General features: G+C 38.6%; 1 protein-coding gene across 3 annotated transcripts; it reads left to right on the forward strand.

The window, feature by feature from the left end:
• Nucleotides 1-9,717: 9,717 nt before the first annotated feature.
• Nucleotides 9,718-67,853, forward strand: DYRK1A (dual specificity tyrosine phosphorylation regulated kinase 1A). 3 transcript variants are annotated; one of them, XM_075708161.1, is made up of 11 exons: nt 9,718-9,788; nt 45,456-45,661; nt 55,494-55,586; nt 56,464-56,652; nt 57,408-57,555; nt 60,954-61,240; nt 63,680-63,826; nt 64,205-64,345; nt 64,637-64,943; nt 65,270-65,394; nt 66,670-67,853. In XM_075708161.1, the coding sequence occupies exons 1-11, from the start codon at nt 9,779-9,781 to the stop codon at nt 67,291-67,293; spliced, it is 2,277 nt and encodes a 758-aa protein (XP_075564276.1). In that variant the 5' UTR covers nt 9,718-9,778; the 3' UTR covers nt 67,294-67,853. The 3 variants fall into 3 exon arrangements, with proteins under 3 accessions (XP_075564276.1, XP_075564279.1, XP_075564282.1); XM_075708164.1 differs by lacking the exon at nt 9,718-9,788 and adding an exon at nt 53,149-53,152 and having other exon boundaries at nt 45,452-45,665; nt 55,472-55,586; XM_075708167.1 differs by lacking the exons at nt 9,718-9,788; nt 65,270-65,394 and adding an exon at nt 53,149-53,152 and having other exon boundaries at nt 45,452-45,665; nt 55,472-55,586; nt 66,670-66,743.
• Nucleotides 67,854-109,076: the final 41,223 nt, after the last annotated feature.

The raw sequence follows: 109,076 nt of genomic DNA on the forward strand, positions 1-109,076 counted from the left end.
CTTCTAGGATGATAAAAATATGTATTTGTAACTGAAGAAATTTATTCCTTTTTCCACTCCTTTTAGATGCAGTTGCTCAGAAACATCTCTGAACAAGTGTCCCCAGAAAAACCCATCTAAGTGGGTGAAGACTGATAGATGCATTAAGGAAAATTCTGATGTTTGAGAACTAAATACTTTCATTTAGTTTCTTTGGATACAAGGTGGAAGTAGACAAGCTTCAGTTTTTCAACCTAAACTGAAGCTTGGGTAGTTAAATCTGATTTATCATGTTAAAATGGTTAAAAGGATATCAGCAGTGCTTCTCCATTATCACTTTTCATATCAGAAGTATAGCTGCTTTGGCAGAAGGTATGGGGATTTATGGGGTGAAGTCTGGTTTAAGACCCAGGCATATGGTTAACATATGACCAGAGAGTACCCAGTTATGTCTACTCCAGTCCAGTCTAAATCTCCTGAATAATGAAAGGCAAAGGTAGGTTATGGCATTGCAGTTGTCACTGGGAGTTGTCATATGGGAATCAATTAAACAGCAGTTAGTCCATGGTCTGTTTGAAAAGGTTAAAAAGTGTTTTAAAAGGCACAGAAACCAGTGTATGGCTGAAAGAAGCCGCTTACCCAAAGTCTTACAAATAAGCACCATCTATTTACAGAGCTAGCCAGCAGTTTACAGTTGTGTGTGGTTGGTTGTTTTGTTTTGTTTTTTAATTTGGAAGACTATAGGTGTGCATATCTCCATGTATTAAAATATTTTGGAAGCCTTCAAGATTAAAGGTACTACTGTATCAGGGCAAGAAACATGTAGGTTGTTATAAATGTGCTTGAAATATGTAACTTTAGATCATCTTTGAAAGTAACGTCAAAACTATCTGCTTCCAAAGTTGAAATGGAGAAGTAGCCTTATTTCATTTAGACATACGATAGAAGCTCTACAGATCATTTCCCAGGAATCTGTGTAAGTATATAAAGTATTTTCGTAATGGAGTTTGTTGTGGTCTGAGTAAGATTTTACATTCTCTCTGGTTCTCATAAATTCTGTTACAGTAGTGTTTACTGAAACATGATGATAACCTATGAGTTTATTGATTTCTGATTCCTGTTACATGTACATTGCAGCATGATATGGAATTTGTCATGCTTCAGGGTAGAATTAAAAGGGGAGAAGAAAAAGCAAACAGTTAAAACAAGGAAACAATAATGATGTCAAAACTCAGTAACATCTGAATTTGGTAAGGATGGGTCGCTTAGAAAGCTGAAGTCTCTTGAATGTGTCATAATATTTTGTTTAAAATGCTGGTAGCTGTGAAAATATGATACCATTCAGATGCCTATTTTATTTTCTTCCATGTCTTGGAATTTCTCTTTTTTCTTTTTAATAGCTGTTTTAGCAAACTTCTGGACAGAAAATGTTGTCTTTGCCTGTTGAAAAATAAGATTTCAAGTTTTCATCAGTATAAAGGCATTGCAGTTAAAATAGTCTGTATTTGCAGGGAAGAACAACTGCCCTTACCTCCCAAATATATGTAGCGTGTGTGTGTATCTGTACGTATGTATAATGTGGGTCTGAGCTCTTGCCGTTTTTGAGAGGTAGAAGCATTTCAGTACACACTGCTTGTCTGGAGAGCACTACAAGTGCTGCCCCAACTCTGGGGTTAAAAAGTTGAAGTAGCTGCATCAGAGTACCCTCTCTTGCCAGGTCTCTGAGAAGTAGAGAGCCTGTTTTTTAAATAAAGGGCACAACAAAGAATGGAAGTAATAGTTAGTGACCACTAAACTGGAAGAATAGTAAGTGTAGTAATATCAAGATTGTAGTAAAGACCTGTAAACTGAGTGATGTTTGGCCACTTTCTGTGGAAATTTTAGGCATTCCTTTAATTCTTTGTTTGCTTGCTTGCTTTATGGCTGAAAAAAAATGAGGGAGAAGTAGGAAGGTTATACTCTCTTGAGACTTTTTAGGTCTAAAGTTCTAAACTGATGAATGCAAATATATAGTGGCATATGTTTTGCTTTGCATTTTTAAAGTTCTTTTCCCAACCACAAGGAACAGAAACAGTTTCTGTAAATGAAATGATCAATCTTTTTGAGGACACCTATAGAAAAATCTCAGCTCTGAAAAGCATTTCACAACTGTGAGAGCAAATTACTCTGGATAAACTAGTTTACAGCCCTCATGGATATTCTGCTTTGAAATATGACTTTATTTGTGTGCTACTGTTTACTTCATGTTTAACATATTAACTAAAATGGCTCTGTTTCTTAAAAAAAATTAAATAGTTGCTTATTAGATGTCACCTTTTAAGAAAGTTATAGGTAGGGTGCATGTGTTGACATGAAAAAGAGTTGGATTGTTACATACATCTGTTGTTGTAAGATGACATAGAAATAATTCAGGAATATCTGGGTTTCATAAATATCCTTCCCTTTCCTGGAATTCCATTGTCTTCATGCTTATGTGAATTTGAAATGGAATTGTTTTCAAGGATCATGTAAATGGGACCCCTTAGTAATTGCATTTATCCTCAGTGAGGCCATTAAACAGTGCAGAAGGAAGTGCTGGTTATAAGAGTTCAGTGCCATCCAGCAGTTGTGAATGTTTTAGCTGATACTGCACGAGATGGGCAACTCCTGCTGTAGCACCTCTTTGCTTCTTTTGGATGAGGGAGGGGAATGTAAATACGGTGGTGTGGCTTTGCTCTTCCAAAACAGTTAAAACGTAACCATGTCTGTTTTGCTTGACACTATTAAGTGGGTGGAAAAAATAACCACTCCCTCCTCTAATTCATTGTTCCTTATATGGTCAGTATACTGAAAAATATTCTAAGTTTATGCTTCTAAAATTAGTATTTTTAGTCAACGAGTAAGAAAAGAAGCATATGCAAATTATCTAAAAAATCTGAAGTATTTGAACTTTTATATTAGCATAAGTGGGTTTGGGTTTTTTTTTTCACACCACCACCACTCCCCCCCCTCCCCCACCCCACCCCACCCCTCGCCTTGTGTCAGTTTAATTCTTCCTAAAACCATAGTCTTTATTCTGGGGTTCACATGAACAAATAAATATTTAAAAAACAAATCCCGAGTTGTGTGGCTGTATGGGTCAAGTATAAATTTTACATTGTTAGTTCCTTCACATACAAGTAAAACAGTACAGTTTTTAGAAGTTATGCATTTCTTTTCATAAAATGGATAGGTTTAAAAAATCGTATATTACAAATCAGGTGTTTTAGAGATTCAGATTGCACTCTGAAGTCTTACTGAATTAATACTGGTGTGACACCTTTGTAGGTCCTTCTATGATAAAATCAGGTGTACTTCAGTGTTTAGTGTTTTGGTACCAATACTGGCCTAAGAAGCCTCTTTGTGTCACAGCTGTTTGTTCCTGCTGCCAGGCTGCTGTGCATCTGTAATGGACCAGATTAGAGAACTGATACGGGATAAAAAATAGCAGTCTTTTTGTTTTTTTTCTTCTGCTCCCCATTTTTCCACCTGGGTCAGTCTCCAATGCAGTTTGCTGAGTGACCCTGTAATAGCAGCACTGTCTTAGCCAAGCAGGTAGTGGTGGAAGGGATACAGGCTGCTTAAGCGCCACTGCTGCTGAAAAGAAATTCTTGCTCAACTGCAACGGTAGTTCTGCCTTTGCCAGGTTTGAATTTGGGTGAGAAACTTTGTGATTTCGGTAAAGGTGCTTGTACATGCTTTCACACTTAAAGGATGGGTTCTTGCATTGCCTGTTGTAAATTTAGTGTAAGAGTGAAAATAGTCATTCTCAGTATATTCTTTTTAGAGGAACTAGTGCTTTTTGGAACACTAAAAATAATTTTACAGTATACAAGAGAAATGATGATGGAGTGTGTTTTGTTTTAGATGCATTTGTTCCATAAACGTCTCGCAAATATTGATCTAGAAACTAGTGTAGTCTTCTAGTTTAGCAGTGTGTATTTAAACTCATTGGGAGTACAAAGTATGATACAAGCTGTTAGGATGAATGGTGTATTGGTGAAGTCTAGTATAAACTCAGTTTTGATAGCTGTTGTCTTTTCACCCTAACTTGAAAACCAGTCTTGTACAAAAATGCCCTCTTCCCAAAATTTTAACATTCCCCTTCTTAAACATGGGGTAAACTGACATATGAAGGTGACTGTGCTCATAGTTTTGTTGAATATGCAAACTGAACTGAAGAGAGGTATATTATTTTTTCTTACTGAATTACGAATTTTAAAACCTCAAGATAGTCTTAATGTAGCTGCTGACTATTTCAGTGATATTCAGCTAATAGGTTTTCCATAATACCAAAGCACTTAAACTTGGAGACAGGGATCTGAGACTTCTTTGGGAACATGCTAAATGTTATGCTAATCATGAATTACTCATATTTTGCTTAGTACTCAGTATGTTGGCTATCAGGTATAGAAACATGCAGGTGTCCATAAAAGTGGAGGGATGTATTGGGTTTTCATGCTGAATCTGTATCTACTTTTAATTTTATGTATGTGATTTTATGGGTGAACCTGAGACATTGTACTGAGTTCTGCTTTGTACATTGGATATACAAAGTAGCCTGACTTTTTTTTTTTCTCCCCTCTCCTTTCATTCTCTTGAATTATTTCTTATATGTAACGTCAGATCTGTTAGTCCTAAGTAGAACAGAAGCAGTAAATACGTGTGTGTGTGTTTGGTTTTCAGATGTATGTTAATTTCTACATCTAGACACAGAGGATTTTTCCTAGTAACAAAAGACACTGTATGTGCTAGGTGCTGTAAGAACACTGATTTTGGAATTCCTCAGTTGTGTGTCTATGGGAACTAGTCCTGGAAGTTGACAATCACCAGCACCCTATGAGATGTATTTATTTATTTATTTTGAATTCTAGTAGTATTGATTGTACTTCACATTTTATTATGCAGTATTCTAAATAATACACCATATCTGGTGTATTTGGTGAATCTTTTGCCCTGTATGTCTTCTGTCAAGAAACATCACTGGTTGTCCATGCAGAGTTTCAAGAGTAGGCTGTTGAGATGCAGAGTAACAACAGCTTAAGAAATAGCTATTGTGTAGATTTATATATGTCTAGATCCATTATATTCCAGTATGTTAATAATCTAAATTTAATGGTGTATACTTCAGGATAATTTTCCTAGGAAAGACATAAATATTTTTGCTTCTAAGTATTTATATTTTATGTTGCTAGCAACAGGCCTGCCTGCATTTACTGAAGGTCAGTGACCTGAATTATGTTCATCTATGACAACAGTGTGTGTAGTCATGAGATATGCAGAGATTTCTCTGGTACTTCATGAGCATGACTTTAGAAATTACAAAATAACCTTTTCACAGAGGAATCCAGACCTTTGTTGTGATTAGTTTGCAAAATCTTTCAATTTTTTACTGAAGGTGCCATATTGAATCTTATAATACAGTGATACTGAATAAGGAAAATAACTCTATATACAAAGTGTTTTATTTAGTAAAATGTAAAAAGTAAAACACTCCCCAGCAGACTTTTCTTTTAATTCAAGATCTTGGGTGTGCTATTGTTGATATTCGAAAAACTCTCATGGAAAGAATTCTTCCTATATGCTTAAAATTACAGCAAAATCGTAGTGAAAATATGGTCTTTCTTTAAAGGTGTTTATGGTAGTTGCCTTTAACACTTCACAAATTTGCATTGGGTAGAATTGGATAGAATCTTTTAACTCCAGATGCTTTAAATTAATACCTATTACATAAACTAAATATGCAGCATATTATGTGACTCACATACATTCTTAAGTTTATGAAATAATAGATTTTAAAAAAATTAGTCTTCCTGCTCTGCTGCATCTAGATTCAGCTGAACTGGCTTCCTACTGTACTCATATGGAATAGAACTGTCCCCATTTTCAAAAACTCACTGATTAGTATCTGATTGATATCCAGGCAAACGCCGAAAGGAGAAATGGGGGAGGATGATGAAACTTCTTCAGGGAATTGTTAGTAATGTTTTTTGCACTTTAACTTTTAGGTTTTTAGAAGTATGATTGCTCTGAAACCAACTTTGATTTACAGTGAACCTATTGACAGAAGTTGAGTATTGAGCGTTTTGAAGGAAGGAGTGGATGCTCTTTAATACAGTGGAATAAAACATTAGTCCTCAAAGAGGCTAACAGGCAAACTAGGCTTATGGTGTAAGGAAAAGTCACAGACATGTGAAAGCTTTATGTTTTTCACAGTCACCATCTTTATAATATGTTAGAGTATAACCTGGGATAAATTGGCTTATTTAACTAAAAATTTTGTAGTAAAGCTGAACTCTAGACTTGAAATTATTCATGAATGCGGAGTGGCTTTGGATAAGTAATCCCATTATCTGTATTTTGAGGAGATCAGAGGAGCATTGTGTGGGCAGGAAATATGAAGAGCAGAATACAACAGTAATTAAAATAGGAAATAAAAGCATGAAGTAAAGTTTTAGCATGGTAGCTTCATACACAGTTGATTTCTAAGAACTGCTCTCTTCATTTAAATGAAAGACCAGCTTTTATTCTTTTGTTTGCTATACCACTTTCAATAATTTGCTTTTCCACACCTTTGTTGTTGTCTCTTCCTCCATCTACTCCTTTATTTCCAATTCACTTCTGTTCTATACCAGTAAGTAGATCAAACTGGGTACTTGAAGCCCAAGAAATGTTATTACTAGGGGGATTCTTCTAGTAAAGATCTTGCAGACTGTGTGATGAATGGGATTTGTTCTTGCCTCCTCTTATCATCAATTCATTATCTAAACCAGGAAGCGCTTGTACAGGCTGTGTAAAAGGTCTTTTGGTTTTAAGAACTTGGCAATGCAGAGGCACAACAGAAGACACTCAGTTACTGAGTTTAATGTGTTGCCCCTGCAGCTATTATATGCTATTTGGTTGTATCTATTTAAAAAAAAAAAAAAAAAAAGTTTAAAATGTTACCCTTTTATGTTGCATGTCTGTGATACTGTTACCATCACAGTAACTCATTGTCTTTGTTCTCTGCTAATGTTTTAAAATTACTTTCTATGTTGTGGATCCCTTCTTAGAGTACAGTGCTACAGCAGACACCTGCCTTTCTACTCTGGGTCTTAATTCCACGCTAGTTGTCCAGTTGTGGTGATTGTTGGAGACTTGTAAGGAGACTGAAGAAATGCATTGGTTTGTGACAGATACGTTTTGCTGGTTAGCTATGAAGTGGGTGGATGTGTTGATTCCCTGTTAATAAACTCTTAATAACTTTATAGTTACATCAGCAACTCTTCCTTATTGCCAGTAGCTCTAGCATCATCTTCTAAATAACATAATTCAGGTCTCTGTGTGTTACCTTTCTGGTTTGGTTTCTCCTTTCTTATACCTTTGTGAATTCTTTGCAAGATAAATACTTTTTCAGAGTTAGTGTTATAAGTGATCTTAAAATGCTCTAGATTAATTTCCAATCAGCAAAAAGCATAGCTTCCCATATGTATGAAGTTGCTTTACTGCTTTTACAAAATCAGCTGTGTGATTTCCAGTTCTGTAGCTGTAACTCAGTAGTCTCTGTGTTTATTGGATAGTACATTCTTATCAACTGATTTCCTCTTCTTATGGTTTGGAATAGAGTTGGCAGTCTGTTGCCCACGACAGTGCTGTATGTTGCTAGCATTGCAGTCAGTTTGATACAACATTAGGCGGTTGTAAAGCGCCGGAGATGTGCTAATGTGCTGCTTTTGGAGCTTACCATTCCCATTGTGGAACTGGCAGAAGACAATGTATGAACACTCGACAATCTATTTTGGCTGAAAATCAGCTAGCTTTGCTCAAACTATGCTTGTTGATAGTTTGAACTAAGCTGGCTTAGTATTGAAACTGGCCTTGAACTGGTGCAAATGAGAGGTGATCCTTGCTGTATTTGAGCTACAGGATGGTAAAGACAAAAGAGTAATGCCTTCAGTCCTTGCAGCTACGACTGGAAAAGGCTTTCTATAATCTTAGTGTCCATAGATACTGCAATTAAAAAAGTGTCTTGGCCAGAGAGAGCTTTCAAAAATGAGACTCTAGCTCTGTAACCTTAAGATACCCATGTAGGCTGGACATATCTGGTGCTCCAAGATTTGTTGTTTGTTTAAATCCAGGGACTATTTAGTGTAAAGAAGAGTTGAGTTTGCTCTTCCTTCCTTTTTGCTTGAACACAAGTGACTGCCTCTGCTGAGTTTAGTGGGACTAAGCTCAGTGCAAGACAGTGTCTCTGTCTGTGCAATGTATAGACCTAGAATACATACTGGACTGAATCTTTTATCCAAATTGAAGTGATTTAGGTATGAAAGCACCTAGTTTGTAGGATCTTGTGTAGCCTTAGGTAGTGCTCATCAGCCTTGCCAAGTTCATGGCTACTGTGGATGTGGCAGTGACGTTCTAGGTCTCTGAGGAACTTCAGTAGTGAAAAACTAAGGCTGTTGATTCATGATGTGGGATGGCCAGTTTTTGTTTGCTCCCTCCATCTTTTTGAGGCATGACAGCACGAATTTACCTGCTTGTAAAATAACAAGAGAACTGTTGCAAGATATACTCCTACATATAGCACATAAGTAATTCTTCCTTGTCTTCCCATCACCCCATTTTGTGTGTCTGTGTGTGTGTGTGTGTCACATTTCCATGGCACAAGGAAGAAGCCAGTGTGGTGGCAGAAAAGCTAGCTGGGCGTAGGGTATATGCAGTGCTTAAACAGTCATTGTTGATGGAGTGAGCTGAAACATTTTCTGCTCAAATTGCAGTATCTAAGTGCATTTTAGGCTGGGCACACTTTCTTGGAGTTACATATTAGGAGGTGCTTAAATAGTAATAATCTAGACTCTACAATTTGAGCTGTTAGGTAATTTGCAGAGGTTTTCTAAAATTCTCAGTAATTTTTAAGTGGTTTTGATATTTTCAGGGGTTGTAGAGTACCAATGATATTTTGTTGGTGAACAAGTGAAAAGCAAATACTTGAAAAATACTTTGACCAGGTTGGTTAGTTGTTGGGTGTTGTGTTTTGGGCGTGGGGTTTTTTTTGGCATAATCCCACCGTTCTTTTTAACTTTTGTTAGAAATTTCGTCCTAGAAATTCATGTCTTTATATCTCTTTGTCTTGTAGAAAGTTGTAATTTTATTTTTCTAAGCATATTTTAATTTGGTGTAAGGCCAACCTAATTCAATTTCATGTGAGATATGAGGAAAAAATGGACTTGTACATTTATGGATTTATGTACACTTATGGTTCTATAGTTTGTTGATTTGGTAAAATCCCACAGAAGTTCAGTCATGTTTTATAAATATTGTCCTGAGTTTCTGTAAAAGTCCACATATCTAAGGGCTTTGCAAAGATGGGTAGCTATCAATAATTTCACTTTTGCAGGTTTGAGAAGAGGTTTTTTTGGATGACCTTAATTTTCTGAACTGTTGAATGACCAGTTGAAATTTAAGTTAATCCCTGAAATTTCAACACTTAGATAATTTTTTTTCTAACAATAGATGTCAGTGGAAGATAGTCTTTGTAATGTCTGTCTCTACTTTTACTGTTGGGACCCTTCATTTGCTGTTGGAACTTTCCTGGTTTAGTTCTGTGATTGTACCTGAGACGTAGGGTTGAACTAAGCACTATGTTGATCTAGTAGAATGGAGGTTTACTTTCTTTTAGTTATCTTACTAGTTTATATTTACATTTATTTCTTTTTTTTCTTCATTTTGCAGTGCTGTTTGCTGCTGGACTCCCCCCGTCCCCCACACCCCCGCAGGATGATATGAGACTTGAAAGAAGACGATGCATACAGGTGATCTTATTTTCCAGGGCTTTTAGAAGGGAAAATCTTTGTTCTTGATCTACATCTTGTTTCTATTCCATTCTCTGTAGCCCCAAAATTTTGTCATTCCAACCTTAGTAGAATATTTAAGAACCTGTGGAATTTTGAAGTCTTTCTTTGCCCTTTGAAACTCTTTTGCAACTGTCCAGGCAGAAGATGGTTTCCCTGAATGGAAATACTGTTTCCAAAGTTTTATGCAAAAGAAGGTTTTGCTTTTAAAGATGCTAACTAAATGTACTGCTTTTAGTCTTGTCTTGCTTGTTATTACCCCCTTTTGATGCCCCCCGCTTGCCAACAGATGTATGTCACCTGTTTAGTGACACAGTATTTCAATCATTCATTAACTTTCTTTTAAAGAAGTGCTACGGATCCATCTGAAAAAGAGCATAACAAATGAATAGCTAAGAGTTCATTACGCCTTATCATATGCTTATGTCCAGTTACTGTAAGATTTCTCAAGAACTGAGGATAGGATCTTTGAACACCTTTGAAAGTCACTAGCCATTCTTAAAGTTGATGTTTTAGGAAGTTCTTCCATTTATTGCTAATCAAAATACTCTAAGTGCCACATGTATTTGCAGATTAAATAGCTTATGGAAATATGGTTAATATTTTGACATGAAAAATCGTGATCAGCAGAAGCAGAATAAAATTTAGGTTGTACAGGAGGATTGGTGTAGTTCTTTATACACAAATGCCCTTATTTATGGGCAGTGAACAGTTCTGTGACTTAACGTTTTGAGGCCTGTAACAGTGAAGTACACATAAGATAGATCTTTCGTTTGCTTGTTCAGCTTTAAAACCCATGAATCCTTGGGGCTTGAAAAAAAGCTAGATAGATTTACAAATGCATGCAGATCATCTCCTGATTGACAGTTTTCAGTTGCATCAGCTGTTCATGCATAAACAGCTTTAGAGGGTATATTTACATGGAGTATGTTGGATTAAGGCCAAGATGCTCTAAGTGGGTATTTCATTCTGTGAAAACTAAACATTCGTTCATTTCAGTTGAATGTTTGTAAGTTGTATGTTGATAGTTCAAGTAAAACTGTGTCTAAAGAATACTAAAATTGTGGGGCAAAGAAGAGGAGAAAGAAAAAATATTCCAAAGGTATATTTCATTTGTTTTAAATATATACATCTAGACGAATAGCATTTAAAGTCTCAAAACTTGAGTCTTTCGCTGTTCCATCAAATTTGTGGAGCTCTGTCTAGGAGGCAGTCATTGTAATTGATAACATTGTAGGTCATTTGCTTGTTGCGGTGTAGGTTAAAATATAGCCTAACTTAAATACTCAGAAAATGGTTTGAAAGCTTTAAAAGTATTCATCCCACAACTGAAAGGAGAAATAATATTATGAAATAGTACTTCAGGTATCTTACACTGTTTAAGAGAATTAAGTTTCATATTGTAATGCATTAATCTGATTTAAAACTTAAGCACTTTCAGTTTTGGTCAGGTTTTCTGATGATGGTGAGCTTGTAGAATTACGAGCTTAAAGAATAGAAATGTATACAAGATTTTGAATTCTAAGTAGTAATTCTATCTTCTAAAGCCCAAATTCTTTATTTAGAAGTCCCATGGTAAATACAGACTGAAAAACAGTGGTACCTTGACAAAGACTTTCAGGCTTCTGACGTGTGATACAAGTTGGAAGTTAGACAAGTAAGATTTATTTGAGGTTTTCTGTTTATTAGAAGAGCCAATATTAGTATGCTGAGGTTCTGAGAATAAACACGATTTGCATGCCTTAAAATGAAAAATGTACTGTAATTATTTTGTAATGCAGTAACAGCAAGAGTCATATGATGACTCTGCTGATACCTTTCTCAAGTTCAAAGTAGCTGGTGAGAGCTCAGGCCAGATCTTGCAAGGTTTTGTGGTTATTGAGGATGGTTCTTTTGCATTTTCAACACAGCTTCTTGGCTTCTGAGGGTGACTGATGTGGATGACTGATCAGAGATGCCTGGTAATGTCTAAGCTACCTTTGGCTAAAGGATGAAAGCTTCTACAGAGTAAATAAATTCTTTGTTACAGTGGACGTCACTTCATTTCACTGGAAACTGACCTATTCCAAAACCCTAAAATTATCCACAGCATAACTGGGGGAAACAGTCTTCTCGAGGAAGAGGATTTTTTCACTTTTTCTATCTTGGAATACTTGAATTTTAGATCACCGCTTAAGCTGAAAGCACTGAAATGGATTAAGGTCCACTGCTTTAAAAGAAGCGAAAATATGAAGAAATGGTGATATTGAATCTTATTTTCCAATTTGACTAACCAGGAAAACAAATTTGCAGCATGTCTGACTACTTCTTTTTGCCCTGTTCTTAGCACCTATGATGTGTAGGACACATATAGAGAAGGGCACTTTAAGATACTGTTTGGAGGACTGAAAGATTTTCAATAATTGCTTTTTGTCAGTCTTGTTACCTTGTAGATTTTATACTCTGCAAAAAGCAAAGCTGGAGGTTCAGCTTATTAAAGGAAAAGCTGCATTTGTATTTCAGACATGGTTGTGCATTACAAATGCATGTTGTAATAACAAAGTTAATGTCTTAGAATGTGGTCTGTGATAAAAAAGTATTTTCAGAATGTGAATTTTTCTGCTTTACTTCTTTGTACTTTGAAAGTCAGTCTCTCCAGGATGTTTTGTGAAAGGAAGGAATCATAAGTGCCAATGCTATTACCATCATTATGGTTGTAGTTATTATGCTGATAATCATACTAGCAAGTGTTTACTTTTTATGGTGTAGTAGCATCAAATTTGGGATTGTACTGTGTACTTACCAGCAAGGATTCATCTTGTGTTTAAAAGTTCATGGTTTCAAAGTGATTGCTATATCTTGTCCTGCACCTGTTACGCAGAGTATAACTGTGTGGTTGGTTGTTACTTTTTTCCCTCCTGTGGAGGCTGCCTTATAAAAATGGATTGATTTTTATAACGAAGAACTTTCTGATTTTGGCTTTGATTTTTCTAGTTAGCTGCAGCCTAGGAATGTGTAACTAAAAATAATTAGTTGTCTGATCTTTCAGGTTTTGAAGAACTTAAAGCTTCTTGTCTTTTCTTAACCTTTGTAAGAAGAGGACTCATATCTCAGTTGAGAGTATAAGGGACCAGTATAGATCCACTAAACCAAAAGTACAAGTTCCAGAAGGATCCGTTCCTTAACACCACATGCTGATCCTCTCAGAGGAGATTAACTGGTAACAGTTATTGTTGAAGTATTGTTCTTGAAAGCAGAAGGGAAGAAAAAAGAGTCTGCATGTTTTGAACTGTTTTTTGGTAATAATGCACTTTATATTAAAACACAACAGATATCTCTTTCTGATTTAGATCTCCCACAAGACCATTGAACAACATTGTTTGGGACATTTCTGCGTACTAAGGGCAGCATGGAAACAGGGGAACTGTTATCAGTTATGTCTTAAATATATGTAGCATGTAAACATTACAGTATTTTTGTCCAATTCTTATGCCTGTACAAACTGCTCCAGAGGTTTGATCATGTAAAATCATTGAAAAGAAGTGTAGGCTGGTTATTTTATCTTTAATTCTGTGGTAGAATTTATCATGTATTAACTTCATTTTTTAACACATTCACATTTTCATGGGTAGATTCGAATGTAGAAAACAGATCAAAATAATAGTTACATCAAATTCTTCTCTTCATCATGAAAAACATTGAATGCACCAGAGATGTTGAGAACCAAGCAAGTGATGTAAAATGTGAAAATGATATATTCAAGTTTGATAAAACATTGGAAGTGATCATATTGCTCTTAACTTTAAAAAAATATTGTTCATGTTTGGAAAAGAAAAAAAAAAAAGCCATTCCAATACTACTCAAAAAGAATAGTGCAAGAAAAATGAAATAGTAAATACTTGCATAGATCATAGAATCATAGAATCGTTTAGGTTGGAAAAGACCTTTAAGATCATCCAGTCCAACCATTAACCTACACTACCAAGTCCACACTAAACCAGTCAAGGGTAGACTAGACTAAACCATGTCCCGAAGTGTCACATCTACCCGTTTTTTTAACACTTCCAGGGATGGTGACTCCACCACTTCCCTGGGCAGGGCCACTGTTCTGGCCCTTCTTGTAGATAGGCGTCACACTGGCAAGCCTCCAGTCATCAGGGCCCTCCCCTGTTAACCAGGACTGCTGATAGATGATGGAAAGTGGCTTGGCAAGCTCCTCTGTCAGCTCCCTCAGTACTCTCGGGTGGATCCCATCTGGCCCCATAGACTTGTGAGCGTCCAGGTGGCATAGCAGGTCATTAACTGCTTCCTCCTGGATTATGGGGGCTCCATTCTGGTCCCCATCCCTATCCTTTAGCTCAGATACCCTCAGCCTGAGTACCCTGGGGATGACTGGTCTGGCTGTTAAACACAGAGGCAAAGAAGGCATTAAGTACCTCAGCCTTTTCCTTGTCCTCGGTGACAATGTTCCCCCCCACATCCAGCAAGGGATGGAGATCCTCCTTGGCTCTCCTTTTATTGCTGATGTACTTATAAAAGCATTTTTTATTATCCTTTACAGCATTGGCCAGATTAACTTCTTGCTGGGCTTTTGCTTTTCTGATTTCCTCCCTGCGTGACCTAACAAGATCCCTGTACTCCTCCCGAGTTGCCTACCCCTTCTTCAAAAGGTGGTAGGCTCTCCTTTTTTCCCCTGAGTCCCCCCCGGCAAAAGCTCCCTATTCAGCCAGGCCGTTTTCCCCGCCAGTTGGTCTTACGGCACACGGAGACAGCCTGTGATACTTGCCTTCCCTCCCCGCCGCCCCCCCCCCCCCCCCCCCCCCCCCCCCCCCGCATTGCTTATTAAAATATAACAAATGCAGAGTAAAGACTTCTGGGAATTTCTTGGATTGGGTTGAGTTTATAGTTTTGCAAGTGTTCAGGTGTTAGTTTTATGTAAGAGTAGAATGAAAACTTAGAATTGGGCCATGTCTCTCACGTCTCATTGCTACTATTTTAGCTACTGATTTCATTGAGCCTGTAGCTATTTTGAAGAATGTTTTTATATGTCAGTAGTAAAAAAACAAACCAAAGCAAAAAAAAAAACACCACTGTTATTCTGTAGTCTGAAAAAAACCTGTGTCCAATATTGTGCTTTGTATTTTGAAGTTTATCTGTATTACGTTATACCAGATCTGCTGATATGCCTTTGAACTAGTTTGTTGAGAGCTGCTTTAAATTTTACCAGGGAATTCCAGAAACTTACTGGGGCATCACCTTTTTATCACTTACCTGTATCGTCTTGTGGAAGTGATGACTGCACTATCTATGGTTCCACTTAAGTAATTGCATGCCTGGAGTGTCTTTTGTGAGATGTATGTTGTTGGCATAAAACCAGAACTGCATTGTAAAGGAGCAAACATTTGGCCCATGGGCTTATTCCATGCTGAAGCACAGTATGGGCTGGTTCTGGTTTGTTTCTGGTTGGTGACTTTCATTCCAATTAGACTGATTCTGTCTGTCAGTAACTTGTTCACATATTTGACTGTATCGTTACAGGCAGTTTTTGTTGGATATTCAGGTCTTGGCTGGGCAGATAAACAGAAGTTTAACATAAGCAGAAGATACAAGAAAATAACCTAAGAGACAGGGTTGCTCACTAGTAGTGGAAGTGTTAAATATAGATAGCTTATGAGCACTTCACATGAATAAGAATGCTTTTAGGGTTAACCACTGTTTTTACATAGATAACTACCTTTGCAGGAGCTGTTCGTGCTGTCTTTCTGGCTGTTAGTTTTTTGTCAGCAGTTGTGAGAAAGCAGTCGGGAATGAGTTGAACACAGTTGCTTACTGAAGGGCAACAGTTATCATATTGAAAGTGGAAGTTCTGCTTTTCAGAGATGGAGTCATTGACCTCAATGAATGATAACCTTGAAGTCAAGAGACTAGATTAATGCTCTACTTTCTGTATTTGAGATCAGAAATGTGAAAACCTGGACAGCTAAAGTTAGATTAATGCATCCATATTTAAAAAGAAGTTGCCTATTTAAAAGAAAAGGGATTTTTTTTTTTTTTTTCCCTCCTCCTCCAAAATTGCTTGGTACCCGTGATTTTGAAGATTTTTCAGCCTCAATCCTCATCTAAGAGGAAACAAATGACAAAAATCCTGTTCCAGGGTTTTGGCATGGAAGTGTAGCCTGGTGGAGAATGCTACTTTTCTTATTCAGGAACAGCCTGAAGCATCTAAACCAGAAAATCTTTAGAGGCCTCTGTTTTTATTTAATTTGCTTCCTCTTAAGAGAGAGCAACTCTCTTCCTCTTAAGAGAGATAGGTGTGAATTCCTCTAGAAAGCCCTGTTAGTAGTTGTCTAGGTTTTTTTTCATGCCTGGAAGTTTCATTTGTGTTTTGCAGCAAAAGTAATTGAAATATTCTTTCTTAGCCTGTTCATAAGTGTGCTCAGTGGGGCTCACAGGGGCATTGGGTGACAGTAGTCAACAGCAGCTTGTTTCTTCAGGAGGGCAGGGAGAGGGGGGGACACAGAGCTCCAGCCACTGCAGCCAAGTCTCCCTCTCCTGTGTTGGCAGAGTTGAGACGTTGTCAGCTCAGGGGACCATCAAGATAGGAGATTCAGAGGAGCTTTGCACTTTCAAAAGTGTTACGTTGCTGCATAATGCTTGAAGTAAAAGTACCTTAAAGATACATATCTATAGTTTTAATATTTTGGAAAAGTAATTTCTGTTCATTTTGTATACTCATTTATGTAGTCCTCTTTTAAAAACTTCTTTTTTTTGAGGTAACTTTCAACAAAGTATTAAGTGATGAAGACACTTCTTTTTAATGAACAGTAGAGCTCCAGCAGTTATATTGCGAGGCTGAAATTTATTTCTGTTACCTGTTTCTAAGAGCAGAGACTCAGACTTGAGAAAAATTTGATTTTGAACAAAAACCACAAACAGTTAAGATTGTAATTCTTAATCTGAATTACAAAAAATATTATACATTTCCAGAACTATTGGTCAGTCCATTGAGAATGCCCAAGGTCTACAATGAACATAACACTACAAATATAGAGTCTTTCTTATAGCCCTTAAAGTCATCAAATGAGCAGCTGTAATGAAAAAGCCCCTGTGGTGTCAGTGTTCAGTCTGTGAACGAAAAGTAAAGGCTCTCTTGGGTAACGCAGTAATAGGATGGCTAGACTGCATTTAGAGCTGCTAATACAGTCTCAGCATTGTGCTATATCATGTTGACTTACTGGCTCAGGTGTTTGCTAGTGTGAGCGTTCCTGTCTTATGCATCATATGGTGTAGCAGACAGCTTTTTTTTATCCTGTTTTGTGCGCTTTTAGTAGCAAACTGCATTCACAGAATGATGCTGTTTGTCTGGGTTGGGAGGTTTTTGAGTGAAGTTAGGAGTGGGAATGGGCTTTGAAGTGAATTTTAGCCCTGTGCTTCTTGGGGGAAGGCCATTGGTTTATGTCTAGAGGAAGCTTCTTCCCTTGAACTCAGCAATGGGCAACACTAGTTCAGGAGCTTGCCCTTTACAGCTTTCTGAGAATCACATCTGAAGTCTTGCATTCCTAAAGTACATCCTAGGGTGCAAATCTTTCATTGCACACAGCAATAGCTTTATTTGGATTTGCTATCTGTGGAGACAGAGTACCCTAAATACATCAGTTTTGACCAGCCCTAGCACTAAACAAGCTTAATAGTGGCTTAATGGTTTAACTTAAACATGCACCACTTTAGTTCCTTAGCATATCCTATGTAGAATCCATAAGCAGGGAAATAAATTTTTGTAGGAGGCATCCTATTTTATCAATCACGCAGTCAGATGTGAATGACCTCTCCCTCCACCCCTGAACAGTTATATGCTTTTGGGGTTAGGTTTTAAGATACAGAGAGAGAGGCCACAGGATGGCTCTCTTAACAGGCAGTCTCGAGTACTTGATAGTTCTTGGTAGGAATCCTGTTGATAATACTTCATCAGGTAGGTGGGGTGCAAGAACTGTGCAAATATTGATCATAAATCTTGCTGAAATTGGACATTATGACTTCTTAAAAACTTTTATTTCTCTGTTTCTAATCAGCCTGCTATTTCTTACTCAGTTCAATTCATCCCTTGATAAATGGTTTTTAATATGTTTCTATTAAATGTTATTCCAGACAGTGGTGACCACACGTTCTGTTAGCTTGATGCCTAACTGGTATGCCAGGCTGGTATATTACCAGCTTGTCAAAGCAACATACGATACGCTAAGACTTGATGATGGAATTTTTTGCCTAGTTACATGTAGGGGAGTAAGTGTTCCTCTCACCAGGTTTTACAATAGTTTCCATGTCTTAATAAGCATGGATAGTTGCTTGCATATTAACGTGCATATTTCCGTAAGACAACTTAAGGACATACTTGTCAGCCGTTTTATGTCACTAGATGCAGTTCAGACATAATCTAAGTGGGTCTAGTTAAAACCTTCCGTACTAGGGAACATAATTAAGGTTGGAAAATGTCGTAAAACTGAGAATGTTTCAGTTCTCAGATTTTCATCTTGACACACTATTTTCAAAAATACGTATTTGCTGATAAGCTGTTACGGACAATGATTAGATTAGAGACCAAGAAACAATAATTTGTGTTTATGAGTGGTGGTGAGAGATCAAATTTGCAGTTTTGTCCTTTCAGTTATCCTGGCAACAGTGGGTAATATGCAGCACAACATAGGTTGATCAACCAAAGTGATATTCTGAAGCCTTGCTTCTGAGGCCCAGCACTTCATTGATGCTTACATCTAACTCCTGTTGACATTTTGCTGAATTAAGTACCTAAATATCTTTGAAGGTCTGGATTTTAGTATATTGCAGATAGAGGCAGCTGTCAAACATATTTGCTATAAAGGTGGAACAGGTGGCAGTGGTTTTGTTCCAGACGTAGAAGAGAGCTTTGTTCTTCATTTCCTGCTCCTCCATGGAAATCTATTGGTGCCTGCATTTTTCTAACAAATTGGTTATTAACGGTCCCTTAAAAAACTGAGGATACAAGCATAGTATTAAGTTCTACTTGTACTGGTTAGTTCTGGTTCTTCTTTTTTGCACATTCCTGACTTCTATTTCGTTGTCTTACTGAATCCACTTTATGTGTGAACAGAGAATCCAACCTAAAGTTTGGTACACCACCCAACACCGTTACCTTGTCTCACAGCGTCTTTGTTAACATCACAGAATTTTTATATTCGTGCATCTTGCCTATCTGAGGCCAATATCTTGGAGTGAACTTGGCACTTGTCTGCAGTACCTCTGCAATGTAATGTAGAAGGATCAATAGATGTGCTCTGCCAGGAAACAAAGTAGGAGGTCTGTGTTTACAAACGTGGGTGAAGTTGATTTCATTCTTACCTGGTTTGTGGACACAAGCGATGTTTTACCTGGTTACGTAGGCAGTAAGGCATTTGAATGGAGAAGCAGCATTGTAATACTGTGATTATAGCTCATGGTTCCTCAGGGCTGTCTTACCATTCCAGAAGAATAAATAACTGTTTCTGGCAATACATGAAGATCCCTGTACGGACAGCAGTGATTATAGAAGCCCAAGAAGATGGTTTCTTTTTTAAATGCTAGCTTATCTTAGGAGGACTTTCATCCATCTTCATGCTCCTCCAAGGTTACTGAATGTGCCTAGATGGCTTGAACTGAGACTGCAAGTTTTTATATATTAATAAAAGTATATATGATTTCACCTGTCATTCATATGAGTTCTGACTTGCTAGTAATGTCTCTCAGAAGTAGATCAGATCCTTCTCTGTGAGTTGGATTGAATATAAAACTGGCAAGTGGTATCTTCATGTAGGTATGGAATATTGGCTTACATGTATTAGGTCAGCTTATTAAAAAATATATTTAAAAAAAAAAAGAAACAAAAATGTTTGCCATGTTTTGTACCTTCCAGTAATATGGAGGCTTTGTGTTAGCTTGGAATGAAAGGGTGAGCTTGCCCTTTGGAGTATTTCACTTACTAAAGTTTATCAAAGTATCTGTGAAAAGCAACACATGTCCATCATACTTCGATTTACAACTTTGTTTTGGGTAGTGTTCCATATTTTTATGTTAAGATGGTGCTTTAAGTGGGCTGTGTGTTAACTCCTTAAAGACTGTAAAAAAAAGCAGTAATCTATTAATTGATTTACTCTTGCTTCTTAATATTAAGTTATATGTTTCTAAAACTTTCTGCTGTAAAATTAAGTAATCATTTTACAGTGCTGAGTAATTCTTGGAGGCTTAGCTGAGTAAAATGATGTATCCATAGCATATAGTTTTAAATGTATTTCTGGTGCTTAGTGTCAGAAGGTGGTGTCAAAAAGCTAGTGTTTCTTTTAAGCTACATGTTCACATCTCTGGAGTTTTCTCCAAAATTCAGTTTTTCAAAATTGGCATGTTGAGATGTTGAAGGAAAACTTTGATTCTAGCATTAAGATGATTCTGATAAATAAATAACTGAAAAAATATAAGGTAGTCTGGTGTACTTCAATTTAGACTAGTTTGTGAAGATCTTTGCGTGTATATGTTTTGTACTTGGTGATCCTCAATATCAACTAATTGTTCCTGTCCTTTGATCTTGCTGTGCAGTTGTCTGATTAGAGCACTAGCTTCCTTTAAACCAAGCACCTTGCAAAGAAACAGATTCACCAGGCCAAAATCTTCAAGGAAGCAGTGCTGTTTTTAGACGATAGCTTTTGACATGTCTTCCTTCCTTTTTCTTTGCACCCCAGTATTTTACAAAAAATGCATTCACAACTGAACCTTTTCTGTTTTGCAATTTTCACTATTTGGAAGGAGATTATCTCAAGATAGATAGAAGACACCATTTGTAAAGTATGCCAAAAGAGAGCTGCAAGAGCAGATGTAGTCAGAAGAGGTTTTAGAATAAAATTTCACAGACAAAAAGGCCCACTTCTCTGTTAGTAAATTGAATGTTCCCAGCCACTGAAGCTGATCACATGGAACAGCACACATCTGTGCTAGTTAACTGTCCTAGCCCGTAAAACTGGGTGGCTGCCTGAAAGCTGCCTATTGGGAAGGATTCCTGGAACATGCTGACTGCCACACATTCCCAGGAGTGACTGGGGAAGAGTGCTAGTTGGAACGGATGCTATGAATGCTCTAACATTTTACGAACACAGTGGATCACAATTCTGTGTTTAAGAACCTTCCTCGGCCCAGCTGAATCTGTTAGTATAGATGTACACAGCTGCTTGTTCCGTGTTTACTGAACTATTAAGTCCGCTGTTGTCTACTAGTCCTTAAAGGAGGGCTGGTAGAATCCTTTTTTCCTTTCGCTTTGGACTTACTGTTATCTCGGAAGAAGATTGCGTTTTATCTTCCTGGTCAAAACAAAGAAAAAATTATTGTTTCACCTTTTGTTATGTATATATAATATATATATATAAATATATATATATGTATATCACTTTTTCCCCTGACCTGGAGCTGCAGGAATATTGCTTTGCTTCCTTCTCACTTACATAGCCTGAGAGAATTTTGTGTTGCTTTCCTGTAGGATTTCTTCAAAAGTTCTCTTTTCTTCCATCTTCTGACAAATTCTATTTGTAAAGTTGTTCTTGTCCTCTGGTTTAGGCTGAGTTTATGGACTGTATGGGTCGTCATGACTTCTTTTCTGAAGAAAAGATACTTTCATCAGAAAAAGAGGCTGTTTCACACCCAAATCAATTGGTCAATTTTCAAGTGAGGATTCTGCAACTTCATTTAGAATGCTGTGTTCAGCTTTGTATTCCTACAAAATACTGGTAGCAAAAGGCCCCAGGCAACAACTGTTTGAGTCTTGAGAAAGGCAAAAAGTAGTTGTTGTGTTTTTTGTTTGTTTGGTGTTTTCTTCTATGTCTGGAGGCATGTGGAGCTCCAGGGGAAGGCAAGAAGCAAAACTTCATTTTTTCTTGGGAGAAATCCAGACTCTATAGGCTGCCATCCAAATGCAAAAATTCTGACACTCTCTGTTCAGAAAAAGTGCCACCAAAACGTAGCTAGCTGAATACTCCACTTTTTCAATAGAAGGCAGTTTCCTTAAATAGAATTTGGGAGTTAACTTCGTCTAGAGCAATGATTTGGGTTAAAACACTGCCAGATCTATAGTGACATCTTTTTACTTGAAGTCTTTCATTCTGGGTGCAAGTATTGAACTCAGATGCACGTAAATACTCAATGTGTATTAAGACAGCTCAGGAATAATTTGTCCCCTGTAACTCTGTGATCTATAGCCTATATGATATGAATGAAAACTCTACCATTTTTTCAGGGAAGGAGGGGAAAGGGTTGGTAGAGAAGAAAATGGAATTCTTGCTTTGCACAAAAACACTTGCTCATGATTTACAGCTTGGTTATAGTTTAAGAATATTTTTAAACAGTATTTTATTGGTTTACTTGATATCACACTTTTTTCCCAAAGATCTGAGTTTATTAGCAGTATCTTTCTGCCATCAAAAATCCACATTATCCTTGATAACAGATTAGCAGTAGCTTCGTCTTTCCGAGAAGCTGCACTAAACCATTAGGAAGATGGTTAATCTCCCTCTTATCTAAGCCTTTTGATCAATTTAGAGAAAAGTGAATTGGTGTCTTACGAGCAAGTCTTATGTAGCAGGCTACTTAAAGTGATTTGGTCTCCTTTCAAGATTAGCTTCATGGTTATTCATCTAATGAATCAGCTGAATTTCATCAAAGACCAGGTAATTAGACAGGAGTTGCACCTTTTGGATTAATGGGACCTCTGTCAGAGGTCTGTCTTTCTTTTCTGTCTTTCCTTATTCAAAGATATGAACTATCTGCAAGAGTTGATCAGTTTTTGAAAATAAGAAATGCCTTAGAAAGTTATTAGAAGTGTCTGTATAAGATACTTCATGGAGAAGCATCAATATGCTAATTTTTGAAGAGTCAGGGGAGTCTCTTTTCTCCAGCTCATTCTGGGGTCCTCAATACAGTTACAGGGGAAAGGACAAGCATGTTAACTTCTAAGTATGAATCTGTGCGCCTAATGTGCTTCTGGCCTTCAGTGATTAAATCCTGTCTGTCTAGTTCCTCATCTGAGTGGACGGAATGACCGTAGTATCTAATCTACTTGATTACAGAAGGGGGTTGTATGCTTGGGTCCACTGACTGTTGATCTTTCTTCAAGTTGAATTCCTTGATTCTCAAGCTTATTCTTTGAAACTCTGTGATCATTCCTTCAGAATTCAGAAATATAGTAGGTACACACACATACACGTTTCTTCCAGGCAAATTGCCCCTTCTGCTGATGAACATAGAGAAGATAGTTTGGATGAATTGTTCCCAATGGATGAGCTGAACTCGGATGTCCACCATTTTGGATACACATAAACTTCTCCACTGAAGAAGGATGGCAAGTCTTCCAGTTGTCAAAAACTAGCTGAATTTTGCTGGGGAAACTCAAGCTAACATGTAAAATGAGAGAAGGTGGGAAGACGTCTGTCCTTCCCCGGTTTTGGAATTGAGTCTAGTTTTTAGAGTAGCTCTGCAGACTTTATAGATTATATACATAGATGATTATTAAAAATATTTGGTAGTAGTAAATAGATTAACTCTTGGCACCAGATTCAGTTACACCAAAGGCAAGTAGAAACAGATTGAGACATATATGCATAAATTTGTATTCTTATTTAAGAGCTTTTCAAAAGCTTTGTTTGCACAGCTATGCATCTGTGATAACCAAGTGATAAAGCTCCACGTTATTTCAGTAGGAATTTTGGTCAGTGTTGAAAACTTCTAAAAATTCTGTTCCATGTGCAGAAATATGTTTGCAAGGTTTCTTTTAAAATGATGATAGCTGTATTGTCCTTGATAAAGAAAGACAGGAGAGTGCCCAGTGACAGATAGAAGTGCAAAGGGAAAAGTGGAAGTGTAACCATTTCTTTTCATCTGGGGGACTTTAGTTGGTCTATGATTTTTTGGGGTTTGGGTGGTTTTGGTTTTGTTTGGGTTTTTTTTTCTTTTTTTTTTTCTATTTCCTCATAATAGTTTTTAATACAAAGTATACATTCTTACTTGGCACACATTAGCCTAGACATACACACTCACTTTGTTTTTTCTTTAATATGTCAAGGTTAGATAGTTGAGCATTTTTCCTTTGTCGTCACTAAGCCAGTATAGTGAAATTTTTTGATCCTGCATTTCTGTAAATAAAAGAATTGTAGCTTCCCACAGCAGAGTTCTTTCCTATTCCCTCTTCAAATAGGATATTGGAAACTTAAAAGAGAAAATGTGAAGAAAAATGCTTCAACATAGACTAACCAAGGCTGTAGGAAGCTTTCAGGTAACATTCTTGTGTGGAAGGGTTCTCACCATGACAGGAAGATGCACTGCCTCTTTTTGGATGATGAGCACAATCTAGCTCAGTCTTCTGTTATTGGAGCTTTAAACCCTAGGCAAGACAGGAGCGCCAGCAAGTTTCAAGATTCTCTCCACATATAACTTTTTTTCAGCCTTCGAATCAAGCAGACATTAAGTGTCTTGAATCCTGTGCCTTTTGAGAAGGGGTAGTTGGCTCCTGATCATCAGTCTGCAGTGTGCCCAGGTGCAGACCTCTGATTTGCTTTGTGGTCAGAAGACTTTCTCCTGTGAGGTGTCTCCCAAGTTTTTCAGGCCTACTGAGAATTCAAGAGATGTTCACCATCATGTCACACCCATGAGTATGGTAGAGACAGACCATTTACAAAAGTTGTAAGAAAAACGGAGCATATGCAACCAAAGCTGCTGTCTATGCAGTTAAACTGGGCCAATCTTGTGACAGTTTCTGTATCTATAGAAAAAACAGTACTATGGCCAAATATGAACGTGCTTAGTGGTTCACTACTGAAGACTTCACTTCCCTTGAAAATCTATGGAGGTTGAAGAGGAGCTGGTTGAGGACTTCACTGCTACTACAAACTTGTTTCTCATGCCCAAGAAGATGGTTTATCTTGCTTTCTGTATGTGGCATCAAGCATTTCTGTATTTTGGTACCATGAGAATTTCAGAGAAATGCCTCCATGGCCTTTGGGATGTGCTTATGTAGGAAGACAGATCAGGTTACATTATTCTCCATCTTCTCTACAGTTGTGGAACCCACAATGAAATAATTTTCAGTGAGTGAAGAAGTTTATCTCTGACTTGAGTCCCTTTAATACTGTTTGTTCATCATTAGTCTCTATGCAGCTCTACCTTTCCATATGATGCCATTTTTTAGCATAAAGTTTAATCGTTGCTGACATTTTGAAACATTGGATTATTGGCTAGAGGTGGCCAGTACCATGGTGCTCTCAAGAGTCTACCATGTTTCCTTCTCGCAGATAATGGCAAAGGCAATTTTTCCATTTCCATCCGCTCCCTTTTGTTTCTAGAGATGTTAGGAAGTCTCCTCTTACCCTTTTGTGGGGCAGAGGAAGAAAAAAAGAAAGTCCTCTGTGGCGCTTTCTGTTTGTACGTGATAGAGCTCCCTGAAGTTGCGAAGGATTGTAGCATTTCTGCAAATTCATATAGAAGTCTCGAAGAGCCTGTCTGAGATTGACTGACATTTTGAAACAGTTTTGTGATAGCTTGTACAGCAATGCCAGTGAACAACACCGTATTGCTTTCAATCCAGATGCTTTGGCAAATAGCAGCTTCATGTGTTGCCATTGCTTGGCATAATGACTGATGCTACAAAGCACTAGCAGGTGGTTTGGATTTTTTCTGTTCATTCTGCACCAAGTCCCTCTTTTTTGCAGTGGCTTTGGAGCATGATAAACAACATTGCTCTTTTTTCTGGTAAGGTTTTTAAACTCTTAGATGCACTTGGTAAGAAGTTGGGCTCAATGGCAGTCTACTGGATGAGGATACTCAATTACCCAGCTCTCGTTTTCTTCTACAGACATTTTATAGGTGACAGATACTACGCTTGTTCTATACTTTCCCCTCAAAATTCATCACTGTAGTAACAGAAAGTCCTATTACTTTGAAGATTGTTTTATAACCGCTCTAGTTTATGCTCTGCTGTTGGTAACATCCCCTTTTCAAGGATCTTTTCCCATAAGAGCTTAACATAGCCCTCAATCTAATACGTCTGCTTTTTCAGTCATGGGGAGCAGGGCACCTCAAGCTTCTTCCCTCTTACCTTAGCATCTACTTGCTAGAGAAGAGTCATGCTGTTAAAATGCGCATCTTCAAGTGTATGTTTGCCAGAGTCTTCACTGTGGTAGCTGCCTGCCATACATGAAGCAGGGTGTTTCATAAGCGTTGGCTGTATATGCCCATTCATTCCGTAGAGCTGAAGAGATAACGTGCCTTATTACAATAATGCTTGGATTAGAAAGTTTCCTGTTCTGTATATTGGGTTTTTTTCCTTAAAAAAAAAAGGGGGGGGGGGTGTAATAGATTTTGTTGTTTCTAAATCACGTAAAATTTTTATTCTCTTACTTCACTGAGAACGCACTTCTAAAATTTACCATAATGCTGAAGCTTTGAAATGCATTGGTACTGAACCTTTTAAGATAAAGAGATCATGTATTAATTGTTTCACTTTTCTTGACTTGCAATGCCTAGACCCTTGGTAACATGACATGTTAGGAGATTGAGGTTATTTTGCATTACAGTACAGTCGTGTCTGGTGCCTGTAAATGTAATGTTCAGTATGTGCTTATGAACTGGAAGTATACTCTGACCAGACCACTGGCACAGTTGTGTTTGAAACGCCGTAAGAATTAAAAGCCTGCAGGGGTTAGAACTTCGTTAGCATTTATGCTATGAACTGAACTTGTGATGATCTTTTCACAGAACACAGTTGTTAGCTGAACCTTGAAGAATTGCTTGTCTGTTTAGTGTTTGGATCCCATTAATATTTTTACATAATCCCCTTTCTTAAAAACATTGAAGTCTCTTTCCTTAGGTGGAATTTTCTTCTCCCTCTGCACCTCTGTGGAGGCAAGAAAATCCAAACCAAACCCAAAACCATGTCTAATCATCTGGTCAGATTTTCCTTGGCGTAGTTTATGGTGGAATGGTTTCTTCCCTCCCCGCCCCATTTCTGCACCCCCTTTGAAGTAACCTGTCTTTCTGGTGGCCAGAGTGTACCTTGCTATCTCTGCATTGCTCCCCATATTGGTGCTGCAAATGCATGTGACAGGCAGCTCTCCCAGTAGCTTGCTCTGAGAATTGGCATGTAAAACCAGAGACTGATGGAGAGAGGGGCTGAAATGTTCCAGTTTAAGCATGGCAATTGGAACGTGTAGTCTTTGGTTTATAGCATCTTCCATAAGGTCCCTAGAAGAAAGAGGTGGCACTTTTTGGAAAGGAGGAGCCCTGTCACAGCAAACATGAACTCCAGTCTCTGCCTACAGAGTTTTTGTAACCTGGGAATAAGATTTATAGATGTTTGTAGCTGAAGATGTAGACAAAACTTAAAGGTTTTAAAATTGCACAGCTCTGGTACTTGAATGGTGTTGTGCTCATCATTATTATTGGTGTGAAAAACCCACAATTGTAATAGCTGTAATTTTTTAATAAATACTGCTTAGTTTATACTAGAAATAGTAAAGCCTTTGAAGGAGATGTATGAGTTACACTTCAAAAATAATTTTCTTAGATCATAGTATTATCCTAAAGGAATAGTGATACAGTTTGTTTGTTTTGTTTTGTGGATGTTTGTTGTTTGTTTTGTTTTAGGTTTTGCTTTTAAATTTGTGCTACTTGAGAGAAGTTAATACAATTTACAGTGAGCCCTGCTTTGGGGTCGTATTGTTGTTTGGATTAATGAAACCTGGCATCACTGTCTTTTGGTGGTTGCTAGCTGCAAGTAGGTATTCAACCATACTTAAGTTTTTTGTCATTGAAAGCTACTACTTCGAAACGAGGCAGGTCAAAAGAAGTAATTACTTAAACTTACAAGTCTGTATACTAAATACAGACATTATTACAAAGGCAGGAAATTGGTCTTTCAAATAAGTGCTTTGGAATAGTGAGGCTTGGTTTTATTTCTGATTTTAGTTGGAGTTCTCTGATTAGCAGTAGCTAGATATGGAAATGTTACAACTTTTTACTGGGGAATGATTTGGTTTTTAATGACTTAAGTCTGAATGCAGTTTGTCAGGAAGTAGGGACTGGCTTGAGATGGCTATTGTAAAATCCTGGTGTCAGAATATCAGTTATGAAATCGTTGAGAACACAGCAGAAAAATGATTTAGTTACAATTTACAGCTTGTGAATATTTTATAGAAGAAAATGGTCCTGGTGCTTCCAGTCTACTTTGGAGTTAGGAAAAAAACATTTTTGAATGTTACTATTTTTATGAACTACAATATGGCTTAATATGGACAGTGTGCCTAGGAGTTTCTAAGTGTTCTGTGTTTTAGAAACTGTATCAGAATCTCTGTTTTTAATGCAGAGTACAAAAACAGTGTACTGTCTCCAAATGCAACATAACTACTCTGTTAGCTGCCAAAACTGAGTATGTACTATGAAGTTCTGTTTGAGTGAAATTACCTATTTTAAGATTATATATGAAATCAGCCATTGAAGGCATTCCTTGGAATCATTACACCAGCAGATTCCCCATAATCGAGGTGTAATTTATTATGGTAGATATTTTTTTGTTTTTCAATTTATCACTTAAAAAGCTTTCTATCTGTATCTTGAGTCTAGAAAAGGCTTCTGTTTCACATGAATTAAGTGTATGATACATTCATTTTTTGCCAGCATAGCAATCCCAAATAGAGTGTTGTATAGCCAGTTTGAAATTAGTAAAGCAAAAAGACTTGCAGTATCAATAGGGTTACGCATTATCCAAATCGTGCAAGTGGAAGGAGGGGACGGAGCACAAATCCTGAAAATACATGCTTGCCTGTGTACCAAGTAATTTCATTTTTACAGTTGGTTTTATTTTCAAATTTTCAGCACTGTATCATATGAAATCTACCTTTATGGTAAACATCAGAATACAAGTTGGATTGACATAACATAGTGAAATAGTTTGAAAATACATGTGATTTTTTAACTGTGGTGCAGAGTTAGAAAGATTTTGCATCAATTCATAATACTGTATTTATTCAAACTATGAAAGTACTTTCAGATCCTCCCCCTCTCTCCTGAAAGCTGTTTTCTTTGGTCAGGTATTGAATAATTTATATCATGTGAGACTATTGCACATGATGTATTCATCCCTTGTTTAGCTCTTACATTAATGGTTTGGCATGCTAGCTGTACATTGATATGGTAGATGCTTTCCATTTTTTCTGTACCAACTGTTTAAATATATCTTGTGCCTCAGTAACTACAAATGGGAAATGACTTGAATTATTCTATTTCCCTTGGTGGTTTTTATGCATAGGAAAAGATTCCTTTTTTAATATATATGTATTTGTACAATAGATTAAAGGGGAGTTTTAAAAATTATTCAGATATTTATGCTAACCTTATATTATGTTCAGCTGGGAATGCATGCGGAATCTGAAAAGTGAAGTTTAGACATTAGACTAGCTGTTAGCCACAGGTATTGATTAGGTGCAAAATATTTGGTGTTGCTCACCTCTTGTATGCGTCATATGGTTTGATGTGTTGCCATGTAGCAGGTATTTTGTATTCAGTCTTTAATTATTACTGCACTCTAAACTGAAAATTGTAAGTAATGTTACTTATATTCTCTTCAGAGGTGGGGAAAACACTGCACAACACAAGAAACTCTTACTTAACTGCTGATAAAAGTATTACTTTGAGAGGACAGTTGAGCAGACTAGGAGAAGGATTAGTGCTGCAAAGTACTGGCCCAGGCCGGATTGCTTGGAAAATCTTGTAAGCCTATGGTCAGATAACATTCTGCTGCTGCTTACTGCTGTTGCTGCTGCGCTCTTACAGGGTTTGCTAGATGAGCATATATCAAAAAGCAGTAATTTAGTTTAAAAAGCTAATATGAGACGGGGAATAGATGGAATTGTTTTGTGTCAGAGGGGTTGGTGCACATACTAAGATAGCGGTATGTATTTCAGGACATATACTATAGTATATATATAGGAGTATTACTATTGATAAAATTTCCAAGATGAAGTTGTTGAATTTTCTAAGTGAGGGAGCAAGTAAACCTTTAATTTCTGTTAGCGTCAGGGTGTGGAACTGATATTTTGGGCACTTTCAAGAAGGAGATTCTGTGATTCACATCTGAAAAGTTTTGAGTGTTATAGAGATTGATAAAGAAATAGCGAGCCTCTCTCCTCTTTAGCAATGACCCAGGTTAGTGGCTGACAGAAAGTCGTAGCCCTCCTTCAGCTGATCGGCGGCGGGCAGAATAGTGTCACGGTCCTTTGAGGGTTTGAGACACAGAGGCTGCTGCCGCCGTTGCTTTATATCCTGTACCTGGTGTGCACCTGGACGGGAGATGTCGGTTGCCGGTGTCGGGCACCTTCCACCGGCACTCAAGAATGAGAAACACGCGAACACCGATCTCCCAGGCGAGTGAATTGCAGTAGCACTTTCACATCACTGTCGGGCTGTGGAAAGTGAAGTAAAACACGCACAGGATCACTTGCGTCCGCCGCGGCGTAGAGGGAAGCTGGGCAGCTGCGTTCCTTTAGAAGAGAGAGGCAGTTGCTTCCAGAGTAACTCTGTCAGCCTTTGCGTTTAGAGACTTCAGTTGAAGGGGGCTGAGCGATGCCGGTTTTCGAAACACGCATCCGTGTGTGTGGGAAGGGAACCTCCTGAGGAGTGTTGGAAGTGGTGATGGTCAGTAGCTGCTGTACTCCCTATGTATTCACACCGTCACAGGCAGAGACACTTAATGGCAAATACTCTTTCAGATAAGCTTAATTTTTGAAATTGGTGGAAAAAAATGGCTTCTTTCTTGTAGGATACCTTGTTTTTTTACATTCAGTCTTTATTGGTGGTTCAGTTTGGTCAAATGAACCGACTCATTTACTTAAAATCTGTCAGTGGGGTGAATAATGAAGGAGGTTCTTTCTTTAGTCTTTTCCCTCTCCCTTACAACCAACCAAACAGAAATGTAGCACCTGTGAAAAAGGGGAGGATGTAAGTAGCACGTAGTGTCTGATACAGTATGGCAGCCCATATAAATTTATAAGGGGATCTAACTAAGCCAGGGGAAGGGAACTTCCCTGCTCTCAACTGTTGTGTAAAACCCTCTGAAGCATTTCAGCAGGGAGCGATCAGACTTGAGGGTGTTTGAGTACGATCTTCTTGGGCTGCCTTCGCATCTCGGCCCTTCAGAACGCGTTGTTCAGGCCGTCCCGGAGCAGAGCTGTTTTGCGGGAAGGGAAGTTTAAATCCTCCTGCAGCGCTGAGCTGTAATCCCCGTGTCTCATTACTGCATTGCCCTGCCCTTGCTGTGGGGGTGAAATGTAGAACATGAGTCTAATCCTCGGTAGACGGAGCTAATTTTGCTTTAAACTTGAAAGTGTTAACAACAACTTGAAAATGTGACAAAGCTCAATTGCATTTCTTGTTTATTGCTTGTTTTCCGATTGGACAATAGGCAGCAGCTCTACCCTGGCAACTGAGGGCTGCGATTTGCATAGCCCCCTTTGATTGGCCACTTGGCTGACGAGCTCGCCCAATCAGGCGGCGGGGTTTTAGTGGTAGGCTATGCTAATTACCCGCTGTTGCTGGGGTTCGGGGTGGTTTCCGCGCGCCGTTCTGCTGCATTGTGTTGCCTGGTGAGCGGCGTTGATAAATGAGCAGTTAATGATCTGCAGCAGCGCCCGCGTACTGCGGGCAGGCACGGCTTTTAGAACAGAAGCGAAAGGAGGATTTAATTGCTGTTCAGTCTCGCCCTCTCCCTGGGTTGGCCGTGTGAATAGATGTGTGTGTGTGTGTGCGTGCGGGTACCTATGTATCCTAAAAAACGTGTGTCTCTATATACGCCACGTTAATTAAAAAAAAAAATAATTGAATAGCTTGAAACCAGGGAAGAGTGCTGTGTAGATGGAACAGCGCGGTTCTCGCCCTTTCCCCGCTTAATTTGTCTATTTTCTTTTTTTAATTTAAGTACCTTGTATTGAAGTAACCAGCTTTATGCAGAAAGCATGGCTGTGGAACGTTAATAAAGTCAGCTTTAATATCGGTACTTCCTAAAATGCAATAACCTCTGTATCTGAGATAAGTATCTGTAGCTGGTGAGAATATAGAATAATCTATTTCTAGAACACACACTTGCCTTTTAAAAACGGTGTATTCACATGTCTCCGTCCCCCGTTCCCCCACCCCCCGGAAAAAAAAACCAACCCCATGCACCAAAAACCAAACCCCACCTCAGCTGTAACAGTTGGGGCCGGGTTTTTTTTTTCTGTCCTATATATCATCCCTGCCTAAGCATATTGGGAAATCTGATCTTAAAATATTTTTGTTGCTTAAATCTGCATCTGTTTCTTTTTTTGCTGCTTTCCAAACCTGCTTTTTCTCCTGTTCACTCATGGATTAGTTTACCTTCTTCAGTCCTCTTTCCAGTCCCTCCCTCTGCCTTCCTTAGCTGTCCAAATTGTGGGCTTTCTTTGCATAACTACTCGCATTCTTTCTGGCCAGCTCAGTAAAACTGACTGTAACATTAATGAATTATTTAACTGTGTAAATCCATCTACATAGGTTCTGTGTTCTTTTTTTTTTTTTTTTCCTTCCCCCCCCCCCCACCCCCCCCACCCTTCCCCTTAGCACAGGTATCAATATATGTCTGAGGTTTGGATACCACCTAGCATTTACTAGTAATGGCAGAAATTACTTTCACTGGCATGTTTTTAACCAGGTGTAATCCTGGTTGTCCGCAGATTTGGAATTCTTGGAGTTTAGTTGGGATTGGAATTTTGGTAAAAGTGGTTCCATTTGACAACTGTTTTTGGTGAAATATTTTTTGAAAAACATCTGTGCACAAAATATTTTTTAATTTTTACAAATTTCATTTAATTGGTACTTTAATATCAAGAGAATAGGCAGCATTTTTATGATTTATTGCTTATACTTAGGACTAAACAAGTTGTTGGTTTGTTTGTTTTTTTAAACTAAACATTGGAGCGCATTAGTTCAGATGAGCGATAGTCTGCAGCCATTTACAAGTTGTGCTCACCATGAAGACCAAAGCTTACTGTTAAAATGCAGCCAATGATTAAATCTGATTTTTACTTTGATGGAATTTTGGGTTTTTGACTGTTTTGTAAACTCTCCAGAAAACTGACAGCAGAGGTAAATCTAATTGCTCTTGAATAAAGCAAATGTTGCCTTTTAATATGGAAACTTGGTGATTCCTAGTGCGTTTTAGAAGCTAAAAACTAAGATAAAATACAATTTGTGTGTGCTTGAAGTGGAGTTTGCTTGAAGCCTTCTGAAATGTGAGTGCAGAGATTCTTTTATACCGTGTTTAATGGAACGACTTTCATAAAATCATGGCAGTTTAAACTTTATGTCACTAAATTTCTGTTGTCTGTATTATAAGATTACCGTGACTTACAAATTATTTTTCTCCTTTATGCTCTTTTACTTACTGAATTTGACAGAACTTTCTGTATAAACAGTGTTTTCTATTTGTATTTGTGTTTTTCACAGATTGCAGTGGGAACTGAAGGACAGGTGTGGGCCTTTCACCTAGATTAAATATGCTCACATAGTTGGAATTATGTAGTTGTTGGAATAATACTCACACTTCATTCTCTGTTTCTATTTTAAGACCTGTTGTGAACTTTCACCGTGATCATAAAAAAGTAGATCTACATTTTCCTCTGTCTTTATATTCCCTCTTTTTAAATGGCAGGCTTTTCATTAAAGTAGAAAACTTATAAACCACCTAACCTTAGAATAATTGCGTAAAATCATAAACGTAAATTTGTAGGGGGAGAGAAAAAAGAAGTATCAGAACCCTAGCCTTGGCATGTTTTCACCGGCATTGGTGTCCTATGAAAAATGAGTGGTTTATTCTTTCGAATATTTTAATAATTTTTTTTTTTCAGTTTTAAAGCAAATGTTAGTCCTCTTCTTTAAATATGGTTTATTAATTCAATAATGAAGTATTGATTGCTCAGCTAGTCAGCTTCACTTATTCATTTGGCATAATAGAAATACCATGTTGGGATGAATCATCAGCCAAACTACGTGAATTTGGCCAGTGTTTCTCAAGTAACACGTTTACGATGAAGGACAGAGTTACAATGTGGTAGGAAAACTTCTGAAGAATATTAAATGCATTAGAAAAAGATAAAACCTTCAATAATAAATACGTTGGTGTGTATACAGTTGCACAGTTGAGAATGTTTCTTCTCTAAATACTAGAATATCCTCTCTTGGAGGATCACATGAAGGTAGTGTGTCAAAAGGGAGCTTAAAAAAAATAAACCCATCACCCCTCGGTAGAATAAACAAAGTTGCTGATGTGAAGCCTCTCATTCATTTCTTCATGTCAGTATCATTGCCTCTTTGCAGGAGGGCAGCCTTAATTTTTGTTACTATTCAGCAGAGGCCATCAGATAAAAAAGGCAAGTTCACAACAAACAAAAGGAGGTGGTGCTTAATGCCGCCTGTGAGTAAGCTGTGGAGTCTTTTGCCATGTGATCTTCTGGATGCTAAAAGCTGAAATGCAAAAAGTGGTTCAGAAAGTCCATGGAAGAAAAGGATGAATGATATACATGTATATATACATGTTAATCACAAAGACTCTGCTTCATGTAATTCCTGGCCTGGAGACTAGATGAATATGCCAGGCACCTAGTACTGTATGCTTGTCCTGTTCTCTTCCAAGATGACTGCTGTTGGCCACTTTGAGAGACAGGACACTGATTTGAATGGATCTTTGGTTCGATACATGAGTAATTCCTATGTTAGTGCCCCGTTGCTTGAAAGAACTGTGTTATTTTTCAGTCCTTAGTCCAACATGAATCAAGTACCCCTTCTTGTTTGGTTTTGTTTGCAAGCAGAAATGAAACATCCATTTCAGACCTCTCTCATTTGGTTTACTTTTCCCAAATTCTTGAAACCTAACCTGTAAAGCTGCTCCTCTGCGGAGCTTCATAAAACAGAGATTTACCTACTAGTATGTGTTCCTTGTCTTTGAAAAGTCTTTCAAATTCTGTCTATAGAAAATTAGAAATTTCAAATCATGGAACCCTTTTGTGTTTAACCTGTGTCTCCCTGTTTTTCTGCAGAACAGGATGAAATCCAGTCTTGTAAGAATATTGCAGAAGGAAATTGTTGTTTGTGAATTACATGGATACAAAAACAATGACTACTCTATAGAATATATATGCACACAGTAATAATTTTATGTGGAGCACAGTCTGAGGAGTGTCAAGGGATATTATGTTAAATACAATGAAAATAAAAAGATCCATTGTATGGCAACCTATTCAGTGAGTGCTACTTCCATTCTGTCCCTTAAAATAAATAGGGTATTCATGCAACTAAATAGTATCATAACTTATTTACATAGAGCCACTGAATGAAAACTGTGGAAGTATTCTGGTGTTTCCTAACTTCTGTGCACAGTACTCTTCAATTTCACTGTTCTTTCAGTCCAGTACACGTAGCTGGAGCCTTCTGGTCTATGTGAAGGCCTGCACACAGGTTCAGTTCTCACTGTTTACTTGTGGGGTTGTAGTGTTTTTTTCCCCAGGTATGCTCTTAGGCAGCCTGCTTCTCAAGAATAGAAATGCGAAAGCAGAGTTCTCATAGAGTTTAAGATTTTGACTTTGAAAGTTAGAGTACTTGTGTTTCTTGTAGGTTTTAGCTGACAATTTTGGCAATCTTGGGCTTCATTTATTAAAAAAAAAAAAGTAGTTTCACTTCCACAAATTTTTCTTAGTTCTAAGATTCTCCAGAGTATACTCAAAGTAATATTTATATGTTAATGAAATACAGATTTATATAGTATTGCCAGTGGATTAAATCGTAAGTTGCTCATGAGTTTTAGAGATTTCCTTCTCTTGTTGTGGGAAGATTATATTGAGCAGTGGCATTTAGTCTTTCTGGTACCGGATTTTTGAAGTGGCTTGGGAGAGTTATGTACTACAATCCCTCCCTGTCACAGGTCTTAGCCACCATATTTCTACAGAAGAGGGAACTAGTGTCCCCTGAATACAGGCCTTAGTGCACAAAAGCAACGAAGCACACGCATCCAAGTCCTGTCCAAAGCCTGCCTCCTGCTGCAGCTCATCCAGGGAAGAGGATAGCCAAGACAGGCACAACAGTGTCCGAATGGTTAATGAAGCCTACTCTTGGCCTGTCTGTTCTCCAGGTTTCTTGCGCTGTCTCTGCCGTATGATCAGACATGTGACAGGCAAGTCATGTCAAAGGTCTGCAAGCTGTTGGGAAAGATGGCACCCAGAAGTAATTTTATGTCACCTCCTAAGCACTTTGTCTTCTCTGCAGCTCTGTGCATTAGGAAGGAGCACAAGCAGGAGGATTCTGTGGGCTGGGTATATTGGCCTAATGAATGGGACTTGAGAGGGTGGGTTTTTCTAAGTTCAGGGCTTAATTTTGCTTTGAGAGAAAGTAGCGTTTAGCATTTCTGTACAGGGAAGTTGTCTGAATAGTTATTGTAGAGTAGCTTCTGAAGTAGCTATTCTTAATAATAGAATTCCTCCACAGTAATATAGTTCCTCCAGAGGAGGAACTAGTGTGGGATATTTATAACAAAGTTGTTTGTTCTACAGTAGCTACTGCAGGTAATTTCCCTTTGTTCCCTGGCTTCTCTCAGCTTTCCTCATTCCAGAGCAAGCTGAGTGAAGTCCATGTACCTTCACATTCTCATGCAGTCATTTTAAATACAGTGCATGAGGACAATAGGCAAAGCAATGTTTCAGTAGAGCAGTAGTTCGCTTAGAGTTCAGGTTGGCATTTGCTTATTGCTTAAAAGCTGATTGTTCTGAACTCTCAAATCCCAAGTGCTTGACATTTATTATGCTTAGGCAGAACTTTGGTAGGTCTAACTTGTCTTAAATGTAGGTTTATTTGAACAGAGAGTTCTCAAGATACAAGTGTTTCCCTCTATTGCTAATTGGTCACTGTCTGTTTTAGGATGTGCTAATACACTGCAGAGGTGGTTGGGTATTAAAGCAATGCAGAGATCAGTCTTACTTTTCCAGATTTGTTTCTTAGAGGTATGCTTAATGTAATAGCTGAGGTATCATAATGCTCATTGGTACTGAGAACTTTTCCAAGCATGGGTTTTGAAAAACAAGGTTGACCAGAACTGTGCAAAGCTATTAACTTTGCAAAAAAATGTGGATCTTGTTTGGAGGAAGAGGGCTGTACAGTTCCTCAACTAATAGAGGATTTTCTTTGAAGAGACTTTTGACTGTTTTCACATTCAGTAATTCGAATGCAGGAACAAAAAATTAATGAGAGGATGGATACCTTCAACTGTGGTGGCATAGCAGGGATTGGAAGTAAAAAGATTTGAAGTCTGAAGCAGCCATGTGCAGTACTAAGAACTACCATGTTTGGTCTGTGGTGTAGGCCCACAAACTCTTGAACTCCGAGTGTGGCAATGAGAATACCCGTTGTGGTGAATGATACAGTTCACACTTTTATTCTCTGGTTGTGTTTTCTGGCAGGGTCTCATTCAGCTGCAAACATATCACTGAGATGGATCACCTCTGTACATTGCTGAATGACCCAGATAGCAGAGATAGAATAGGGAAAGGGAGGATGAGGCAGGAGGGAGAGGAGGTGAAAGAAAGCTCAAAACGTTTAGGGTCAAAGCAATGATCTTTATAGGGAAAATGTTGAAGAACAGAAAGAAAAGTACAAGCAATGCCAAGAGAATGAAGGAAGGTGAGTTGTGCAGAGGAGAAAGTGTCATACTTCAAAAGAGATGACCCCACAGTCCAGGATAAACCCCCAAGGAATATTACCACTGATTCCAATCTAGTTTTGTGTTATTTCTGCCAGTTAAGTGCTATTGTGCCGTAATTTACTGGTCTTTAATTTATGGATCTGATAAGAAATTCTGCCTCTTCTTTGAGCTGAGTTGAACAAAGAGGTGGGAAAAATGGGGACAGTGACATTACCAGGAAACAGCCAAAGCATTCTGCGGAAGTAGAAATCACTGCCTCAAAGCCAGATGCAGAGGACTTGGGTACAGAAGGGGCTATGACGTTGTTATAATTTTAAAAGAAATCAGTTATCCAGATAGCATGTTAGTGGTAAGTTCTCAAACAGGGGGAATGGCTACATCTGAACTTCTAAAAGTATGAAATAGAATGCTGGTATGACTTTTTGCTGCTTTTTCCTGCTTCATCTTGCACAACGGTCAATAGTGAAGTATTTTTAAGGCTGTTGCAAAGGTTATATTATCAAGTAGGGAAGTCTCTATCTCCTGATGTCATGAAATCAAGATCCCGTGCTGCACTGGAAGATGCTTTTGGCAGTCTTGAAGGCAAGCTGGTGTACTGATAGTGTCAGAAGTGATACAATGGTCCTTTTTTGGTTTTAATTTTTAATTGTGAGGTAAGTAGGTATGAAGAAATACTAAGGAAATGTCACTTCCTGTAATGTTCTAATGATTTTAATGTCTGAGTTCATCTCCTATTTTTTATCCATCACTATGAGTATACCTAAATAGAATACTTTGGTAGAACTGTGACAGAGGGACAAAGAATCACGTACCTACATTAAGAAGCAGAGTATATTTAATGAGTTGGGTGACAGAAATGCAAAGAAACTATCTAACTGCTATAGGGGTTTTCAGATGCAGTCCCACATGACAGAGAAGCTGATCTAACAACTCTTTGATTCAGAGAGAGAAATCCTGTCATGTACTTCGTGCTGACATTTGTGGCACAGAATCACAGAACTGTTGAGGTTGGAAGTGACCTCTGGAGGTCACCTGGTCCAACCTCCCCCTGCTCAAGTAGGGCCACCTAGAGACAGTTGCCCAGGACTGCACCCAGGGTTTTGAGTATCTCCCAGGATGTGTTATCCACAGCTTCTCTGGGCAAGCCATGCCAGTGCTCAGTCAGTGACTGTGGGAAAGGCTGTAGCACGGCTTCCAATTTTATTAGACATCAGTCAGTCATGTCCAGAGAATAGACTTTACAATGGCCCAGCTGTAGGGAAAACTTCAGTTGAAATTTTCATGTTCTTAGATACCACATTTAAATGACCACAATACACAAATTTTTTCAGAAACGGTGATCCACTCTTGGGGTGACACACTGTCACCTGCAGCTCTTTACAGTCAATTGGTGAATATTTGTGTCTTGCTTTATGTTGAAAGGAGAAGGCCAGCAATGCATTGCACCACTTGGTCACCTTACGATATTTTTTGGGGGAGGATGTAATATTTAAATGAGTTATGTAGACTGATGTCAAAATGGGAATAACAGAATCTAAAATGGATGAGGTAGGAAAATGGATTTTGAAACTGCATTGAGTTTTTAAAAATCTATGCAAGATTTTAGCAAAAATTTTCCTATATTAAACCAACTATAGTTCTTTTATAGACTGTTCAATAACTACCCTCTCAAGCATTTTTCTACTTTGAATTACTGATTTGTTGATACTTGGAAAAGTCATTTAAAACAAACCTATTTTGAATGAGAGAAGTATTTCCCATCCTCACCAAATAAAGAAATATATTTTTGAACTTATGCTCTTCTACTGTGGTAAGATGGTGCTTTAAAGAAATAAACCCTACCTTCTTCCATACGATAGGGCAATCCATTTTTGCAGTACCTGTATTTTCAGATAGTTCTGAGTTATGAACCTCTTTTGAGGTTATAATTTCAGTTTTCTCTGTCATCACATTGATGCTGTCAGTCTACTTTTAAACATTTTCTTCTGGTTATAGTTTCAGTGGTTTGCTCGTACAATAGGGTAGCATTTTATTAGTGCTTACTTCTTCCTCGCTTTACTTTCCAGAGAAAGTAAACTTACAAAAGTCAAGAAGTTACTATTATCGTTTGTATTTTGCTTATATTGTGGTGTATGGAATGTCGCTAATGAAATACAGTGTTCTGAACAGCTTCGCTTCAAAAGACCTGTTACATTCATGACTGTAGGAGAAAAGGGACATCTGCTCTCAAGACTGAAATAAGGGATGCCTTCTGTAGCTGGACCTTCTTTATGACAAGTTCTGATTTAATCTCCTCACAGGCAAATAAATGTTTGCTGTAAACTGTAAAAATTTAAACTGTTAACATACAATAAAACTGTATGTTTTTATGCCGTTCCCTGAACTAACACATTAGGTAAGGCCCATTCGTAAGATAATTCTTCCCACTCCCAATCTGTAATCTCTTCCCTTAATGTACTTCATGCATAGAGATCTTGGCATACTTTTTGTTTGCTGTCACTTTGTTTCTTTCCCAAGGTGCTCCACACCAAACTGGGTGGGAGTGTTGATCTGCTCAAGGGTAGCATGGCCTTGCAGAGGGACCTGGACAGGCTGGATCGATGGGCCGAGGCCAACTCTATGAGGTTTAACAAGGCCAAGTGCCGGGTCCTGCACTTGGGTCACAACCACCCCATGCCACGCTACAGGCTTGGGGAAGAGTGGCTGGAAAGCTGCCTGGCCGAAAAGGACCTGGGGGTGTTGGTAGACAGACAGCTGAACATGAGCCCATGTGTGCCCAGGTGGCCAAGAAGGCCAACAGCATCCTGGCTTGTCTCGGGAATAGTGTGGCAGCAGGAGCAGGGAGGTGATTGTGCCCCTGTACTCGGCACTGGTGAGGCCGCACCTGGAATACTGTGTCCAGTTTTGGGCCCCTCACTACAAGAAAGACATTGAGTTGCTGGAGCTCATCCAGAGAAGGGCAGTGGAGCTGGTGAAGGGTCTGGAGCACAGGCCTTATGAGGAGCGGCTGAGGGAACTGGGGTTGTTTAGCCTGGAGAAGAGGAGGCTGAGGGGAGACCTTATTGCTCTCTACAACTACCTGAAAGGAGGTTGTAGTGAGGTGGGTGTTGGGCTCTTCTCCCAAGTAGTTAGCAATAGGACGAGAGGAAATGGGCTCAAGCTGCACCAGGGGAGGTTTAGATTGGATATTAGGGAAAATTTCTTTACGGAAAGGGTAGTCAAGCATTGGAACAGGCTGCCCAGAGAGGTGGTTGGAGTCACCATCCCTGGAGGTACTCAAAAAACAGATAGACATGGCACTTTGGGACATGGTTTAGTAGGCATGGTGGTGGTGGGTTGATGGTTGGACTGATGATCTTCGAGGTCCTTTCCAACCCTAATGATTCCTGGTTTTTACTTTCACTATAAATAATCCAGCCACCAAGCCAGGAAACATGAAATTGCTACTCTACCCTTAATTGGTTTAGTGGTGGACTTGGTAGTCTTAGGTTAATGGTTGAACTGAATGATCTTAAAGGTCTTTTCCAACCTAAATGATTCTATGATTCTATGTAATCATTTGAATTTACAGTGGTTAGAAAGGAAAATTGATGATTGATTAGACCTTGTTCCTTAGATATTTCTATCCTGCATAAGTTTATGGATGTGGCATGGTGACGAGCTCCTGTGGATTTTAGTACTCCCATGGTGGTCAGTAGATCACTTACTTTTTTGAATGTCTAGAGCTCTCCAAATGAACTTCAGCCACCAGGGGTTTTGTGAACTTCAATTAATGGACGTACACAAATGTTGCTATTTCTATAGCTGACTGACTCCTCGGCCTAAAACTAAAGGAGGTCAAGATTGCTATTCTAGCCAATTCTTCTTTCTCCCCTCATTTCTTCCTAACATGTCATTAGGAGTTTCTTGGCTCATAATAGTAAGTTATGAGTATCCTCTTGGGATTAGATGTACCAGGATAGGATTGGAGGTGTCATGGAAAAAGTCTGAAATGTGGCAAGGGCAGGTATTTCATCAGGGACCATATCCTGAACATTACTTGTTTTTGTTGATAGCTGAGACTGCTTTCAGCAAGAGAAGTCTGTGAACTCATGTGTCTCGTTTTCAGTGACAGTAAGAAATCGTAAAGATGAAAATTACTTGGCTACTGATCTTTTAGAGCTTGTAGTTACAGTTCTTAAACTTTTGACCCAGGCAGTTCTTTCTTATTGCTAACATGGTTTAGGGTTGATACCACCATCTTCACAGAAACTATTAAAATGCCTTTCTATTTGGTATAAGAATGTGCAGTGTGAGTTAGCCAATTTCCATCCGTCTACTTGTAACAGACTTCAGGTCATGAGACACTAGTCAGGCTCTTGTGTTTAATAGTGTCCCTTTTTCTGAGATTCAGTGCTGCTCTGTGAAATCAGTTTACATTTCTGCCAAAGAACAATGGTTTCTGAAAATGGTTTCCTGTTGGATACAATTTTTATTCATGTATGTTGACATAGTAGGTTGTGTATGACTTACCTCTGGGCAAATAGGTAAATGCTTGTTAATCACAAACATTGAATCTTCAAAAAAATTTTAAACTGAAGGAATAAAGTAAGTTACTTGTCAAGCTGTGGTTCTTAGAGAAACTTTTTTGTGATTCTGCAGTCCAGTCACCTTGTTACAAATTATGAAGCTCTCTTTTCTGGGGCGTTACTGTTGAATTAACTGAGTTGGTCCAGCTGACTATTGTCAGTTTGGAAGACCAGGAAGGCTACAGCCTTGTTGTCCTGCTAGTGGACTGAGGAGAGAAAGGGTGTGCAAGTGTCAAAAGTTGAAAGCTGAAGTGAAACATTAGTATTATGACTGTTCTTTTGTGGGATAATTATACTTCTAATCCTTTTCTACTTTTCTTTTTTTAAAAAAGTGTGTGTAGTGCATTATTCAGTTTATCCTCAGATTTGTTGTGATCTTTTGAGTGAGTGTCAGAAGATACTGTGAAGTCAAATTGTAAATGAGAACTCCATGCTAATAGGATTTTTTGTGTGTATATGTGTGAGATTGCTGCTCTTTTAGGGACACGTGCAAGTGCAGAATTTTTTCAAATCAAATTTGTTTTTATTAAGTTACCTAATTTGCTAGATATCTAGTATGCTATTGGGAAACTGTGGCCTGGGATAAAAAAATACAAGAAATAAAACTTTTAACGTAATTGGCTTTACAATTTAGAATTAATGGGGTTTTTTGACTATCTGATTTAAATGTTGTTTTGACTTTTAATTCAGTCACCATGATGTTGCTAAGAGAGATTTTTTTTTTCTTGAGGTTAAGCAGAAAATCAGCAGAAATTAAAAGAGCAGAAAGTAGACATACCAAATAATGTCTTACACGTGTTCACCCATTCTTACAGGAGCGTTCAGTGTATCTTGAAAAGTAAATGTACGCTGAATTTACCAAGTTGTGTAGATGGAATATTAACTCTGATTCTCTAGTAAAAATGGAGTTTAGATATTAAGAAAATACAGTAGTGAGGAAAAAAATATGTATATACAGTTTTTACATGACCTAAGTGACAGATGCATTTATACGAAGGAACCATGGTATCTTTGAGCGATCAGATGATGCATTACAGTCTTTGCACCTATTTTCCCCCTGTATTAAATGTGAACTTGTGAAGTTCATAATATGTAAGTTTAAATTCAAAAAAGAAGGTGACAATCTGTTGTCCAATTCTTAGGTGAACGTAAGATGTTACCTGGAATGAAAACAGAAGAAGATGCAAGTATTTTTAAAAGTTACGCTCGGGTATTTAACTAATGTTTTCACTGTATCTTTAAATGTTGGAGGACAGTTTCACTTTCAGAGCTTACTAGGATCTTTATTTGTGTTAAAAAAATCACAAAGCAGTCTTTAATGGATATTTTACAGAAGAGTTAAGAGTAATTTTCTGTGTGATGTTGACTTACCTTATAATGGTTTTAGGTCAGGAATTTCTTTATTTTATTTCCATTTGTAAGGTCATCTTGATACTTTATCATGTTACCAGAGGCACCATAATGCACACCAAAAAAGGAGTTTTCATATATCATAGTTATTTCATGAAAGTTTGGGTGGTTTAGTTTTTTGGTTTGTGGGTGTGGTTTTTGTGGAGTTTGGGGGTGTTGTTTTGTTTTGGTTTTTTTAGTAAAATATTTGAAGATTTAATGAAACACTGTAAAAATATGTGGGTGCTTGTGAGCAACCAGTTCATTTTCTGGAGCAGTTTGTTCTGTTAGTCTTCTAGTAGTACTGAATTGTAACACTGGAGAAAAGTACCAGTGATCTGTCAGTGGGTATTTCGCTGTACAATTTTACTTCACCCCTTTTAAAGTGATAGTGATTAGACTATATATAGGCTTTCTTATTTATAGCTGTTTGAATATTATTTTGACTTTTTAAATTGAATATTATTTTTTTCTAAAATGATCTTAACGTAAAATGGTGTTTGATTTCATCCCATGCCCTGGTAGGTGCTGAGTCAATGATACAGTATAATTTTCAATATTTTATTTTTTCTTAACTTAGAAGAGGTGGCAAATTGAGCAGTTAGTTATTTTTAAGAAGGTCAAATTGATGGGTAGTGTTCATCTACTGTTTTCTACTGATTATATTTTCTTGCAAGGTTTTGATTGTAAAGGAAATGGGGATTTCCGTTGCTGGTTAAGGTATTTGATTATTTCACGTCTTGCTTCTGAATTTAATCTTTACCAGTAATTGTGCTTCCAGATTTCAGCTTCTGATTCCACACATGTTCCTTCAGTGGCAGTGTTGGCTTCAGTGTGCCTGGCTGCGTGTCCCATCCTGCTCTGTCTCTTATGTTGTGCCAACATGGCATCCATTTAGAGAATTTCCCCTCTCTGGCATAGTCAGCAAAAAGCAAAAGGATGGATGTTAAATGTGGAACATGCTAAGCTTTCGTTAGCAAACAAAGAAAACCAAATTGTACTTTAATCCATCCTCCACTGTTAGAGGACAGTGAAGATACAAGTAGACTGAGCCAATTAAATACCATCTGATGGATGTCTGAAACAGGAGTTGAGAGGTGCGGGATCTGTCCTGGTTAGAGGCAGATTCTGTGCCTGTGGAATTTGGCATTTTTCAGGATGCTACAGAATCTAGTACTTTGGCCATATGGTTTGTCATTCTCCTGCAACTTGACACCAAGTGTTTTGTTTGCCTCTTGCTTTGCAGTTGCTTTGCAGTTGCTTCTTGCAGTCTGATTTCACCTTCCCACAGAGGAATTGATGAAAGTTACAGTGCTTGCTACCTATAGCTTGGTGAAACTCAGTTCTAAGAGTCAGGAAGAAGAGTTGAAGTACAGTGTGCACTGGAAGAAGCTTGGAAGTTAGAAGTGTAGGCTAGTGAGCTAAGCAGTTTGTAGGAGGGCATGAACATTGAGGCCAGGGAAGATGAGCTGCTGAGGTTGGGTCCTAGCTTTTCCTTCCTTTTGGTACAGTCAGTCCAGAAAGTTGCTGTGAGCAACCTTGAAAGGCAGAATTTGTCTGTTTTTCTGGCTTTCATGGAATCCATACACAAAATTCATATCTTTGAAAATAATGCCTGTCAAATTCTGATGGAGTTATGACACATAGGTGAAGATGTTAGAAAAGGGATGTTAAGGATAAACAGGAATAAACAACTGATGAATAATTTGTCACGATGAAATGGGAAGAAGCACTTTAGCTAGGTAATCTTTACGTGAGGAGGATTTCTGGGTTCATTGTGTATGAAAACTCTTGTTTATGTTAAAACGGTGAAACTATTTGTGTTTCTAAGCTCTGTAAGCTAGGAAACTGAGGTAAATATTTTCAAGCCATTAACTGCATTAAAAACTGGTATTGTCTTTGCAGGAGGAGAGACTTCAGCATGCAAACCTTCATCTGTTCGGCTTGCACCATCGTTTTCATTCCATGCTGCTGGCCTTCAGATGGCTGGACAGATGTCCCATTCGCATCAGCAGTACAGTGATCGTCGGCAGCAGAACATAAATGACCAACAGGTTTCTGCCTTATCATATGCTGACCAGATTCAGCAACCTGTAACATTAACAAACCAGGTAAGTGGTTTAACAAAAAAGTCATTTTAGATGTAATAAGTCTTTCTCTAAATATATTATATGCCCATAAGTTACAGGATCAGGGCATATGTTTTTGTGGTTGTTTGGTTTGTTTGTTTGGGGTTGGGGTTTGGGGGGGGGGGGGGTGTTTGGTTTTTTTGTGGGTTTTGGGGTTGTTTTTTTTTTTTAAACTAATTAACTCCTGACTCTTCAAGGATGGGTGGTTGAATAAGTTCCTGGAAGCTGTTTTTAACATCTGGCACATATTTATTGTGATTATTCTACTTCTAGCATTTTTTAGATGAGAGTGGAGAAAGATTGTCCAAGTAGAGAGTTGGAAAGAGACTTTAATAATACCTTTTTTTTTTTAGGGCTGTTTGATGTTAGAATGTGATTCCTTTATTACTTGTTCTAATGGATGGTGTTTTAATGCAGAGTCACTGGTTACTGTATTTGGAATAGAGAGGTTTGCACAAAAGACACATTTTCATTAAGGAAGATACACTTTTTTTTAAAAAAAGCAAAATCTAAAGCTATGCTATCATTAGGGTTTTACTACTGCTAATTTACTGCTTGTTATTGCAAGGAGGTAAAATGAACACAGGGATTATGATGATAATGGATGCTTTTGAGCTGTCAAGATGAGTGTTCCTTACCGCTTTTGAGTTGCTAGAACTGCTGAAGTAGCTTCCTAACTACTAGTGCTTGTTGCTAGCCACAAGAGCTAGTACTGCCGTGTGTAAGAGAGAATTCTGTTGCTTTCTTAAAAATGGCACAGGCCAGTTGTGGAGACATGAACGCAGATAGGTTTCAAAGCTTAAAATCCCGAAGTCTGTAAGTCAGAGCTGCAAAATTTGGTGCAGGCTGATGAGGCGTGTTCCGCTTAAAGAGGATCAAGAGTGAAGTTTTTGCTGCTACCAGATTCAGGTCTGTTCTTGGTGTTCAAGATGGCTTCGGTCAAAAAATCTACAGTACCATCAAGAGACGCTCTCTTGCTATTGCTCTGTAGGAAGGCACTTATGGAGAAAGAGGGAAGGATTAGAGAGGATGAGAAAGGTCAAACTAAGTGCCAGGATATTTGATACTAGGATTTGGAGATCTGTAATGACTAGGGCTCTGTGAAGAAAGGCAAAGTGAATGGAGCTGGTAAAGGATGTTTTTACTTTCATGAGAGCCGCTCCGTAGGAAGAATAAATCTGCTCATATATAATAGTATTTAGCTTGAGAAATCTACAAAGGTATTTTATGTGACTTTTTTTAGGTTAAAGGTCCCCCAAAACCTCCACAATGAGGTTAGTGAATCGGTCTGCCAATTAAGAAAAGTTGATGTGTTCCTTAAACCTTTCAAGGTATTTTCTAAGTGTTAAGATCTGGCATCACATTTGTGAGCTTTAGTGTATATTAGTGCTTAGTTGTTCATGTTTTCAAACCAAAAAGCAAGATCAAGTAACTTAAGGATGTATCACCATCTGTTGCTGTTTGTGGTCACAATGGCTTTGAAATGGTAGCTGACTAATAGAAAGCTGAAGAATAGTTTTTGGAGAATAGCCAAGAATTGTTGACCAAAGAATGCAGCTCACTGAGGTGAGCATGTAAATGTAGGGAAAAAGCTGTGGTTGGCTCCGGGAAGTTATCCATATGAAGAAACGATCAGCTGGCCACCTTGATAATGGCAATCAAGCTGTCTTTGCACCACTAACACTATTTCATAGAATCAATGTTTTTATTTTTCCAGTTCCATCTTGTTTTTTCTGTATTGTAGCTTCTGTCTTCCTATTTTACTGTAATTGCGTTGTTGAAGTCTTTATAGTCCTCTGCCTAAGCAGCTCAGAATTGTTACTCCTTTATCCTTTGTGAGCTGCTTTCAGCACCCTTGACTTTGATGGTAGGTCTTTTTTGAAGTCTCCTGACTACTTGCCTTTCATGACTCTTTCCTCCTTTGAGTTCTTGTGCTTCTCCCATCAACAAGTCCCATAAAGAGTTCGCCTCACCAGATTCCAGGTTGTTACGGAGGTTCTACCTGAGCCTCTGCTGGGGAGTCTCAATGGCTTTTTGCCTTTGCACTGCACTTCCGGTTAATCTTATCTACAAAACCAAATCCAGCTAACATCTTAATGCTAGTGAGTCAGATCATCTGCTCTAGACCTTGTCTCTGTGCAAAAAATTTTTCTTGTTCTTTCTCTTTCAATAGGCCTTTTGTCAGCTCCAGTTCATCGATTAAAACGTAACTCTTAATCTTTCTTCTTCTTATAAAAGCCATGACCCTCTATTGTTGAAGGCTTTGTGCTGTCTTACATTTCACCATTGCTGTGGACTACCATCTTGCCTTTCGCTCCAGATGTAATCTGCATGCCATCTAGGTTTTCATGTCTAAATGATACATACATCTTACAGATTTTTTCTGTATGACATTTCTATAGGAATCTTTTTTATTCAAGGTATTGCCTTGAATGTGCTGCAACTTGTTTCTCTCTGTCCTTGATAAAAGCAGTTCTGTCTTGTATATGTCAATTCTGAAAAACTCTTGCGGAGCTCATTTTCTGAACAGTCCTTGTGTGGTTGTTTCATTCCTCTGTTGGAGTCCCACCACTAGTTCTTTCTGTTGTTATGTGCTTGTCTGTTATTAAAGCTTGTAACACCAGACTAACCTTTTAGTAATGGCAAGCTCTCTTCAGTCACATAAGGCGACATACTTGTATGGCTTCGAGTACACATGGTTAAGAAGATCATGTTTTTAACTTGGGCAGCAAAAAGAATAGACTGAACGTCTGTTGTAGAAAGCTTGATAGATTGATCTAATAGCCATAAAAAATAGGAGGAAGAAAAAGGTGACTTTTGGCAGATACAGGAAGTGTAATTCATAAAGGTCGTAAAGGGTAGATCCTTTTAATGCAGCATCCAGTCAGATGAGAAGTTAGGACTCTGAGCTTCAGTTTCCCAGAATTCCGTAACGCAACAGTAGTCGTCAGCAGCCTAGACCATTGGGTCAGCTTTGGTGCTACTGGTTTCAGCAGCCTAAAAGTAGCCCATCTGGGTGCAAGCGTCCAACAGTTGATAAACAGCGAGCTGCCAGCGCCTTTGCTCCTGAGAGCGCTCCGTTACCTCGTCGGTTCAGTAGGGAGATGGGTCAACGAAGCAGGAATCTCCCAAGGTCGGCGGTGGTTGTGTCGGGAGGGCCGGGCAAAATTCTTTCCCGAGCTCCAGCCACCATCTGCTGGCCACAGTGCCGCACTGCATTGCCAGCCTTCCCGCACGGCAGCCCTTTGCCTAGGCGAATGGCTTGTTGCTGGGATCGCCTGCCCTCTCGAAATATTCCATTGTTTCAGTAAACTCGCTTCTGTTAAAGAATTTGTGGAGCAGCTTAGCATATCTTTGAGTGACTCTTTCGTCGGAGGAATCGAGAGTACAAAAGTTGCAAAGGTTACTTTCTTGATCGCTACATTTGCTGAACTTTGTAAACAGAGTATTTTGTCCAAATCCAGGCAAAATTGACTTGCTTGAAAATAAAACCCAGGATGAAGTCTCAGCTTTTGGGATGCTGAAGTTTTACAGAAATAATAGATAGCAAGTAGTTCCTCTCTGAAAGTATGTTTCTTCAGGCTGCAGCAAGATACATAAGGATACTGCTTGTCAGTTGCTAAGAGTAGCTGTTAAGTTTTAGCATGTAGAACAGCAGCATTTTCTGTAAACGATGTCCTTTTGGTAAAAAGCAAAGATGATCTGCCTTATTATGTCTTTTTCAGGTTATTTTTGTGTCTGTCTTTTTACTGAGGACTGACTCCTTTTTTGGAGGTGTATTGTCTTGTTCAAGTTCCCGTAATGATTTTCATTCATAACCAAATAATGGGGAAGCTAGGCCTTGAATGTTAATTTATTGTTTTTATTTCCGCTCTGTCCTGCTTGTTTTTTGATTTGTAAAGGCTTGCAGACCATATTCTGGTATTTGTTGAATCATTCGCAGTTGCAGATTAAAGGTTAGGAAACAGTAATGACAATTTATATTAAAGTTATATAAATTATGTGAGTTTGTATTATACATTACCCTTAAAATATTATTTACATAATCTTCTATTGCACCTATTGCTTTATGGCTATGGTGGCCAAAACTTACTCATCTCATCATTGGCAAGGAACAAATAACAGGAAGATACTTCAAAGCCAACCAGATTGCTTTGTTTTTCACTTATTTATGAGGTTTTAAATTACAGTTAAAAACTTCCGGCTCTGCCTTTTTAAAATATTTTTCTTCAGTAGTTAGGCTTAAGGCTTTTGTTTCCCGAAAACTGCTGGATTGTTAGGGTTTACTTTAAATCTGTGATTCACCAAGTGCCAGGCCTGCTGGCATGATGGGGTCCTGCTCTTGCTTGTGTGGTCTTATCTCTCTGACGAGTGCCAGAGCCAGATTCAGGAAAGCAGTAAGAGCATGTGGCCTAGAGTGAATAGAAAAGATGAGATCTGTGGGACCTTTCTCCTTTAGCAGTAACAAACAGTAATATTTCTTTGTCCAGTTTCAACTGGTTGCATCTTGAGAGTTCAACATAGCCTGATGTGAATGTAAGATAAGAGCTTAAAAGTTTTCACAACTTCAAACAAAGCATTTCTTTTGTGCTGTGCTAATGTTTATCTTCATCATGGATACTCAGATTGCCCGAAACTTGTTTCAGTTAAGTACAAAAGATCAGAAAATTGATTTACCTGATAAAGAAGTTGAGGTGAGACTCCTGGGCAGATTTTGGTAACAAATTCCAACAGTTTAGTTTTCACGAAGCACCTGGAATTCGAAGGTCAGACTGTCTGCTAAACATCTTTCCATCTATATGTATCTAAGATCACTTATCACCTGCAAAATTCTAGGTTTTACTGACCAGATGTTGGCCAGAGATTTTATTGATTGCAACTAGATCATTGCAAAGTTAATGTGTTCTAGCAGGCAGTAGCAAATCCTTAGTTCAGTTACTTCATCAACTTTATTATTAGTGATGGTCAGACTTCACCAGACTCTGTCACTAACGTGAGCATGCAGTTCACTTCAGTAAAAACACTTCTCTCGCTTTCTATGTGTTGCAGGTGTTTTTTAGAAAAATATGTTTATGCTCCAGCAACAAGAATTTCAGAGCGGGGTTTTTCATTCCCTTTCTCTTACTCCCCCTGCTCCCCACTGCTTTTTTAAAAAGTGGTTGTGCTGAATGAGGCAGGACAGAATTGTGGCAGATGGCCCCTCTTTCCTTCCTGGTTTTATTTATTTATTTAACTTTACACTTACCTGTTTCTTACTATTACTTTTATTCAACAACCTTACTTATTTGGGGAAGGAAGCCAGCATAGGAGGGAGATACTCACAAGTCAATGATTAAAGTAATTGGACTGAAATTCTGTCCCTACCTGTGTACAGTTCTGGCTCTGAGTACAATCAGGTTGAAGAATAGTCTTGGATTTCTCTTCTTTTGTTCTCTGGCACATACGCTTTTTTCTCTTTGGTCATTTTTCTAAAAATCTGAAGTTTGCTGTATATTATGGGGAAGCGTTACTGTGACTTGTGGTCATAGCAATTAAGTGTCAGTTTTGTTGACCCTCTGGAGACACCATCTATTATGTGGCTGCCCACCATGATATGGGATTAGTGTTGACTTCCTATCCTATATTATTGTGATGCAAGAAGGGTTTTGAACAGCAAGTGGTGTAGATGATGGGACTGGTCCATTCAGTTCTTTAATATGGGAGTCTATTAAGTAGGTCGTTACAATTGCAATTCTTGCTAAAAATTACCCTTATAAAATCTTCATTATTTATTCTGTTTGTAAAATGGAACACGTACTATACACAGGCAGACTTTCTCTTTTTTCTTTCTTTTTTTTTTTTTAAATGAATGTGGATGCTGATGGATCTTTCTTTTTTAAAAAATTCTGAATTAAAGCATTCCATTAACAGAATATATATAATCTGCTCAGAATTTCTCATAATCAAAATAAAATGCAATTAAAAAGGAACAGTGCCATCTGTTTTTTTGATAACAAAGCGTATGTCTGAAGTGAGAGAAATATGTTGTTTGTTCCTTCATTCATTAAACCTCAAAGACTATGCTAGCTAAAGTAACACACCTGAGTTAACTAAGTCATATTTTCCATAAAATATGGTTTGTTTCAAATGTGTTGAGTATACACGTAAGTGGGGCTCTTGGTTGCCTTTTTTTGTGTTTATTTGATTCTTCTTTGTTTAGACTAGTTGCTTCTCAGGTTGCTTTTCAGCACTGTCATGTGTGTTTGGTTAATAGGTAAGAAAATAAAATTTAAGTTTCTTAGTTGTAATTTTCATCATGGTACCATCATCCCAGGTAGTGGTACTGTTTCCATTGAGGCATAAGTGTGGACCAGTCAGAATGTGGTGGATGTTTACTGACATGTATAATTGTAATGAAAGTAGTTTCTGGTCTCTCAGTCTTGAAATACAAACATATCTTTTGATTTGTATTCCATCTTCAGGAAGATCTGAGGTTGCAGTGTTGCTGTCTGGCCACCAGATAGAGACTGAAGCTTGTGCAATAGGATTTTTCGTTTTCTTTCCTTTTTTTTTTTTTTTTTTCTTCTTTTCTTTCTTTTGTGGTTGAGCATTATTTGAAGCCAAGAGGGAAATCAGTATTACTCCAATGATAAAAAAAGTCTGAGAGTGTTACTGTATAAAATGGATAATGACCACTGTTCTGTAGTCTTCCATCATCAGTAATAAGGGAACAAGAGTCTCCAAAGGATCTTGGAAAAAGAAGAGAATGTCACAAAGTTTGCAATATAATAGGCGGAGGAACAAAAGGTCAATTCTTTCTCCTCTCCCCCCCCAAAACTTTATGAACCGAGGGCAGCAAAATAGCACCTGTTAAAAAGTTCATGCAGGTTAAAGTGTGTCCTCAGAAATGTGTGACTGTCTAAATGCACAATTAAAAGCACAATTTTCAAATAAGGTACTGGCTGCAAGCAATGTAGGGGTAGCCTGCAGAATTTTAATTATTTATAATCGGGGAACAGCAACAAATTAGATGATTCCCCCCACCCCCACCCCCCACCCCCGGCTGCTTATTTCAGAGTTGAAATTTGAGAATTTTTTTTTTTAAGTACACAGGCAAATTTGACTTACAAATTAAAAAATAAACATCAATACTTGTCCTACAGATTCCCTTTGTAAGTTAGAGCAACCTTATGTCTGAATAGTTATTCTGAACTATGGAGTTCTTCCACACTGAGACCATTTCCTCAAAACTCATAACCTGTGTAACAGAGACCCCGTGCTGGTCATGTCAGCCTAGGACAGAGACTGGTCCCCGCCACTATTCGTGCACCACAGTATGGTTTCTTTTACCAGCAAAATCTACCAGTGTTCCCATGTTCCAATAATCTCTTTAACGCGGATTAAGAAATCTAAAGGAAATACTTGCATTTGAAAAGCCTGTAACAGTGACAGTTGGGATTAGGACTAGATGCCATGTAGTTGTTTAATAGTGCCGTGGGAGAGAACCAAAAGAGATCATATTTAGGTGTGGTTTGTTTAACGGTTCACATTTGTTTTGACAGATGAAAGGAAGAAACAAAAAAGTTTTGTAAATGTCAAATAGTTTGTTTAGGAAACTTTAAAACAGGCTTTCCTGATGTTTACAAAATGGTCGTGCTTGTAATAAAAAAGAATTAAGGAATTAATTTGGTAAACCTGCTTAAAGGAAATTGATGGTAGTGGGCATATCCAAAAGTGAAGTGACTGGAACAAACACCTAGGGCATGACTTGGGTTAAAATTCCCTGACAGAAGTTTTAACTGTATCGCATCGCCTCTGAGAAACATTCCCTAATCAAAAAGACCACAAGTCAGCAGTCTTGCAGGGGTGTAAAAATGTTATGTGGGCGTATTTGGAGGGGTGTGCATCAAAGCTTTGAATTGCTGTTTTCGGGACCCTTCAACTCCACTGAGTTTTTGTACCTGTTGGGAGTGCCAGCCTCATGTGGATGCAGTAGGCCTTCTGGAAGCGCCTTGCCTTTCCCCACCTCTCCCTCGCTCGTTCCCGCTCTGTCTTGCGCTCTCACTCTTGCTCGTGCTCTCTTCCCCGCCCCCCCCATCCACCCTGCGCACCCACTGGAGGAGAGCACGAGCTTAGCTTTCTAGTCCGGTTGCCTGGGTACCTGAGTTCAGGTCCAATTTCAGAAGCACAAACTCTCTTTATCGCTTCTGTTTGTGAGAACTTTTTTTGGTCCCTTCAGCATGATTTTTTTTTTAATTTGGTCATTGAGCAGAAAAAAAAAAGAGCTATTTGCACAGCCACCATCATAAGTATTAAGTAATACCATAAAAGATAGAGGAGCAGTTACACTTTTCCAGTTCATTTATTAGTCCAGCAATACTGATATAGAAATCAGTTTTCATTATTTTTGTTGACGGCTTATGGTCTTTCCTCAGCTCTGCAGGAGGCTGCATATCAGTTTAACTGTAATAGGAGGCAGCAGATGAGATTAAGTACTTGGAAGTGAAGAGAGTTAGGAGTGTGAGTGTATTTGATGGCATGAGATGAGATAATGGGAGATGAGAGTTGGAAGGCTGAGCATGGTGGTGCTTGGTCACCTAACCCTCTTAATAATGAGTAAGGAAGTAGAAGAAGCTTTAACGTACATGAAACAAGCTTTCCTGCAATGGAATTGCTTAAATTTGCCCTGTGGTTTTCTGTCACTGGGAAGAGAGGGAACAGGGAGAGGCAGGCTAGGGGACCAGTCACGCTAACCTCACCACTCTCTCTCCTAGCTCCCCATCTGACACTCTTATTGGGTGAGACAGAGAAGTTGCCAGAGCTTGTCTGGTGGTACAGTTGTGCTATTAAGTAAGTGTCTGCTGAGCAGGTAGTCAGCTTTAGCCAAATGAAGTGGTTTGTGACTTAGTTTTTTGTGCCTTCTCTTTACTGGGGGTGCTACTCGCCTCTAGCTTGCCACTTGGAACTTTATCTTTTCAGGAACTTTATCTTCTCAGATTTCAAACTAATCTTAAGGAGGAATAGAAGTTGATTTGTTGATCCAGAATTTACATGGCATATGTGTGCAAAGAAAAAAAGAGGCACACAAATAATTTTATCACACGTAAGTCTTGTTTCTTCAGGAAACCAATAAAAAAAAAGGCCTGCTGTTGAAGATGGTTTTGTTCTAAATATAGTCAATTTTAGCAAACACAAGTGAGGAACATAACTACCTTTTCAGGGACATTGTTTTAAAACTTTGAAAGTAGGTATGGTGTTCGTGTACATGCTTTAGATTTCTTTAGATTTTCTTTACACTTTAGATTTAGGCCTGGATATTGCAAAGCATGGTAGACCTGAGGTTTTCTTATTTGGAATTTAATACAGTTTAAATGTGGCAAACTGCCACAGTTCTCCAGTAGTTGTTATTACTGTTGACTTCCATTTGTGGTTTTAATGCAGCTATACATTAAATACGGTTACAGTTCATGTATTGGTCATGAGGTAGAGGAGTAATGTCAGCAAGAATCTCTGTTGTCGAAGGAGCTATATTTTTAACTGAGGGAAAAGCTGTTTATTGGGATTAAGCCTGTTAGGCGCAATGGGAGGAGCGGTAGGAATCTTGGGATTTTTTTTTTTTTTTTTCTCATTTGTTAAATATATTAAAAAGTAACTTAACTAAACTGCTAATTTCTTTTGATTACTACATTTGTTTTTCTTTTTTTAATGTCAGCTTAAAGAAAAAATTGTTGCAATGAAATAACTAATTTCTGTGAGGAATATGACAATTTGGTGTAGTAATTATATCATTAAAGTCCTAGCTTTTTTTCCAAGTTATGATATGGTCATATTACAGAGGCGAATGCCCCAAACTTTCCGTGATCCAGCCACTGCTCCATTGAGGAAACTCTCCGTAGATTTGATCAAAACATACAAGCATATTAATGAGGTAATGTCTCCAGCTATCTTTGTAGTGTGTGTCAATGTGAAGTTTCTGTTTACAACACATTATTAAGTATATTTGCTGTGAATAATCTCGAGAAGAGGTAAGAAAAATCAAGCTTTCTCTCTGTTGTTCACATCTCATTTGAGATCACTGATGTCATGGTCCTGCTTTCTGTCCAGCACATAGGAAATTTTTTATCCTGGGATTTGTTTTCTGTTTTTTAAAAAAAAAAAGTTGAGCTTTTCTGTTGCATGATAAGGAAATATGAGTGGCACAAATGCTCTTTTAGCTCATGCTGTAAACCTTTATGAATGTGTCTGAGGACTTTTAAGGAAAATAGTAAAATGTTTTCCCTGAATTATTTAGTTAAATATTATTGGCAAATGTAAAATACAAAAATTATATGGTTGATACAGGAAAGCATCAATTAGTTTCTAACTCTTTGGCAATTGTAGAAAATGTGAAGGGATTTCTGCAGCAATTACTGACTTCCTTGGAATTCTTCTTTTCCAGTCTTGTAGAAAGAGCAACTGGTAACTCTTGCTTCCAGGCTACTTACCGTTTTTAATTTTGCTGTGTGAATAGTTTACTGCAATGCATCTTTTCTTTTTGCACCTATGAACTCTAGGGATCAGTGTTATTAGTACATTTGTTTAGATCTACTTTCTGAGTTTTTAAATTATTCATCAAGACTTTGCTTTGGTATAATGTCTTGACTTCAAATAGAGTGATAGCAGGAGAGGATTGTTTGTTTTTCCAGTAGTAGAAGTTGCATTTTAAAATGACAGGATTAGGTATGATTATTATAAAAGCTGATTCTATTCTTTATTGAACTGATATTCTAAAAAGTGCTCTTAAGCAATATACTTTTCATGTTTAGGTTTACTATGCAAAAAAAAAACGGCGGCATCAGCAGGGCCAAGGAGATGATTCCAGTCACAAAAAGGAGAGGAAGGTTTACAATGATGGCTATGATGATGACAACTATGACTATATTGTAAAAAATGGGGAGAAGTGGATGGATCGTTATGAAATTGACTCTTTAATAGGCAAAGGATCCTTTGGACAGGTAATGTGTATCAGCTGAGCAACCTAGAATTCATGTGAATCATAATACGCATTTCATTTGAAGTGGTATTCCTGTTTTATTCTGAAATTAAACTCTCTTTTTCTTAATCCTATTATACTGAGTGCCTGCTCAAGACACTCGTATTTTGCACTGTTTCTTGTTACTGCAGATAACACTGGAATATACTTCAGTACGTAGATCTGGTAAAGCATTTTGCAATGAGCAAATCCTCAGCCTTTTGCTGTCAGTTCACGATTTTAGCTGTTTGGCTTGGGTTTTTAAAGTAAAACAATAGTGTAGTGCTAGGGATTATCTGTTACAAATGTTACTTAGTAACATGTGTTTTGGCTGTTTGTAGCTGTAGCCAAGGCTTGAGAAAAAGGGTGGAAGAAGGATGGAGCTTTTCTTTTGTTGTTTTTGTTAGTTTTTCACAGATTTTGCCAGTTGTTTAACAGTATTGTTTTTGATGATTTGCTAATTGCATTTGGATATAATGCTTGCCTTAGTGAAGCCTCAGTTGGAGCCTCAGTTCTATTTTGTGACATCACTGCCATAAGTATAACATGATCAATTGTGGCTTTATTGTAGTATCATGTAAGAGAAAAAATTTGAGAAAAAGAATTTAACTGGAAAGAACAAAAGTTCTAAAAATGTTTTCTCCGAATTCAGAAAGTGAAGAAAGTTTAGAAAGTGAGTTTTGCGGTATTTTGAAAACTCAAGAGATTTTACTGATGTATTTGACTCTTCTCTTGCAGGTTGTAAAGGCTTATGATCGAGTGGAACAGGAGTGGGTGGCTATCAAAATAATAAAAAATAAGAAGGCTTTCTTAAACCAAGCCCAGATTGAAGTGCGACTGCTTGAGCTTATGAACAAACATGACACTGAGATGAAGTACTATATAGGTATTTAAGTAGTTATTCTTCATTTTTATTTAATCAAATTATGAATGTTTTAGATCTTGCTATGTAGTGTAGGATGCTTCTGGTGCTAAAGAAATGAAAAGAATAATGCAACTTTTAAAATTATTATTTAGTGCAAATTTTCCGGTTTGCTTTGCAACAGGACCAGATCCAGAAGAAGAATATATAAAATTATTTGAGATAACAGACTTGTTACTTTGTAGCATTGAGATCTTTTGTAGAATTTTCTTTTTCCAGTTAATGATATGGACACCTGAAAGAAATTGCCATGGACCAGCTTTTCCACAGAAGCTGTGATCTGTGGTAGTTTGCATCTCTTTCACTACTTTGAATGTATCTTAAATTGTCTCAGAACTGTCATGGATAAGAGTGTGCATATTTAATGTAAACCAGCATCATACAGTAGTTTTATGGCTAGCTTAATCATTAGTTTTTGATTTTGTGTGTTTAAAAAGCTCAAAATTTTGTATAACAAAACTAAGACTTCTGTAAATGTTAAGACTTGCCCATTTATAGCTCAGAAAATATTTTAAAGCTTATGGTTTTGACTGTTCCTGTAGGTTGAAATGCTGTTCCCTTGACTTATTATAATGCTACTTGAACTTTATAATAATGATGAAATTCAGTTAGCTCCTGTAAAAAATTTATTAAATCCCGTCTATCCTCTGGAGTGGAGAATTGGGAAGAAAAATAATGGAAGGAAAGCAACAGCATGTTGTAGAGAGAGATGGAGAAGTATGAAAAAGAGTGATTAAGGAAAATGAAACTGGTTTTAAGCATCCTTTAGTTTGTAGAAGCTGAAATACTGACAGCTATGCTTTTCTGATTTGAATGGATATATTGGATTACTAATTTTTCTTTCTGACATTTAGAAAGAAACCTTTGAAATAATGTTAATATACATTGATATCAAATTATCTGATGAGTATTCAGTTACATTTTAACTTGTTTTATAGAATATCTTTAGAATACATTTTACGTATTCAGTGTAAAAGTTTTTTAAGGTATTTTGAACTTAAATTTATTAATGACATATTTACATAAAACAAAACCTAAATTTGGCAGTATACTACATCAAAAAGATGTTTCAGGAACATTAAAGACATGGCCAGTTTCAGATTAATATGCAACAAATAAAGATACTATAGGCATCATCAAATAAGCTCTTCCAATTTTAAATTTTAGAGAGGCTGATTGTAACATCAGGTAAAATGAAATGGACCAAAACATCATATAATCTCCCTCTGTGAGCTAAGGCAGGATGGCTTTATATAGAGAGCAATGCTGAAACAAAAAAAGGAAAAAAATTTCTGATAATTTTGAACAGTGGAGAAATAATATATGCTATCTCTGCTTAGGCAGGTGATTTTAGGCTTGTTTCAATCTGATTTCTAAATCTGTTAGGGTATAGTTGAATAGTTCCCTTTTATTTAACACAGTATTTAATGAACATGACAGCATCAGTAAAGATCAAAAAACCCAAATAGTTAATGTTTTGAATGAATACCTTGTATTGCATGCTGTGCAAAAACTGACCATGGAAAACTGAGATCTCTAGGCACTTCACTGGAAAATACAAATATAGGAACACTTGCTTATGAACATACTTTTGCAACAAGACTTAACTGAAGCATATTAATGTAAAAAGTAAGTTGTCTGTAGAACATGTGGACAATTCACCCTCATGTAGACTTTCAGATACATGATGCTGAGAGTGGCGGAATAAGGCTGAAAGCGTTGCAAGTATTACAATATACTGTGTGATGTAAAATGTAGACTTCAAGGAGAACATGGTTAAATACACTGTAGCCTGATTTTTAAGGACATAAAGTTTAACAGCTTACGCTTCTGTCAGATCTCCTCTAGTACCTTCAAACCTTCTGACTGGTCTCCTTCAGATCTAACACAAGTGTAAGAATGCATTAAGATCTTCAAGTTCTGTGAAAATTGGTGGTAGAGTGGAGGAGAAATGTTCAAGTGTCACGTCTTCACTGAAGGAAAGATGCGGCAAGTTCAGCTCTTGCCCAAACTATTTGAGCTGTGTGGCGGTTGCAAGTGGTACTAGCAGTAGTAGTAGTAGTAGTAACAAATCAGTTGGACTAAGTGGTGTTTCTTGTCAAGGTGGCAGGTCCAGTAAGCTTAGGTGGTGTGGGGAGGAATTGGAATCTAGTGTAGGAAGACCACAAGGATGTGAAAAGGTGCTGGTGCTTTTGCGGTGGGAGGATAGTGGAAATATGGCGAAGATGAGAAAATACAAAAGGTCTAGACAATGATGTATTGTAAGAACTGGCGTCAGGGTGGAAGCAAATGGTATCGTTACAGGTAAATCGCAAGGGACACATGAAGAACTGGCTTATGATAATGGCAGAAAAAAAATCCGTAGGACACCAAGTAATGACCTGAACTGAAAATCTGAATTCTCATTGTGCTAATATTGGTTCAAGATTTTATTATGACAAAAAGAGGAGTGTGTTGATTTTTTATCTGAAGGCTGAAGTATTTTTCCTTTTTCAATTTTCTTTTACTTGTGGCAACCAGCCTGAATGATTGAGACACTTGTAAACCCTGCTTGCCTCTAAACAGATTAATGTAATGAATTTTTCACCTATTTAATGAAAAAAATTGATTGGATTTGGACTGGATTGGTTGCTTTCATAAATTGAGATTATTCCTGATTGAAATGAAAATAATGCCCTTGGGATATTGATCAGTTTTATTAATTGAAGTCATCAATTGAAGTCACAGCTTATAAATTGCAGTAATGTCTTAGTATATTTTAAATGAATCTAACAGTCAAATATTTTATCTGTAAATATAAGGGCAGTTCCTAATAAAGACTTCAGTCTAAAATGAGATATCTGCTTTACTGTTGAGAATGTCGCTGTATTTGTACTTCTGTCCAATCTGCTTGGTCTTGAGTACAATTTTAGCTTTAGAAGCGTGGAGAAATGAACTGTCCGCTGAAAAACATTAAAAGTGTTGTGACAAAGGTGGTGTGACACACAGTTGGCACTTCTTGTCTTTTTTGCTGATATTTTTATTTACCCAGAAATGTGTTTGCCTTTGCTAATAGGGGAGTGAGAGCTAATTTGGGGGGGGGGGAATCTCTTCTATCTGTTAAATCGGTTTTGGTTAATATAGCTTTACTGAGGTACACCTGAGGACATTTCAGATGTGTAAAATGTCCCCCTGTAACCTAGGCATGGCAGCAATATTCCGTAAATAACCATGGATCTAGAAAAAGAAAGTAATGCTGTATTATCTTACTCAGAGGTCAGCTTCCTACATACTGATTAAAATATTTAAGCATTGTGTTGTAATTAGTATTTAATACTTACCACACATGATATATGTTAATTATTTTCTTCCCCTTTTTAAAGTGCATTTGAAACGCCACTTCGTGTTCCGAAACCATCTCTGCTTAGTCTTTGAAATGCTGTCCTACAATCTGTATGATCTGTTGCGCAACACCAACTTCAGAGGTGTCTCATTGAACCTGACACGAAAATTTGCACAGCAAATGTGCACTGCATTACTTTTTCTGGCGACTCCTGAACTTAGTATCATTCACTGTGACCTAAAACCTGAGAATATCCTGCTCTGTAACCCCAAACGAAGTGCTATCAAGATTGTTGATTTTGGCAGTTCGTGTCAACTTGGACAGAGGGTGAGTATTAGTAAAAATTCTAGTTATGCTACTGTTGCATACATATGAAAAATTTTAATATTTTTAAGTCATAATACCTAGATAGCTAATTTAGTCTTTATTAATGATGACTTAAATGAAATATTAACTAATTTTTACATAGGGTGTTAAGAGATCAACAGTCCATAGGAGCTTTAAATATGAATTTTTAGTGCAAGAGCAGATAAACTTCCACCATAGTGATAAAATTCCCATCTTTCTTTTCTCCTTGGTTATGTTTTTATGCTATGTGAGTGCAGAATGCATCAGCACTTGATTGTAGAAGTCTGCAGTGCTATTAGATAAAATACTCTTTTATTATTTTCTTATTCCATATGTATTACTCCTTCCACTTTAGCATGTCCTCTATTTAGTGTGCTTTGGAGATAAGAAGATATTTGAGGGTCGAGACAGTGCAGTAGCTGGCTCTTAAATATACTGGTTATAACTAAGCCGTTTTTAGAAACACTTTAGCAAATGTGGAAAGACTGACTTGAGTTTAGTGGTGGTATTACTGAGTAAAGATGTATATGTGCAAAGCATTTCCAGGACGAAGGGCCAAATTGCTTTCTGTTGACAGTTCTTCAGATTCTTCAGACAACTATTAAATAGTTGTCCAAAAATTTGTAATTGTGTCCTGCTGTTCATGTACTTTGAAGATGAGTGCATTTTTTATTTGAGCTGTTAGAATCTGTTGAGCATGGTCTATTCAGCGTAGCCAATTAGCTCTATATTTGCTTTAAGAATTGTTAAAATATATACAGTAACTATTAATATATTAAGGTCATAAATAATTGTGCTTGGATGCCAAAGCCTGTTTTCTTTAGGAAGAGCTTTGAATCATATTCCTCAAGTGTTTCATTTGTACTGACAGTTTGCTCACTGAAAAGTTTATCAGGATGTACTATTCAGCTTGCACCTTATAGTCTAATACAAATAGACTCTTTCCTGGTTGAAAGAATTGTATTTGGCTGAGCAAGTAACCACTTCCATTCAGGGTACCTTTGCTTTAGTTGTTTGCACTGAAAAAAAAATGTTAGCTAGAGTGGTAAGGAAGACTTCTATAGATAGAAGTTAGACTTCAGTTTCTTTGAAAAAAGGATTTTGAGCCTTCCCAGGTCAGTTATGTACCTTTGGCAGTTTTATCTATAAATTTGTGAATTGTATCTTTTTGCTTTGAGGGTGTTAAAAAAACACCAAACCAACCAACCAAAAAAACCTCCGCAAAAAATGCAACATTTGCAAAAGAGATGAAGTTTCAGGAGTACGACTAGTAATACTGCAGATGGGATCATTATATGAGAAGAATTAAGAGACCTCATGGACTAACTTTAACAGAAGTCCCCCAATTCTCTTTTGAGGAGTTGGGGCTGGCCAGTAGCACCCTGTCGCTTTTTCACCATAATAAATTTGGGAAGAGCAGGTCAGAATATTGAATATTGTATTGAAAGCAGTGGTGAGACATACATTTAGATTAATAAGAGGACTTTCTGCTATAAATTAGAAACGTTTCAGCCCGGGGTGAAGGAAGACACCAGGAGGTGGAATGAAAGCTTGATTGTTTAGGTCAAAATAAGATAATTTTGAGATGTTAAGAAGCACAAATACAAACCCTAGTGTAATTCCTCATTAAAGTTAACTTCAGTAGCGGTAAGGAAATAACAGTACCTTTGCGGAAAGTGCTGGATAAAATTGCATGTTACTTAGAATATAAAGTACGGTTCTGTTTTGGATTTTTTTTTTTGTTTGGTTGGGGTTTTTTTGCTAAGGGTTTTGGAGGTTTCTTTTTGTTGTTGTTGTTAAGGTTTTTTGTTTGGTTGTTTTTTTTTTTTTTAATAATGCCTACAGTTGAGCCAGTCTCCAGGTTTAGAATCAAGATGGAATTACCTGTCTTGTGAAATGAGCAGGGTAGTTGGGGGTGGAAGGAGGTTGCTTTTTCCCATGTGTTGTTGTCTGGTTCCTGGAATGACCTGATAATTTAATCTCATTTCATCACATCATAATTGTGGCTTTTGATCTTTTACTGTAGATTTTGTCTGAAGTGTTATGTGATTCTGATGTGGCTTGTGGAATAGTTTTTCTTTGGGTGATAGCAGAATAAAATCTTGTTGTATGATTACCTGTAATTGCATGAGATTACAGTCATCAACCCTAAAGTGTAAAATACTGTCATCATGAGTGAATCTGCACTTTTTTTTTCTTTTTCTTTTTTTTTTGTGAGAGTGTGAATGATAGTATTTTCTTAAGAATTAACATTTACGTATTTTTATAAATGTAATGTATAGATACTGTTTAGTGTGACTGATACCTGGGCTTTCCCTACTCTAAAAATGTATTTTATGGTAGTTCTGTTTTGTACTACAGAATCAAAATAGCGCTCTTTAGATGCTGTGTATTACCTTTAGATGCTTTTTATTTCAGATATACCAATATATCCAGAGTCGTTTTTATCGATCACCAGAGGTGCTACTGGGAATGCCTTATGATCTTGCAATTGATATGTGGTCCCTTGGGTGTATTTTAGTTGAGATGCACACTGGAGAGCCGCTTTTTAGTGGGGCAAATGAGGTATGCAGCTATATTACAGTACAAATAACTTGATTATTTTTTTTTTTGGTTCACTCTCATCATGACTTTAATCTGTTTAATTTTAATGCATAAATTAGGGAAGACTAGTAATTCTAAAAGGCATAAATGTCAATGACAGCAATGTCTTTTGTCAGAACTCTAAATTGCCTGTTAATATTTTTCTGTTTCTGGATCCCCTCCTTACTCCTCATTCACTAATTTGTTTTGTACCTATGGGAGTTTGCTTAAACTCAGAACTAATTTAGAACTTGTCTGGGTAGTTAACATTTTCTTCCCATGTGACTGTAGAATATCACTCGCTCATACTTCTCAGCTGTCTGTCACATGTTTTTCACAAATATTCTTTGTTTGGAACAGGTGGATCAAATGAATAAAATAGTGGAAGTTTTGGGGATACCACCTGCCCACATCCTTGACCAAGCACCAAAAGCAAGGAAGTTCTTTGAGAAGCTTCCAGATGGCACTTGGAACTTGAAGAAGACCAAAGATGGAAAAAGGGTAGGTTACATAACTAGGATGAGAATATGGACTGTCTCTTTAAAAAATATGTATTAAAAAATGGTAAGATGTTACTTTGCTTTACATCCCACCTTACTGAAAATGTAACTTTAAGCTTTGTTGTTGTTTATTACTGTTCCATGTTGTAAGACAGGTTGATTAAATAACACTTTCTGTAGTGTTGAATAGTTTCTTTTATTTGACTGACTTCCTTTTATGGCATGTTTAAACTCTGCACATCCAAGGCTTACTATATCACTTGATTTCAAGCAATTTTTAACTTCCCAACAGGAATACAAACCACCCGGAACTCGTAAACTTCACAATATACTAGGAGTTGAAACAGGAGGACCAGGTGGACGTCGTGCTGGGGAATCGGGTCATACTGTAGCTGACTACTTGAAGTTCAAAGACCTCATCTTAAGGATGCTTGATTATGACCCTAAGACACGAATTCAACCTTATTATGCCCTACAGCATAGCTTCTTTAAGAAAACAGCAGACGAAGGTACAAACACAAGTAACAGTGTGTCTACGAGTCCTGCCATGGAGCAGTCGCAGTCTTCAGGAACCACCTCTAGTACATCTTCAAGCTCAGGTAAGTTTTTCTCATTAACTGATAACAAAATTGTATTTTCTAATCACATCAAAGGAATCTTTCCCAGATAAATGTAATCTCTTTTTTTGTTGTTGTTGTTAAAAAACAAGTATGTCAGTCATACTCATCAAAACAATTACTTTAATCAGCTGAAACAGGTAACTGCTCCAACAAAAAGTTAGAAGTAGATGAGCAAAAATGTGCGTGATTATCATAGGTCTTGTATTTCTACCTTGAAGCAGTTTAAATATCTTCATGCTGTCATTTTTTTACAGCTCACTGTAAATTTTGTCTCTTTAGTTATTGTGCATGTTATGATTTTATAGGTGGCTCTTCTGGAACAAGCAACAGTGGAAGGGCACGGTCAGACCCCACACACCAGCATCGACATAGTGGTGGACACTTCACTGCTGCTGTTCAAGCTATGGACTGTGAAACGCACAGCCCACAGGTATGCTTAAGTTGAGATTTAGTCTGTTTGATTTACACGAATTTTCTGAGAATGTTAAATCCCTAAAACTAACACTTTTATTTCAGGAGTGGTTTAGACGTAGAACTAGCCATCAGTTTTGTTTCATTTTTTACCCCCAGCTCTTGATTAGTCCTGTGTATGTTAGGTCAGTCACTTAAGGAAAAGTACTGCAGGTAGCTGTAAAAATTTCCATAGATTCTGCAGAGGTGAAGGTTTTGAATCAGTAGCAATAAGTCAGGTGGAGCTGTCAGTGCTTCATCTTTCACAGGGTGTAAGGGTACACAGAACTATGCATCTTCCAACCCAGTGAAGAACTAGCTTGTACTTCAGTGGACTCCTGCTGGAGCTCCTACTTCCATTTTATGGTGTTCAGATACTTCACCAAGATTATCATTGGCCGAATTAGTGTTTATTCAGTACTTCTTCTTGGAAAGAAGCAACAACTCATTTATTAACTACAAATAATTCAATAATACTTTTATTTTAGTACAGAACAGATGAAAATGTAAATTAGTGTATGTTAGCTTGTTTTATTTCTGGAAGAATAAAACTGAAATGTGATAGTGATTTATCATTTCTGTTCATCACTTTGACAGGTGTAGAATCACTTTTACAGGTGTAAAGCAATAGCCTCCAAGCATTATACTCTCAAGAAAAGAAGAGATTGTACATGCTTCTTTGCAGCTGACAGAAAACAAACTTTTTCTCCCAAGTAGATAATTTAGTTTATGCAACAAATCGGTGTTTAGCTAGATCTTGCTATTTGAATAATCTTTAATCAGCTGTGGTCTTCCAGAGGAGTGGGTAGTACTCCTCTAATGCTGTTGACACTGTTTAAGATATGTACTACAACATACTAATTTAGCTTAGTATGCTAATTGTATCCAGAGCCTCGAGTCAGAGATCAGGGCCTTATTGTTCTAGGTGTTGCACAAATATTATGTTGTTTATTACTACTCTTATGTAAAGCTGCTTCTATAATTTTGACAGTAAGGCCACATATTGGACTTACATAAACTCTTTGGAAAAAAGCATCCAGAATGTGAACTCATTTTTCTTAAGGTATATTTAGAGAAGTGCATTAGAAATGCTTCTTAACTACATGCTTACATTTCTAGAATAATTTTACAAATGCAAGGTTTGGTTAACTTTTTAAATAGTTAGCATAGACCTTAATAACTTAATCTCTCTCATATATTGCAAATGGACAGATTTGATTAAGCATTTTAATTTTTGTTTTGCTTATTAACATAGGTTCGACAACAGTTTCCTCCTCCAATTGGTTGGACAGCCACTGAAGCTCCTACACAGGTCACTGTTGAAAACCATCCAGTTGAAGAAACCACCTTCCATGTAACCCCTCAACAACAGAATGCATTACATCATCATCACGGAAATAGCTCTCACCACCACCACCATCACCACCACCACCACCATCATCATGGACAGCAAGCCTTGGGTAGCCGGACCAGGCCGAGGGTCTACAATTCTCCAACAAACAGCTCCTCCACCCAGGATTCTATGGAGGTGGGCCACAGTCACCACTCCATGACATCCCTGTCTTCCTCAACTACTTCTTCCTCTACATCTTCCTCCTCTACTGGTAACCAAGGCAATCAGGCCTATCAGAACCGCCCAGTGGCTGCTAACACCTTGGACTTTGGACAGAACGGAGCTATGGACATGAATTTAACAGTCTACTCTAATCCGTGCCAAGAAACTGGCATAGCTGGACATCCAACGTACCAGTTTTCTGCTAATACAGGTCCTGCTCATTACATGACTGAAGGACACCTTGCAATGAGGCAAGGGATTGATAGAGAAGAGTCTCCCATGACAGGAGTTTGTGTTCAGCAAAGTTCTGTGGCTAGCTTGTGACTAAACTGAAACTAAGTTTGTTTCTTGTGTGTTTTTATAGAAGTGGTGTTTTTCCAAAAACAAAGTGCAAAGCTGCTTGAATCAGAAGGAGATAAACTCACTGAACCGCTACAGGAGGGCAAAGCTGACTATTTTTTTAAACTTGAAAAGATTGCAAAGGGACAATGAAGTTTTTTTTGTTGGTTTTGGGGTTTGTTTTTTTTTTTGGTTGTTGGTTCTTTTTTTTTTTTTTTTTTTTTTTTTTTTTTTTTTTTTTTGGTTTGTTTTTTTTTTAAGAGCCATGTCCGGACCCACCTTAACGGATAGCCTAGTGGTGTTCACCTTTTGCTTCCCCCGTTTTAACTTGCCACAACCTAGTCATAGTTTGGTTTTTTGGGGGAGGGGTTTTTTTGGGTCTCATTCAACAGGGGTTATTGTTCAAATGTTAGTTGTAGTTGCAAACTAGTTTCTTTTTAAAGGCATTGCACATGATTTAGAAAAAGGCCCTTTGAAGTTTTTGGGTGGGAGGGGAGTGAGTAATATATATCAATTTTTTTTTTTTTTTTTTTTTTTTTAGTTCCCCAAACAAACATGGGCACAGAAATGCAGTACTGTAAGAAAGAGGGACCTTCAGATTACACAAATATATATTCTTCAGCTGTAAAAAGGGACGGTTGTAATGGAGTTTGTAAGGCACATTAAGCATGCTAAGTGGCGGTGATCAGAACTCTCCTTTTCTGAATCTACTGAGGATCAAAGCAGCAATTGTAATGGGATTCTGTGGGTCTCATATTTTGGAGACCACAGTCAGTTAGTATTGAAATATGACTGGTTTCATAACTGAGGTGCACTGAGAAGCAATCAACGGGTCGGTCCTGGCCAGTCCTGGGGAGGTCTAAGTGGTGGTCTTTGGGATAACCTTTGGCCTTATGGATTTGGACTCTTAAGTTAGAAGAGCCTACCATTTCAGATGCAATCACTTTTGGACATGCTTTTGCAGACAGTCCTTAATGCTGAAAACACAGAGAATGGGTAATTCAAGAGGCCTTTCTTTTAAAATAGACTTTTGTGACCCACTTATTGTAAGGTATTGCAAGGTCACTTTGCGTGTGTCATAAAGTTGACTTCCTTATTGGTTGAAGGTCACAGGAGTAGTGGTTTGCGTTTGATGGAAATAGCTACAACTGTGTCCCTTCCTGCTTTTTACTTTTTTCTTTTGCTTTTTCTCGGCACGTGGTTTCTCCACCATTACTTCTGCACAAAGACGTCTTCTGTTCATCCTGAACATTTTTAAAAATGCAGAATTTTATGTGACTGCTTTTTTGCCTCACAATTATGCTGTGAATTTTACAAAAATTTATTTTCTTTTTTGATAATTTATTGTACCAAAGCTGTTTTTATAGCACATAGATGTCTGTAACCAATAATGTAGCAGTTCTGCACTTTGACACAAGGTGTAACTAGACCATTTTTAAATGTCAGTTGAAAATTATGGCTGTACTATTGCTTAAACAAAACTGGAACTGTTGTTGAATTCATAGCCAATACATTTACAGCAATCTGTGTACTGAACATAATAGATTGACATCTACTTTGAGACTATAACATCTGTTACATTATAAATGTGTTCAGGCTTCTGAAGGTAAAAGGGACACTAGATCCAGAAGCTATGAAACCAGCAGTTGATTCTTGTATTCCTTATTAACATAATTGTAAACTTGAAGGCAAGACCTTGATTGCATGAGCAGGTCCAAAATAATAGTCTGAGTAAAGCAAAACACTCACGAGACCTGAGGTTAGCAGGCTGTATTTAACAGGTGCCTAATTTTTGGGTAATGCTGCCTTAATATAACACAGTCAGCTTGGCAGTTGCAAAATTTACGGGCCCATTCAGAGATTTATTTATATGAAAAGTAAAAGGTCCATGAAAAACATTTGAAAGAATAAAGGTAATTCATTGATTGCCCATCCCAGATTAACATTGTTTGCCCATTATATATTACGGAAGCAGTGATCTACCTCTGCCAGTAAACCCTTTTAAAAGTGAAACCCTTTTAAAGTTTTTTTTAGCAGAAAATTCAAAAGTTCATACTGGTCAATTCCATCTGGCTAAGTCATTTTTTTCAGACTAAAAGGCGGAATTTTTTATACTTACAGTGGCAACACAACAGCTGACTACCATGTAAATGGGAATGAATACTTGGGATTACCATTTTTTGTAAATCATGATTTCCCCCCCTCCCCCCAATCAAATGATCCATATTTCTTTTGTATCAACACGTCAACCCTGTGGATGAAAGTGATTTTTTTTTTCTTTTTTTTTTCTTTTTTTTCTTTTTTTTTTTTAAACTCAGTAATTCGGAGAAATTTACAGGATTTGGAAGGCTGTCACCTTAGTAACAGGATGCTGAGTTTAGCAATATAAAAAGGAATCCAGTACTTACTGCTGTCTAGGAATATAAGGGTAATATGAAATCTGGGTAATTTTTGTGTGCGCAGGTTGCCACACCTTAGCAAGCGCCAAAAAATAAAGCAGTTAAAAATATCTACATAAAGAAGAAATCATAAAATCCAGAGCTTCTGCATACTGTGTTATGTTACAGTCCAGTTTTGTGTGCTTTACTACACAGTTTGGTTACAGGACTTCTGTGCATTGTAAACATAAACAGCATGGAAAAGGTTAAGTACCTGTGTTCAGATTGTAAGATCTAGTCCGGACTTGCTGTGTATATTGTAACGTAAAATGAAAAGACAAGCCCTTTGTATTATAGTCATGCAGTCTTATGTATGATAAACAGTTGAATAATTTGTCCTCAGACTCTTTACTGTGCTTTTTAAAAAAAATAATAATTTAAGAAAAAATGTAAACATAGTAAATCTTCCTATGCAATTAACCTACTCCAAGCCATGGTATGGTAGGTATAATTATACTATAATATGTAAATATCAGATACATTGAAACAGACTTAAAAATATGAAAGTAAAAGTTGGAGGCATAACAGATAATTTTGAGTTTTTAATTGAAACAGCAAGGTATACAAACCATTGATGTATGAACACAGCTCTGCTTGATTCTGATGGACTGTACTTCTTGTAGTTTGAGTTCTTTATATTATCATCTGTTAGTTTGAATGTTCTTATATGCACTGCAGCTTTCTGCCTATTACAGACTAGCTGATTTTAAGGCCTGAAGTGACCATGGTAATGAAATAATCTGACTGGCATGCCATCAGCCCTAGAATTCAAGCTAGTTATTTCTGCATAATGAAGTCCGTATCTTTTGGGTGCAGTAGAACATACTTTTGAAAAAGATAGCTGATTTTCATATAGATTCTTCAAGTGTGAGGATTTTTCCGTGTCTCTCAAGTGGTTCAGCTAGTTTATTTTCCATACTCTTAGCCCTCCTTCAGTTTTAGGACTGTTTAGTTACAGCTGCTGGCCATCAGATAGCCAGCTGCCTATTAGAATAACAAATAACTGCTCTAGTTTTAAACTATTTCACTTTATTCACATAAAAATATGTTAACTTTAATAACCTATATAGATGGAGTTCCTTAAATCTTTAACTGTAAAGCTTTTACGGCTCTTCTGAAACTTCAGATGTTTTAAAATCCATTCTAAAGCGTGGACATAAGAACTGCATACAGCATCTGGTAGTAATTTCAGTATTGCTGTGTGCGTCTAGTATGTGCAGGTACATTCTTGAACCTTTTAGTTTATATCTTTGCTTGTTTGTTTATACCTCCAAGGATTGAATTTTTAAATCTTTCAGTCTCAGTTATTTGCATTAAAAGATTGTAAATTTAGATCATTACCCATCATGATTCCTAAGTCCTTTTCAGAACTGCTGCTCTTCCAGGATGTAGTCTTCCATCCTGTAAGTATAATGATGTCTGAATGGGACTGGTTTACAGAAGGGTTGGATTCACCTGTAGATATGACTTGTCTTCATTGTTTATCACTCTGCCGTCATTACTTTCATTAAACCATCAATGTGCTTATATTTTATTCTTGATAACTGAAAACTTTTAAATACCTTTGAAGATAATTCCTGTTGAAACCCATCAGAAATATTTTTTTTTTAATGAGGAAGTAATCTAAAACTCTAACCTTCTGACGGTGAATATGTTGTGTTGATTTATAGAACAAATATATTTCAATAAGATCATTATATGGAACTTCTGAATAGTATGAAAGTATCTTTCTAGTCAACATTACACAAACAACTGACTACAAAGTAGAGTTATTGCTGAGTGTTTATCTCATGAGGATAGTTTGTATGTGATCCAGCATGCATTTTACTTAGAAGGATGGATATTAGAACTGCACAATATCTTGCATCTGTCAAGCAAAAAAAGTCACCTTACCAAATTGTAGTTTTCTGTTATATATCCCTGGTTTTGTGGGGTTCTACAGAAGCAACCTCACGTTGAAAAGTGTGCAATTGGTATTTATTTCTCCGCCTCATGATGGTAGTTGAACTATTTTTTCCTTATTAAGGTGCCTTGTTTTTATTTCAAAAGTGATCCATACTAGCCCTATCAAATATATATATGAACTGCCTAGACCTGAGAGGGTTTGCAGTTTCTGTTGTTTATTATGTTTTATGCTAGATGTTACAGAGCATCACAGAGTTCAGTCACAAGATGGTCACTGTGACTGTCCTTGAGGACCTGAATGATACAAGAATGTGATACGCTTCATAAGCCAGACAAAGGTAGTCATTAAAATTTTAAGCTTCATGCTCTTCTGCTGAATGGCAGAGAGAAAATTTAATTCACTTTAAGCAATGTTCATAGATTCTAGAGGGAAAGTGAAGATAGAAGATTTAGAAGAGGATAAGGGTTGGAATTGAAAGGGTGTTCTGTGTGGGAGAGAGTCTAACCAATGTGAATAATAGCATGGGGGGGGGGGGGGGGGGGGATACCCTTAGGTGGAGTGGAATTGTGTACACCTTACTTGAAAGTGAGACCAAGAAATTTTTTTACGTGGTCTTGGTCCTAGGAAAGCACATGAGGGAAGCTAAATGAAGAACTTCATGGCTATGTTGGATGAGGCTGATGTGTTTTGAGCAGAAAATAGGTTTTTCACAGAAGGTTGGATTCTCGTAATTAACGTGAGAGATGTCTAGAATGTAGCTGTGTGTTTTGTTTCAAGGTGGATTTGAATCCAGACTGTTTATCAAGTGGCAACACTTGGGTCAAATTTAGAAGTTTGCAAGAGAGCAGAAATGAAAGTTAGGATGATTTTATTGTGATTTAGAAAGGCTAAATTGAAGAAGGAGGATTTACTTTTTGACAGCAGACCAAATGAAGATATGCTGGAGAGACCAGACTGGCAGAAGCAGCAGTAATGGACAGAGTGGATTGTCAGCATGTAGGCAGCTGAAGGGATTTTAATTTATTTACTAACTGGGGCTGAGATACATAGGTTAAAATGCACTGCAAGCAGAGCCTAGGGAGACCTTAAAAGAGGCAAACCACAGCAGATCTTATAAATGGAGGTTTAGAACTGTAGGAATAAAAACCCCAAAACCCCAAGTAGCATATGTTTTTGAGTGATAGCTATTAAAACTTGTACATGTGTTTAGTAGATGACAATGGAAGTGAGGCTGACCAAAGACATCCTTAAAAAATTTGTTGCTATGGAGCAGAAAGGGCACAGGATCTGTGTAGCCTAAAAGATGTTTTATTGTGGACCCAGCTTAGGTCCTCATTCCTAAGTTGGGACCTCCTCTGTTTCACAACAAGCGATTTTTCTTCAGTGAGCAACAGTGAAAAGTATCCCAGCTAAGTAATGATAAACAGTGTCCTAGTGAAATGCTGCAAACCTCAAATGGAAAACTAGCAGGTAAGAAAAACAGCCCCAGTATTTTCAGTCTAAATTAGAAAAAGCATCAGCTATTTTTTTGAAAATTGAGGCTAACAACATCCTTACTGGTAAGACAGAAGTACCATTATTGTAAAAATGTCATAAAACCTTTCAGGAGGAGTGTGTGGACCAGATTTGGCTCTCCAAACCAAATTCTAATCATCCTAAAGAGCAGGTGCATCCTGGGCTGGGGCAAGTTGGTCTGAATTTCAGTAGAGCCAAGACAGAAACATGCACATGGATCATGCTTTTTGGACAGCAGAATGTAATGTGGCTTTAGGTAAACAAGGCAATGCAATTAAACTTCTTGTGTAGTACACTGGAATTTTCTTCTATTTCTCTTTCCTGTACATCTTCACAAGAGGCATTTCTCATCTCTGGTAAGTTGTGCAGTCCAGCTCGTAGTCTCTAAGTACTCTGCAGGAACAGCTTCAACAGGAATTTCTGCTTCCCACTGGTGCAAACTCCAGCATCCTGGAATACAACTGTTGTGATGTCTTGGCATATGTTTTGGTTATAAGGGTATTGTATTTTCTAGAACACTGCATCTTACATACAAATTTAGTTGAAAGCTATTCAGTTAACAAAAGTACAAGAATGTTTTGACATTTTGCTTCTGTCATTGTTTTGCATGCAAAGGGACAAATCTCATGGAATTGTTGTGTAGCGTAAGGCAGTGTCGCAGCGTCTCCTAGAAACACATTGGTCTCCAGTATGAATGCTTTTATAATATATGCAATGTTCTCTTGAATACATTAGCCATTTGGATTCTTCGTTGTTGCAGCCTCCTAGTAGAGTCTATCATGGAAGCTTTTTGGGAAGACATTGTTTTGCCAGTGGAGCAATAGATGAGCAGTTTTATTCCTTCTAGAAAAAAGAAAAATGAGTCTAAAGGATTGCTTAATTTTTTTTTTTTTTTTTTAAAATCATGGATGCATTGCTGTTCACGATTTGTACCGATACCAACATTTTAATTCAAAGCATTTATTTGTTAAAGGGTGTTGAAAGTTGGTATGTTAGACTGTAGGACACACTTGTTGTCTTAACGTGTTTGCATTGCATTTTTCCTTTTTTTCTGCTTAGTGTCAGCCAGTTCTCACCGCTTAAAGCAATGGTATGGCAGTAGCTTGTAATTTTGAAGATCTGGCTTGGTAGCTTTATTCTGGGTTTTTCAAAAAGAACTCTGGCTTTCCTACTGCTGTGCTGACTTTCTGCAGTGTGTGTATAAAGAAATTTGACTTAATTTTCAAGGCAATCCACAGATTGGTCCCTAAAAAAATAACTACAAGATGAGAAAAGGGTTAAAAACTTTGCTTCTCAAAACCAGTTTTGTGTGATCATCACAGAGATGAGTCCTGCCGAGGTTTTAAGAATTTCTTGAAACTTCAGATCTTACAGGTATTCCATATGGTTTTGAGTAACAAAAAGAACAGTAGCACAGATAAGCCAGTAGAAATTAATAACCAAATCCACCTCCTGTAGGTCTCCCCGTGGGAAGTAGGAGGAAAGGAGATTAATGTGACAGATGTTGACTGTCAAAAGACAATTAGTTGGTTAGTGATTGGAAAATGATATATGAAAAAATAAGTTGAGCTTGTTTGTTCTGAAGAAACTAATTGAAGATGTCAAGCAGAAAACCTCCCCACCCAGACTGTCGTCTTCAGGATTGCTCTTCCTCCTCACTAGTAGAAGAGGTCTCTCACATAGCACTTGCTGCAGTGTTCCAAAGCCCCTCTCTTCCTCCAGATTTTCCTGCCAAACTGTAGCTCATTCAGGACTCCCTTCACAACTCCTTCCCAGCATAAAATGTCAACAGTTGGTAGATTGAGTTAATTGTTTTGAGGCTACAAGGATGATGATGAAGAGGAGTTCTCTTTGCCTGGAGCAGGCAGAAAGGCTAGTCCTGAACGGAGCACATTCTGAGCTATTCTGCATTTTCAGGGCAACAAACCCCTTCATAATTTGCATTCAAATGTGGAGTCAAGAATAAGCTGAGGGAATTTAGTTTTCGAAGCTTCAGCCTCACTTGTCTTTCCCAATGCAGGGCTAGCGCAGTTTAGTACCAGTGGGATTCCTCCTCTTTGCTGCAATGTGCCAGAGCACTCGTGCATTTTTATTTTCATCTGCATTGGTCTCCTGCCTGTATAAAATGTTTGCCTTGTGTATGAGGAAATTTTATCACTTTTGTACACTAGCTAAGTTAGCATTTCTTCCAAGAAAAACGCTGTACATAAGTTTAACATAAGTTTATTCTATACTGGAATAACCCACTTCATTGTTGTACTCTTCTCTATGTATGCTATCTCACGTCAGTCTGGTAACTTCAGTACACAGAGCTAATATTATTCTATGTGTTTGTAAAGGGACATTTCCTCTGTAAACAAAACATGCTACAAGTAGAAACATTACAGTGGCACTGCCTTGAAATCAGGTGTGTCTGCAGAGGTCACTTTGATATAGTGACAGTATGAAGTTTCCTGTCCTGACATAACCTCAGTGATCTGGGAAGACAAATCCGGGAATCTCAGGAGCCGGAGCTTTGAAAATCAGAAAATATTGTATTCAGAGTTCTTTCATGGGGACAATGAGAGAGTTTTTTCTGAAGAAAAAGTCAAACGTAGTAACTCTGGCTAAAATCATTGTAATACCCTTTTCATTTTCATTTGAGTAGAAACTGTATTTCATTTCCCTCTTCAGAAACAATAACGTTGCGTGGCTTTTTCTCCCCCTAGAAATTCCCATCCTGTCTCACTGCTAATCATTCCCATCCCCTTCCCTACTTTCCACTCTGACCCTTCTCCCCACTCTGCTATACTTCTCAACTTTTGCTTTTCTCTCCTTTTCCCATCTTTCATTTCAATTTTTTCCCTGCTTTGCTTTTGTTTCCCTGCTTTTTCTGTTTCTGTCTTTTCCCTGCTATTCCCACTGCTTTTCCCTGCTTTACTCTTTCTTTCTGCTTTTTCTTTTCACTGTATTGCTTTCCTTTTCCCGCTTGTTCTCTTCCTGTCATTTCACAGCTTTTCCTGTCTTGTCCGTGCTTGTGTTCCCTGCCTTTGTCTTCCTGCCTGTTCTTCCTGCCATGCTTTCCCTGTTTGCCTTGCTCCACCCGCCCCCTTCTTTTCAATACTTTTCAGGTCCTTCACCCCCCTCCCCTGCTTTTCCCTTCCTCTCCCTGCTTGTTGCTCTTTTGGCTCCTCCCAAGTCTTTCAGGTTCCCCCCTTCTCTTCTTTTTGGTGCTTTCCATTCTCTTCCCTGCTTTGACATTTCCCCCTTGCTTTGACTTATGTTCTTTTCCATTTTCCAGTTTTTCATGTTCTCCCCCTCCACCCCCGCCCTTTTCATTCCTCTTCACTATGTTGAGGACTTTTCACTTCCTGTCTTTCCTGCTTGTTTTTTCCTGCCTGTCTTGCCCACTTCCTTTTCCACCGTTGCTTTGCATTGCTTTCCCTTCACTGACTTTCACTGCTTTTCTCTTCTTTCTAATGCTTTTCAGGTCTTTCCCCCCTTCTTTTCAATGCTTTCTGTGTCTTCCCCTTCTTTTTTCCCATTCTTTTCAATGCTTTTCAGGTGTTTGCTTTGCTTCCTTTCCTCACTTAGTGCTTTTCAGATTTCTTTCCCCTTCCTTCTCCACTATGTTTCAAATGTTTTTCAGGTGTATTTCTTCTTCCCCTCGCTCATTTTCCCATCCCCTCCCTGCTTTTCCCTGCTTTGACCTATCTTCTTTCCCATGCTTTTCCCATCACTTCCTTGCTTTTTGGGTCATTTCATTTCCGCTCCACTTCTCTCTTCCCTGCTTTTGACTGTTTAGAGTTCTTTTCCCTATTTGTTTCTGCACACACCCCCATTCCACTTATATTATTTTCATTGCTTTTCACTGGTTTGACTTCTTTTCACTGCTTTTCATGTCTACTCTTCCACACACCCCCCCCCCCCCCGCCTTGTTTTCCCTACTTATTCCTGCTTTGACATTCTCTCCCATCTTTTCCCTCTTTTGACTTTTCACTGCTTTTGTGGTCTTCTCTAGCCTTTTCCCTGTTTTTCAGGTCTCTTCCTTGCTTGGCTCAGCTCTGTCTTTTACCTGCTTCTCTCTTCTCATCTTTTCCCCACTTCTCCCTTCCTGTCTTTCCCTTGCCTTTCCCTCCTTGTCTTTTTCTTGCTTTTCAGGGATTTTTATCTTCCCTCCCTCTCCCTTTTCCTTTCTCTTATCTGTATTGATACTCTTTTTTCACTGCTTTTCCCTGTCTTCCCCCCCAGCTTTGACCTCCTTTCCCCTTCTTTTTAGATGCTTTCCCTCATTTTCCCTGCTTTTCATTAACTTGACTTTTTTCCTCTGCTTTTCCCTCCTTGTATTCTCCTTGCTTTTCTATCCTCATAATTTCCTTCCTTTTTTATGTTTCTATTCCCACCCCCTCCCTGCTTTTCAGTACTTACAGACCTCTTCCTTGCTTTTCAGGTCTCTTCCTTGCTTTTCTGGTCTCTTCCTTTCTTTTCCCTTCTCTTTTACACACTTTTCCCTTCCTTTCCCACCACCACTGCTTGCCGCTGCTTTGACTTCTTTTTCACTGAATTACAGTTCTGTTCTTTTTTTCCCCTCTTTTTCTCCTTGGCTGTTGCTTTTCGATCTTTCCCTGCTTTTCTTGCTTTTACTTCCCCACCCCCCCCACCCCCCCCCGCCTTTCTTTTCAATGTTTGTCACTGCTTCAACTTATTTTCACTACTTTACAAGTCATTTACCTCTTCACTGCCCCATCTTCTTTTTCCTGCTTTTCACTGCTTTGACTTTTTTCCTGCTTCTTAGGTCTCTTCTTCCCCCGCCCCCCTGCCCTTTTTTTCTCTGTTTTTCCCTTCTCTTCAGTTGTCTGACTATTTTTCATTGCTTTTTACTGCTTTGACTATTTTTCACTGCCTTTCAGATCTTTTAACTTCTTTTCGCTTCCTTTCCCTGCTGGTCACTGCTTTGACTTATATTCCCTGCACTTCTGGTCTTTTATCCCCTCCCTGCTCCTTCTTTTCCCTGCTTTTCATTGGCTTGACTTCTTTTTCCCTGCTTTTTCATGTTTTGAATTCTTTCCCGTTTTACTTTTTCCCCTTCTCCCAGCTTTATGCTGCTTTGACTTCTGCTTTTCAAGTCTTTTTCCTTCTTTTCCCTTCTTTCCCTGCTTGTCACTGCTTTGGCTTGGTTTCCCTGCTTGTCACTGCTTTGACACTTTCTCACTGCTTTTCAGTGCTTTGACTTCTTGTGGCTGCTTTTCAGGTCTTTTCCTGCTTCCCACCCTGCCGCCCACCCGGCTTTTGCCTTCCTGTTCCCCGATGTTCACTGCTTTGACTTTTTTCCCTGCTAGTAACTGCTTTGATTTCTTTTAATTACTTTTCAAGTCTCCCCCCTCCCCTTCTTTTCCCTATTTATCACTGCTTTGAGTTCCTTTCACTACTTTTCTGTTCTTTCCCCTGCTTTTTTCCTTCTTTTCCCTGCTTTCCACTGCTTTTTAGTTTTGGTGGGGTATTTTTTTCCTCCTTTCCCCTGTTTTCCCTCCTCTTCTTTCCCCTGCTTTTCAGCCTCTTCACTGCTTTGACTTTTTTCAACTGTGTCTGGTCTTCCTTTCTTTACATTACTTGTTACTGCTTTGACTTCTTTCCACTGCTTTTTCAGGCCGTTCCCTTCCTTCCTTCTCCCTCCCCCCGCTTCTCCATTCGCTTTGCTTCTTTGACCTTTTTGCTGCTTTTTAGATCTTTTCTCCCCCCCCCTTCTTTGCTTCCCTTCCCTGCTTGACCCTTCCCTGTTTTTCACTGCTGCTCCCTGCTTTTGGCTGCCTTTGGCTGCTTTTTCCTGCTTTCACTTTATGCATTCCTTTTTGCTACTTTTCAGGTGGGTTTCGTTTGGTTTTGTTTCCTCCCTCCTTTCTCTGCTTTTCCTTTTCCTGCTTTTCATTGCTTTAACTTCTTTAGACTGCTTTTCTGGTCTCTGGTTTTCCCTGCTTGTCACTGCTTTGACTGCTTGTCCTTGCTTTTCATATCTTGTGAGGGTCCCCCCCCCACACACACACTTCTTTTCCCTGCTTTTCCCTGCTTTGACTGCTTTCTTGTTTTACATGCTTTACACTGTTTTGAATGCTTTTTGCTGCTTTTCACTGCTCTGCTGCTTTTCAGGTCTTTCCCTCCTCCCTTCCTTTTTCTACCCTTCTTTTCCCTTTCCTTGCTCTCTTTTTCCCTGCTTTGGCTTCTATCACTGCTTTTCAGGTCTTTTATATCCCCCTGCCCCGCTGCCTCCCTTCTTTTCCCTGTTTTTCTTCTTTCCCTCTTCCCCTGTTCCCCTTCCTCTTTATCTTTCTCCATCTCCTTCCTCCTCCTTCCACTTCCCCTTTCCCTTCCTGCTTTTCACTTCTTTTCCCAGCTTTGACTTCATGTTGCTGATTCTCACATCTTGTCTTTCCCTCCCAATTTTCCCTTCCATGCTTCTTCCTGCTCTCCCCAGCTCTTCAGGGCTTTGACTTCTTTTCACTGCTCCTTGACTTCTTTCAGTCCTTCTTGTCCTTTCCTGCTTTTCCCTTCCCTTGGGCTTCTCACTTCTCCCAGCCTTTTTGCTGCTTCCCTCACCTTTTTGACGCTTGTCCAAGATACGCACTGCTTTGATTTCTTTTCACTGCCTTTCAGATCTCTTCCTTCCTATTTTTCTTTTTTTTGTCTTCTTTTTTCTTTTTTTCTCTTCCCTTTTCTCTTCCCTTTTCTCTTCCCTTTTCTCTTCCCTTTTCTCTTCCCTTTTCTCTTCCCTTTTCTCTTCCCTTTTCTCTTCCCTTTTCTCTTCCCTTTTCTCTTCCTTGTCGTTGCTTTGACTTCTCTTTTCTTGCTTTGCTTCTTTCACTTTTTGTTTCTCTTTTTTGCTCTTCAGTTCTATGTTTTTAATTTCTTTCTTCTTTTTTTGCACTTTTCCTTTGGCAGTTCTTTCTTCTTTCACTCCTTATCACTTTTTCTTTTCATGTCTTTTCTTTGTTTTCACTTTTCAAATGTTTGCATCTTTCAGGGTTTTTTTTTCATTCTCTTCTTTCATGTCTCATCTTCTCACTTTGACTTCTGTATCTTCTTTCACTTTTCTTTCATATGCTTTTTTTCTTTTCACCACTTTTCATTATTTTTAATGTCTGTAATGTCTTTTCACATTTTTCACTATTTTTCTTTCTTTTCATGTCTTTTCCTTTCTTTTTGCTTCCTTCCCCTTTCTTTCCCCTTATCACCCCCCCCCCCCCGCCCTTTTCTCTCTTCTTCTTTCCCACTCTTCACATCTTTCCTGTCCTCATCAGCATTCCAGTCAACCTCTCTTGTTGGCTTCAGTACATGGAAAAGGAAATAAAATACACAGATGAAGTATATAGGCAAAAATAAAGTGCTGATAATCGTGAAATCTTCTAATCTTACTTTGTCACTTTGATACCTCAAAGCTATCACCGTGTTTTCCTCTTCAGTTAAATCCATTCCAATCGCTTGACTATAGTAAGGAGGTGATCCTTTCAGGGGTCAGAATGTGTACTCTAGTTTGCTGATACAATATAATGGTAGTGTTTATATTTACAGACTTGCAGACAGGCACATGGGGAGAAAAGGCCTGACATAACAACTGAACATTTCATCCTTCAATATAGCATTTGGCTGAGATCTGAGAGATGTGGGATTCTAATCTTGCCTGTCCATAGGGGTTCAAAGAGATACTCCCATACCACCACAAGGGTATCACTTCTTTCATGTGATTTCAGAACAGAAGAGAAGGTGAAAGAAGAAAAGAGGTGGCACAGTGCACCCCACCTCTTAAAATTACCTTATTGAGCGCTAAGGGTTCAAGATTCATTTGGACAGGCAGAGAATCCAAAAGGAGGAGAAGTGTGTAGCCTTGTGGCTTTGAAGCAGTTCCTAGAAAAGGAGAGGGATTAGGATTAAGACCATTTGTACAAAAGTGTGATGTGAAATGGGTATCAAGCAAATATGTTCTATTAAGCTGAAAACAACGACAGGGTAGCACAAAGGCAGGAAAGGTAAAGAGGTAAAAACTCAAGTGGGGAGTTAATGCAGGTCATTGTGAAGGGAGGGAAAAAGTCCAGGTATTCTCTATAGTAGCTCTTCATGCTTTCAAACATCTAGCTCGCGGGCAAGATGGTGGAGATGGCTGGAGGCAACTCTGCAGAGCTCGTGTGCATACCGCAGATTCATCTCTGTGGGGGCTATGGACGCATACCAGTTTTACACTGGCAGGGGTTCATTTCATGAAGATTTACCAGCAACTTTCATTTTCACTGCTTTTTCTATAAATGCAGTAGGATTGCAAGTTATTAGTTAAAGAATAAAATAATACAATGGCAATAAGAAAACCCTTTCAGACATGCTGAAAAATTAATTTCATGCTATTTGGCTATCATCACAATATCATCATGAACTATCTGATTGCTAGCTTTTTGTAGGATCCATGTTATGACAGTATTTGGGCATCACACAGTATTTACAATACACTTAATGTCATGTTCTCAGATTTATAATTTCTTTGGGGAAAAGGAAGCAGAAAAACATTAACCCAAGGCTTCTAGGTGTATTTGACGACAAATTGCAAAAACTAGAACCAATGAAACAGCCAGAAGATATATTTGCTTCTACTCTTTTTTAAAATTTATTTTTATTATGAATCAAAGGATCAATATAAACAGGATATAGGCCTTAAATGATATTAGTTACAGTTTGAAAGCAAACACTTGAATATAAACCATATAGTTAAAGGAAGAAGAATGAGTGAGATGGAGTAAAGAAAACTAAAGGTAATACAAAGAAGTAAAGAAGGCAACACGAATGAAAATTATACCATAATTTGTTTTTTAAAAATAGAAAACACTATTGGGGAAGGAGTAACTCACACACAGCACCCTAACAAAATGAAAATTTGAGACAGGATGCAGCAGAAAAGAAGGCAAAGACTTTCAAAGGAGAGTAATTATACATAAAGGAATATTAATGGTAAAGTGCAATGGAGAATGACTCTGAGAGAACCTGTTTCCACCTTAATTTGAGGCTCATTGATATTTTTACTTATTAATTTAGTCTTTAAAAAAAGGGGCAAAGAATAAAGGGGAAAGGGCAGAAAAGTTCTAACTTTATTCAACCTACCATTTTTCTCCTTGTCTTTTTTGTCACCTAAAGAAAGGCAAAATGAGTGAGAGAGGTTTCTCACTAAGGCTGATGTGTTTAAAATAGAAGGTTCTCAACCTGTGGATGACTGGAAACCGAACTACTTCAAAGTTTGTGAAGTTAACCATAGGCAGCAAGTCTATTGTCAATGGGTTGAAATTTGCTTTTTCTAGGCTGCAGAAAGTACCGGGAGCTGGAGCAAAGCATGATAGGAGATAGTAACAACAAAAACCTAAATTCAGGACCCAGTCACTGTGATTTTTGGAATGTGAGATGGAAACATGAGATGAATTTGAGAACTTCAACTTTAATTCTTGAAATGAAATAATCTGTTGATTAAAGTTTCATTATATGGGGTTTAATTACTACACTAGCTTTCTGCCCTTGAAGTTCAGATTTATAATCTGAATTACCAGTAAATTATGCTGGAGGACCTTGTCATATTTCCAGTCAACATTTATCTATATTACAACAATATCCTGCATTTTTTTCTTATAGGGTATCTACAAATGAAACATAAAGACCCTGAGAAAAATCCATTATTTAGGTAGATTTGTAAGATTATTTTAAAGGTACTTTTCATGTATATATTATGGTTTGACAGTGCAAGACAGTATTTGTTCAAATTGTGGTTTATGGTATGCATCTGATTAGTACTTTCTGCCTTCCAGCATCCTCCCTTGGTACCAGTCTTTCAATAACAAGTGCAGCTTCTAGTAAAACATACAGCATGTATTAGGGGAGATACAGAGATCATGTAGAATGTTATGGCCCATAACCAGCATAGAGAAGCCACCACAATTTACTTAACCTTGAAGACCTGAGGCAGCCTATGAATTAATGTCAGTCCTCCCCGTGCCCATGCCTTTCTTCTCTACCCCTGCAATGCAGCACAGAATTTTTGTCTTTGTCCTACCTGAAGTGCTTGAAGACTTCAGTCCCGTGTCTGCAATAATATCTCACCCCTGAGAAGGATTAGATATTTTCCATGCTAAGATGAGTATTCACCCAAGTTGTGCAAATAGTTGGGCACATGTCCATCAAACTTGTTTTCCAGGAGCACATTTGGAATGAAGTTTAATTGCTTGGATGTTCAAGAAGAGCAGACACAAACTCAGCTGAAACAAATTTTCTGCTCTGATCTAACAAGTCATTGTTGAAAAGGCTCTTTGGCATTTACACAGTTCTAATTATTCTGATAATTTGTATGTGCTGTATCTCTCATCAAGGGCTTTTGGCATCTATGGTAAATCCATTTTGTTTTATCTTTCTCTCATCTTTCTGTGCCCTCAGGTGAACATATCTACTCTTTGTCTTTCTGAAAATGAATCTGCTTATTCACTATTTCTTCCTGTTGATGTTTTTAATAATAAAAAGTTTTAGTAGTTTTTCTTTGTAATGGTGAAAGGCTTGTCATGCCAAGGTTCTTACTCTAGCCACTTTATATCACGTGGAAATCAGCTGTAAAACCAAAGTATCCAGTAATGAAATAATCCAGTTTTAGAGATTAACCTCTGGAAGACATACTACTCTCATCCAAGTATCAGTTGCATGGGCCATGGCTATAGTGAGTTTAACATTGTCCCCCCGCTTTCTGGGCAGATTTTGCTTGTGGTTTTGACCTGTAGAAGATAAAGAAACCTTCCATTTGCTCAAATCTCTGCTAGGTTGAGACGAGTTTCCCTTGATAAGAGACCTGATGTTGTGATTTTTATGCCTTGCTCTTCATTGCCTCTTTCACAAAGTACAGAAAAGTACAGTTTAATTTCAATAAGGGCTTTTTCTGGTTCAAATGTCAAAATGTTTCCTGTTCAAATATTCAAAAGTTTTTTTGGCTCTAGACTTTTTGGCTGTATGGGTGTTTTAAAAATGATGCAAAGCATATGCTTAAAGAAAATGTTTTTCTCATAGCAGAAAACACTGGGATTTTAGTAATTCAAAGTGGAAATTATTTGAGTGGTTTAGTTGCTAAATGTAGTAGTTGTCAATAATTTGAATAAATGACTGAAAATAGGAGATCAGGATAGAGGTAATTTATGTAGCCTTATCTATAATTATCCATCATGCCATAAAATGAAATAATCTTTATGGCATCTTGTTTTCTCTTTTCTTTAGTCACTTTTTCTCTGATCACATATTATAATTAAATTCAGAAAGATACAAAAATGTTTCTGTAAACAGAAGTCAATGACTTAGAAGAACATGACCAAGAATTATGTATGTTTTTAACACATACTGATAATACAACTGCAACTTGTAACCATGTGTTCACAATCTACCTCTCAACACTTGAAGAGATTTTTATTTAGGCTTGCTTTTCTTGTCTGATAGCTGTTCTAATATTCTCATATGTGCCATCTAGAGGTTGCTTTGGTGGAATAGTCTAGAATACCTTGAGGAGGTAGTGTAGTAATTTCCATGAGCAGAAATAGTAATTTGATTCTTTAACCTTCTTTGAGCTGTACAATGAAAAATGTGGTTGAGAAAATACATACATTTTTTGCTTTAACTATGATGCAAAACTTATGCCCTCCTATAGCTGCTTATAATCTCTGGTGCTTCTCATGGCTTAAGAATGGTAACAAAGATAAACACAAAGAAAGTGTAATTAACTGTATCATGATCACCCTCAGAAAAGCTATGCTCTACTTGGATCATATTTCTGCATTCACATCTTCTTCCTCATTGCTATAACCTTAGAAGTCTTGCTGCACTGTCTGACCACTGCTTTGTTCCCTTTCCACAAAGCAGTCCTCTTCTCAAGATTTCCTAGTTCTGGCAGAAGACAAGAAATGGGGGGACACAATGAATCTACTTACCAGAGTGCTCCACTTTCGTTTTCAAGGAGGAGTCATCACAAAGCCCAAGTTCTGAGGAGCTAAAGAGGAAAGCAGGAGCAGAGGATCTACCTGTCTACTGTGATACTGTGTTTGTGTCACACCATGTCCAAAATTTTGAAAAGACTGACTGATGCACCTGCAGACGGTCATTACAGAAGGGGAAAAGTTAGGTAGATATTAGTGGTCCTTAGGGTAATTTAGGGAGCCCTCCAAACCAGCCAACATCTCTGAGAATCTCTGAGGTCTCCTGGACTGTAACTCTACCCATTTAATTGCCATGAGGTCCCTCCTCACCCCATTCATCTTGTGAAAGGTTTCCAGAAAGCTTTTGGTTCCTGTCTGGATGGTCTGCTCTTAGGAAACACTTCTCCCCAGAAATAAAGCATTTGGCAACTTTCAATCTGGTGTGAAAGGGCCATCTTGAGGTAAGGCTCTTTTGAGACTCTCTGTTGGACTTCTCACAGCAATAAGCACTCCTTTGGCAGACTAGTAAATGGGTTTTGTCAGCCTGTGGAAATAAATGTTATAGTGTGCAGATGAGCAGTATGTGAAAACCTAAGAGTTTTGATGAAAGTCTGCTAGTGAGTCTCGTAGCAGTGGTTATACCATCTTTAGATGGTACCTCCACAGGATATGCCAGATATTGGTTGCTCCTGGACCAGAACTGGGCAAAGGGGACACTTCCAGAGTGAACCGTGGACCTGTGCTCACACTGCTAATGCAGTCATATTTAAATGAAGATGCTGGGCAGTAAACCATGAGAGAGGTGTAGGCACATACTCCCTTTTGCCATGCCTGCTTTGGCAGCGTTATGACAGACAGCTACAACAAAGATGCTTAGCTGCTGGTGTGAGATTCTCCAGAGATTATCCATCAAAGCTAATAGGTCTATATGGGAGCAGCATTTCCAGAGGAGCTTTACAGTATAGTTTGCATTTTTTTTCTGCCAAATTTTTAGTGAGCTATTTAGAAATACGTTAGGAATGACTGTAAATGGAGAAACAGCTTTTAAGCTAGTATTTCTAGCTTTACAACTGTGAAATCCAGAACAGCTCACTGTGTTGCTATCTGTGACCATGCTTAGATGGGAATCTCAAATAAGGAGTAATAAAATTGTTTCTCTCCTGCTGGAAGATACATGTGACTGTTGGAGTCATTCAGTATCTTTGTAAAGCCATTTATCTTGGAAAGTAAAAGTCCTTTTCAAGTTTTAAAATCTTTGTTACAAGCAAGAAATTAATTTACGTTTCTTAAAGTGTTTTTTCTTGTGGATGACACCACCAACAACTTTGCTTTTTGACAAGGTCATTGCCAGCAACTACAACAAAATAAGAATTCTGGAATAAATGTTGACTCTTACAAATGGTACAAAATACTTCCAACCAATCAGTCTTTAGAAAAATTGGATTATCAAGTAAAACAAATGGTTTATTTTAAAACTTATTGATAATTTTCAAGCATAAGTACAACCACTGAACTATCTTTTAAGACTTTTAAAAAGAGGGGGAGAGGACAGAATGAGAAATAAGAGAACAAAAGGGACAAGTATATCATTCACCAGTGTTTAAAGTTAGAAAAACAGACAAGAATGTAGTTCAAAATATCATTTATTACTACTTCTGTTGAGGTAACATTTTATTTTGCTAAGTAAAGAAAAATTCATGGTGGCAGTTATCCTATAAGGTACATTATTTCCTTTTTTGTTATGATAGTCACAAGCAGGTGTGGCTAGTGCACAGGGGAGTCTGGCTGGGTATATTGGGTTTGTGTGGCAAGGTTTTGGTAGTGGGGGGGCTACAGGGGTGGCTTCTGTGAGAAGCTGCTAGAAGCTTCCCCCATGTCCAATAAAGCCAATGCCAGCCAGCTCCAAGACGGACCCACCGCTGGCCAAGGCCGAGCCTATCAGCAATGATGGTAGCACCTCTGGGATAACTTACTTAAGAAGGGGGGGAAAAAAACACTCAAAGCACCAGGACACAAACTGCAGCTGGAGTGAGGAGTGAGAACATGTGAGAGGAACGACCCTGCAGGCACCAAGGTCAGTGCAGGAGGGCAGGAGGGGCTCCAGGTGCGGAGCAGAGGTTCTCCTGCAGCCCCTGGAGCAGCCCCTGGTGCGGCAGCTGTGCCCCTGCACCCACGGAGGTCAATGATGGAGCAGAGACCCACCTGCACCCGGGGAGGGCCCCACGCCGGAGCAGGGGGACGTGCCCGAAGGAGGCTGTGACCCCGTGGGAAGCCCGCACTGGAGCAGGCTCCTGGCAGGACCTGTGGACCCACGGAGAGAGGAGCCCAGGCTGGAGCAGGTTTGCTGGCAGCACCTGTGACCCCGTGGGGGACCCACGCAGGAGCAGCCTGCTCCTGAAGGGCTGCACCCCGTGGGGGGGACTCACACTGGAGCAGTTTGGGAAGAACTGCACCCCGTGGGAAGGACCCACTTTGGAGCAGTTCATGGAGGACTGTCTGCTGTGGGAGGGACCCCACGCTGGAGCAGGGGAAGAGTGTGAGGAGCCCTCCCCTGAGGAGGAAGGAGCAGCAGAGACGACGTGTGATGGACTGACCCCAACCCCCATTCCCCGTCCCCCTGCACTGCTCAGGGGGAGGAGGTAGAGAAAATTGGGAGTGAAGTTGAGCCTGGGAAGAAGGGAGGGGTGGTGGGAAGGTGTTCTAAGATTTAATTTTTATTTTCTCATTATCCTACTCTAATTTGACTGGTAATAAATTAAACTGATTTTCCCCAAGTCAAGTCTGTTTTGCCCATGATGGTAAATGCTGAGTGATCTCCCTGTCCTTATCTCGACCCACGAGCTTTTTTGCTATGTTTTCTCTCCCCTATCTAGTTGAGAAGGGGAGTGACAGAGCAGCTTTGGTGGGCACTTGGCATCCAGCCAGGGTCAAACCACCACACTGGGAAGTCTCCTTGCCTTGCTCAGCTTATGTTTTGCTGGTTGTTTCTTTTCTGAATGTTTCTGAAAAAAACCCTCAAGCCTCCAGGTTGGAGTTGGATGAAAGTGTATATTAAAACTATATGCCTTGGATTTGGTACAAAAAGTTGCCCAAGTAGCCTGTAAAAAGTCAGTGAGTCAGGTTACAACATGTGTCTTCAGCCTGTTGCACGCGCTGTGCACATCAGATTTGCTGCACTTGTACAGGTCGATTTGCTTTTGTGTGTTGTGTTATTATTTCTGCATGCATAGTAAAGCTGGAGGGCATCCAGAATGCCTCAGACCAGAAAACAGTGACTTAAGCAAAGACTGACTATACTGCACTCACTGTGTGTTACTCAGTTGTGCGCTGGCTTCCCTGTGCATACACGACTCATTCTATGTGTGTGCTATTTCTGTGAGGCTTCTAGAAATTCTGTAGATTACTATTAAAAGTGGTTGTCTGTTGCTTGAAGCTGTAGACTTAGAAGATAAGCAAAGGCACAAGTAATTTCTGAAAGGTAATGTCTGGACTGATAACAATCACCTCATTTCATCATGGTCAGAAATAAATATAATTATTAAGAGCTTACATACTAATCTTTTATCATGAAACTTTGAAGATTACTATACTAAAAATTTTGTTTTGAAGGAAATTGTAATGAGAAAATAAGTTTTGACATCTTTCCAAACCCCCTTTCCGTAATTCTCAGTCTTTCTGAGGAAGGAGGGAACATCCTCTTTTGCGGGTAAGTGTGTGCTTATGCTGCCCTGAGCTCACCCCTCTTCTTGGCCCTGTCTATTTTCTGCTCTGAAAATAAAAATTTTCAAGACTATGAACAAGTAGCTCATGACTTCTGTAGCTGGCTGTAATTTGAACAAGGGCAACTAATACAGTAAGTGTTGGAAGACCAAAAGGACCCAGTTTCCTTCCCCTGAGGGGGGAATGGTTAAACAATCAGGCAGCATCCTAAGGTCTAAGGCATTGGGCTTACCTTACGACAAACTTTCCATGTGTTTGTTTCCCCTGTGAAGTGGAGGTAGTTGCACTTTCCTGACTGACAGTTTGTTATGTGAAGGCAGATCTGGTAAAGATGTCTTAGCTAGAGAAGAGCCTAATTCTACTGCTGGGTGATTGGGAGTGGTGAGACTCTGGTCCTCCATGTGTTGCCAGTTTTGCCAACACAGGCACATTTGAGGTCCATTTCTGAGCACTGTAAACCCTTCATTAATACCTTTCAGTTCTCTCTCAAATATTTCCCTGTTTCCTCTTCAGTTTTGTCTTTGTAGCGTTTTGGTTTACAGGTGTGAAAAAGGCTGAGAGAACTTTGTTCCCAGAGAACTGTTATGGAAATTCCCTGAGCAAAAGGCCAGTGTTGCCCAGGGAAAAACTTGGGACACACAATCCATTGTGGTCCAAAGTCGAGCTGTCTGTAATTGTCTAACCTAGGAAGTGCTGAAGTCCAGACTTTTTGCTGAAGTCCAGACTTTTTTTTACTTTTGCATGACTCTTCTCAGTTGAAATATATTCACGTCCAAGGCAAAAAGATTATGGTATGTCCTTAGCACTGATGACGGATCTTGTAATTACTGATTTGAATCCAACATATTTCCATTGTGAGCTGACCTATTCTCATCTGCAGCATAAGCAGCTTTTGAGCCTCTTCTCAAAAATGTTCTCCATTCCTGCTTTGAGGTAATAAGTGGTACCTTCTCTTGTTGAAGGTACTTGTTGAAGGTACTTGCAAATACTTGTTGAAGATTAAGCTAAGCCTGTTTAAACTCATTTTGTATGTGGCCCAATCAGTGTGTACCATGGAAAAGGAAAGGAAGACTAATGCTGTAAATCATTTTACCAGACATATGCTTCATTGCTTCATTCAGACCAGAAACCCTGAGCCCTTGTTCGTTTGGGTCAGCTTGCTTCAAGAGCTATCAAAAGCTTGACGTGTCCTCTCAACTTCCCTAGTAATGGTGCACTTGGTTGGGGAAAGAAACCAGAGTGTGGTACAGGTTAAAAAACCCCCAACACCCAAAATGGTGGTGAGAACATAAATGGCAAACCAAATTGTAGTGTCTGATAATAGAACAAATAATAATAGAAGTGCTCTGAGCTTCTCCAGCTAATAGAAATTTGAGCTGTAACCACCATATTTTTTATTTAAATGAAAAGCAAGCAAATATTATTCCTGACAGAGAAGTGTAGGTCTTTTACTCTGCTCCATCATCTGGAAAGGAAAGGGAATAGGATGATTCCTGCCCTGTCTGTGTAGCTCTGGTTGTGTACAGAAGGCTCGAAGGCACTCACATAAACTGTTTCTGCTCTTGAGGAGGAGCTCCATGTGAGCCTGGGGGCACGGAAGGACAGCAGGACCCTATTTTAGAGGGTGGAAGTTACCACAATGCAAATGAAAACAGTAACAATATTTGAAGTGACAAGCAAAAGGTCCTGGATTAGGACCTGTATCCTTACTAGACATTTGGAAAGAGGGTAAGGAACACAATGGCAAATTGTGCAAATGACAGAGGGTGGTAAACTTGGGCAAAGTTCATGAAAGCTGTGAGAAACTTGAGAGGCACCTCACCAAGCTGGGGAATTCATTGAACGGCATGCTGCCTGCAGTTGGATATCTGCAGCTCAGTGAAAAGGTCCAGGGGGAAGGACTCGGAGAGGAGCGAGAAGAAAGGATGAAGGGAATGGAAAAACTCTCATGGAGGGAGAGTGAAAAGACTCAGGCTGTTTATTTAATGAGAAGGGACAAAAAACATGTAGAGGAACTTAAAAATATACCCCAGTATAGCATAGTGAAACCTTCTACTCACCTTTTTATTCGTGAGATGAAATATTGTGAAATTGTCACTTTCAACTTCAATTCAATTCCAACTATTCAAGCAAAACAAAGTCAAAGCTTTTCTATGCTTTGCTCTGCTAAGCCGGTGTAACTCATTCCCGTAACTCTCGTTGGAACTAAGGACTGAAAAGAAAGCATTAGAGAGCGTATGGATAATGCTTTATCCAAACGAATAACAGATACTGAAGAGAACAAGCACCCTCAATCTTAAGGGCATTAACCAGTTCTAATTGCTGAAAGTTAGGAGAAAACTTCCTTGCTACTTCTTGGTACAAAAAGCTGCCCGTGCTGCTTTCTACTGTAGCTACCCTCTTTGAAACTTGTGTGCTTGCTGTAGCTGGGGAGAAGATATTGAAGATCTTTTCTATGACCATGTAAGGGCTTTATCAAAGCCTGCCTGTCCTGCAACCGTCTCCTTCATCGCTGAATCCACATTCAGCTTCAGCTGTATTACATAAAAAGCTCCTTGTCCCTTTTTTTGAATGTTGGCCAAACTCACACAGCTGTGAGTTCAAGAAGGCATGTTTTAAAATCCGAACACGAGAGAGAAGGATTTAGGAGGGGTAATAGGAGAGCCAGGAAAAAGTAGATCTAAGCATGCACATTTCTACTGGCTTGTTTTTCCTCTAGTTTGGAAAGAAAACCCTGACAAGGTAACTCTTCATCATTATCTGAAATAGATTCCAGTCCAACTCAGTAGAAGGGCGTACTTGAAAAACCTTAAGAAATATTTGAATTAAAGTGGGTTCTTAACACATCTGACATGGTTTGTTCATGTCTAATTATAGCTACTGCTCTGCGTGTCCGTTTGATTTTTGCAGTGTGGCTGGAGTAGCTGTTTCTCTTGGCAGCGTGTGTGCTGGCCTGCCACCCCTCTCTTCATTCACTGAATTCTGACACTATGTTTAGAAGCACCAGCCATCCAAATTATAATGGGCCTCATACTTTGCATTTAGACTGCAGAAGTTAAAGCCAATTAAAACAAGTGCCTCAGCATTCGACTCTTTTTTTTTTTTTTTCCAAACTTCATTTTAAGATGTTCTCTTAAGAGAAATTTTTAATGAAATCTATTTTGGTATGATACGTGGAAGATGCATCTATTAAACAGGCCTATTTCTTTTTTAATCCAGAACACTTCTTGTGCATTTGATATGATTTCCTCTCAAGTATTAATTTAGAAGAAGGAGAGAATATTTCTTAAACATGAGTTTGGAGAGGAGGGGAGGAAATGTCTTCAGACACGTACCCTCTTCATTCTCCCAGTAACAGTGGCTGGAGCGGTACCTGCCTCTGGGCACGAGAGGGGAGAGTAAATTCATGTGTGTGCAGCCCCCTTCCCATCTGCACGGAAGCGATGCTGACCCCTGGTTATTCTTTGTGTGTGTGGGATGGGGGTTAAGGCACTAAGCTGATTCTTGAAAATTAAGCTCCCTACCCAGCTCTGTGCCAGATTTTCAGCATAGACAAGGTACTTCACTTCTTCTGTCTCTGAGTTAAGTACCCTGCAAAAATCTGTAATAATGGAGCTTTTTATAAAAGATTGTTTCAGTCTTTTTGGTTATGATTTCTTTGAGAAGCTTGAATAATTTCTTTTACGGGCACAAGCTGACATAGCAAATAAGGTGAAATATTATACTTCTCCTGAATGGGTTTCTCTGTTCATTCACTCTGGAAACGGAGGAAAAACACTGTGTAGTTGTGACTAGTCTCAAGTAAAGAGACAAAGCAAAAGCTTACAATAGTCTGTCTGCTGAAAAAATGAGAAAAACAATGAAAGTATGCTTGAGTCCTGCAGTTCTGGACTTTGTCTAGGTATACCATGAGGGAAAAAACCTCACAAGTCTTAATTCCTCAACTTGGGAAAACTAAAAGGATACTTTGACGTTAATTAAGGAATTTAAAAAGCCGTTTCCTACAAAGTAGTGAAGGTGGAATTTGTGCTCTATTTCTGGGGGTAGAAAGACAAAAGTGCTAACTCAGTCTATGATGCTTCAGGAGAACATAATTCAAGAAAGAGAAGACATGCGGTAGATTAGATAAAGTGCAGAGGCTGCAACTGTCAACACAGAAATAACTGAAAGTGAATTTGAGGTAAGAGGTATGAAGGATGAACAGCTATTAATAATAATGAGACATTGAAAAAATCCCACAGCCGTCGATGGAAGAAATCTGAGAAAGTAATGCTATTAGAAGGATTTATAAAAATAGTAAGATATGCTTGCAGGGGATGTTTCTCAGTCATATCTGTGGAGTAATGGAATATAAAATGCAAGTTTCTAGAGCTGGCGCATCAGAGGTCCATAAGCAAGTTAGATTTCTGGAGCTAACCAAAATCCATACCAGAGGAAAAATCTTACAGAAATAGCTGAACTGCTGTATCAGATGACTGCAGCGAGACTACATTTGATATAGCATGGAAAGCAGAAACAGTTGTACACATCAGTCAAGAGTGGAACGTGACAGGAAGAAAGCGGAGTGGATAAAGCTCAAAGAAAGTAAAGAATTTAAGCTAGCCAAAAAAAGAAAAAAAAAAAACCCCAAGAAAGAAGTAAAAACTCTATGAAATCCATCTACTCTTCAGATGCAATTACAATTTTCAATGGGCAGGAACCATTTTTTTCCAGTCATTGAGTATGGACAAGAATACGGAGGGGAAAAAAAAATAGTGCAGGCTCAGCGGAAAAGGTACTGTGCTGGCTGGCTTGAGTGATAACAGGATTCTTTTTCCCATGAAGTACAACTGAAGGAAGAGCTGCCTGGCTGATAGCTCCCTCTTTTCTTCACAGTGAAAGTTAAAGAAATCTGTTTGCATGCAATTGAGCAGCTCTGACCTGATTTACGGTTTATAGGAGAAATATTTAAAAAAAAAAAGAATCATTCCTCTCCTTTTCAGTATTAATATAAAAATATAGGATGTCATTATGGTAACTTGTTAACCAGCAATAGCATGACCGTTTGGCATAGAGTACCAAATGGCATAAAGGCCTTCCTGCATGCCCCTTGGACCTTCAGCTTCCAAGTAACCCGAGTCTTAAGAAATTGAAAGGAAAACATCAGTTTTCAAGGATCACGACGAGACCAAGGTAAAATAAAAAATCGCCCTATGAAATGGATTATTTTACATAAATAGTCCTTGTATTTGCTTCTGTTCACTGAGAACAAGGAGATCCTTACCAAACCAGCAAGATTTTTTTTTTTTTTTTTTTCCCAGTTCCAAAGGAAGCAAATTTGCCTAGAAAAATTTCAGTCAGCTTTGCTGATGGCTACTGGTGGTTGCGTAAGAGCATCCCTCCCTTGGAGGGAGATGTGGCTCCCCTCACTGATCTCTTGGAGAGCAAACAGCTACACGCAGGCAGCAGGTTGAGCGTGTCTCTGGAATTAGACTGGTAGCTTCCACGTCCTGGTTATTATTGTTCAGTGAGGGGTAAATATAACAGCTTTGCAGCCCACCGTGTTAAATGGAACTCAGTGATGTGTCATTTACAAAACCAAATGGTTTTAAGATGATCCTGCAATGTGCTGAGTAGCTTTTATAATGTTCATAGACTCTAATTTGGGAAAGGTATTTGTGCACACCCATGACATTAAGCACACAGCTCTGTTCCTGTGCTTAAAGACAAAATTACCTAAATCAGTATCACAATACCTTCAAGTCTTGTTGAAAAATTCACAGAACTAAAATGAAAATGTTGATGGAAATGTGACTATCTGTCTCTTCTTCCAGCACATTTTAGCAAAACACAAACAGCTTTATTGCTGCATGTTACGCTAATAAAATATGCATGTTGTTTGGCCAGTGTAGGCTCATGGTTAGTTTGTGTAACAGCAACTATTTTCTTGGATTTGTGCAACATAATTTTCTCTGAAGAGTTAGCTCATTTTTTTGCTATCCTTGGGTCTTTTACAGAAGTTATCTAATGTGATGTAAAATTTGGCATGAAGGGAGTAATAATCTATCAACATCTTATAAAACTATATCTGACTATACTCAGTTTTTTAATACTAGCAGGGAACTGAATCATGCTTAATGCTGTTTCTCTTCTTTGTTTCCATAACAAAATAAAATAATAGAAACTGATTTTCAGTTATTTACCAACTTAAGAAAAAATGTATATTAGAAGCCAGGTGTGGGAGTTGGTGTGTATTTTAATGATTCATATTCCCAGAACTGTTGGTGGTGGTTTTTGGTTTGGTAGTGGTTTTTTGTGGTTTGTTTTTTTTTTTTTTGCCCTTGCTTCTCCATTTATTTTGATACATTGAATTTGCTTAAATTCTTACCTACTGTGGTGATTTAACCCCAGCTGGCAACTCAGCACCACACAGCTGCTTGCTCACTCCCCCCTGGTGGGATGGGGGAGAGAATCAGAAGAGTAAAAGAGAGAAAACTTGTGGGTTGAGATAAAGACAGTTTAATAAGTAAAGCAAAAGCTGCACACGCAAGCAAAGCAAAACAAGGAACCCACTCACTGCTTCCCATGTCAGGCAGGTGTTCAGCCATCCCCAGGAAAGCAGGGGTCCATCACGCGTAACGGTTACTTGGGAAGACAAATGCCATCACTCCAAATGTCCCCCTCTTCCTACTTCTTCCCCCCAGTTTTACATGCTGAGCATGATGTCATATGGTATGGAATATCCCTTTGGTCATTGGGGTCAGCTGTCCCAGCTGTGTCCCCTCCCAACTTCTTGTGCACCCCCAGCCTGCTCACTGGTGGGGTGGGGTGAGGAGCAGAAAAGGCCTTGATTCTGTGTAAGCACTGCTCAGCAATAATTAAGACATCCCAAACATCCCTGTATTATCAACAGTTTCCAGCGCAAATCCAAACCACAGCCTCATACTAGCTACTATGAAGAAAAAAACCAGCACACCTACTTTTCATGATTTTTATAAAAACCAGTTTGAATCCAATTGTTCAATCTGAATATTCAGTTTAGAGGCGATATGATGTTATCAAATAGTTTGTAGCTTCTATTTTTTTTTGTGACAGTTACAAAAACCTTAATACTGGTTAATCCACGTGTTCACTTATATTGAAGCCTTACCCAACTTAACAATGATGCTTCCTTTTCTCTTCGTATTTATCTATCGGTTGTCTCTAGCTTTATAACTCAGACTTGTCTACCCAGGAAGTCAATCTAAATTAGCTGATGGTATAATCTGAAGTGGATTATTTTGATTGCACTGAGTCAGTTTATGGCACTTACTCAAAATGTAAGACCACTCCTCTGTCATACAGAAAGCAAATGTGAACCAAATATTTGCAAAAAGCTGAAAACCAGCTGGAGCTCTGGGGAAGAGAAGAAACAGCTTATAGAAAGGTAGAAAAGACCTTTTCTTTTCTTCTCTTCCTTCCCTTGCCCCTGAAAGTGCTCCTGTCTCTGATCTCTCAGACGCATTTTTATTCCATCTTCCCCTTTTTCTTCTGAAGCATGTTTTTTTTTGACATTTTATCACAGCATGAGTGCTCTTCCCCATCTTCCTCCTTCTGTCCCTCTGAGACTCGCCGAGTGTGGTGTTTGTACTCACTGGCGTCTTTCTCTTTCCATGCTGTCCCTAGTCCCACTCTTGCCCTCGGGCAGAAGCACCCTCATGGGGTTGTGGGGAGGTTGCTCTGCAAGTAAATCTCGGAAGGGTGCTCCAGCTGCCTCCAGCCTTCATGCTGGAGGCACGTTGTGGTCTTTGAAACACCAAACCACCATTGCCTTGAATTCTCCCTTCCTCTGGCTTGCTTCTGTGAGGTCTCCTAGAGATCAGCCCTCTAGAGTTGCTTCATCAGCATTTCTACAGAGGTATACCTCAATCCTTCCAGAACTTGCTGCGGGAGTTTAGCAGGTCTCTTTTCTTGGGCCCCTTCTCTCTATCTGTCTCCATTTCTGTCCCATCCCATCCTTTGACAAAAAAATCAGCAGCTATCTGTATGGAAAATGCTACAATCTACCTCTCTGCTTCAGTCCTGCCTTGTCTGTCCCTAGGGTCAACTTCACTAAAACTCAGATTTATGGCCCCAAAATTTACATTTATATTTAAATGCAAATTTCTATATTATAAATGTAAGGGTAAATTATCAAAAGTCTTCTCATCTTCCTTGTGTTTCTCTTTTGCATTTGAGAATAACTCTCCATAAATAGTAACACAATAGTTTTATGCATAGCTTTAATTTTCCTCCTTGTAGCTTCTATTTTTTTTTGTGACTGTTACAAAAACCTTAATACTGGTTAATCCACGTGTTCACTTATATTGAAGCCTTACCCAACTTAACAATGATGCTTCCTTTTCTCTTCGTATTTATCTATCGGTTGTCTCTAGCTTTATAACTCAGACTTGTCTACCCAGGAAGTCAATCTAAATTAGCTGATGGTATAATCTGAAGTGGATTATTTTGATTGCACTGAGTCAGTTTATGGCACTTACTCAAAATGTAAATGGCTTTAATTTAATTCATTTTATTCCACTCTCCAAATAATGATCAGATAAGGTTGAGTTAGATTTAATTCTTATGGGCTTTTCAGAAAAAGCAAATTATAAAGAACTTGAGCAATGAGAAGCAGAAATTTGCCTTGAGATCCGGTGCAATGGGTGGCCAGAATTTGGTATAGTAAAATGACGGATGAGGCAAGGGACAGGGTACAGAATAGAAAGCTGAGTTGTCACTGAGAAAACTAAATTCTGGTAAATGAAAATTCACTTAACTGTAAAGCGCCTTTAAAGAAATATCTGTCGATTTGAAATCTGATTATAGTATGTTATGTGATAATCTAACGTTGTAACATTTAGAGAAAGTATAAAGGAAAATATACTTTGATATAATGTGAGAAAGTGCCACATAAAACTGAAACTGTTGAAAACTGTTGAAAAGCAGTTTCAGAATGTCTCAGAGACCCAGACCACCACCCACCAAACCCCATTATTTAAAATTCTGTATTTGCAGTGTATTAGCTGTTTTTCCCCCTTAAATCAAAGCAAAACTCTGCGAACATATGGGCTGGAGAAAATGTCTTCATCCTATTGTCCTATATTTAAATGAAACATTGTTAAATTTCAAGTATCCTAGTAGCAATAATGAAGCTCTTACTAGGACAGTGCTCAGAGGCTGATCTTTCATAACCAGTTTAGGAGCATAAGACCTATTGAAAAGTATCTTACTATTTTAAATATTATGCCTGTTAAGAAAATCTTGTGACTTTTTGCCTTTTTTACCAAACACTGGAGTTTGCAGTGCAGTGGAATTTGCATAATTGAAAAAGCACCTTTTAGAGGTTGTATTTCACCTGCTAGAAGGGTACTTAAGTGTTAAAGGGAGAGTGACACTTTTTTGCCTCCCTTTCTTTCTCCACTGCTTCTTTTCTTTCAGCAAATTATCAAAGTTTATCTGAAATGGTGTCACCCCCCAACAGCTAACGATGAAGAAGTGCGTTTATAGAAGAGACGTGGTCTGGAAGCACAACACACGAACCTCATGAGTTTTGACTACACGGAGATTCCTGACAGATAATTTCTGTGACTGAGTATCCTTCATTTTCAAGCTAATGTTGGTGCGTGTTCCTGTAGTGCCATAAAAGCAGTGACTGATGTAAGCCTACACGTGTTGCAGCAGCTTTGAAGTACCTTCCGCAGGAACAGACCATCGGAGACCTCTGGAGCCGTGCAGCCTGTGTTTAAGCCCTGTGCACAGCTAGCTAGCATTTGTGGGCCAGATGAAAGGGAGTTTATAGGCAAACTGGACGCTTTTATTCAGACAGTATTTTGCTCTATTTCCAATAAAATGATTGCCAAATCAACCAAGAGTGAAACGCAACGTACTGACAAGGAATGCAGCTTGCCTTCGGCTTAGGTGGGTGGAACGGGAACCACGGAAAGCGTCAGGACGTGGCCCACCTCCAGACCTGAGGCTGCAACGAGGTCCTTGTTCACCCACACCTGCTGCAGCACCCATCATTTCTCAAAATGTGGAGCCTTGTAGGTAGACCACCTGCAGGTGAATGCAGGAAAACCGAAGGTGCAAAAAAGGGAGCCTGAACTCTAGGCTACGAACTAAGAAAAGCAGCTCTTCATTCTCAGTTCTCGCCTATAGCTCTCCCTTCTGTTAATAGCACACTGGTATTTCAGTGAATTAAACAAAACCAAATTAAATCAAGACAGTGTCTGAAGCCGCTTATTGTTCCAGAGGAAATTATTTATTTATTTATTTATTTATTAGTATCCTTTTTTATTAAAGTGGGTAGACAATTTTCCTAGAACAGTAGTTTCATATATGTTTTATTAAAAAAAAAAAAGAATTAGTTGTCTAAATACATTATTTTCTTGTCCTTTCTTCATAAATATGCTTTCACCGTTACCCATTCACAGGTGTATTGATATTGTTTCTAGGGAAAGACAAAAGCATGCAAAGGTAGGTTAATAGCCAAACAATTACTTTTGCATACCTACCTCATATCTTCTCTTATCTGATAGAATAATGATATAGACACTGCTATGACAGCAAGTAGGCAACTACACCCTTCACAGAAGCTTTTTTCCGATTCCTCCTTATTTACTAAGATGATTTGTGCATGTGCATGTCCAGTTTTACTAATTTATTTATAAACTTCTATGTAAGTATTTTAGGGTAGATACAATTTCCTAATTTGCTAGCCTACTTGTGTAAACATTCAACTTCTGAGATTTATGCAGAAATGCAGACAAAATGTATTTGATATTTGAATAAAAAGAAAGGGGACTGTGCCTTGAAGTGGTTTAGAAAAAAGTTCTTCACCTGCATGTTTTGCTTATCAGTAAAAAGCTTCTAAAGGTTACAAACATGACTCAAAATGAAGAGGTGTGGGGAAGGTTTCACTTTTAACTGAATAAAATTTCCACCAACACCATACAACTGAAGTTCTGATTATATTATTTCTCACTTTACTGGGAATGATATAGCAGACTTCAGGCTTTGAAAAATCAGGAATTTGTGACTACAGATAAAGTGATTTCTAAACTGAAGTAAAAATCTTTATTCATGTTTATCTAAGGCAGTTGCTTTCATTTCTGTTTGTCCACTTGCTGGATTAAATGGAAGAAAAGATGGTAGCAATTGCCCTTCAGGCTCAGACTGTAGCCATCGGTGATATTAAAATGCTATGTTACTTACAGGAAACTTTAAAATACTGTTGCAGACCTTTAAAATACTGGAATTTGGTGGTTCAATCAGCAGTTAAATTACTTACCATTTTGATATACAAAATTAACTTTCATAGTTAATTTTTGTAAAATGACCATACTAAACAACAGCAAAGAGATTTTAGGTGGTTTTGTGTGTCAAGTGGACATTGTTGATCCATACCATGAAGATCTTTGGGCACATCATTTTGAAGATGTTTGCCTTTGTCCTTACTGTATCTATGTGAGGTTCATTCTCTGCCACACAGAAAATGTTGTGAGGAAGGCAACGTTGAGGGCTTGTTACCACCTGGCTGCCTTGCAGTGCAGATTATTGAAGGACCAGCAAGCCTAGAGGAAAATGTTCCCCGTTTTGAGGACTCTACCCAGGGTTTCCAAGAAAAGTGTTGATTATTTGCTACTACTTACTTGAATTGTCAAGAAAAAGCCTTGATAATGAGTTTTAATTTATTATTGATGAAGGTACTCTAAGGTCACAGCATTCACCATCAAGGAGGTGTTTGTCCCTTAGGAAAAGCGGGCTTCTCACAGTGTTTATCAAGAGCAACGTCAAGAACACAGTTATGAGGCTGAGGTGGTAAAACCAACCCCCAACCCCACCCCCCACCCCCCCAACAAACAAAACCCAAAGTATACAATTGAGATATTCAGAGCATCATTTCAGAAGTGGGAGCAAGCTCTTTGCCCCGCTTTTCCCCCCCTTTTCCCCTCCTTCCCCCCTTTCCTCCTTTTTTCCTCCTTTTTTCCTCCTTTTTTCCTCCTTTTTCCTCCTTTTTCCTCCTTTTTCCTCCTTTTCCTCCTTTTCCTCCTTTTCCTCCTTTTCCTCCTTTTTTCCTCCCTTTTCCTCCCTTTTCCTCCCTTTTCCTCCCTTTTCCTCCCTTTTCCACGTTTTTCCACGTTTTTCCACGTTTTTCCACGTTTTTCCACGTTTTTCCACATTTTTCCACGTTTTTCCACGTTTTTCCACGTTTTTCCACATTTTTCCACATTTTTCCACATTTTTCCACATTTTTCCACATTTTTCCACATTTTCCCACATTTTCCCACATTTTTCCACATTTTCCCTGCCTTTTTCCCACCTTTTTTCCCTTTCCCCCCTTTTCTCCCCCCCCCCCTTTTTCCCTTTTCTTCCTTTTCCTCCTTTTTTATTTTTTTCTCTACTTTTCCCTTTTCTCCCTTTTTTTCTTTTTCTTTTTTTTTATCTTCCCCCCCCTTCCCCTATCCGCAAGTTTTTTCTCCTTTTTCCTTTTTTTGGCCTTTTTTGTCCCACAATGGAATTTTTCCATTGTGGCACAGCCACAATGCAGAAAAAAGAGCAGTCAATGCTTCCTCGGTGTTTTGGATGTGACTCGGTGGGGCCGTTGCTGGAACACACCGCCATTTCCACCCCTGTGCTCGTGTAATCCTTCCCCTTTCTCCTGCTGCTTGAAGGCTGTCAGCTATGACCATTTTTTAAATCATTCATTTCTTAGACGGCTATCCACTTGTTCCAGGTAGACCAGGATAGAGTATTACCTCTCAGCCTTTAGAGGAACAGCTCCAGTTTCAGCCAGTGACTAGAGAGTCTTTGTATCTCACTGTGAATTTTCTGGTAGATCTGCTCAGAATTTTGCAACTTAATCCCAACTTTTTTTTTCCTTTTTTTTCTGGATAGCTCTTCAGAGATTGCAACAGATTGACTGATAATTTGTAACCTGATGGGTGGAAACTGCCAGGGGAGGAAGGAGATCTGGCTTGAGCTTCTGCAACTCCATATTTAAGATGATCTAGGATTAAAAATTTCTGTCTGAGTCAGTTACAGCAGGAAGCTGAGCCTACACTTCCCAAATCCCGGGTGGGTCCTTGACATTTTGGTCCAATCCCTTCACAAGTCCGTTTTTGTGAAAATGTACAGAATGTCGTACTGGGAATAGTTTAATTTTAGCTGTAATCAGAGTCATGGCAATGACTGACTCATATTGTAAGGGTGAGCTTGGTGGCAGATTTCTTCACTGCTAGATATCTCCAGCAGAGTATTTTATTAAAAAAAAAAAATTAATACCTATTAATTTTTCCAGTAGGTAAACTGACATTAATTCAATGGTGTGAATTTGTTCATTACCTGCAAAGATGAGCAAAGATGGATTTTTCAACCTATTTCAAGAAAGTCTCCAGCTGAACAAAACACTTAGTTCTAATATTAAAATGCTTCATTACTTTATTTTGGAAATGTGAGGGGAAAAAACTGTGAATAGAATACTCCCTTTTGATTTATAAAGTGATGTATTTTAATTTTTGTAATTTTTTTCTCTGAAGCAGTTCAATATATTGATCTTGTTCTAATTATCAGTACTAATCCACAGATTACTCAATAATTCATAATTAAAGACCCAAAATAAATTATTTCTTACAAAACTAGAATTACTTTTGAATGATCATATTTTTATGGACATGCAGATTTTTAACAAATCAATCAGAGTGTTGACACAAAGAGAGAACAAACACTGTCATTAAAAAAGAAAAAGGAAATTGTTATTTAAATTGATGAAATAAAGCCACATTTTTCTCTGCTGTTTTTCAGGAAAATTTCTATGTAGTTTTCTTTTTCTGTTTCTGTTCTGTTTCTTCTCGGGGAAATGAGGCTAAGCAGAAGCTTAACTCCTTTTACATGTATTAGTTATCTTATTAGGTGATCCTACTGTCAATTTTCTCCAAGTTCATTCTGAATGTGTGCCTCTCAAGGGATAAAAGCTTTTCTACAATCAGTACTGTAGGTACTAACTAGCATACAGCTAATTTCTTCCTTGTCATGTAGATGGTGGCAAAAAACCCTAAAGATGGGGTCTTGAAGAGGCATAATGGTTTTTATGCATTGTACATTTTTCCCCTTTCTTTTGAGTTCAGTAAGTTTAAAAACAATGCTGTGTCTTATTGGCATTAAAGATGCATTTCACGGGGTGGGGGGGAAGTGCTGCATGGGGTTTCAGTGATGAATTCTCTCCCTTGTCTCTTCTCATTATACAGATTTTGATGATTTGGCTAGCCAACTTTTTTAAGTGATAGTTTTGGCCATGCTTTACTATATTTATTAATAGTAATTTTGTGCATGTCAAAGAAATGATACTTGTGTATAAAAAGTAAAAAAATGGCCAGCAGCGTGGCTTAGCTTTGAACTCTTGATTCCAGTGGCCCTGCCCGTTGGCTAAGACTTCTGTTGGGTTTCACCTGTAGACTTTGCACTTATTTGTATTCCTTCCTTTCCTTTTCCCCAGGGATCTTTTTTATTTGCTATGAACCATTTTACCTTTTGATTAGAAAGTGCATTATCTTGTTTTCCCATGTTTTAAGTATTGAGCTTGTCAGAGATGAGGATTACTGGTTTCTCTGCTAAGTGATGGCTTCCATTTTTTCCTACAGAAGCTACAGTACAAGTGCAAGCTGTGCAGCTTCCTCTTCTTACCCAACTGCCATGCCTTAAGCCGATTTCAGTAAAATGCCTTTAGGAGAGTCAAGTCATTCTTCGCTTTTGTTTGGTAGTGTCTTTAGCACATTTGACAGTGCCCTTAGTGATCCCTAAGGTGCCTAAAAATGTGTGCCTAAACCCCACGGCAACATGTGTGGGTTCTTTAGGACTTTGGCATGTTTTGGATGCGGATGGCATTTCAGTGAGGTGGAGACCTCTCCCGACTCCATCATCTCCCCCGGAGCCTAAAAGCAGGAGCAAAAGGCAGCACTAAGTTCTTATGTCATCATCTGAGCAGATGGTCTCTCTTCACAGAAATGCCTCCTAATTCCTACTGATCTTGGTAAGAGCTGGTAAAAGTTCAGCATTTCTGAAAATCACAAGCAGAGATTTAGGAGGTTGGCTCTAGCATGCCATCCATCTAAACCAAAAATGTTGCTGTGAAAAGGAAATAACTTCTGTCACCGTCTGAATAAGATTCATTATAATGACTTCAAAGTGTGACAGTTTGGGTTCCCCACCCCCAATCTTACTGATATTTTCAGATTAGACATTTCTTATTAAGATATCATAATCTTTTTTAGAAAAGACACTTTTTACTTCAAATTTAATTTGATTAGATTACATTCTTGGGAAATTTTCTTAGCTGTTTAAATAGCTCTGCTAGAAGAGCTATGCTCCAGCTCCATTTCCTCAGCTCAGCAGAAGGCCGTGCATGACATGCCGTGCACGTGAAGTTGATAGAACACTGTATGTTGCGTTGCCATCCTTTCCGAACTAGAATTTGAGCACCACATCACACATCCTTTAGTACGGATTTTTCAGTGAGGAATTTGGGTCCTCCGGGTCACAATGATGGGGAAGTGGCCAGGGAGGGTGGCTGCAAGGATTTGTGCTTGTGCTCCAGGCATAGAATCATAGAATCTTTTAGGTTCATCCTCCTTTCCTGAGCTGGAAGAAGTCCAGGGGACTCCAGTCCAACAGAGTGTGAAAAGCATGTGGAGGAAAGTGTGGCGGGGTAACAGTTCTCCACCAGTTCTTCCAGTTTAAACCTTCCAGAAAAGTTAATGCAAGTGACTGCCCATAATCATTTGAGGGAAAACAGCTCTATGGCTTGGAAGAGCAGCTGATACAGACTTCAAAGCAAGCTGGTAGCAGGATGGTGCCTGTAGCTTCCAGAGGACTGCCCATGAGCTGCAGCTGTGAGTTTGGAGCTGCTGCCTTTGATTAAAAAAAAAAAAAAAAAAGAAAGAAAAAAACTGGGGAGGGCTCTTCCCAGTTCTGCTTTCTGAGAAAAAAACCTCAAAGCAGCTGGTATTATTTGAAACTCTTAAGTTTTTATTCTGTGTGGATGACACACAAGTTAGGGAGGATGAGGGAAGAACTGTGGTTTATACTTGTGAATTTGCTTAGAATAGAAAAAAAATTTCACACTTGAGATGAAATAGCAAGATATTTGGGTCTCTTTAGAACGCTAGCGTTGGATATGGTATTTGTGTGTTATCTGTGTGAAACTGTATTAGAGCATCAGTACACAGACAAATGGGAAAATGGCAAGTGGTAAAGTAAGTATGCCATTACACTGAAGTTGCCACTAGATTATAATTTCTGGAAATCCAGAGGATCTTAAAAAATGGAAATCAGTAGAAGTAAGCTTGAACTAAATGCACAAAATGAAGCATGCCCTGGAACATCTAACACCAACCCTCCCTTCCAAAACGCCAAATCCTGGAAGTTTAAAATTCGCTCAAGAAGCATAAAAGAACATCATTTAATATGAATAATAAATAAAAGCTTTCAGGTCTTGTCTTTAGGAATTATTTATAGCACAAACCCCAAATTCATGCCTGCTTTCCAAGTGCGTGTTTCTAAACAGCAAGTTCATGAGCTGAAGGAACAAGAGTGGAAGAGAAGCCAACTTTTGTTCTTGTTTTATTAGGTCTGACTTATAGCCTAAAAAGTGTCTGAGTGAGGTAAAGTGGCTGTTAAGGAGGCTGGTATTATGAAAAGAAAGATATTTTGATGGACAGAGAGTACCGTAATAGTAAAAAGTTTGTATTTCAGAGTCAGAAGCTCTGGTGGTAGCTGCTAAGAAATGTCCTACCCAAGGTGCCCGACCTTCCCATGGCCATAGAGCCAAATTACGTTTTCAACATTAGGCCTCTAGTTCATGTCCACATTAAATAACTGGAGGAAGTGGAATAAGTTAATCACTTGCTTGAATTCAAATCTGCAAAAGACAGGAGTCCCACATACCCCTTCCTCCTGCTGGCCAGGGCTTCTGAGCATAACCACGCATCCTCCCAGGGCTGTGAGCTGCTGTACCCATCTGACAGTGAAGCTGGAGTGAGATAAAACAACTTGGCTTCCCTCCACCTCCTGGTGAGGCTGGTCTGGTGGGTGGTGTTCAGAGCACATCAAACCCAGGCCTTGTGGGATTTGCCCTCCTAGGAGAAGCGGTAGTTGGTTGCATTCAGAAATACAGGCGAAGGCTGTGGTGCTGCACCTCTGCGGATAGCAGCAGACTGCTGGCCGTGCTGGCTCAGGAGGTGAGAAACCTGAGCACCGTGCCTTCCCCAGCCTGAGGTCTGCCATTTAGCCAGGGACAACCCTGATGGATAGGATGGAGGCTGTTACGGACACAAGCAATGAGGAATTTTGCATTCTTCTGTTAAAAACACAAGGATTTAAAGTTTCTTTGGGCTAGTAGGAGAACTCAAGAGCCAGTCAGCCCTTGGCACAGGGGCTGGGGCTCTGCCATTGCTGTTATGGCAGGGTTAGTTTCTTGGGAGAAGTGGGATGCGGCTTTGAACCTCCTGGGCTGAAGAGAGCACTCAATCCAGGTCTTCCTTCTCCTAAGCAGCCCAATACCGTGCAGCTGAGTGAAATGGGAACTTCTTCCCTGTGGCTGAAAAGAGAAGAGAGATTTCTTCCCTGTTTTTGAAAGGCTTGAATTTCCTCTTTAACTCCAGCAGAGGAACATGGACAACCCCAGATCGGGGCACCTCCATTCACCAGGGTTAAACCCAGAGCCTGTCTTGAAGTTAACTTCAAACCATCTGTCAGCATTTTCCTCTTGCATTTGCCAGCACCTTGTCCCACCTGGTTCGGCAGCTGCCTGCTAGGGACCCTTCTCTGGCATGCCACCCCCTTCCTCCACCTTTGCAAGGGATATGCAGAGATCTGACTCAGGGCTGTGCAATCCTCTCTACCTGCATGCGTGCAGCAAAGCCCTTCATAGAAGCAGACATTCAACTTTGATCACAGAAGTTAAATTTGTTGGGATGGCTCACATCAATGCCAATGACTATGGTTTTGTAGGGCAAAGATCTAGATCATAACAGCTATATACCGCTAAGATACCATTTGCTCTTTTTGATACCTATTTTGAAATAATTTCTGACATTTATTTTAATGTTGATAAGGTGGTATTTATTGCTAAATAATAAGCCAGAGCTTCAAGTATTTGCTGAAGGTCAAATTCTCGCCCTGTATAAGTTTGTGTTGCTCCATTAAAGGCAGTATGTCTGCATCTATTATCAACACCCGAAAGATCTGGTTTGGAAACTTAAGCAGGGGAGAAACAATTAGTGTGTTATGCAAAAAAAAAAAAAAAAAGAAAGAAAAAAAAGTGAGAAGGGGCCAGAGAGAACTGTGCAACACTGTGCATGAAGTCTGTACAAAACACATCTGTGGCATTTCTGTTCATTGGAAGAAGGAAATGAGAGCTGCAGCAGATTACTGAGAGCTCACATTTATCTCTGTAAATTCTTTTGCTCATGGAAATTCCAAGATACTCTGACAAAAAGACATCAAAATGTATTAGTGAAGTATACAGAGATGTAATAGGTCTTGATTAATTATGTAGTCAATTATATGAAAATGTTGCACTATTCATGTTCCTTAAATGTGATTTGCCAAAAATATTCCCATAGGGCACTGATACTTCATAGTATATTGTTTAGGATTAGGAGAAGAAGTTCCCAGGTTAAGTTATTTACTGTTAATGAAAACACTACTCAGTATATACGGCTTGAAAATCCATTGTTAATTAACAGCATTCAATTCTTAATTATCGTTTTACCAGTTCAGTTGAAATCATTGACACAAAATACATTGTTAAACTGCTTAATCAATCATTGTAGAAAAATAGAGGTGTTTGATAGGGACATTCTAGTACAAAGTTTACGTGAAGCTTCCCTGTTGAAAGCTTTGGAGGCTTCTATTTTTTTTTTAAGCTTATGTTACAAAAATGAGATTTCATAAACTTTACAGTCCGTACTACATTAATACCAAAGACAATAAAATACAGGGGAGAGAGAGAAAGAGATGAAAACACACACCTTAAGCTTTAAGTGCCCTATTCACAAAAATATAGCTTACACATGCGCATGCCCCAGTGGCGGAAAGTCTATTTTTTTGTGCTAAAGGACACAAAAAAAGGTTTAATTAGGGCCCTGAGCTGCTGTTCTAATTAACACAAACTTTTGTTAAAACTGCAGCAATGAATTATAGAACGGCCCTGTAAATTACAAGAGCAAAAAGCAGGTTTTTCCTCAGAGGAACGGTTTGCTTTCCGCTCGTGCACCTTTCGCTAGGACTGACACATGTGGGTGGCTCGTCGCTACCGATGCCGCGCTCTCCCCGGCTCCTCTGCTATAAGGCTTCTGCCGTCCAGTGGAGCTGTGGAGCCACCCTTTCTTAAAAACGCTCAGTACCTCTCATGGGTAGCCTTATGGGTGGGTTGCGATGGATGGACTGGAGCGCTCAGCACCTGCTGATGCTGGGGCAGAAGAACGAGCTTTGAAAGGTCTGTAGCAAAATGAGTGTTATTTCACAAAAGGTATGTCTAAGTAACCTTTACCGAGTTGGCAGAACCAGCCATCCTGGGTGGAGGGAACACAAACCCATATTCTGCACCGTTCCTTGCATCATGCTGCTTTGTGAAAGCCTTCTAGGGAAAGCGTTTGGAGCTGAAACAAAAAACTCTTTCCATCCAGCCTGATCTGCCAGTCCCTGGTGTGCAACCCTTTCCCCACACCCTACTCTGCCCACCTCAGCACGAAGCACAGCTAGACGACCTGCAGAAACCCCACTGATTAGCCACACACTGTGAAAATTAGCAAGGGGCAGTTGTTTCAGCAAAAAAATTGAAAATAGGTGTGAAATTAATGTGGAAGCTATATCACAGTGCAAAATTTCCACCTGCCCACTAAGTTTCTCCTGAGGTTATTTTTTTTCTCTTCTATTTTAACATAAATGTTTCTGTACAAAAATGCTTCAGATTCTCTTCAGTGTATTCTTCCTTTCCGGAGTAGGCAGGTATAAAAAACAAAATTAAGGCTGCAGCTTCTTCTCCTTCGCCGCCAGAAATGCTGTTCTTGATGGGCCTGAGCGAAAGCCCATCGAAAGCAACACAATCTCTTTTCAACAGGTAGTATTTTATGCACGCTGGGCCTGCCTGAGTGGTCCTTAGCACTGGGCAATGCCGCACCGTGTGAGCAGCCCCTTAGGGAGCATGTCCGTGAAACTGTGACCGTACGCACCAGCTCCCCTACTCGCATG

Source organism: Pelecanus crispus, chromosome 1 (genome assembly GCF_030463565.1).
Source record: "Pelecanus crispus isolate bPelCri1 chromosome 1, bPelCri1.pri, whole genome shotgun sequence".
NCBI lineage: Eukaryota > Metazoa > Chordata > Aves > Pelecaniformes > Pelecanidae > Pelecanus > Pelecanus crispus.

Excerpts from the sequence above, each read along its gene's own strand:
- DYRK1A (XM_075708161.1), top strand. Across the intron at positions 57,556-60,953 it reads TGAGATGAAGTACTATATAG|TGCATTTGAAACGCCACTTC; the intron begins GTATTTAAGTAG and ends CCCTTTTTAAAG. Across the intron at positions 61,241-63,679 it reads CGTGTCAACTTGGACAGAGG|ATATACCAATATATCCAGAG; the intron begins GTGAGTATTAGT and ends TTTTTATTTCAG.